General features: G+C 50.0%; 2 long non-coding RNA genes across 3 annotated transcripts; both read right to left on the bottom strand.

Moving 5' to 3' along the window:
* Window positions 1-36191: 36191 nt before the first annotated feature.
* LOC144367477 (uncharacterized) lies at window positions 36192-43690 on the bottom strand. The gene is made up of 4 exons (XR_013426894.1): window positions 42133-43690; window positions 41796-41975; window positions 40988-41083; window positions 36192-40832 (listed from the first exon to the last, which is right to left on the bottom strand). It is a non-coding gene; the product is annotated as an uncharacterized LOC144367477 (long non-coding RNA).
* A 9248-nt stretch (window positions 43691-52938) lies between these two features.
* On the bottom strand, window positions 52939-89393 carry LOC144367476 (uncharacterized). 2 transcript variants are annotated; one of them, XR_013426892.1, is made up of 4 exons: window positions 89093-89393; window positions 70871-79668; window positions 67020-67101; window positions 52939-55069 (listed from the first exon to the last, which is right to left on the bottom strand). It is a non-coding gene; the product is annotated as an uncharacterized LOC144367476 (long non-coding RNA). The 2 variants fall into 2 exon arrangements; XR_013426893.1 differs by lacking the exon at window positions 52939-55069 and adding an exon at window positions 58811-60116.
* Between the last annotated feature and the right edge of the window lie 54786 nt (window positions 89394-144179).

The raw sequence follows: 144179 nt of genomic DNA, 5'->3' as shown, positions 1-144179 counted from the left end.
AGGTTAAAAGAAGCTAGAGGAGGGAGAGGCGGGCGCTCAGAGTTGAGCAGGGTGGCCATGGAGATGACCGGGTTTGTGTGCTGAGGCACAAGATCCAGGAAGGGGGTGACCAGGAAGGCTCTGTAGGAGGAGTTTAGTGGAGGACTTTATTCTTCAGGCATGGACTTCTTAAGTGCATACCCAGTGCCATGGTCAGTGTGCCCGGGGGCTCAAGGAGCTTCAAGATGCTCTTTCCACTTTTCCCTAAATTATTAATATTAGGTGACATAAAGCATTTTCAAAATGCTATTTTAGAAATAAAACAAATGCATAGAGTGTATGGCAGAGTCCAAAAATAAAAAATCAGATTCTAAGACAAGCCCGGCTCCTACCTTCCATGCACCTGTGGTGGCCCAGGCCAGGTGGAGGGAATGGCCATCAGCCTCCCTGAGGTGGCTTTAGTTAGCTTTCTGCTGCTGCTGGGACCAAAAGACCTGATGGGAACAATTAGAAGAGGAAAAGTTTATTGGGGGGCTCACGATTATAGACATCTCAGTCCATGGACAGTCAACTCCATTCCTTGGGGACCAAGGGGGAGCAGACTGTCATGGCAGAAGGGTGTGGTGGAGGAAAGCAGCTCAGGATATGGCACCAGGAAGCAGAGCGAGATATCCCCTCCCCACCGAACAAAATATAAACCCCAAGTACACACCCCAGTGACTCAGTTCTTAGGGCCATATCTTACTGCCTATAGGTACCACCCAGTTAATACCCATCAGCAGATTAATGCACCGATTAGGTCAAAACTCTCACAACCCAATTGTTTCACCTCCAAACTGTCTTGCATTGTCATACCCATGAGCTTTCGGGGGGGGACCCTCAAATCTAAACCATCACTGAGGTTGACCTGCAGACTCTGTCTGTGTCCCTGTGAGTTCTAGGCACAGGCTCCACTCCCTACATGGGCCATGAGGGGTGGCACCCCCCTCGAGCTGACTGTGATGACGGTGCTCTCATTAGGTGGTTTAACTGGAGCAACCCCCACCCCTTCAAAAGCCACTGCCCCCAACCGGAGACAAGCGAATGACAGTGTCCCCCACTAACACTGATGTATTTTCAATTTACGCCACTGAAAGCGCAGTGGTCTGCACCTTCCCCGGCCTCCAGTGATTAATGGCCTGGCCCCAGCGAGGATCCTAAAAGCAAGAGCCCAGGCGAGCAGATGCGGTGGGTTTTACATTATCATGACTGCAACAAGCTCATCCGCTGGTGTCAGCGCTGACTGCAGGGTTCTGATTATGAAATATGATGCATGTTGGATTTAATGACTTTCTCTGCCCTTCTGGTGAGTTCAGTGCTTTCCAATGTCATTTTCTGTTCTCATCTGAGTGGTAATAAAGGGAGTATCATTGAGTGTGGCCGCTCTGTAACCGCTGTGTGTTTTACAATAAATTGCATTCCAGGACCTTTCTCCCCAGGAGAAAAGTGCACCGTCGGAAGATGAGGCCAAGTCACTCTCTGGGACCCCAGCCCCCACCTCGCTGGGGAGTGCAGCGGAGCTGCCCTTTGTGGGGAATGATTCCCTAAGAACGCTCATTTTTCAAGCAGTTATATCTCAAAGGTCAGCTTGGACTGGGCAGGGGATGATAAAACATCCCCAAAGCAGAAATGACTGTGGGCCAACAAAATCCATGAGGGATGGGCAAAGTCCAACCTCACGCATCCAGGAACTGGGAACAGGAAGAGCACAGGCTCAAACCTGGGGAGGGAGCCCCGAACGCCTTTGAGTATCTGCAAACCAACCTCTGCCATGATCCCCTGGGAGAGCATCTCCACAGAGGAGCAGGAGGAAGGAGAAGAGGAACAGGTACTGAGGGACAGCTGTGCACCAGTCCTGGGCCAGGATCTCCATGGCACAATGTCACAGACACACGTGGCACTCTTACAAGCCAGGCCTTATGACCCCCAATTTGTAAATAAGGGAACAGGCTCACTCAGGCCCCATGGCATCCCTGTAGTCCAGAGTCAGCCAGGGCCAAAGTCAGGGGTCCAGCTCAAGTTCATCTGACCCCCAGAGTTGGGTTCCATGGACCAGAAACCTGGGGCTCACCAGGGAGCTTGTCAGGGACTCAGACCTCACACTCTGCTTGGTCACTCTGGAGACAGTATGAGAAGCATGCCACCATCTCCATGCAGTGGGGCTGGACAGGAGACAGGAGGTTTCCTGATGCAGGGGGCCACCAGGTCATGCCTCTCTTTTCTGCTCAGAGGGGCTGCAGCATTCCTTAGCGTTGGCCGGGAAGACCTGAAGCGCATAGGTCAGTTGGCTACACAGGGGTGATGGTGATACTGGGCACAGTGCTCCCCAAACCCTGGAGAGGGCCTGGCAATCGATTTCACTGCTGGTGGAAATAAAGATCCCTTGGTCCTACATTGTACAGTGTCTTCACCAAGATTCTCCAAACAGAAAGAAGAGGATGTGTGTATCTGTGTATTCTACTGTGGAGGGAGAAAGCTTAGACTAGCCGCTTGGAGAGAACTGGGTACCAAGCACTGAGCGAGAAACAGCGGGCTTCCTGTGTGGTTTGGCTCATGGCACCATCTGTGCTAGACCAACAGGGGTGGGGGTCTCTTGTCCATGTACCTTCATGAACAGATGAGAAAGAGGCCTGGGCACAGAGGTCATCTTCAGCCAAATACGAACATAGTCTGGACCAGAAGCAGAGCTCTGTGTTCTCAGAGCCTGAGCCAACCAGTGACCATGTCCCTTGCTGTGCTTGGAGGATTTCCAACCATCTTCTTCCACAGGCTCTGAGAAGGGCTCTGTGGTGGGGAGGACGGCCACTGCTGAAGCCATTTCGCAGGTGAGGAGGCCAAGGTCAGGGAGGACAGTGGATGTGGCCGGTACTCTCTGCACTTGAACGTGCTAAGTCCCTCAGAACCACTTAGTGACCCCGAGACTGCCCCCCAAAGGAAGAGCAGCCAGCCCAGGACCCAGCCCCAGGATGCAGGACTGACCCTGTTGGAACACCGTCAAACCCCAGATCCATTCGTGTGCTTGTCCCAGCCCAGGCACCAGTGGCCTTAACCAGGGGACATCCTACCAGGGCCCAGGTCTCCCAAGGCCTAACCTGGTGACCTGGAACTCACAAGCTAAAGGGTACTTGTCTTCCCCTCCATTTGCTCTGTGATTTATGATCACGCCTGTACTTCGGAGGAGCTCACCTATTAAGATAATTATCAGTAATTTTCTGGTATTTGTGAAAGTGTCTGTGGTTGTATAACAGAAAGAAGATACATCAACAAGCAGCAGAGAGGGAGGCCTCACGCCCCGGCCTTGCCCCTCACACTCCCACCCAGGCCACCGAAATTCCAACTGGCTCTGCCTTTTTTTTTGGGGGGGGGGGTGTTAAGCAAGACTTTACCTTTTATTTAATAGCAAAATTGAGCAGAAAGTACAGTTTCCATTGTATCTTCTGCACCCACAAATGCTGCCTCCCCAATGTCAAAGTCCCCCACATGAGTGGCACATTTGCCGTAATGGAGGCTCCAGCTCATCATTACTACCTGAGTCCAGTTTTCTCCAGGGTTCGTCCTTGGTGTTGTGCATTCTAGTTAAGTTCCAATGGATGCACAGTAGCACGTATCCACCATGGTCGCACCACAACCAGTGTTTCTCCTTCCTGAACTTTCTCTGTACTCTGCCTGTGTCCCTTCCTCCTCTGATCCAGGCAATGAATGCCTCATCTTCTTACCGTCTCCGTGGTTTTGCCTTTTCCAGAGTGTCCTGCGGTTGGATCTGTACAGTAAGCCACATTTACAGACACTCTTCTTTTCACTTAGCAACAGGTATTTAAGTTCCCCAGATCTTTCATGGCTTGACAGCACTTTCTTTTTTGCACTGATTTAAATAATCTGGTCTGGATATGCCACAGTGGCTGCATCCACCCACCAAAGGACATCTCCGTTGGTTCCGAATTTTAGCAACTATGAGTAAAGCTGTTATGGACACCCGCGTGTAGATGTCTGTATGGACATAAGTCTTCGACTCCTTTGGGTAGATACCAAGGAGCCAGAATGCTGGGTCATTTCCATTAGGGATAACGCGCAGGACAGCCAAGATCACCAAGTCACATGACAAGTGTGTGTTCAGTTTTATAAGGAACTTCCAAACTGTCCTCCAGAGTGGCCGTACCATTATGTACCATTATGCGTGAGGGTCCCCACTGTACCCACGTCCTCCCCAGTGTGAAGTGTTGTCAGTGTTGGGGAATTCAGCCATTCCAACAGGTGCGCGGTCATTGTTCTACTTTAAAAGTGTTCCTACAATTCAGGGACACTGTCGTCTCTGACTCCAAGTAGCTCCTACCGAGTTCAGGACGCCTGTTATTCCATACCTTCTTACCTGTGGCTTTTTGCTATTCTTCCCACCTGTAAGAATGCTTAAGGTTTTGCAGAACAAAAGTTCAATCACGAAAGTTAAAATGGTGAGCCCAACGGACATCCCTGTTGCCTTGTTATTTACAATTGCAGTAACAAACCCCACATCAGTAGTTAGCCTTGAGTCATTTGCAGTGGGAATATGGCCCAAGACACTTGTCACCTCAGAGTCTAAGTGCTGGATTCCAGTTAGGTGCTGTAGGATATGATCTGGGAACATTTTGTTCTGCTATGACCCAGCAGTTTACAGGGCCCAGGGCTGGAGCTCTTCCCACTGATTGACATGATTGACAGGTCAGCATGACCTTGAAGAGCTGGCTTCCTTTCTAAGGTATTTGGTTAAAGAGACAGGCTGCTGGGCACCTCGATGATTACCGGGTGTGTGGTGTTTGACAACCAAATTCCTACAGAGTAGACCTAACTGCTGAGATTTAGTAATGGCTTGACTTTGCATGGTACAGTGGCTTCCTAATAACCGCACCCCCAGACACTTGAATTTCTTTTACTGCCCGTGGGGGGAATAAAGGAGCGAGACACTGACGCGCCGAGTACGTGCAAACCTTGGCACCCTCCGTCTCTCCCACCTCCTCCTGTCACACCATCCCTGAGTCCTGGTGGCAATTGTGGCCATCACAAATGATTTCCATGTCAACCAGTTGTGATTTCATAGTTATTTCCCCTTCTAGTTCATTCTCCTTGGAGATAAATTTTAATAAGCACTAGGACAAGGACAGATGAAGGCCCTCTGAGCGGAGCACCTACCCCTTCACTGGATGGAAGTAAGATGGATGTCACAGGATTTTCCATGCGGGGGGAGGGGGCGCAGAACGGCAAACACCTCCAAATCCAAGACAGCCATTTACCACGCAGACCCTACCTGCAGCGGCAAATAGACAGGAAGCAGTCGCTCAAGATCACTCGATTTCTTAATTCAGCCATGAAATATTGCTAAAATACCATTGATGGTTGCCTCTTTACAATAGACTCGATCACAAGAAATAGGTCGAAAAAAATCACAACATGTGGAAAGTGAACATCATATTTTAAAAGTTAAATTGGCCATATGTGGATTTGCTGTTGAAATCATTTTTTACATCTCTTGACTGATTTCATTACTTATGACATGTGTTCATGAATGTCACCACAAAACAAAACCCTTCATCAGAGTTTCATCGCATTGCCCCATGTCTGAGTTAATGTCATCAGATTTGGGGTGCAAGTCACGAAAAATTGCTCCAGCAACCTGACTGGACAAAAGAAGTGTGTTTTACAGAAAACAGCAACTGGTGCATGCTATTCTACTAGGAAAGGAGAACTTTCCTGAGTTCCTGCACCTCTAAAAGCCCATATCTAGGTTTAGGAAAGTGGATTTAAGGTGATAATACTCAGTAGTGATGCTATCACCTGACATTGTATCACTCTGAATTGCAAAAGGCCCAGATTCAGCCCCCCTCATGAGGGCACTAAGAAGTGGCGCCTTTGAGAGGGGATTAAGTCAGGAAGGGAGAACCCTAGTGAGTGGAGTGAGTGCCTTGACCTTCCTGTAGATAAAGAAACCGCTTAGGGGACTCCTGTGGAGGAGGAAGCCAGCCCTCCCAGGTACCGAATCTGCCCTCAACTCCACCTCGGATTTTCACATTCAGAATCAGGAGAAATAAATTTCTACTGTTTTTAAGCTGTTCCATTTGTTCTTTATGTTTCTATAGGTGTGCGATTCACAACAATGGGATTCATCCGTGCATGGACGTAATTTGCTCTGTTTCTATCCCCACTCCTTACCCTCTCTCTCCCCCTGCCCTCCTCCCCTGGTGCATTGTAGTTGTATATAAAAGTGGACTTTACTGTGGTACCTTCATACCTGCAGGTAGCATGATTTGGTCAAGTTCGCTCTTCAGCGCCTCCACTTTCCCTGTCCCCTCCTTCCCTCCGCCCTCCTCCTCTCCTCCACTGTTCTCCCTTCTATTTTCGTGAGTTGCCTCCTCTTTATTATGCCTTATTTCTCTTTAACTTCCAAGTGTAAAAGAAAACTTTTAACCCGTGACTTTCCAAGTGTGGCTCCATTTAGCTTGATGTCCTCCAGTCCCACTCATTTACCAGCAAAGGACATAATTTTATTCTTTTTTAGGACTGAGTAGAATTCCATTGTGTGCAGACACTCACATTGTCTTTATCCACTCACCTGTTGATGGGCACCTAGGTTGGCTCCATATCTTGGCAGTTATGAACTGCGCTGCCCTCTGTGCTGTTTTTGTTACAGCAGCCAAAACAGGTTAAGGTAAAGCCATGTGAACGCTTGCTAGAATGAAGTTCCAGATTGGAAGAGACCAGAGGGAACACGGATGTTTTAAAGGCACAGTCCAATCAGAAACACCTGCAGCAGGGAAAAATGCTGAAGATGATTAATATCTGGTAAACACGGAAGAGGAATTACAGAATTGTTACAGAAATGGACCAAACTTGAGTTCACAAAATACTGCTGCTGCTAAGTGTCAACCTCTTAACAAATGGCTTTCCTTCTCTGGGTGTCCTAGTGCACATTTGTTTGAAAGGAAAGCATCTGAATTTTCCATTTTTTCCTTCCTGTCCCCTACTTCCTCCATCCACCCAAGTTATTTTCTAGCCCCCCAACACAAGAGCCTCCCTCCCATCTTGGGCCTTTGAAAATGCAAGTCAATTGCCTGGGTGGTGATAGCTCTGCGTATGCTTCCTGAAACTCCGTGAGGACACGGACTACTCTGTCTTATTCCCTGTTTTAGCCCCCGTACTAAATACATAAAATGACTCCATCCTCCAGCTCAGGGTGGGTCAAGGAAAACATATTTGCTGAAGAACAAATGAATCATCCAAACCTCAACATCCTCCAGGGTGTACGAATTTACTGAGATTTCTCCCCCCAATTTTTCTATCAATCTTCCATCTCTTGCACACCTACATAATTAGTGCCATGGCACAGGTGAGACCCAAAGGAACATCCGTCAAATGACAAGAATTCATGACCAAGGCCAAGTATAAAATAAACCATGACCTTCTATGAGAACAGAGTCAGAAAGGCTAGCACTCTTAGGACCTGGTGCTGAAGACACATGCCAGGAAGAGTCACGAGGACTTTCAAGCTGTATACTGACCTGGTCAAGATGGAGGGAGTATCTGGCTTGTTACCTGGAATATGAGGTCCGGCATTTGGGAGCATTGAAGGGAAGGATTATCTCTGCAAAAATCTGCCAGGGAGGATGTTCTTGGATCTGGAAATACAATTAGGAAAAAGTTGATTGCCATTAAAAAAAAAAAAAAATGAGATAGATCGCCGAATGTGGCCAATGCATCAGGTTGGTTTACTCAACACCCACTCTGACCCCAAGAAACACCCCCCCCAAACTCTAAAGACAGGAAACTAAAACTGATTTTCCAAGATTCTTTTGCAGTTAGGTCATGGGATTCGTGACCTGCTAAATGGATGTTCATCTAGGACACAGGAGGACACACACACATTGTAACCAAGAGGCAGAGCCTAGGGTCTTTAGGATGGTAGAGACGTTTGGCCATTTGGAGACCTTCAGCTGCAGCTTCAAGGTCATGGAGCAATTGGGTCTAGGGGCTGGAGGCAGCAGCCTGGGTTGCTCAGTTGGCACCTTCCCTTTGCAGCAGAGGATGAGGAGCCCAACTTGGGAAGCGCTCCCCACCAGGCCATGGTGTAGATCTAGGTGTTCCTAAGAAGCTCCACTCGGTCATTTAGGGCTTTACCTGCCAGTGTCTCTGTCAGCTAATACCCTTTATTTAACCTTTTCCTACTCAAAATTGCCAGGGTGGATCCTGCTGACTGCAAATGAGAAAAAGAGAAAACAGCCCCCCACATTTGCAGAAAAATTAAGGACGACTTGGACGAGAAAATCTTCCATCTCTTGCAGATGTGATTTTGTGATTACCTTGAATTTCTTTCTTTCAATCTACTTCTTATTCACTCCCAACAGTGAAAACCCAAAGGAAACATTTCAGTAGGGGCCATGTGTTGATTTTCAAGGTAATTTGGTGGAGGGATCATGTGCCTGTGCTCGTGAAACTTCAGGGCAGAGAATATCGAAGAGAAAACTGGTATGTTCCATGGAAGAGGCCAGACCAGCCAATCCCTGGGAGGCGACTGGGGTGAATAAACCCGCCAATTAATTATTTGATAAATGAATGATTAAAAAAATTAATGTTGGATCTATCAATCAGCGACTATCTGCTAAATACCAGCGACACGTCATACTGTGATTGAAACCAAAAAGAAAGATGCCGTCAACTCTTTTCTCAGATGACATAGAATATGCTGTACAAGAAGAGAAAGGCCTATTAAACCTTGAAGAAATACAATAGGGAGTACTGTTCAACTAAGTGTTCTGGTGAAGGCCTTGGGCACCGTGGATAGCGACCACTGGAAAAGACCCCAAGGAACTCAAGATAGTTCTCTTAAATCTGGGCAAAAGGATACGACCTTGGAAAAGAGAGGACAATGGAGGACAGGAAATGCATAGGATGGACATGGGTCCCTGGAGGTCCTGGAGTGGTGGGAAAGATTCAAGTTGGAGGAGGGGGTGTCTGGTTGAAGGAGCCAGGAAGGCCTGTTGACCCCCCAGAACCAGGCAGCTTCTGGATTAGGAAAGGCCAGCCCTGGAAGGTCATCTAACTCAACAACTAGATTTTTTACAACTTGATCTTCTGTCATCACAGGCATGGTTCATAGAACATGGCATAAAAAAAAAACAGATGCAGCTTTAAAAATCTCAGGTAAGAAAATCTCAGTGAAAGATCTTGAACAAAACCAAGATACGAGCAACAGCAGTAAACAAATTAGTAATCAGATTTACAAGCCACTTCTCCCAACCTTTTATCTTATAGTGAGCAAATTGGGTTCAGAGAAGTAGAAGGACTTCCAAAAGCTACACAGCCCTGGCCCCAAGGTTCAGAATATCTGGCCTAGGTCTCTACTGCAACCAAGAATTTCCCCAGTTCTGCTTGGTGCACACTGAATTTCTCTTGCTATGCATGAAATATGTTAATAACAGTGTTCTCTCTCCACACAGCGCTTCCCAGAGGAATAATAGATCATGGGAAGAGAGAGGTTTGCCATTATGGAGGGACATTATCATTTTTATACAAATGCTAAAACAATCCTGAACTCTCAGCCTGAACTAAGCTACCTTAATCTTACCTGTGTCTCACACCTGGGGAAACTAGGTTTAGAAAAACGAGTGGAATCCGTTTCAAGTGTTCTATCTTAAGCCTCTCAGTTTGCACTCAATTTGTTTTATCACATAGTGATAGGAATTAAAGGCCTTCGCTACAGTTTAGGCAGCTTGCCAATACCTATTTCATAGCAATAAAATATGTACAAATTAAGGAATCTCATGTGGAAAATTCATTCAACAGCTTCAAAAGCCAAATGAATGGTAATTACTTTGAACACAATGTGGCGGCAATCAAGCGCGATTGGATCATGCTTTTAAATGTACGTCTACATTTTAAGAACTAAGATAATTATGAATTATGAAAATAACTAACAGAGACAATGGCGCAGCGAAGCTGTTGTTTATGAAACATGAAAGGGACATTTTCCGGGGAGCAGGGGAATGAGCCATTCCCCGCACCTGCCAGGGAATATTGAATAAGAGACAGTGACAAAGTACAGGCTGGGATGGCTCTTCCCCATCACTGCGCAGGGGACGGTTCCTGCTGAGCCTCAGTGTTGCAGAGGCTGGCGGTGGGGTGGGCTGGGCTGGGAGGAGTGCGGAGAGTCCCAGCTCCGTGCCCCACACGGCGCGGGATCGAGGGCACATCCATCAATCTGCAGCATCACGATGCCATGGAGCCATGTTAATGTAGGAACACGAGTGAAAACCTTCTCTGGAGATGAGCTGCCAAACCCTCCTTCTTTAGACAGAGAACTATCTCTTGGGATGGACCCTGTGAACCAGCGTCTCACGTGCCAGCCTCTGGGTAGATGTGGGACTCTGAGGAGGTCATGGAGTGGGTCAGCTGCAGTGTGTCCAGGGTCTGTGCTATGAGGGAGGCGGGGGCGGGAAGCGGTGGCCAAGGTAGAGGATGCTCCCCTGGAGGGGTGCAGGTGGATGTCCCGGGGGAGCCCCGCCCACAGGGAGCCCCGGGCAAGGGCTTGTGCCAGGAGCAGGTTCAGGGCACTTGGGAAGAGCAAAGAGGCCAGAGCTGCTGGAGCGAGGGAGGAAGGACCGGAGAAGAGACCAGAGGGGCAACCAGGCCAGGACGCTGGGCCCTCAGAGCGAGCGCACGCTGGCTTTCAGCTTGGGTGGACGGGAGGTGCGGGGACCATGAGCTGAAGGAGCTCGCCTCTGGGTTTCACCAGGACCCCTCCGACTTCTGAGACACAGAGAGTCGGAAAGGAGCAACCAGGTGAAAGCCCAAAGCCCTGTCAGAAGGACGTGGCAGGCCAGGTAAGACATGATGGTGGGTGACAGCAGGTGGGGACAAGAGGCCAGATTCAGGATTCAGAGGGAGATGTGGGGGGCATTCAGCAGAATTGGTTGGTATGAAACCTACCCTCCATGCAGCTGGGAGTCGGAATAACCCCAGTGATTGATACCATCTTCCACGGTTACAAATGTCAGTGAGTCTATTTTATTTCTTTATTTTTATGGGGTGCTGAGGATCGAACCCAGTGCCTCATGCGTGCTAGGCGAGCGCTCTGCCACTCAGCCCCACCCCCAGCCCCAGCCTGACACCTTGCATTTTTAATTTTCTAATAAAGCCCCAAGTCCATACATACATTAAGCAGGCTTGGCTCCAGTATTTTGTGCTTCTCTACCAATAACAAGCCCTTATTTGTCAATGAAAAGTTCATCGTGGAATTTTACTGAAACAATGTAAAAGTGTCCAGTTTTTCAAATGCCAACTGTCTTATCCTGTTTTTTTTTTTTCCAAGAAAGCAGAACAAAGGCTGACTGTGGCCACCCCAGCCCCCTACACCCTTCTGACCCAGCACCTGACCACGGTGGAGGAGCAGGCCCAGCTGGGAGCAGCCAAGTCCAGCCAGATCAGCAGAACTTTAAATGAAGGAGCCATTTAAATAAATGGTTGTGATCTTAAGCAACTGAAGTTGGAAATATTTTGTTATCTAGAAAAATCTAACTGGTATAGAAGCAAAGTGGGAAAGTGGGGGGTCCCATCCCTTTGGGACTTGTGAGAGCCCCACAGGAGGAGCCTCAGAACTGTTCACCTGGATCAGAGGGAGACCACTCACTCCTGGGTCCACATCCTGCTTGATCAGGGATTGCCGCAAAGGGGTCAATGATCCCTGAGTGTGTCCCAGGCTGCAGCATCAGACAGGCCAGATCAGGAAGCAGAACTCGAGTGCACCTGAGTCAGGGCACGGCCAGTTACCCCGGGATGCAGGCCCCTGGAAGTAGCCCTGGTCCTTTGGGAGTCCTCCAGCATGGAACTGCGGTGAAGCCCAGTCCAGTGCCATGAGCAGAAACAGACAATATTATAATTTTACCACATTTTAATACATATGCTAATAGTACAAATAATTACATGGAGATGCTAGATATGATTGATTATTACACAACAACAACATTAAATATCTCAACCTATCTGCGAACCATGTCTGAATTTCTCCTCTGTTGGGTGACCAGATGGAATGTCCATGCCGTCACAAGTGCCTGTTCACAGAGAGGTGGGGACAAGAAGGTCCAGCCTCCTAGCTCCTGATTCTTACTTGTGCCCTCCGACTTTGTTCCATGCAGTTCTAAACGGTCTCCTTCCATCACACAGTAAGCGATCCTTGCCATGTCTGCTCAGCCTCAGGACTGACTCTGCATCAGAGCATCTAACCCTCGAGGGGGGACTTCGCTGGGAGAGACGCTTACTATTCTGTGGCTGTTCGGTCTCTATGGAGGCACAATAACACACTAGGAAGTGATTTTTAAACAGCAATCAGTCCTCTGCCACAGAACAGCTGGCCTGGCTGCAGGATCCTAAGTCTGCACTGAGAGCTCCCCAGGGAGCTGTGGGGCCTCCATGCTGGGGAATCTGCTGGCACGCTTGGCCTCAGCCGCAGGGTGACTTCCGCCAGCCTCCCTCTGCGGCAGAGCTCACCCTTCCTCTTGACCCCTCTCAGACTTGCAGCCGCATGAGTATCCCTAGGACCCCCAAGAAGTGGATCAGGATGGTGTTTTCAATTGCAGCTTATGCTGTCTCCAAAATCCACAGAGACACCAAGCACACTGTCTCTTTCTGAATGGCCAGGGCCATGCTGTGTGCTAACAGCCCCTGTGTTCCAGACAACTGAACCTCCACACAGAATGTGGCGGAACCCCGACTCTCCATAAGCTCTCTCTGCCAGTCTTCTAGCAACCTGCGTTATACTGGAGCACCCTGAGGACTTGGCACCGCCTGATCAGTGGGTCCATGTAGCACCATTTTATTGCTAGGGTGAGCCGCTGTGTGTCCCAGGGAATGTCATGATGATCAAGGTCCCCGTGGACTATGTTCTCATAGAGGAGAGTTAACCCAGGGCCAGTGGTGTGTGTATTGCTGTCCTTGCTCTGTACAAGTTTCCTGCTTTGGGTTTTCCTTAAGGATGCCAGATGCTTGCTCTGCTCCAGCGAGCTGTCCACGTAAGTACAATTGGGCTGGCGCTGGCCGAGGCTGAAACAGCCACTGTCACCCACCAGAATCCAGATGACTTCTGCTGATGGGTTGTCAGGTGTGATGGGGATCGCACCTGCATCTGTTAGCCCCTTGACCTTGACAGTGACACCTGTCCCTTCAGCAGCTCTCAGAACTCCCTTTGGAAGAAGACATCCTCTGTAAACTCACGATGGAGTTGCACAGTCTGCCCTGGAAGGACCTGTCCACACTGTGGATGGACCACAGACTACTCAAGCTGGTTTGGGACCTGTGTGGTGGTAAGAGCCTTTAGGAAGGTCGGTGGGGCATCTGAGTGTCACCATCACTGGAATCCCAGCAGCTGGCATTAGCTTTCTGAGGGCGGGCTGTCATTATTTTTTCTTATTTAATCTTTTGTTTTCTGGTTGTGCAAGTTGAGTGATACCTTACACAAGTTTCTATCTACCTTTTTCCTTGGCATGTGCTGTGGTTTGGATGTAAGGTGTCCCTCCCACCGGAAATCTCCTGTGCTAATTCAGGAATGTTCGGAGGTAAAGTGATCGGATTGTAAGAGCTGTAACCTATGCAGTCCCTCTTACTCTGAATGACTGGGTGGTCACTGTAGCAGGTGGGTCACGGCTGGAGGAGGTGGGTCACTGGGGCGTGCCCTGGAAAGGCGGAACTTCCCTGGGTCCCCTTCCCCCACCCGTCTCTGCTTTCTGACCCCCTCAGGAGCTGAGCTGTTCTCCTCTGCTGGTCCCTGCCCTGTGATGTGCCGCCTCACTGTGGGCCCAGAGCAACAGAGTCAGCCATCTATGGACGGAGACCTCCGGAACTGTGAGCACACATAACCTTTTCCTCCTCTAAGGTGCTCTTGTAGGGAATTCTGGTCACAGCGATACAAAAGCTGATGAACACAGCATGTCATAGCCACTGCCTTAGATCCCTCAAGGTCAGGTGCACTGATGGCTAAACCAGCTTTATTCCCTATTATATTATTTCTGCCTTGCCCTGTCAGTTAAATGTCACCCTCTGGCCTTTGCAGTTCTGAGATCCTCCTCCCTCGTTGATACTAGGGCCTCAGTCCCATGGCAGCATTTCCTGCTGCCAACCTCAGCTGCCACTAAACCTCCCCAGACCCTGGGTGTTTCCTTCGCCAGCACATTTCTTACTCTTAGTGAAGGAAATGAGGGGGGAGAGTTTCTCATAAGGGGTTGGATTTTCTGGTCTCACAGAATTAATCTCTCCAACATTGCTGCCTCTCTCAGCCTTTGATTGCCACCTCCATCCTCTGCCACAGGAGTGGTGACAACTCCAGGTCCATGACCCATCGCCACCTATAAGCTTCGAGGATGCCTAGGAGACGTGACCTTGCCAGGATCTTCACCATAAGCCATGGGAAAGCATTCCCTTATTCACAAATCCTCAGCTGAGCACCCTGACACCCCCACCTTCACCACCACCCCTCCTGGTCTAAGGCTGCAAGGTCCTCTGCCGTGATCCTCTCCGTATATTCTCTGGCCAAGTTTTGAAACTCTTTCACTATTTCCTTCCAAACAGAGAGTGGCAGGTTGAGCTACAGCCTGACCTTGGTGGCTGGTCTGAAGGAGTGAGAGACAGAGGGTGGGTCACACAGTGAGCAAACGCCTTCTTAGGAAGTGGCTTTTTGTGGGCCTTTTGCAGACCTCCAGACAAGGGACGGGAGCTCTTCTTTATCAAGGGGAGCTGCTCTGCCCACCTGACCCGAAGCAGAACCAAGTCCCAGGATTCTCAGGATACCCAGTGAATGCCAATCCTTGGGCACATCTTCCCCTATCAAGACCCCAAGTTTGACAAAAGATACGCACCAGGCTTTTGCACTGTGTTCTATCTCTGATCTCCGTGAAGAAGTCCCAGGCCCGATTTCCCTCCACCTTGTCCAGCAGCTGAGAGAGATGGAGGTCTCTTTGAATGCTTCCACAGGAGCTAGCTGATGTTTGTCACATGCCTTGAGGGGTCAGCTGACTGATCTGAGTCTTTCATCCTGTTTCTTCAAGTATTTTTAATGCTGTTGACAGAAGCCAGACCACTCCAGAAGCTTCATAAAGACCCCGATCATTGTTCTCTGTCTTCCAGTAGTTAACCTAGAAAGAGAAAAGAATGTGTGCTTCACTTACTGACCTTGGGTTCTAGCCCAAGGTCCGTGTCTCTATTGTTTGGGCTTCTCCTGAGGGTGCTGGATGGCACTGGTGGGAAGCATGTGTAGAGCAAACCGCACACATCGTGAGCCAGGAAGCAGAGACGGAGAGAGAGGTTGAGCTGGGGTCCCGCAGGCCCCTCCCAGGGCACACCTGGTGTCCTAAGGATCTCTCATAAGGCCCCACCTCCTAAAGGTCCTCGTGGCCTCTCAGTAGCACCAGCCCAGAGAGGGAGCCTTCATACATGGAACTTTGATGGTCTTCTCTATCTTCCAATCACAGCACCCACCCCTGGTGCCCAAAGTCTTACCTGCATCTCTTAATGCAAAAATGCCTTAATTCCTTCCCAAGAGTCCCAAAGAATGACTCGCTCCGGCATGGCTCAAAGTCCAGGTCCAAACTCTTCACTGACACTTGAGCCAAATTCAGTTGTGAGACTCTACCAAAAAAAAAAAAGAATAAGAATCTGACATACTTGTACCATACGATGGTGAGTCAGGTACACAATAAACATTTCAAAGGGAGTAACAGGGGACAGAAAAGAGGGATCCACTCAAGCAAGACTGACACTCAGCAGAATAAGTATTAAATCTTCAAATTCCAAGAGTGACACTCAGGGCCCTGTGGCACATGTGGGCTCCTGGGGGCTTGGGCAGCCCCACTTCGAAGGCTTTGCTTCTCTGGCGAGAAGGTGAGCCTCATGATCACCCTCTTGGGCTGGCTCTGTGTACTGCCCGCAGCTGCCTCAGAGTGCTGCCAGTGGGACTCCACTCCTGGGAACTCGGGGGCAGTGGCACTCCCAGCACCACAATGCACCACTGCACTGGTCACGGCGTGCAGGGACTCTGACTCCATGGTCCCCTGCCTGGACTCCCCAACATTCCTTTGAAATCTCCGTGGAAGCCACCATAGCTCCATAACACTCACAGTCTGCATGCCCGGAAGACCTGCATGATGTGGCTAATGCCAAGGTCTGCCACCACCTGAATGAGCTGTCCCCGGGCCACAGGTGCAGCAGTCTTGGAGAGACGTGACATCTAACTGAACATTGGGAAGTAAATCCTGAGGTGGCTTTGAGTGTGCAGGGCACCCTGGGGCTCTGACCCCCAGAGCCTTTGAAATGAATTTGCATTTCTCCACCTTTGAGCCTGCAGTGGGTGGGATGGTCTTGCAGATGTCTGAGAGGCCCTCTTTTCCTCTTTCCTAGTGTCCCAAGGCAAAGGACCTGTCTTCTCCCCCTCATGAGTCTTTAATCTCTTTAGCAACCTTAGGGTGCTCCCAGGTTGGATGCACCTGTACACAGGCTTCTTTCCTGGTCAGGCTGCAAATTGGTCAAATCTTTATGCTCAGCCCCCTTTTTGCTTTTAATCCTCCCTGTGAATTTGGCTAAGATCACTCAGTGGTATCCATGCCATAGCCTGAATGCTTTAGCCTTACGCTTAGCCTTCCAGCATGGGCAGAGTGCACACAAGGTCTTTGCCACCGTATAACAGATGGAGCCTCGGATCTGATTCCAATAGAACCTCATGGTGAACTTCCCTGCATGACCCTTACTGCTACATTTCTAATAGCATTCTGGTCTTCTGCGCTCCTACCAGAATCTCCCACTAAGCTCAGCGTAGAGTATTTTAGGCTTTCTCTGATGTCTTCCTGCCAACTAATTTTCTAAAGGCTCCTCCACGTCTTCAGCTCTGGCTACAGTCAATGGCCCTATTCCTCAGCACCCCTCGGAGGTCCACCCAGGCTTAAGCTTCACTGAAACTCATCTCACTCCACTATCAAGGGGCGTCTCAGTCATTATGAGGCTTCTATAGGCCCAGGGTGGCCAGCGCCCCACTCACTCCAGCAATGGTTGCTTCCAATTGAGGGGAGGTCAGTATCCGAATCCCGTCCTGATCCTCTGCCTTCTAGAGACTCATCTGGGCCAAGCATTGGCTCCATTCCTTCAGACAGTATAACCTGGGTTGGGGACTGTGTCCAGCCGGTTGTGGTTATTACCCTATGTTTTAGGGGATGAAGAGTAGGGTTGGGAAGATGAGATCAAAAAAGGAGAGAGAGCGGACATAGGGGAGAGCTTGGGGACAGTCCTCTCAGGGGCCACCTGGGGCTTGGTAGCTCTGTGCAGAAAGTCCTCCAGTGAAGCACAAAAAGGAGCCCCCACCCCATACCAAGGAGCCTCTACTTCCATTTGCAAGTGCTGACCCCCAGAGCAAGAATCCCCGACAACTGGAGTGTGTGTGTGGTGGACTCTCGGGGTTCCCCTCCAGGGCCCCGAGACAGAAAGAAAGCAAGTGCAAAGAGGCTTATGTCACAGGTCCCCTGTGGGACACTGGATTGGGGCAGCGCTGGCTGGAGGGGAAACTGGAGCAGGGGAGATGAGGTCAGGCCCATCTCTCTGCAAATGGCATGTAGAAGAAAGACTCTGTGGTTTTGGAACCTCTGCTTTGATAGAGGCAAGATGGGAGCGTCATCCGTGTCTTCCTGCTATGGGCAAATGGCACTCTGTCCTCCAGGGGACTTCTGGGACATCACGTGGATTCACCTTTTGACTTTTCATGGAGGAGAGGAAACCAGAGTACTTACTCACCAGCTTCTCTCACTGGGAAATTGTGGGTCACCACTGGGGAGTCGACCCCTAGCACAGACACCTTATCTACAAGGTCAAGACCTGCACACAGTCTGGTGACCAGACAACCCCTGTAGAAATGTAGGAGGCCATCAGCAGGTGGAGACCTCTCCCAGTGACTTACGAAGTTCAAGGACAGGACACCAAAGATGTTCCTACATTAACCTCTGCTTCATCAACCAGTACTGGACCGGGCAGGAGGCCAGGCCAGTTGGAGTGACTAGTTCCAATAATCTACCACGTCTTCCAGATCCCTTTGGTGATCTGCCACATTAATGAGCTTCTGTTAAAACTCTGTTCCCACTAAAGTCACCTCTAGAGCATCTCTCTGATGTATCAGAATTTCGTTTTTGAATAAATGCATATGCTTTCCGATCTCCCAGTCCCTGGGCTGTCAGTAGTTTTGAAGTTCTCTTGTAAAACTACCGCTTTGAGCCTTTGTGCAGGAAACGGCCAAATAAATGCTCCAGTTGCTGAGAAAGAACAGACACGCAGGCCACACAAGACATTATCTTAAAGCCACCACAAAAGACCTGTTCCTGCTTTATTAAAAGTGGCAGACAATGCCGGAGCTCTGGAGCGTGGGGCCAAGGAGCTTGCAAGGGCAATCCGCCACCGTTCAGCGCTAATAGGCGACGAGTTCTGATATCCCAAGAATTTCTAAATGGTGACTGCTTTCCCTTTCCCACAGCAGATACCCAAATTGATTCTGCCGACTTTAGGCACAATGTGTGAAAACCTTGACGGACAGAGACACCTAAAGGCTAAGACATCTGCCAAGCGATTGGTTAAACAGCTATTCATTTTGAAATATATCTTCCAGGAGCAGAATAACAGAGGGCCACTGTAGTGTGCCGCCCATTAATTACACAGTTGACAAGAAAATTACCCTTCAGATCAACATTAGTGGAGACTTGGCTGGAAAGGGGGGAGGGCGGACCACGTTCACCAGGGTTATCTGAAGCCCTCCTTGAGCAAGTCCCTGTTGGCTCAGGAGGGCGTGAGGTGGTGTAGACAGTCAGCCCTCCCTACCTGGGGCTTCCACAACCACGGATCCAACCGACCCTGGATGGAAAACAGGGTCAGTCCTGTGGTAGTTCCATCTGTACCAAACGTGTAAGACTTTTATTCTTGCATTATTCCCTAAGAATACAGTATAACAACTGTTTACATAGCATTCACACTGTATTAGTGATTATAAGTCATTTAGAGATGACTCAGACCATATGAGAGGATTATGTAAGTTCTGTGCAAATATGATGGCACTTTACACAGAGAACTTGAGCACTCTTGGGTTTGCCCAGAGCCTCTCCCTACATCTCCCTCATCCCTATACCATGGGATGGCTGCATATCATACATAACATGTCACCAAACTAAAAGACCAGCCCAACAGAAACTCCAAGGATCCCCTGACCTGATTCTTCAAGAACCAGCCAGTCAGGTGGCATGTGGGAGAGTGAGAGCCCCGGGGGAGATCCTGGGTCACCCGGGCATGTTTATTGAGCCTCACATCCCTCGTCCACAACAGGGGAATGTCAGAATGTCATCAAGGACCATTACAAAGGGTAAACGAGGACACAGGCAAAGCACCTAATGCATACAGGAGCTCCGGGACTGCTTCCTGGAGACCTGGTTATAAGGAAACCCAGGAGACCACCTGGCTGGACACCTTCTCCTCCCACCTACTGCCATGGAGCCCAGCCTGAGAGAGCGAGAGTGGTATCTGCCTCTCTAGAAAGCAGGGTCTGGGCACTGTCTGCTGCTGCTCCCCAGCCCAGGAAGCTGTGCCCCGCTCCAGGCCCACCTGCCGTGAGGTTGCAACCCCCTCATCTCCACCCCTCCACCCTTCAAAGAGACTGGCTGGCTCCTCTGAGTCCAGGTCAGCTCCTGGCTTCCGTCTCAACCTCCACCGACAGAAGTTTTGGGGAAGCTGGGCACGGTGGCATGTGTCTGTAATCCCAATGGCTTCATACAAGTTCAAAGCCAGTCTCAGCAACGTAGCAAAGCCCTAAAGAACTTAGAGAGACCTTGTCTCTAAATAAAAAAGGGCTGGGGATGTGGCTCAGTGGTTAAGGGCCCATGGGTTCAATCTCTGTTGTGTGTGTGTGTGTATGTGTGTTTTCAGAATTTTTGTCATTATTTCATAGAAGACAATATAGTGGATTTATTTATATAATATCCACACTGCATTAGATATTATCAATAATCGAGAGATGGCTTAAGTAGATGGAAGAATATGTGCACCTTATATGTAAATACTACACCGTTTTATGTAAGGGACTTGGGCATCTGTGGATTTTGTTATCCTTGGGGGCCCTGAATCCAATCCCCCATGAACACTGAGGGAGGCCTGTGTGGGATTTAATGATTGTTGAAGGTTTAGGAAAGACAAAGTCTAGGCTAGGTCCAGGCTTCTCTTCTGTGCCAGTGGACAGACAGGGTGCCATTTGTTAGACCACAGTCTATACAAGTATTTCCTAGTTGGACGATCATAATAATTCCAGTTATTTTAAATTCATATTCTGCCAAATTTCCACCCCTTTATACACCTTCTCCATGTGCTTAGCCACCTTCAGTCTGAGAGTTTGGCTACCAACACTATTTATATACTAAAATGTATACACTTTCAATTGAACTAAAACAAGGTGGAATTTTTTAAGAATTCAACTTTGCCAGGGAATCTGTAGAAAACCCATTTATCATGAAGACCTGCAGAGATTGCTCACAGCGCACCTGGCAGGTTGCAAGATGAGAAGCTCCTCCCTCGCTGCTCTCAGCCTGTCCACCGCCCACCGCCCTGTTTCCTGGCCTTGGGTGATCGCCTACCATCTGGTCCTGCTTCCCAGGGAGATGGGGGCCAATCAGCACTCTGTGAGGGCCAGAGCCGGGAAGGAGGGAGTCAGACCCTAAACACTGGAACACCTACCCCTGCACTGCTTATGGGGAGAGTCCACGGCCAAGGGGGAAAAGGCCCAGCCACAGAGACGAACTACTGAATGTGCTGGTCAGCTCTTCATCCCTGTGACCAAAAAAAACCCGATGAGAACAACTCAGAGGAGGAAAAGTTCATTTTGTCTCACGGATTCAGAGGCTCAGTCCATGGCTGGCTGACTCCAATGCTCTGGGCCTGAGGTGAGGCTCAACATCATGGGGGAAGAGCGTGGCCAAGGACATCTGCTCAGCTCATGGCAGCAGGAAGCAGAGGACAGAGAGGGAGAGAGAGAGAGAGAGGGAGAAAGGAGGGGGGAGGGAGAGAGAGGGAGAGAGCGGGGGAGAGAGAGAGAGAGGGAGAGGGAGAGAGAGAGAGAGAGGGAGAGAGAGGGAAGGGGGAGGGAGAGGGGGAGAGGGAGAGAGAGGAGGGGGAAAGAGAGGGAGAGAGAGAGAGGGAGGGAGAGGGAGAGGGAAAGAGTGGGAGGGAGAGGGGGAGAGAGAGAGAAGGAGAGAGAGAGGGAGAGAGTCGGGGGAGAGGGAAAGGGAGAGAGAGAGGGAGAGGGAGAGAGAGAGGGAAAGGGGGGGAGGGAGGGAGAGGGAGAGGGAGCACTCTTCTCATCAAGGTCAAAGGCATGCACCCAGTGACCTACTTCTTCCAGCCACACAGTACCTGCCTGTAGTCACCGCCTCTTAGGGCAGTCCTTTATTAATTCCTCAGATGGACCCATCCACTGACTAGCTTTCAGCTCTCATCCTCTAATCACTTCACCTCTGCCCATCCCTGTGTTGTCTCACACCTAAACCTAACATTGGACCGTTCCAAACAAGGTGGAGCAAGACGGAAGCTGCCCCCCCAAGGTTGGAAAAGCCAGTCAGAAGAGAAGGCTTAGTCTGGGAAACAGGCATGAAGGAGGGAGTCAGAGGACCCAGGGGAAGTCTGCAGAAGGAGCCGATGACAGGTTCCAGTGGCAAATGCCTTCTCCATTCAACCTGCCAGAAGAGGCCAGGAGTTAGAGGCGGGAGACCCTGTCCTTGGAGAATGAAACCTTCCAGAAGTAGAAAGAGAAAGTGGTGGGTCTACTGAGGGCTGATTGTGGGCCAAGAACGTGACTTGGGCCTTTCCTTTAAGGCTTCTGGAGGTACAGACCATTTCCCTCCTGGATCAAAGGAGGAAATGAGACTCCGGAGGGTCACTTGGTAGCTGAGCTGGATGTCAGCACAAGTTGCTGGCTTCTAAAGTCCTGTTATTTATATTAGAATTTTCTAGATTCTCTGAACATATCTGGCTTCTCCCTACCTCCTGAAGAGCTATTTATGTCATACTATGGATCAACCCTGGAGTGAGACATGAGGCATCTCAGAACATGAACAAGTGGGGAGAGGAAACTGGGACCCGATGAGTCACGGGCTGAGCCCAGACCCACCTCTACTTCTGTGGAGTCCGGAGTAAAAGTACAAATGGAAAATACACACCACCCCTTAAATGTAGGCAAATTGAAGTTAAGTTCAAAGCCTGCCAAGCAAGATAAGTTCTACGCATCTTTCTTGACAAACAGACTTCAAAACAACCTGGAAAAAAAACAATTTAGAATTGAGAGCTCTTGAGTTTCTTCAGGTTCAATACTGGATGTGACATTCCAGAGCTCCTCCCTTCTCCCCCCTGCCTGACTCTCTTTCCCATTCTGGGCTGGAACCTGCCTGGCAAAGCCTTGCACATTTGTATGCACCTAAGCTCTTCCCACACCCAGTGCACACAGCCAGCCCCTTGTATGGTGCATCCTCCTGCAACAGAGGTAGAGGCCAGCACAGGTCCCAAGCAAGATCGGGGCTGTTGAGGCAAAGAATTCTCACTTCTCAGACACCTGGAGCATGGTTTATAGGGAAGGTAGAAGTTCCAGATGGGCACTTCCCTTTGACCTGGTGGGCTTCTTGCTGGAGTATGAGAGACAGGACAGAGGCCCTCCTGCCCAGACCTGAGACTGGCTGGATCACTAAGTACACACAGTGTGAAGGGACTGGTGAGCTCCAGGTTGGCTCAGCAGGGTCTACACAGAGGAGGTCAAACCAACAACCTGGTCAGCTTGCCACAAAATACAAAAGGCATTTCTCCTCCTGGCCCCATTATTGTGGGATCTACAAATAAGAACCAGGGGGTTTCAATCCTCAGGGACAGTGTTCTATGTAGGGCCGGTCAGAGCACAATTCAGACCTCTACTTTCATGATGAGCTGAAGGTTAAGTGCAGAAATCTAGAACTCACACTTATTCCCAGAAGGAGGCTAGCAGCAGGTGATACCAGAGGGCAGGTAACAATAGGTAACAGCAGACGGGAATGCCAGGGTTCTCTCCTCCTGGCAGAGCTGAAGCTGCTGGTCAACCTTGGTCCTGGTAAGGCCTGGCTCAGGAATACACTTAGCCCAATACCATTGTGAAGGGCATCAGGGATTCTAATCAGAAGAGACAAAGGAAGGCAGCGATGGATCATTTCCCCATTAGGAGTGACAATATAAACTGAGAGAGGGGCTGGGGTGGAGGCGGCCCTGCTTGCTCAGCACAACTCCCCTCAAAGTTAGTTTAAAAGGAGAGGAAGCAAGCTTGCTGCTGACAGCTGCTACGGAGATCTTCCAGGTTCTGTTAGACACGAAATCCCTGATGCAGGGTGAGGAGGGGAAACAGGGCTGGCTAAACAGACATTCTCTGTGCTAATGTGTCAGGGACCCAGCACTTCTGCTATATAAATACATACTCACTTTTTAAAAGAGAACATAATTTGTATTACCAAGCCATTACATGTGATTTGCATTTGGTCATTCATTTGGGATAGGTAAGTGTGTCATGAAACTTTTATATGGCAATACTTTGCCCTCAAACCAAGGATTTGAGGATCATCAGACAAAAACCATGGAATTCAGACTTAAGAAGTTTGGTTGTGGCTCAGATTTTTCCAATCAACTACTTTATGTGTGTGAGAATGTCATGCAAATTGTTTGACCACGGTTTCCTCATTTATCAAGAAATATATAAAGACACCCACCTTATATAACTCAGAGATTCTCATGATCCTATGAGATAAAATGGAAGCCGAAGCACTTCAAGAGCTTGTGACATTGTGCAAAGCCCTTCACTCTAGAATTTCAGCACCACCATTTACAAATTATGTCATCTTGACACGTTTCTGAAGGAACTTGGCGTTCAATTTCTTCTTCTATAAAATTGTGAACACAATACTTATTTTAAACGATCTTGTAAAGATTTAGATAATTGTGAAAGAAACTGATGCATGGTAGACATAAAAACTTCATTTTTTTCTGGAATAAAATATTACAGGGTTTCTAATTAACCCGAATTAGTTGATTTGGTATTTTTCTTTTTAATTTCTCTGAAATAAAAATGAAAGGAATCATTTATAAAACCCAGTGTACTAAACAAGAAGAGGTAAATACTTTATCATTAGTAGTGGAAACAATATCTAGACAAAAGAAGACTATAAACCAACCAGACATAACAGATATCTGGAGAACACTCAACCCACCCCCAACACACACATTCTTCTCTGCACATAAAACCTTCTCTATGATAGACCATATGTTAGGCCACACAACAATTCTCAATAAAACTTAAGAAGATGGAAAATCATGAAAATCTCCTCTGATCATAATGGACTAAAAGTAGAAATCAAAAACAGAAGGAAAATAATTTTTGTTTTTCTTTTAATAACTTCTCTGCCAGATCCATAGCTTTCTAAGAAAGGTGTGATATGTCCACCCACCTTCCTTCATTTAAAACTTTAGTCTTGGATCTCACGGAATGTTCTCCTCTCCCAGCTTGCCACAACCTCGATCCCAGAGCAAGAAGAAATGTTGGGAATTTCACCTGGCTCCATTTTGGTCAGGAAGTGGGGATCAGGGAAAAAAAAAGTGTAAACATCTTTATGCTCTCACGACATCTTAGCTGATGTCTGGTCTTAGACCAGGCAGCTAGAACCTTGGGGCTTACTCGCTCATACCCCACTCATGAGTTTTATGATGGAGCCCCAGGAACATTTCCACCACTGGAGTCATCTCTTCTGATCCACCCAACCCAAACCCTGGCTTCCTGCTACTGTGTGCCTTCCAAGACGGCGCCAGATGGCTAACTTCCCAGGTGTCCCCTGCTATACAAGAAACTGTGCATGCTTGCCACACCCCCACACCCACCTTGCTCTCATTCCTTTCTCCCCTGCTGAAACAGGCAGCAAGGGCAATCAGCCATCTGCAGCACAGCAGACCTCCCCAGAGGAATGAGAGGTGGGTCTCCCCTTCTCAGAGGAACCCACCCCATGTCTTGGTTTGGAGCTGCCATGGGAGGTGCACAGGAGAAAGCAACCGCCGGAGGCATCAGTTTCTCCCTCTGGGCTGATGGTTCCCAAGATATTTCCAGAGCAGAAGGGGCAGGTGAGGGCAGCAAAGCCATTGAGAAGCAATGTCATGTTAACCAGAGACCACCCAAAATAGAACTCGGATTCCATCCTCGGGCAAAACTACTTAACCTCTCTATTTTTTAGTTACTTTATTTGTAAAACAGAGGTACAGGTTGGGTATTATCTGAAATGCTTGGGACCAGAGAATTTCAGATTTGGGATATTTTTCAGATTTGAGATTATTTGCACATGTGTCACGGGCTATCCTGTGTATCTTAGGATGAGCCCCAAGTCTGAGCATAAAATTCCTTCATGTTAATTATGTACCTTATATACATAGCCTGAGGATAATCTTATACTACATGCTTAGTGCATCTGAGTCTCACACTGCAACCCATCACAAGAGGTCAGATGTGGTGGAATCTTCCATTGTGACATCACCTTGGTGCTCAAATTGTTTTGGATTTTGGAATATTTTGAACTTTAGAACTTTTTTTTTTTGGATTGGGCATGCTCAACCTCTCCTCTCCCTCACAGGGTCACTTCTATAATTAAATGATAAGTCGAAGGAGTTTAGAATAGGACCTGAGAACGGTGAGCAGTGTGTAAGATTAGGTTAGGATGATTATTTCTGCTACATGTTAGTCAGATCTTGGGAGACAAATCCTGTCATGCTGTCAATTCTCTTTAGACTGAAGGAGTTCTCGGCACCTATTATTTTCAGCTTTTAGGCTATTGCTACAATTCTGAGACCAAAGCACAACAACAACAAAAAAAAAAACATAGTTTGTGTCCTGTTACACACATTATTTGGAAATATGGAGATAAATATAGAAGACAGAGCTGAAAGAGTTGACAATGATTGCCTCTAGAGAATAAGACCAGGGGGTGGCGGCCCGGCGACAGACTGTGGCTTCTCATTATAAGCCCATTAGTACTGTTTGGTTTTTAAAAACTAGATCCCTGCATTACTTTGATAAAATTAATTCTTAATTTTTAAAGAAGAAAACACTCTGACACTACAAAACAGAATTCTATGTGTGAATTAGCATCTATTTTGTTTTGATTGTTCTTCAAGGATGCCATGAAAACTCTGGGGAAAGGATTGATAACACCCAAGGACACCACCAACTAGGACTGTAAAACCTAAGTAACTCTCCTTTTATCCTCCCTTTTATTCTCTCATAACCAAAAGGGAAAAGAATGTTCCATTTTTTTAAAAAAGAAAATTCCCTAAAACTAAACTTTCAGATAGTAGATCAGTACGATATTTCTTGGTAGACTTCCAAGTTGCATCAGATTTACATAGTAATTTCTTTAGGCTGTTCACTGCTTCCTGAGTTACCTGCTATGTCCTGCATGATTTTCCTGCATGAAAATGCAGGTGTGTTCTGTCCACTTCATGGTACAGCTTTGGGAGACTCGGTGAACTTATCCTGTATCAGGGAGTCCTCCATTTCAGAAATGGATGAACGAATCACTAGTATTTTACCTCGGTATCTAGTTCACGAGCAAGATCATAGGACTGTGGGTGTGGAGAACACAGAGTTACAGGCAGTTCTCATCCTCCACCCTGTGTGTGTCAGCTAGAGGAATGATCCCACAGAACGCAGGCCACATTGCCAGGGCAGTTAGCTGGGAAAGGATCCAGAAGCAACCATTTTTTGAGGTAAAGTATAGATTTGTTTTTATGGAAGTGGTCAGGAAAGATTTAGTTGGAGAAATTGAGATAGGAGGAGGGCTGGACTAGGAATGAGAGTAAAATAAGAATGGACAGAGAAGGAGAGAAGGACCCCAAGGGAGGAAGAGTGGATCTGAAGGGCAGTGATCCCACCCCCTGAACAGAGGAGTCATGCATGTCCGTGTCAGAGGTAGGCAAAGAAAACCAGCATCTCATCACATCACAGAGGGATCTTCGCGCATGGCTGGGATTTACCCTAGGTACAATTGGGACCTGTTGTACTGAACCTGAAGCAATCATACAAAAGTACCTAAATGATGTATATTCGATACAAGTCTGGATTGCTTTCGGGGAGCTGTAATAGTAACCTCCAATTGGGAGAAGAACAAGATCAATAAAACCTGAGTGGGCAAGTACATCTTGGAGGAGGAGCAGGACTCTGGATACTGGAGCAGCGTCTGTTACTTATCCTGACATCCCTGAAGAAGTTACTTTTCTAAAAGCCACTCCAACCCTCCCCCCGCCACACACTCATTATCACTTCAAACCTTAGACCTCCTACCTACACAGGAAGCTAAGTGTATAAGGTCCCACACCTTCCTCTCCCGTTCACACGGGGGATCTTCACCCAAGACAGTTCCTGCCTTCCAGCCATGAAGCATGGAGCTCTGAGGTTCCAAGCCAAGGTAAAGCACCTCAGTTGAGTCAGATAGTTCCTGAGGCAGCTGATGCTCTCTGCATTCACCTATAATGAACTCTCTTGAAAGGGAAGGGGCAATTCAGGGGAAAAATCAACAGCACTCCCTCTCTTGCAGCAAAAAGACACTGGAGGATTCAAGGCAGCAGGGCCACAGGCTAAGAACACACGCTCTCCCAGACTCATGTTAAACACCTCCTGGAGGAAAAGATTCTCTTTATACCTTTGGTTTTCTCTGCACTCTGTCTCTTCACGCTTGTCCACAAAAGACCACTGGGAAAAGGGAATAAAGGAGAATTCTGTTAGCATATTTACCTCTGCAGGTAAATGCATTTACCTCCTGCTACAGGAGTCGGGCTTCTTTAGCATGAAATATATTTGCATATCCTGTAAAAGCCTCTAAGGGTGCAGACCTTTTCATGGGAAGGTCAAAGAGTGGGACTTGCCCTTCCAGGATGGGCCTCATGACTAGCTGACCAAAGTCAGAGAGCAAGGTCAGTGAGCAGGGAGGATCAAGGGAGATCAGGGAAGAAAAGAAAATGGGGATGGGGGTGGGGAGCAAAGTCGGAGGAGATTCCTACACGGTTCAAATCAACCACCCACCCTGTTAACTATTTGATGCTAGACAATGTTCTCCAGACTTGGGGTTCATTAGGATACAGAGAGACAAATATATGTTAGGGTTCTCCGGAAGCACACCCCAACTGGTATATATAGAAACATATACGAGAAGAGTCAAAGGTCTCACGATCTGCTCTACGAAAAGCCAGATAAACAGGTCAGAAAAGAGAACAACTCAGTCCAAGTCTGAAGCATTGAGAAGCGAGAGCTGTGGTGTCCAAGGGCAGAAGAGGCATGGCTCAGATCCAGGTAAGAGAAATCCCAGCCCTCCTCTGCCCTCCCATCCTGTTGGTCCCTCAGTGGACCTGAAAGGAGCCACACACACTGGTGAGGGTGGATTTTGTTCACTCAGTGATTCAACTACTCATCTACCCAGAAGCACCCTCACAAACACACTCAGATATAATGTTTTAGTAGCTATCTGGGCACCTCTTAACCCAATCGAGTTGACATGCGAAATTAAAAAACTATCACCACCAACCCACTATGGCCACCTTTGGAGATGTCAGCTTGGATCCCAGAACACAAGTGGGTCTTGCCCTGATCAAATCTGTAAGTACAAACCATTCCTACTGCCACCCTCTGTCCTCACCCAGATAGCACAAGCCAAGCAAGTCAGGCTCTGGCTCTGAGAATTCCCCAGGCAACGTCACTCTCCAGTTCCCAGCTAACTTCTTCACTAAAACGTCAATTCTAGACACCCATCACGTGGTCCCCATCACAAAGGAGAATCAAAAGATGTCAAGAAGGCAGGGAAACGGCAGTCATTAACAGCAACTTCCTTTTCCTAATCGAAGAAGTCTTCATGTTGCCATGTATCCGTGTGGATATTGCTGAGCAATTTCAACACACAGAAAAGTGCAAAAATAGTAAGTCAGCGACTCTGTGCTCATCACGGAATTTAAATAGGTGTAACTTTTCACTATGTTTGAATCAGTTCTTTTTTTTTCCAAAGAAGTGAAGCACGTCATAGGCTCTTCTCAAGGTTTGTTCCACAGTGTCAAAAAGAGACTGCCTTTGTGAATTTTAAATTATATAACGATGGTAATAAATTATACATATATTTTTGTATTCTGATTTCTTTTAATTCAGATTTGGGATTTTACGGTTCATCTGTTCAGCTCCTGTCAATCAAAGTCACTCCTTTCATTCGCTACCCAGGGTTGGGTACGTCTTCCACCCTCTGCTCTTGCATCCCCTTACGGAGAGGGAGTTATTTCATGCTCATGTTTCGTACTTAAAACTGCGTGCTGGAGAAAACTTTGTACTTTCTTCCTCATGAACAAAAATAAGCATTTCTGTTATTAAAAAAAAACATTTCTGTTATTAAATGATCTAAAAAGCCTGCATTATCTTTCTATCCTCTCTTCAAGGGAACAATCAAGGTGACCTGGGGTATGGTTCCTTGGTAGAGCCTGATGGCCTGCCCATGCCCTGGGCTCACTCCTCAGCATCACAAAAAGAAAAAGAAAAGAAAGAAAATGCAATTGAAAAGGATTGTCATATGAAGATCTGAGCAAAACGTACGAAGTCCAGCCAGGTCAGTGGTGCACGCCTGTCCTCCCAGTGGCTCAGGAGGCTGAGGCAGGAGGATTTCAAGTTCAAAGCCAGCTTCATATACAGGGGAAATTATCAGGGTTTACCAAAGAATTTCATGAATAATAATATTCTAAACTTTTGTGATATTTATGGCATTCATTACGGCATTTGTTGACACTTTAGAGATGCATAATTTGTTGGATTTCTTGCCCCTTCTAAGTCCACTCTTAATTCCTTATCTGATTTTGTGCTCTTTTCCTGAAAGAGGGATCCTCATTGAGTTCCACTTCCGGGCTCCTGACACCTCACTGGTGTCTTCAGGGAACTCTCCTCTTTGGAGAAGTCAGATCGTGCTCAGCTCTTTTGCAGATGGTGAGAGGAAAGGTGGATCTATCGGCCCCAGGTCACACAGCAAGTCAGTGGTGGGGACAGGTCGGGCCCATAGTCCCTGGAGGGACCCCAAGTTCTCTCCTGGGATCACCTGTGTCCTGTGTTCTCCCCTATCCGCTTCCCAGCCAGGACCTCGTGGGACACAGCTGGGTGACCAGTGGCTTCCATAGGGTCAACCTGAGCCTGCACCTCCCCCATTCTGTGCCCGTCCCCAGAGCTGTCTCTGCTGGCCTCTGAAGGGGAACAGCCTGATGATTTCTCAGTCTGTTTCTCTCTTCCCTCCACGAGGCATTACCTTCCTTTTGCTCTCCCACCAAATGACCTTTCTGCTCTCGCCAGCCACAAAATGCCATGTTATCGCTCTCAAATGCAAATGTCACCTTGTCGCTCCTTGCTCAAAGCATTTCCAAGGCTCCTGCAAGGCTGCAGAACAAAGCCAGAACTCTGTCCCTGTGGGGGCCACCTCATCCCCAGCCTCACCTTTGATTCTCCCCGTCCACCCACTCCAGAATCTGCCAGTCAGACACAGCCCCCTGCCTTCTCCTGGAGTTTCAACTATTCTTCCCAAAAGGGTTTTTCTAGGCCCCAGACCTGCGGATGGGGAAACGGAGTCTCTGAGAAGCTGAGTGACTTGCTCACGTGTCATGAACACTTTGTGTTGATTTCCTACACTGTGTTAATCCTCCCTTTCTTTCTTCCTGACAAAAATCTTAATCCTGTTAAACTGTCTGCACTGGACCCATCCAGCGCCCCACTCCCAGCTCTAGGCATACATAGTCTTTTTCTATAAATGCCTACATAGTAAGTATTTTAATTGATTTATGTTTAAACTGACAGATGATAATTGTACATATTAATAGCACCGAGTGGTAGTCTGGTACTTGTGTACACTGTGAAATTAAGGACTCAGAATCTATAGTTCATGCCTCATCTCCTGCCTTAATCAGTCCCCTGTGATGAGAACATCAAAATCCTCTTTCCTAGTCACCCTGAGTTACACAATATGATACCATTAACTATACTCACCTCCGCACAATTGTATACCAGAACTCGTTCCCCCTATGTAAAAAGAATGAAATCCTATTATCCACAGCCACACGGAGGGGCCTGGAGGTCAGCATGTTAGGTGAAATGGAACAGAAAAACACACACTTTGTGGTTTCGTTCCTATAAAGAATCTAAAACAGCAAAGCTGAGCTCATGGAATATAAAATATAGAGAAGTGGTTACTGGAGGGCAGGGGAGAAGAAGATGGGGAGAGACTGATGAGTGGGCACCCAGAGAGTCAATATTTCAGGGTGGTAGTTTATCTGGCCTCTGTTGCAACCCATCAACTCCGACATCGTATCAAGAAAGTAACCAACAGACTGCATGAAGAACAGAGTGTGGCTGTGTTTCAGTAAAGCTTTATAGATGACCACAGCAATCTGAATCTCATATAATTAAATGTGTCGTGATAAGATTTTATCTCACCCCAGTCACAATGGCAATTATCAATAACACAAACTATTAAGGCTGCTCTTCAAACTCTCTCCTACCTGGGTGTCTCTGAAACCAGCTGGCTTCTCCCTTTACCTTTCTCGAAATATCCCAGCTTTCCAAACCAGCTTGCTTCTCTGACTTCTATCACTGTTCCCAGCTTTCCCTAGTCTTGTCTCTCTTCATACCAAGAAGGCAGCTTCTCCCACGCTCTGAACGAAGGCGGCCGAGGGAGGATGGTGGCCCATTGTTATCATATTTCCCTCTGAGAGCAGTCAGATCTCTCCAGGTTTTATATGAAACATCTCAACCTTAAATACTGATACTTGAAATTCTTATGAAACTGGGAGGGTAAACAAAACACACATGTTCCTCCTTAGGCCCAGAAGGCAACTGGTAAAGAGCTCTCTTATGATAAAGGTAGTTCACACTTATTCAGGGGTCACCATGCTCGGACACCTAAGTGGTTGTCAGAAGGACAACACACAGCAGTCCCACTACTGGCCAGATCCAAGCAAGTGGGCGGGGGGGTGGGGTCTGGCTGGAGGGGGCCCTTAGGGTCACTTGCCTTGAATCTTCAGACATAGGGCGAAAAGGGGACCCAAGAGGGGCCAGAAATGAGGGGGAGCATTGACAAAGAGTACTTAATGACAGGTGACGATCGCTGGCTCTTCTGATGAAGGTGTAGGAGCGCCAGGCTTAAGCCTGGAAATATGAATCCCTGGGGTAAGTTGGTTATTAGGTAGTTTGAGTTTGGCCGCTGAGGGTGTGCACATAATCACCTGAGCAGGACCCTTCCATTTTGGTTTTAGAGGGGGCTTTTCCCCAGTGGGCAATAGTAAACAAGTAGACCAGATGTTCAGGAGGTAGGGTTTTGAGAGAGACTGGGGTCAGGAAGGAACCAGTCTTGATAGCGCCAGAGTTCAGAGCATAGATGGAAGAGGAGGGGCAGGGCACAGGTTTCAGAGATGGGTAGGGGTTCTGTAGGCAGTCCGGGAGGAGCGAGGAGACGGCCATACATGACTTCATAAGGTGGGAGATTAGAAGGCTTCTTTGGCAAGGCTTTAATGTGCAATAAAGCCAAGGGGAGCACCTTTACCATGGTGAGCTTGGTGAGGGTCTCTTTAAGGGACCGATTGGTCCTTCCAACCTTTCTGGAAGCCTGGGGACAGTAAGGGCAATGGAAATGCCAAGGGAGTGATAGCACGTGAGCCAGTCCCTGAGTTATCTTCGAGGTGAATTCTGAACCATTGCCTAATTGGATAGAAGTGGGCATACCAAAAGGGGAGATTATGTGAGTAAGCAACAGATCAACTACAGTAGAGGCTCTTTTGTTAGAAGTGGGAAAGACTTCAACCCATCCTGAAAAAGCATCTACCAATACAAGAAGATATTTTATGTTTTTCACTCGGGGCATGTTGGAGAAATCAATCTGCCAGTCTGCAGCCGGAGTATGACCGTGGGCCTGATGAGAAGGGAAAGGTTTAGGTTTTAATGGAGTTTCATATTGGTTCTCTGGCAGATCTGACAAGCAGAAGTGATCTGTTGTAGGAGGGTCTTATCGCATGGAAAGTAGGAGAACCGTGTCATCTGTTGAGTGCCCTTTGGACGGGCTACAGAGAAGATCATCAACAAATTGCAAGAGGGTGGATTTGGGGCACTGTGGGTGAAAAGATTGGAGGTCGGAGGCCAAGGTTTGACAAAGAGGTTTGGACTATCTCGAAATCCCTGAGGAAGGACAGTCCAGGTTAGTTGTCGAGAATGTCTGGTGGTGGGATCTGTCCAGGTAAAGGCAAAAAGATCTTGTGATTTGGGGGCAAGGGGGATGGAGAAGAAAGCATCCTTTAAATCTATGACCGAGAAGTGGGTGGCAGAGTGGGGGACCTGAGACAGCAGGGTGTATAGGTTGGGAACCAAAGGATGTATGGGCCTAATGTCCTAAGCGATAGGACCCATTGGGTTTTTTTACCGCTAGTATGGGAGTAAAGGGAATGAGCAGGACAGCGGTACCCCTTGCTAAGAAGGTCCTGAATAATAGGTTGTAGGCCCAGGAGAGCTTTTGTGGACAGAGGGTATTGAGCCTGATTGGGGAAGGTTAACTGGTGGGCAGGAAACGGTGGAGGGGGTGAGGGTATCCCATACAATCGGGTCAACCAGGTCAGTGTGGTATTTCGTGTCAGCCTCACAAGTGGGGCAGAATGGCCAGTCTTCTGCCAAAAGGGCCAGAAAAGATGAACAGGCTGATTCTGGGGCTGACTGATGCCAGGAGCCCAGATGTTGATTGTTGTATTGAATTTAGAGAATATCTCAGCTGAGCCAAGGAACTGGACCCTGGGACATAAATAGGAACGTCTGAGAGGTTGGGAAGTTGTCTATGGGACAGAGTAATAGGGCAGTCTTTCTTGGATAGATGGTCTTTCCTCCTACCCTGACAATAGGAGAGGTGGACGGCACTGTTTGCCCCCAGAATTCTCTCAGGACTGAGAAGGTAGCCCCGGTGCCCAGGAGAAAGTCAACCTTGCACCTATCCACCTGAATCCTCACCCTGGGTTCCTGCCTATTGATCGTTACGGCCAGGGACAAGGTCCCAAGGCTCTGTCAATCTTCGATTGCTATGCCCAGAAGGTTGGAGGGTTCCCTGGCCATAGGCCTCCTGTGGGATCTAGGACAGTCAGAGCCCCAATGACCTTGTTGTTGACATTTAGGACACGGGGTACACGGAGTGCGTGGTATGGGGCATGCCTTGGCCTATTGTCCCTCCTTGCCACACTTGAAGTAGGCACCCCGGGTGGGGGGGGTGGTGATGGGTGGTGACCTGAGGAAGCACCCTGCAGGACCTGGGCGAGCATTTGAAATTTCTTGTGTTTAGCCCTGTGCTTGTGGCACTGGATTTCTTCATCCCAATTGTGAAGAACCTTAAAGGCTGCCACCAAGATCTTAGTCTTGGAGGTGGCAGGGCCTTGTTCAAACTTTTTAGTTGGGCCCAGATGTTGGGGTAGCTCTGTGAGAGGAAATATGTCATAAGGACATGATGGCCATCTGGGGTTTCGGGATCTAGGTTAGTATAGTGCTGAAGGGCTTTCGTAAGCCGATCCAGAAATTCTGATGGGGTCTCCTCTCGCTTTTGAATAATCTCTTGTATTTTTTGGAAATTGACAGCCTTACGTGCCGCGTTTTTGAGCCTAGCAATAATACATACAGAGAATCGGTCCCTACTCTGTAGGCCAGCTTGTGTATAATCCTAGTCGGGAGTTTGATCTAGGGCAGCAAGTGGTCCCGGAGGGTGATTGGGATTAACTTGGTGAGTTTCATCCGCATGGGCTCTGGCAAGTTCCCAGACTCTGGTATGTTCCTCCAGAAGGAGAGTGTTAGCCAATAACATACATATATCATGGTGAGTGAGGTTATAAAATCCTGGAGGACCCATTGAAACTCTCTAATGTAAATGGTGGGATCTGTGGTGAATGAGCCCAACCTTCGCTCTAGTTGTATGAGGTCATTCATAGAGAACGGGACATGTACCAGGATAATGCCCTCAGGTCCAGCAACCTCTCTTAAGGGGGCCATGGTTTGTGGGACTAGGGAGCGGGATCTAGTTTAGGGGGGACTAAAGGTGTCAGGGGGAGCAGGGGGAGCCGACAGGGGAGGTCGGTAGGGAGGGGGTTCATCTGCTGGATCAAAAGGAGGGTCAGTAGGGTCATTAAGGTAATAGCATAGGTCGGGGTAAGAACGAAGAAGAGAAAAGGCCTCGACATAGGGGATCTCCTTCCACTTTTTCGAGCGCTCACAGAAGTTAAACAGATCTCTGAGAATTGCGGGGTCTAGGGATCCTCCTGGGGGCCATTTTCTTTGATTATCCAATTGATGTAAGGCCAGTCTTGGGTGCAGAATTTCATGAGAGTCTTGGGATTTATATCAGGAGTGAGGGATAGCCGATCCAGATTAGCCAGGAGGCATTTTAAGGGGGAGTCTGCAGGGAGGGAAGAAGAGGCCCCCTAATGGTCCTTAAGAAGGAAGTAGGAAGGTGGGAAGTGTCTGGACCAGAACAGAATTGGATGAGTCTCCTCACAGGTGTCCCTGCAAAGAGAGCTCAACTAATATGACTCTGGAGAGTCAGGGCCAGGAGGACGGCCAAGTCGTCACCTCAGAGTCCAGTTGGCAGGCCCAGAAAGGCCGGAAGTCATGGACCACCTGGCACCAGGATTTTTGGTTTTATTTAGGTCAGAAGAGGGACAAGGGTGGTTAAACAGAGAGAGAGAGAGAGAGAGAGAGAGGAGAGTGCCTGTTCTTCCACCCCTCAGTACCTCCCGCTCATGAACTGGGCTCCAGAGAGTCCACTGTGACCGTGAAGGTCGTGGTGGGGTGCGTTCTCTCCTCCAGATTGGGCGTCAGAGGTTTGCTGGACGATCATGGTCAAAGCCCCTGCGTAGCTCATCTGAAGTTGGATACCCGATAGAGGAACTCACCTCTGAAGAGCCGGTGTGTGTGAGTAGTAGCAGCACTCGAAAGAGTGGACGAGGTCAGCAAGCCTTGAGAAAGGGGGGCCCTCAAGCAGCGAGGCATTCCCCCTTCCAGGTTTCAGCACCAATGAAAGAACTAACAAGGCTCGTCCTTGGAGAAAATGCCCATTTATTGAGGAACAGCTCTGCATATTTATAGAGCCAGGGGGTGGTTTGACAGTTATGACAGTTTAATGGTTGAACGGTTTGACAATTGGCATGGGGTGCTTTCTGATTGGTGAGTAAGGATCATGTGAGCCAGCAGGGCTAGTCTGATTGGTGGATAAGGATCATGTGAGCCAGCAGGGCTAGTCTGATTGGTGGGTAAGGATCATGTGAGTCAGCAGGGCTAGTCTGATTGGTGGGTAAGGATCATGTGAGCCAGCAGGGCTAGTCTGATTGGTGGGTAAGGATCATGTGAGTCAGCAGGGCTAGTCTGATTGGTGGGTAAGGATCATGTGAGTCAGCAGGGCTAGTCTGATTGGTGGGTAAGGATCATGTGAGTCAGCAGGGCTCACAATTGGACAGCTCTTCTCGGGAATGGGGAGGTTAGTCTTTGGAGCCAGGGCAACTCCCAACACAAACATAAATGTAGGTGAGGATGTGGGGAAAAAGGTTCATTCCTACATTGCTGGTGGGACTGCAAATTGGTGAAACCAATCTAGACAGTGGTATGGAGGCTCCTTAGAAAACATGGAATGGAACCACCATTTATCCCATCTCTTCCATTTCTCCGTTTATACTCAATGGACTTAAAATCAGCCTACTACAGGGACACAGCCACATCAATGTTTATAGTAGCTCAATTCACAATAGCTAAAGTATGGAACCAACCTACGTGCCCTTCAACATATGCATGGATAAAGAAAATATGGTATATATACACAATGGAATATTACTCAGCCTTAAAGAAGGATTAAATTATGGCATTTGCCAGTAATGGATGGAGCTGGAGAATATCATGGTAAATGAAATAAGCCAATCCCAGAAAAGCAAAGGCTGAGGGCTGGGGTTGTAGCTCAGTGGTACAGCACTTCCTTACATGTGTGAGGCACTGGGTTTGATTCTCAGCACCACATACAAATTGAGTAAAATAAAAGTCCATCAACAACTAAAAAATATTTTTAAAAAACCAAAGGCTGAATGTTTCTCTAATATGCAGGTGCTAACTCACAATGGGTAGGAGATGGGGACTAGGGAAGAATAGAGTTACTTTAGATTAGGTAGATGGGAATGAAAGGACAAGGGGGTGTATAGGAGTAGGAAAAGTAGTAGAATGAATCAGGCATTATTACCCGTATACATATGTAACAATATGACCAGTTTGATTCCACATCATGTATAACCAGAAGAATGAGAGATTATACTTCATTATACATGGTGTACAAAAGTACATTCTACTATCATGTATAACTAATTAAAACAAATTCAATATTTTTTTAAAAAATAAAAGTAATCATTATGAAAAAAAACTGTGTCATGAAGTATTCTTCTTGTGATTATTTTCAACCACTTGAAATGTGAAGTCCATTTGCTTACGGCTCATTGGCCATAGAAAACAGGTGGGGACCTGCACTTGGTCCTCAGGTAGGAGTTTGCTGACCCTTTAGTTGGAGTCATTCTGGGCATGGTTTCTCCTGGTTATGCCAGGGGAGACATGGGACCAGAGGGGACCCAGTCATGCTCATGGGAAGAATCTGTAGTGTCCATTATGTGGTTCCAAGAAACCCCTTCTCTTCCCACTCAGGATGACTAAGGAAGCCATTGACTCTAGTGTGGCTGGTGTCTCCTTGGTGACTAAAGATGGTAGACAGGTCATCTGGCTGGTAGGTTCAGGAGGTGGAGTCTCATGGGCCTCCCTCGAGTCACTCAGTTGGGAAAAATGAGGCCCCAAACTCTTAATATTATTCAGGATCTCCAAAGACATAGACCCATAAGAAGATTCTGCACACACGTGCACACACATGCACACACACACACACACACACACACACACACACACACACACACATATACATAGAGTGCAGAAGGGGCACGGAGTTTGAGGAATCGGCCTGTGCAATTGTAGAGTTGACGAGTTCACGTCCTGCAGAGGAGGCTGGCAGTTGGAGACCCCAAGAAGCGTCCACACTGCAGTTTGAGAGCAAGAGTTGCTTTTGGCAGAGTGACTTCTTCCTTGAAGGAGGTCAGTCTTCATCTGAAGGCCTCTGACTGAGTAGATGAGGCCCATCCACGTGGGGAAGGGGCTATGGTTTGAAAAGTCCATGTACTGGAATCATCATCCTTGAAGTCGGAGGCTTGTGGTAATTGGAGGTGAGGTCTTGGGACTTGGTTAGGGTTAGATGGAGTCAGATGGATTCTCCACTACATAGCCTCCTAGAATTAAGCCGCTCCAGGATCTTGGAGATGGGGAACAGCGAGGAGAGCGGCAGGTGCTTCTCAGCCCTCATCACACACACCCGAGGCGCCCAGGGAGTCTCACCGACCTCACACACAGCGGGGGCTGTCCACTCCCCCACAGCGGGGACTGGCACAGAGGGCCATCAGCTCTTGGGCTTTGCGATACATCTCTGGAGAGCTCATTTTGAGATCAAGCGGGGCCTGCTGGATCTCAGGACTGGGGAGCTTTGTGGGAACACAGCCTGGTCCTTATGGACAGGCTGAGGGAGGGCCTGAGCACCAAGCTGAGACCATCCCAAAGTTGACAGGAGGCGGTGACAATTGTGCTTCTGATGCTTGGTACAGGGCTGAATCGGGGTCTTGCTCCCACAAGACCATTGACAATTATCCATTCCAATCAGCTGCCAAACCTAACCTGCTCAGTCACGGGTCTCAACCCACTGTCTGGTCTGAAGAGTATTTCATTTTCAAGTTTAATTTTATCTATTTATTAGCTTCATTTTATTTATGTAAATAACACTGTCTGGCCATATTAGGAACCAGCCCCTTTGGAGACTATCCCCCACATTTAACTGGAGAATGGGTGCGAAAGCTACATGGTCTTGTGCACAAAGCCAGCGGCGAGGGTACCTTGGACACCTTCGCCAAGTTCTATGCAAAGCCTGGCGGCGGATGCCGCCTTTGCCCTCTGGTGGCTAAGCAGACCCTGGTGGCAATAAAGAAATGTCTCTTGGGATGATCCTGTCACCGGCCTGTCCTGTTTGTGTGACTGTAAAGTGAAAACACTCAGTGGCAGCAGAAGGGGCTTGGGCTGCCGTAAACATGGAGGCCCCACCTTTCCGCCCCCCACCCGCCCATGGCACTGAACAGGGCAGGTTCTCTCCCAAGGTCAGTCGCTAAATCACTCTGCCTGGGACAGTTTTCTGCTGCTTTTCTAAAGGGAATATTTAGTGAGAAGCTAGCCCATGCTTCTCTACTCACGACGGGATTATCACTAATGTCCCAGGGAGGGGACATCACTGCACGATATATGGCCACAGGGACCAGCCAGAAGGCCAGGACTGGGCAAGCAGAGAGCTGGAGGTGTCAGCTGCGTGGCTTCAAGGAGGACTTGGCCTGGGAGCTCTTGAGAAGGTGCTCTGCCTTCAGGGCCCCTTGGAAGTCACATCATGAGACACAAGCCAGGCCACAGCACCTGGGCTGACAGAGGACGAGTCTCCAGGAGGGGTCGACATCAGGGAGGGGCTCTAAGCGTCAGTGAGCACCAGACACGCAGTCGCGGGCTTTCACGGAATCGCTGCACCGCAGCCAGGAAGGTTTGCCATGCCCATTTCACAGACCAGAAAACTGGGGCCTAAAGACACCAAGGACCTCGTTCCAGTCCTCGAAATCTCAACGGGAACATGGGAGGAATCCGTCTCCTGTTTGACTTCCCAAGTCTCTTGGTCCTTGATCCGCGCAGGATGCCCTCAGCAGGGAGCAGCACAGCAACTTGCCCCCTTCTGCACAGGGCCAGGCCCAGGGTTTACTTACTCCTTAGTGAATGAATGAGGGAATGGAGGCAGGGAGGAGGGAGAGGGAGAGGAGTCCAGGAGGGGAGCAGGCAAGGCGCATGCTCAGTAAGAAGCACTCCACTGTGGGATTCCCAGAGGGGACACAGGTCCAGGGCCCTGAGGGCTGGGCACGGCGGCCAGGGTTGTGGGCCCCCACCCTCCCGCAGCCGGAACTAAAGTGTCCGCATGTCTTAGATGTCCCGGTGGTCAGCTCCCTCTGGGTGGACCCCGGGGAAGCAGGCCCTGCAGACTCGGAGCCCGGGCAGGGAAGAACCCAGAGTAGCCCAGCTCAGGAAAGGAAGGGACAGTCGGATGGACCGGCCTGGAATAAGAGGAGATGGGCCTCAGAATTCCCCAGAACCAGGGCCTGGCCCCCTCTCTTCCCCTGCATTTTATGTCAGCCACAGGCCCAGCCATCTGGATCTCTACCCGTAGTCTGAACCCAGATGCAACAGTTCCCCAAATGCTGGTGTCTGTTTCTATCCAGGACAGCTGGGGACAGACACACGCAGCCAGGTGTTTCAGGGAAGGAAACCAGGATCCTGCTTGGGTGGGCAGGTAAACTGCCACTAGGGAGCAGGGACAGGGTGAGCACGGTGGAGGAACAGCATGTCAGCTCGTTCCCCCACAGAAAGTCCCCAACCATCAGCTCCACAGAGCTCCACGTGGGACCCGCCTCCTCCACGTGGTCACCAATCTACAGAGCTTAGACGCCAGCCTAGCTTCTGTGACCTCTGGTCCCTTATGTGCCAGAGAGATGCCATCTTGAATGCAGGTGGGGTTGAGGGGAAACAGCTGTCACTGCGGGGGACATAGAGACGAGAACAAAGATATCTCCAGTCAGAACGTTCCCCCCATCAACGTATTCCTCACCTCAGCCGTCAGTCGAGCTGAAACTTCACGCCCTTTGATCAGCGTCCTCCCCTCCCTGGCCCGCTCCCGCATCTGGTAACCACCTTTGTGCTCCGTTGTTGGGTGGGACCGACTTCTTGAGATTCCACACACAAGCCAAGATCATGTCACATCTGTCTTCCCGTGCCTGGCTGATTTCACTTTCATGAGCACGTCCATCAGGACACCACATCACAGCCCATAAATATGCACGTCACCATTTGTCAATTAAAAATGAATTTTTCAAAAGAAAAAAACATAGGGAAATTTATCCATTCACTGCCCTCTCCCCCCACCCCACCCCACCCCCCAAAAAACCTCTAAATTGGCTATGATTTATAGAAAGAGGAGAAGGCACCTCAGGGGTGGGGGAGCTGGAGGAGTCCGTGACAAGCTGGTTTCAGCCTGTTTCAAATGCACACGGTGCAGTGGTGCCCCCTGTCCACGGGGGCCACGTGTTGAGATCCCCACGGACACCTGGAACCACAGACTCACCAAACCCGGGACACACTCTGGTTTTCCTGGGTCTACACATCCTATGACTCCATTGATGGTTTAATTGATAAATCAGGCACAGTAAGAGATTAATAATAACAATGAGTGCGACAGTACGCCAGGGTGGGCACTGTGAGCATGATCTCTCTCTGCAGAAAAAGGAAAATCTTCATTTCTTATTGTAGTTTGGTAGCATTTACCGTGATATTTTCAGACCCTGGGTAATTGTTGCCAAGGAACGTGAAATGGCAGGTGAGGGAGGGCCACGTGGCCGGGCTCCCCATGCTGACCAGGCACGGTGCACCCACACCCGTGGACACACACACACACACACACACGTCCCTGTGGGAAGAGCTCTGGACGGGGAAGGTGACAAACCTCTGTGGCTCCTGCCTCTGCCTGTGTGAGTCTGGGCACCTCCCCGTGGTGACCTGCTAGGTGTGGAAGGTCACTTCGGCTCACAGTTGTGGAGGTTGGGGGTCCATGCTGCCCTGCTGCCCCTGGGCCTGAGGGAGGCGGCACTTCATGACAGGAGCATCTGGCAAGACCATGTACCTCCTGGCCAGGAAGAAACCAGAAGTGAGAGAGAAGACGAGACCAGGCCCACCCACCCCCCTTGAGCGCACCCCGCAGTGACCTAAAGACCTCCCACCAGGCCAGCTCCTGAAGGTCCCAGCATCTCCCAAGAGCACCAGGCTGGGGACCAAGACTTTACACATGGACTCTTGGGGGACACTCCTGATCCAACCACAGCATCACCCTTGGCGGTAGAACGTCTCTGCTTCATTCATGTGACATTCTGTGGAGCGAACGAAGTATCCCAGATGACATCCACTCCAAGACACACAGGCAGACGCACTGTGAATTCTTGAGCACAGTGAGGAAGGCAGATTTGCCCCGAATGTCACCTGGGTTCTCAGGTTCCACCACTCATGGCGCTGAGAGGTGCGGTCCCCTCTGATCTAGGGAGCCCGTCGCCCTCGGTGCTGTGCAGGAGGGGCCTGGTGTGGAGGGGCCTAAACGGGAGAAGGAAAACTCAGGGGAAGAGGGAAGTGCCGGCTGCTGCAGGGGAGCTGGCCTCCTCTCCCACAAACAGCCCCCCGCGGAGCCCCAGACCCAGCGTCCTTGCTGAGACCCTGCGTCCAAGGCCGCGGGCTGTCCAGCATGGGGCTGGTGGGTTCCCAGCCAAGGTCCCTCCTGGCAAAGCCCCAGTCTGCTCAGGTATAAAGCCCGCCTGAGAATCGCCTGGAGAATCAAGGCTGGAGGCTCCACAGCCAGGCCACAGGCCATCTCCATCCCAGAGAGCCACGTGGGACGCCATAGATCACCCCTCCATAGTGGGGTGCAGGACCTCAACCCTGGGCTCCGTCAACGGCTCCTGAATGCTGGATGCCCTTTCCCACTCTCACGGGGAGCAAAGGACAAAGAACCTCATGCTGACGTCACCACCTTCTGGATTGTTCTTGGGCGGACACACTGTGCCCTAGAGGCAAGGACGTTTGCGGGACAGTCCCTGTCTTCTGTTTGGGGAGGAAGTTTCCCAAGGGAGGAGAGGTATTCCAACATGCCCCCGAAGCCCAGCACACGTGTCCACTGGGACTCACCAGACAGGGTGGAGGGACTCGGGGCAGGTGGCTCTTCTTGTGAGCTCAGCACAGTCACAACACAGGAAGCCACTGGGGACCCTTCTGTCCCCTGTGTTCTGCAGGGCCCTGTGCAAGGCCCGTGGCCACTTGGGCAGACCAGCCCCGGCGCCTCTCCTCCCTCCTCCGCGGCCCTGGGAGACCCGTGGCCCCGAGTTGCTCCCTTTCCACGCTCATCTCTACGGCTCCCTCTAGGCGAGCTTCGGAAAGGGACAGGGCATCCGCAAGTCTCCTCTTTCCCAACCGGGGTCCCCATCTCCCTGGTGACACACAGGGGGCCACCTTTTTCATTTGTTTTAATTGAGATAAAAGTCCCATCACAAAACCCACCACTTTCCAGCAGGCAGGGCACTAGCACTGAGCCCCTCACTGTCCCCACCCTCACCGCCATCTGGTCATGGGGCACCGTCATCTCTCCTCAGGGACCCCTGTCCATCCAGCAAGCACAGCCTGGTCCCCCTCCCCCAGGCCCTGGCAGCCCTCGACCTGCTTCCCGTCGCGATGGACGCACCGTTCTGAGGCTTCACGTAAACAGGTCTGTCCGGCCTTGACCGTCCAGTCTGGCTTTCCCACGGAGCACGACGTCCGGCCCCCTCCTGCTGCAGCAGCTATTTTTATTTTCACCTCCTGTGTTCACCTGCGAGGGCTGCCACACGGGACACCTCCCACCGAGGGACACGCACTTTTTCCGGGGTCTGGAGGCCATAAGTCCAGAGTCCAGGGTGCGGCGAGGCTGCCTTCGTTGGGCCTCCTCCGTGGCTTGTCGAGGGCCTCTTCTTCCTGCGCCCCCCACCTCGTCCTCCATTTCTACCTGGGTCCAGACTTCCCCTCTGCACGTGGACACCCGTCATGTTGGACCAGGGCTCACTGCAGCACCTCATTTTACTTGATAACGGTGTAAAAACCCCGTCTCCAAAGAAGCTTGCATTCTGAGCTATGAGGGCTCAGGACTTCAACACAGGAATGTTAGGGTCACACAAAGTGACCCATAACTCATATTTTTTTCTACTAAAGATCAGAGGAAACAAGTAAAAGCTCCCGAGATATTGCCATCAGAGACAAGTCCAACAGCTCTGTACCCTCTCATTGCTTGAACTTGAACTTGATGGTTTTCAGAAGCCCACAACCCCGAGTGCTTCTCTGATCTCCTGTGTTCTTGAAGTCAGTCTCTGATCCCCTCCTTGTGGCAGATCACATTTTCCCCCCTGAAGTCCTCCTTCCCAGGAATTTCCTGACAAGACTCTTGGGTGCCATTTCCTTGCCCACAGATACCCTCCTCTGGAGGCTGCAGCTTAGCCAGGATGCCCATAGCAGCCTCTCAGTCCCAGGACCCTTGCACATGCCCCCCACCCTTGACCTCTCTTCCAGGTTTCTGTTCTCGCGACTAAAAGGCTCAGGGGTCACTCTAGTTAAACTGGGCTAACTGGGCTGCACGAAATAACCACACAAGAGACACAAATACCTTTTTCTTTGGGGTTGCTGTGACGGCTCCTCTGACCTTAAGGGTCCGCAGAAAGAGAGAGAGCGAGAGCACGCGCTGACCCCTTTTATTGAGGAGAAGCTATTCAAATGAGGCAAGGAGTCAGGTTTCAGGGGGCTGAGTCTATCTTCATGATGTCCACTGTCAGCAGGTTGACTGACACCTGGGTAGGCCACACCTAAGGGCACAGTAAGAGAGGGGGACACACCCAAGGCACTTCCATGGAAGATTCTATCCTAAACAGGGCAAGGGGTTATATTACAAAGGAACGGGTGAGCATAGCTTCATCCATGGGGCTGTAGCAAGACACACCCATTTCTGTGACTGAGCGCCTCAGCACCCAGCTGGGGAGTGTAACTCAGTCACCCGTAAGGTTGGCCTCCCACACCCCTCCCTCCCAGATCTCAGGGACCTGAGCTCTCATCAGATCCTACCATGAAATAACAAGTCCAATCAATTCCGTCAGTCCTGGCCACCAGGTGGGCCTCACAAAGCAACCTGAGGTTCCCTGGCTACAGAACATGATATTGACAGGGATCCTGAGACCAGAGATCGATGCCATCCCCCAGTCTCCACAGCTGGGATCCTCTGTGCAGAGAAAGATGTGGTAATGATGCAATCCCAAGTCTCTTTCTTTGCCCTTTCCCTTCTGCAAGCACTTGGATTCTGATCTACTAAAGGGTAAAGGGACACAGCACAGGAAGAGAGACCAGGGTCCCTCCCTGTAGGGCAACCTTGAGGCATGACGGGGGCAGACCAGGTTCAGCTCGGTGGGCCTCGGTTTACCCATCTGCCCAATGGGGCCAGTTCCAGCCTGTGTCCGTGCCTCATGATCGTGCCACGTGTAAAGGCCAATGCAGAAATGACAGGGCTGCTTTCCATTATTTATTCATTTAACCCTGGAATAAATGTCCAATCGAGGTTTGTGCTGGGATGAAGCCCCAGGGAATGTTCTCCGAGCCGCTTTGCCTTTTTCTAACCTCATCCAAACAATTTTTCTTGTTTCCATGAAAGAAAACCCAACGCTTCATTTAGCAAATTAACCTCCGATGTTAGGAATGATTTCTTCACAGCCACAGGGAGGCTGTCGGGTTATGTCAAAGTACGGTTCAGCGGGGGAGGCCAAAAGCCAATCTATTGGAAAAGCAATCTGGATTTATCTGAAAACGAGATTTATCCTTGGGAGAGCAGGAGGCCAAGCCGGGGATTGGAGAGGGCTCACAGATCAATCCTCTTTCGCCCTCTAAACTGTGAGTCCGCGTTCCATCATTCCGAGTGCAGAGGGGCCAAAGCCTGTTCTAAGCAAAACAATAATCGTCTCCTCCGGAGGAAAACAGATGGGGAGGAAGGAGTATGCTAACCAGTGCTGTAATGGGCGACGGCCCGCGTGCACAGGACGCCCAAGCCTGCTTCCTTGCTGCTCCATATGCTACATTAACTTTAGGCTCCGAGTAAGATTTCTACTCAGACGTGAAATAATTGTTCTTCTAACAACATGTGACAACAGGGAAATGGCCGGTATTAATACTGACACGTTTAAATCCATCCTAATGTGCATTGTGAGTGATTTCCCTAAACAACGTGGCAAATCTTAAAGGTGCAATCTCTCCCCTGTCCGAAGCTGAATTTAATCTATGTTACAAATTAGAACTCCAGGGCTGGAGGAGTAATTGATGCTTCCCTGCATGGGGGAGCGCTGGACGTTTCCAATTATATTTATTACACAGGCTAAATGAAAGGAGAAGGTGCTTAGGGGAAGACTTGGAGAGGGAGAGAACTATTCTGGTTACTCCAACTACTCTGAGAGCCTCCTCCTGCAGTCCTGCCATCTGGCTGGGCTGGAGACTGTCTGACGTGCCCCTGTCTGCAAGAGTTCTGCCAGCTGCAGACCTGTGCTCTCATTTGTAGCCTCATCCAAGCTGGGGATGGGATTCGTCTAAGCCAGGACATTTACACTCGTGCACTAAAATGCAAAGAGTTTCGAGAAGGCTTCCCGTTTGCAAAGAGGTTTCCATACCACCCACCCCCCGCCATTTCAACATCCCAACAGCCACGGGATACGGACCAGGCTTCCCAAACCACAGCAGGCATCAGATTCTCTGCAAGGCTGTTCACGGGGCTTGCTGGATCTTACTTTCGGATTTCCCTGATGCGGAGGTCTGGAGTGGGGGCCCAGAATGTGCGTCTGATTTGCAACTCCACCCCCCAGTGATGTTATGAGGTGTCTGGGAATCACACTTGGAGAACCTTTCCCGCCCATCCTTAGGCAGGGGCCCTGCACATACCTGATGCTTCATCTGCTGCCATTACAGCAGGAAAGCCCTCTTCTATTTTCCCCCCGCCTGCAGATATGTGGTGCTGGAACCTTCCTGCCCCTCCTCTGGGAGATGTACCCTCCCCACAGGCCTCAGCTCCCCCAGGGAGGCTGCTCTTGCACCTGGGCTCAGCACAGTCTTCTCAGGAATTTCCCCCTTCCTTCCTCTTCAGGGTCTCAGAAAATGGTGCAGCCAGGGCCGGGCGCCATGCTGTGCCACTCAGTGTCCAGCAAGTCGCCCTGCACGTCCAGACACCCAGGAGAGCCGACACCAGGTCCCTCGCTGTGGTGAGGCCCGTCCCCATCTCAGCTGCCATGGACCCCAGACTACCTTATTCCCAGTCCACTGTGTGCGCGGCTGGCGCTGAGCCCGAGCAGCACTTTCCTCCCGTGCCTTCTGCCCTCTGGGGAATGATCTTGGCAGCCCAGTCGGAAATGCGCCAGACACTTTGGATTCCATCAAACAGGACTTTCCTCCTGATGTCAGTGTGAAGGGTGGACCGTGTTTCTGTCACTTCTGCTTCACCCTAGCTCCGGGCCAGCTGGGCGATTCCTAACCACCTGCAGTCCACCCCAAGTCCCTCTGCTTCCTCTCCGTGCTCTCCTCTCGCCAGTCCCCTTCTGGAACATGCAGAGGAGAGAGGTCCCCTAGACACACAGGCTGCTCCAAGTGGCCCCCAAAACAGAGTGAATGTCTTTGCACACATGCACACACACACATGCACATACACTCACGCACGTGCACACACACACACACACATGCATGCAGACATGCACATACACACACTCACACATGCACATACCCGCACACCCGCACACGCACATGCACACACACGCACACACACACTCCACATTCCTCTTCCACTGAAGCAGCCATGCTGCTCTCTGTTGCGTTATCTGGGCTTCTGGGTAGGATTTTGTGGGAAGTGAAGACAGCACAACCCCGCTGCTTGTGTTACAGAAGTGGAAAGTAGGGGCTCCGAAATCATGTGTCTACACAAAGGGACAACACCAGCAGGTGACGCCTGCTCTCTCCTCCCCTGGTCTCCTCATCCTCCTCATTCTCACTCTTAATATCCTTTAAATACACTATAGTGCTTAATAATTTGTTTTTACATAAACAGTTGTTAATAACTCAAGGTAAAGCAACTCTGGAGGCAGGAGGATCCCTGGAGCCCAGGGGTTCAAGTCCAGCCCAGACAACACAGTAAGACCCCATCTCAAAAAAAAATAAAAAATAAAAATCACTTGGAGAAAATTTAAAATTTTTAAGTACATGAAGTCCAGTATAATGTGCATTCCCCAATAGTGTCCTGGGCTAGAGATGTTCCCTGTTCCCTGGTCACCTTTCACTAGAGTCTCAGGAGCCACCTTCCCTTCCAGCTCTGTCTACACCATGGAGTCTACACCACAATGCTCGGAGTAAATGCCTTCTATGGTTTTCCTTCCCTGATGGAGTCAGGTTGGCAAGACAGCGTCCATGGTGATGGCAGCCCTTGGTAGAACCCCTCCAGGGGCATGGCACAGAAGAAGACTCAAGCCCGGGTTCGGGCCTCCAGCCTCCCTGGCTGGCTCTAGGACCTTCCTGATTCAAGTTCACGTGGATTTCCCAGCCCAGAAGATTTTGCAGCTGACAGAGCGCATCCCATCTGTCTTGGAGCATCCTCCATTATGGTGCTCAGGATTCAGTCCCCAAGTGTACCTGCAGCATGCCTCTCAGGGATCCTGCCCATCTCAGGTGCCACGGGAGAGCAGACCGTCAGGTTCCTCCAAATGAACCACCCGCTGGCCTCTGGAATCACTCTTGCCCCGCATCCAGGGCCCCGGGCAGACCTCCTTTATGATGACCCAGTTCTCTCATCTCTGAAACCTGCTTCTTCAAAACACGGGACCCTCCTCTCTCACCCGTGTGTTCAGCCCGACCAACAAATCCCGAAGCCCAACCTGCCCCTCTATGGGAACCAGGCGGATCAAACCCCCTCACTCTGCAGTGATATCTCACTTTTCACATGCCCACAAGAAAGAGGGCAAGCTGGCCACCTTGTTGTGGGGACAGGTTCGGCCACCTCCCTGCCACCCTCTTGGTGGCATCCTTGCAAGGAGAAAAGGAGATGGCTAAGTGCTGATGCCCAGCCCCTGCAGGGCCATGGTGGGGACAGGCAGATGGCAGGCGGGGCTCTGTCTGATGCTGGGCTCCTTCTGCTCCACCTCCTCTGGAGACAGTGCTGCCCTCCTCTGAGCACAGCCCCCCACTCTTCAGGCAGCAGCAGGTTCTGGCTCCTCCTTAAGTTTTTGCTACAAAATCATTATTAAGAACCAATTGCCTCAAGTTCCACGATCCTCGTCCTCTTTCCCAGACTGGGTGCCTTGAGTGAACTGGGTGCCTTGCTCCTCCTTCCCTGCTCTGGGCCCTGAACAGACACGTGGAAGGAGCCCCCCACACCTACAATGAGTGGGTATTTCAATCTTATCGTATTATCTAAAACACATTTAGGACGTTCCTACAAAGGTACAAAGGATTCTTACCCTGGAACAATGGCCAAGCCCTTTGGACTGTGCCACGTTCTGGATTTTTTCCTCTTTTTTCCTCATTCTCCCATCTGCATGGCTTGGTCCCTTTCCTGGCGCCATGACACCTGAGATGGAGTTATCAAGAGCAGAGACCGACTGGGCTCAGTTCTGAAGGCTAGGAAGTCCAAGAACAGGGCATGGGCACCTGGCAAGAGCCTCCAGCTGTGGCAGAGGTCACATGGTGAAAGGAACAGGGTCAAGCTCACTCCACTAACAGTCGCACTCCCAGGAACCAGTCCACGCTGGCAACGAGGCACTGACCCACGGAAGCGGGCAGAGTCCTCATGGCCTGATTTCCTCCTAGAGGTCCCCCTTCTGGGCCCCGCTACAGTGGCACTCCAACTTCAGCATGAGTCGAGGTGGGACTTTCAAGCCATAGTGATGCTTTGCCTTTTTCTTTTGCACAACGGCTTCTGGAAGGAATGGGACGAATGTCAGATGCTGTCAGGGAAGGGGCACCTCGCAACGTGACTCACCAGGCTGCATGGGGTGGGGACGGGGATGGCACAGCGCACGCTGGAGATCTCGTCCCAGGAAGAATTCTGAGCACCAACCCTCAGCCCTGCCCCCAGCCATGGGGGCTGGGAGTGAGAGAAGCTCAATTGTGACACATTTTTATAAAGAATGCTAAATGATATGCCAGTGACATTAATAGCAATCAGGCTTGTGGAACTTGGGATCTAATGGCTCGTAAATGAGATGCAAGTTCATTTCTACAGACCCACTATAATAAACTAATTATTTTGGAACTCTCCAATTATGCATTTTTCAAAAAGCTGAATTGCATTAAAAACATGTTATGGCTTTATAGATCTTGTCTGTAGGGAGAGAAGGAGACACATCTGCTCCACAAGTGCCCAGAGAGAGGAGAGAGAAAGAAGAGAAAGAGAGAGAGAGAGAAGGAGAGAGGGAGAGTCTCAGGCAATAGATAAAGAATAAACCAGCTGCCAAGTGACAGATGTAGCCGAGGAGGACAAAGAGCTGTCAGTCTTCTCATCAATTACAGCTGGTCGCTAACCCACGAGAGCAAATTGCCACAGCCATCAGAGGTGGCTCTGTGAGAATTATGGAGCTGAGCTCTCTCCTGATTTATTCAGTGCCTGGGGTGCAGAAGGGTGTCTGTTGCTCTGGGATTAAGATTTCTGTGCTCAAAGCCATCCGGAAGCTCAGGGACAGCCCATCGGTGTCAGGAACACTCAGTCTCTGAGTCTCCGGGTGGGAGAAGATGTGTGACAGACCTGCCACATGAGACAGAGGAGCTGACATGCCCACTGAGGCCCGGGGGCAGCTGCAGGGATAGGGGGAGGGGCTGACGCGTCAGCTACCATCACTGTCAGGTAATTAATGGGAGGGTCTGTAGAAGGGCAGGGCCCTGCAGGTGCATCCCCACCCCCTCCTGGATTACTTGAGTGTCCAGACAGGTGGAAATCCCAGCCCCCAAGCTTGTCTCCCACAGGAGAGCCCCATGCATTGCTTAACCTTGCCTGGGTGGTGGTGGTGGTGGGTATTGTTTAAGGTTTATTCTTTTTCCTTCTATAAAACATTAAATGTTAATTGTAAAATAATGGGTGCTCCCACTCCACAATCACACCATAAATAAGGCTCTCATTGCTTTTCTTTCCTGATTGATAACAGAATCTCAGAGGTGAGGTGTAACTCAGTGGTGGAATGGTTTGCCTAGTATGCAGGAAGCCCTGGGGTCCATCTGCAAAACAGATAGACAGGCAGGCATATAGATAGATAGACAGACAGACAGAAAGATAGATGGATGATGATAGATAGAGAATAGATAGATAGATAGATAGATAGATAGATAGATAGATAGATAGATAGATAGATAGATAATAGACAGGCAGACAGATAGCTAGATGATGATGATAGATAATAGATAGGTGATAGATAATAGATGATAAATAGATAATAGAAAGATAGCTAGCTGATGATAGATAGATAAATAGATAGCAGAGCCTCTTCAGGTCTCGCTATCAGGATGACTCCTGCCATCTTCTTGAGATTCCTCTTCTCCCTGAACAGTCCAAGGATGCTGGGGACCATTTTCTTTCTGTGCCCAACAGTAATTGATACTGGAGTCTCTGTCCCAGGGGCTGCTATCATGCACGTGTTCACCTGATACAGCTGGCCACAGTCTCCGTGCGTGCAGAGGGGATCTGAGGCTAAGGAGAGTCTCGGTCCTGCTACCTGCTGCCAAAGTTGCTAACCAAATGCTGCAGCTGCTCCAGAAGAAAGAGCCTGTGCTCTCAGGGCAGATGTCAATCAAGGGCCCTGACATGGCTGCCCACAGTCAGAGACCCACACCTGGGCCTGGGGCTGCTGGGTGCTGTCAGGCCTGAAACTCAGCACAGACGGCTTGACTGTCAAAGACGGGTTCTCCCCAGTCTTTCCCTTGACCAAGCCCTGAAGGGTCAGGGAATCTTCCCAAGATTCTTTTCTGATTGACAACAGAATCTCAGAGGTGGCGTGTAACTCAGTGGTGGAATGGTTTGTCTAGCATGCAGGAGGCCCTAGGTTCAATCCTGAGAAGCCTGAAGTGACAATAAGGTGCTTACAGCGTCCTGGTGGCCACCAGGTGTGAGCAATGCATTGACATCTCCCTCTAGCAGAGAGGAAAAAACCCAGGGATTTGTGAGGCAGAGCATACTCGCCCCCACCCACGGATAAGGAACCACCCCCCCCAACAACACTCCCCTCTTTCTTTCTTGAGCTTCATATGTGAGGATGTCCTGTTTCTTCTGCCCCAGAATATGCATTATTTTCCTTTTTTTATAACTTTAACAGATGTAAAATTCAGATGTGTGTTTAATTGATCTATACTGGCTTTAACATCATCAAATTGCTTTCTTTTTTTTTTAAGAGAGAGTGAGAGAGAGGAGAGAGAGAGAGAGAGAGAATATTTAATATTTATTATTTTTTTTTTTTTAGTTCTCAGTGGACACAACATCTTTGTTGGTATGTGGTGCTGAGGATCGAACCCGGGCCGCACGCATGCCAGGCGAGCGTGCTACCGCTTGAGCCACATCCCCAGCCCCATCAAATTGCTTCAATAGTTACATTATGTATTTTATAGGTATTACGATATTTAAAATCAATATCTTATTAGTACTGGAGGAATTTTAGAGTAAGTCTAATAAATACTTTTGAATAAATGTGTTTATCCTCTCCCCCCCCCCCGAAAAATTGGGATCATCCTGCTTACAAGGTTTGTATCCCACATTTTTATTTATTATTATATCCTGAGCATTTTTATTATCATTAAGTATTCCTCAAAGTTCTGATGTCCTGCATATTGGTCAAAATGTGCCCATGAATCATTGTGCACATTTGTCTTAAGTGCTCACTTCTCTCTGGTTGGGCATTAAGAGATTTTTTTTCAGGAGAACATATATGAATATTGTTATATCTGAATCTTTGCCTGTGTCTTTGATATTTTCCTTTATATAGATTCCTAGCTGTGCTGTTGTTGTAAAATAATGTGGACATGTTAAAGACTCTTGGTAAATATTGGCCAAAATTCCGTCCAAAGGCCTTTTATTTATTGATGAGAGCGTGACATTACTTATTTCTCTGCAACTGTGCCAGCTTTGGGGATTAACATTAAAAAAATAAATTTGCTCACTCAATAGTACAAAACAACCCCATGTTCATCTGCACTTCAATCCTGACTAACAAGATTGAGGGGTTGTACATGCTAATTTCTAACCAATTTGGTTTCCTCTTTTGTAAATTGGTGCCTGAGTGCTTTGTCCACTTACCTAATGACCACTATGTACAAAAATGGCTACAGAAGCCCTTGACCCACGGCAATCACAGATACATAAACAGCCAGTTATGAAGAGGGTGATGGATTCCATGTCGACCACAGGGCTGGGCCTTCGATCCCTGTATCTCTAGCTGCCAGGCCCATAAATGTTAAACGAATGAATTAATTACCAGTAACAACAGCACCTCTTGGTGCCCTATGGGGTGGCAAGTAATTTTCAGTCTAAACCCTTGGAGTCTCCCCCATCCAAGGGTCTGGGGAAGACTTGATTCTATTTTCTTGATTCTCATTTCCCCACTGTTAGCTGTTCTCCTCTAAAACTTATTTCTCTTGCTCTTAATGGAAGTCAACCAGCTGGCCGGGACCTCCAAGGTCCCCTTGGCCCCAGCACTTAGGTAAACAGGCGTGGAGGAGGAGGCGTGCCTTGCAGGCGTGTTTTCCTGCATCCGATGCCAGTTGGCCTCATGGAGAGAAGCATTTTTAACAGCAGGCTGAGCTCCCTCTGCCAGGAAGGAACACAGTCCTCTGGGGCTCAGTGTGGGGCTTCCCACTACATCAGTTGACTTTCCTCCCCCACAGGAGGCGCAGCCCAGCAGCCTCTTTATTTACAAAGGTTAAACATTCCTTAATTGGGTTGCTGGCATTTAAGCTCCGCCCTCTCCCCCTTTCTCTTTGTCCCTCTCTTCCACCTGGAGAAGTCGCTGAGGAGATGCCAAGGGAAGGTTTCCTTTTAATAAAGCAGAGATGAGGCTCATCCCTTTAGAGACTTAGGTTACAGCTCTGAGCCACCACAAACTAATGAATTAAATCACCAAAGGTCCCCAGCCCCAATCATGGAGCCTAGGAAATGTGAGAACTCTCTGGGCTTGGGGGTGAGGGGAGCAGGATTTGGAATGTGCATGGCCTGTTCTCCAAGAAGCCCTTTGTTGTGCAGAGAACAAAGGTCACTGCCTGATGCAGTGACCCTCTGAAAGCAGTCACAGCAGACAGGAGGTCACAGATACTAGATCAGCAAATCGCATTCCCAGTTTGTTCACCTCCAGGCTTTAGCATGGGCATCTGTGGGCATGTCCATCCTTCCCTGGGTCTCAGGTCCCCCTCATACATAGTTCCCACATTCACCAGGAGGCAGTGGCCCACGCCTGTAATACCAGCTGCTGGTTTGCTCTGGAAAAGCTGCTCTGGAGGCTGAGGCACGAGGATTCCAAGTTCAAAGCCAGCCTCAACAACTTGGATCCTGTCTCAAAATGAAAAGCAGAAAAGGTTGGGGACTCAGCTCAGTGGTAGTGCATCCTGGGTTCAATCCCCAGGACAGAAAAAAAAAAAAATTCCTAAGTCTCCTCCCATCTGGGACCCCTCTGTGCCTCCTCTTTCCATCTCAGTCCTGCTGACCTCGGGCCGAATCCATCCTGGTACAGCCAAGGAAAGGCAGAGACATGGGACATGGGCACACTCACGTTCAAAAGCCAAAATTCCTCATACACAGGCTAAAAATTCAGAAGGAAACCTCTTCCAAATCAGGTTCAGCTTCCTGAGATGAAGGGCGAGGAGCAAAGCATGAAGAAATATTCCTGCGACGGAAACTAACACAAGCAGAAGGACCAACCAGCTACAGAAGGCTCGGGGTCCACTTGGGGCACCACCTAGCCTCCGGCGCACGCGCACAGCCGTCCCCTCCGCCCGGTGGCCGCAGCCCCACCTTTCGCAGTGGACCAGGTGCTTCGCAAGGGCTGAACTTCTCCTCAGCTGCGTGCACTTCCAGGACTTGGCACACTGTAGACAGTCGGCACAGATTCCTTAAATGAATATCGCCACCAATCCAAATAACACTTGGTAGGGCTACACCACGGTCCGTGTCCCCCGGATCTGGCAGGAATGAGATGGAAAACTCAGCCGGGATCTGAAGAGGACAGTTTAGTGAAGAACCCGATTACAGAGGCATGGGCAGAAGTCACCCTGAGACTCGAGGCATGACCAGGGAGGACAACAGCAGGGAACAGGAAAAGGGAGGTAACCCCTGTCCCCTCACTGCTCTCACCTCTCCATCTTCCCCCTGCCAAATCCACTGGCAGCCCCAGAAGCTGGACACCTCCAGGGAGATCATCCTCCCAGGACACAGAGCTGGGCAGACAAGGGCAGAGGGACAATCGGGAGAGGAGCAGAGGAGGACCAACACAGGTACATTTTCTGATGACCGCCCAACCTCGGCTCCCTCTTGTTACTCCAGGGACGTTTGCGCAGGGCAGGACAGGTGGTCCCAGACTTGGCCAGGCATCATGCATGCATTATACTCCTGGCAAACCAGATTCCGCAACTGCTCAAGAGTGTTTCCTGCAACAAGTCTGAAGAGGGAACTGATAATTTGCATTTGTAACACATTCCCAGGTAATACTAGGAGACACTTTGAACACGACTGCACCCCTCGTTCACATCGCCTGCTGATTCTTCCTCACACCATCCAGTTAGCACAACCTCATCAACGTGGTGCTCTGGGATAGTCAAGACAATCGGGAGCTCTCCACTATGATGTGTCCTGGATCAGGCAAGTCAAACAGGCCTGAGGCAAATACGTGAGGGTGTACTGGGGTCTCTGCCACGTAAAGTAATCAGCTCATCATTTTTACTAACAAGGATAGGAAAAAAGAAAATGTTGTTGGTCAACAGCTACCTACCAGCTGCTGGTTTGCTCTGGAAAAGCTGCTCTAGAGGGGAGAAGAGTCTTAATTGGGGTTTCTGATTGGTGTTTAGGATGAACCTCCCTCGTTCTTCAAGGTTTGTCCACATTCTGTAAGGGGCACAGAGAACAATTCCGTGGCTGTGCAAGGACCACCACCCTGCCTCCGATGAGTGTCTTGTGGTGGCGGTGACCTCCGCCCCTCTCCAGGGTGAGGATACTGCCTTTGATTTGCTGCCCTGGAAGGAAGGGAATCCCGGGGCCTGCATTTCTTTCTTCCTATCATATAAATATTCATTCCCTGTATCAGGAAGTCCATCTGGGAATTCTCTACTTAGTGTAGTTTACATGAAAACATTAAAATAATCTAGTTACTAGTCCCCATTATTCACTCCCTTGGAATAGAATTTTAGAATAGAATAGAATAGAATTTTAGAGCTATTCCCTCATCATTGGACAGATTGTACTTTCTTGCCTCGTGATTTTGAACTTAACCATAAAAAGGAAAACAACCCAATAAAAAAAATAGGCAAAAAAAAATTTTTTTAAAACAAAAAACCTTGAATAGACATTTTGCAAAGAAAGGTTCTATCAAAGACCATAGAACCATAGAACCATAGGATGGAAAGAAGGTACCATTAGACACTCATTCAAAGTTAGATGATAAAGACGAACAACCTAGACATTACTGAGATTGTGTTGCTGATAGGGTGCAGCTGGCTGGGAACCCTAATGGTGTCTTCTGAAGCCAGCATGCACCCTGCTCCGACCCAGCAATCCTACTCTTAGGTACTTATCCCCCAAAAAGGCACTTACCCTTAAAGCATAAGACTATCGAAAGTTGTGTACAAGAATGCTCACAGCAGATTCTTTTTCATGATAATAGAAATCTAGAAGTCTAACAAGGACTTAGAGAAGCTGCATTAGCTGAAAGCACGGTCCTTGACCAGGGCCTGCAGATGCCCAAGGTTACGAAGCAGGACAGAGTCTGGCGTCTCTGCCTTCCCTGAGACCCTGTGTTCTTTGTCACTTTAAGCTGTGTGACTGGCTCAGCTCTGCAGGTAGCCCGTTAACCACTTAAAGAGCATTCATCTAAAAACAACTCACAGAAGGTGGGTTAGCCCTAAATCCACCCAACCCATCTCATCCTGCTTCAAGACTGAGAGGAGGTTTTCAGGGACACCCAACAGTCATCTGGTGTGGCCTCAGCCCCTGGGGAAGTGCCTGGAAGTCCCTATCATCATCTCCTCCAGGACATGGGTCCAATAGACCCACATGCTGAGCAGCCAGTGGAAATTGTCCCCTCGAGTGAGAAGGACCTCTCGGGAGCCACCTGGAAGACCCAGAACTGAGAGAGCAATTGGCCAGCGCACAGCTCGACCCAGGCCTCCTGGTCATGTGGGCCTCTTGCCCCCACCTCAGTTCTTCTTGTTTCAGCCTAAACCTCCTGCCAGCAACCCAAGACAGGGCTGAGATGCCGGGACTCACTGTGCCTTCCCAGTATGGCCACACAGACTAGATTTCCTTTTCTGCTTCTCACTGTTGCCTTTCCTTTTTATTTCAGGGGTAAATAGTGGAACCTGCAGCAGGGCCTGGGGCCTGGGACTAATAACAGAAAAACACAGGTGTGTCATGACAGAAAGAAACCACAGTCCCTGGAAACTGTCCCTCCCTTCAGGACAGCAACCGAACACAAGTGTTCAGCAATAGGAAAACTGTCATAAAATTGTGGTTTTCATACATTATTCAACAATAAAGAATGCGCTCCTGATACATACAACTACGTGGGTGAATATTAACGTTAAGTTTAAAAAATAAGCTGTAGATCTCATTCCACAGGATACCGTGTACAGGCAGGCCTCTGTGTCCGTGATTCTGCATCTGGGGATTCAACCAACCCCAGATCAAAACTATTGGGAAAAACAACACATCTAAGGTGAACTTGCACACTTTTTACCTTGCCATTATTCTATGAACCATACAATGTAACAACTACAGAAAACATTTACATTGTATTAGACAGTGTCCTAATCCAGAGCTAATTTAATGACACTGGAGGGTGGACGTGGTCTTCATATGCAGATACTAGACCATTTTGCATGAGGGACTTGTGGATATGAAGATTTTGGTGTCCTTGGGAAGTCCTGGAACCCATTCCCAGTCAATCCTGAGGGACAACTGTATACAAGTTCAAGAATCAGCAAGCCTCATCTACGGTGATGACAATCAGACTAGTGGTCACTTTGGGGGTTGAGGATTGACTGGAAGGACAGGGGGGAGTTTGCTAGGGAGATGATCATGTTCTTTCGTGTTAGCTAATGGCATATTCGATTGCAAAGCTCATGCAGCAATATTCTTAGTGTTTCATTGCATGCAAATTTTGTGTGAACTTTTAAAATACTAAATGAAAAAAAGATTCAAACGGATAAAGACAGACCACTTTATCCCAATTGCTGTCTTACCATGAGCCTGATAAAGGTGGCCCCACTAGGAAGACGCAGTCCAGTGGACACAGGGCTTAACTCTCAGTGGTCAGTGCCTTCCCCAGAGGGAGGAAAAGATTCTGGCTTGGATTTTAGCTCCTATGCATACCCTCAGCCAGGTGCCCTTATGCAGTATACAACCTGCACACCTGTGTATGGAAGCCCTGGGCAAGAGAGATGGACATGCAGTTTACAAGAGGCCCTTGTTTCCACCAGGAAAGCATCAGCAGCAGGGATCACGACACAAAGCCACCCCAGAGCTGGTTCAGACCTGGCTCCAGAGGGTGGCCTTCCTTCTGCTACCCTCTCCTAAGGGCCACTCTTATGCCCTGGGCCATTCAGACCATGGATGACGCTCGTTCATCTTGAGGCGCAGGGATGGGGTTAGTAGGTAGATAACACCCAGATATGACAGACAGTACAATATTTAGAAAATGAAGAGAACAAAAACACTTTTGATAGATCTCTGTTTCTTATGATCCTAGACTATTTCCATTTTTTTAAAGAGTTTTTTTTGTTTGTTTTACAATTGAACTCAGAGAGGAGAGGCAATTCATCATTGGGCAGATGCTAATATTTACAACACATAAACAAACAAAAAGAAAACAGAGTGGTTTGTCTTATCTTGTAAGAGGGGGAAAAATCTCTTTTTATAGAACCTAAAATATTTGTCTCAAACCACAGCAATTCTTACGAAGTTCTACCTCTGAGAGTGAAAGAAGTGGAGTGAACATTTTTAATAAGCAGCTGAAAGAAGAGAACATAATTCAGAGTTTCTCCTGCATTTGATTATAGTGATCTAAAGGGAAGCTCATGTTCACAGAGTTATAATCAAGCAATCATGTTCGGAAGATGAGGCGGCCAGTTGGAACCGCATCAAGCACCCATAGATCATGAGGCGACCCTAATTGCACATTAACCAACCCAGAGATGGATGTAAGCACTCTGTCATGTGTGCATCCCCCTCTTTGGAGCTGTCTTTGATAAGACGAAACAGGCCAGGTACCCAGCCTCCCCTGGGGGCTGGGGTGGAGCTGGGGGCAGCCTTGCCTGGTGTGGGCCGGTACTCTCCAGTCTTTCCTGGTCTCCTCCTTATTGTTACAGTCACCAAGTGCCTTTGTGAAGCACTTGAATCTGCTTCTTCGCCCAGTGTCCTTCAAGCTCCTCCAGGGGGACTCCATCGCTCTGGTGGGGCAGAGCCAGCTGGGTTGAAGGAACCTAGTCAGACCTTTGTCCCCAAGTGACGATGACCAGCTGGTCATAGAAGGAAGCAGGTAGCACCCAACCTGTGATACTGGATTTGTCCGGAAGGATAATTCTTCAAAATCTCTGAGAAATGGGTTTGGACCAAATGGAAATGATGACTGGGAAATGGAGAATTCTTGTTTCAAAATAAAGATCCCCGCATGGGACATCAATCAGGACAGAGTGGCTATGGTGTCCAGACGGTGGCATCCCATGAGTCAACTTGATTTTTACCTGACCCACTGCATCAGGAAGCAGCATGCGTGGCCAACTTCAGAGCCCAGGAGGGCTGCCCCTGTTCCTGGAACGTCACTGGATTCCCACGTGTGGCCTGGCTCTTCCTTAGGGGGTCTTGATTTCTTCACCTCCAAGAATTTCTTCATCAGTAAAGTGAGTGGGCGGAGGGGCTCTCCCTGCTCACGCCTGGGACAAACGCCAAACACCAACATTTCTTTCTCAGAGGCGACCTTGAGTAGACCCACTTCTTGTTTATGACACCTACTCCTCACATCTGTATTACCAAAGCATGCATATTGTGGGGAGAAAAAGAAAAATTAAAGAAAAAGAAACTTTAAAATCACTCTTTAATTCACTGTACCAAATTAAATACCGGTGATTATCTGGTGTGGTTTTCTTTCAGGCACTTCAAAAATGTTTGATTTATTGCTTCTATAAAAATTGTCCTGATACCTTTTTATTTATAATTAGCATATCCTGGATATCTTTGTTGTCTACAAATGCTGCCTAAATTATTGTTTCAATTTTTAGTTTCATTATCACTAACTGAATCAGTTCTGTACTATTGAATACCCATTTATTTTCATTTTTGGTAATGTTAATAATGTTGAAATGCATAGTCTTTCCTTTTTCTTTTATTATTATTATTTTTTTAATTTTTTGGTACTAAAGATTGAAGCTAGAGGGGCTGGGATTGTGGCTCAGTGGTAGAGTGCTTGCCTAGCATGTGTGAGGCCCTGGGTTCAATTCTCAGCACCACACATAAACAAACAAAATAAAGTCCATTGACAACAACAAAAAGAATTAAGAAAAAAAAAAAAGATTGAAGCTGGAGGCATTTTACCACTGATCCACATCTACCAGCCCTTTTTACTTTTTATTTTTTATTTTGAGCAGAGCCTCACTAAGTTGCTGAGACTGGCCTCAAACTTTTGATCCTCCTGCCTCAGCCTCCCAAGTCACTGGGATTTACAGTCATGCTCCAGAGCACCCAGCTCGAAACACACAGTCTTATAACAAAAGTGTTGTGAATTGTCTTAGCAATGTCCTTAGAAGGATAATCTAGACCTTGATGTCTGGATCAACATCTGTGCATATTTTAAGGCCACTTTGCTATACCATCAGGTGATCACCCAGAAATACAGTTGTTCTCAGCCATGGTATAGAGTCGCCCACTCACACCCGCACCTGGCCACCTCCGGCCATTACAGGTGTGATTCAAAGTCCACCAAGTCAGTAGCAGACAAGGAGCGAGTCTCTGCTTTCCTTTGCATTCCCTTGAGCCCCAGCGAAGCCAAACATTGGTTTCTTGTGTTCATCGAGAGCTCTGCCGTGTTGAGTAATTTCGTTACATTTATTCTCTGCTTTGCATTATCCTTCTTTTTAATAAACATCCTATTCCCCAAGCTGCTGTGAAACACTTTTTTTTTTCCCTCGGTAAGAAATGTTTTTTTTATTTTATTTCATATCCTTAATTAAAGGAGCAGCTCAGCAGCAGATCTAAAGCAGTCTGGTCCTCAGCGCTCCTGGTAAGTGAGTGTCCCAGCCCAGGAGGGGGCTGTGGGGAGGGGCAGGGAGCTGAAGCCGGCTCACACTTGATCCCTGTGGTTGTTGCTCCTCCATGAGGCCCTGGCGCTGTCCTGGTTGCCACATCCCACTCTCCCTCTCCGGCGTCTTTCCCCATGTGCAGAAATTCCTCTCATCTTGCCCTGCTCCTTCGCTGGGCCTCTCTGAGATGGGTCACCCCACTTTCCTACCCTGGCCGCCCTTGCTCTCCTCAGCTGGCCACACGGGCCCCTTGGTCCACGCAGTCACCCTCTCTCCCCCCTGGCTGGCCTGTGTTCGTTTCCAACGTGGCCGTCAGGGACATCCATAAACCAGGGGACTTAAAGCGATAAAAATGTCTCGTCCCACAGCCCTGGAGGCTGGCAGCCCAGAACTGAGGTTTTGTGAGGACAGTGCTCCCTGATGGTCCCAGGGGACAACACCTCCTAGCGTCTTCTGGCTTCTGATATTTGCCATCCGTGGTTGACCTTCTTCGACTTGTATCTGCCTCAATTTGGCCCCAGGGTTGTCCTCTCTTGGGGTCTTCATGCCTTTTCACAAGGACACCAGCTAGGACGGATTAGAGCCAAACAAGTGCTTATTTCTAAAACTCTCAGATACGTAGAAACCAACCCCAGCTCTTGTTGAGTTCACATAATTTGGGTGGATCTTTAATAACTACAATTAGCTGAATGTTGGTTTAGTGAAACAGCCGTCTTCTAAGTCACCAGGTATAGGAGGTTGACGTAGGCGGAATAAAAGTTTTATGATGGACTTTTCAACCATAATTAGCAAATCCCAAAACCTTTATGAAAACTTGCCATTTTGGAGCATATAGAAAGATGTAAGAAGGTTTGCCGAAAACCTCGAAAAGTGAATCCTACCTGCTCAAAGCTCACTAAAAGCAGATGGATTTGTTGTTTTTTATGAGTTGTACTGTCAATACTGAAACAAAACTGGATTTTTATTTTCTTTCCATTAAAATGACAAAGTTCTCTTGGGCCCCTGATCTACTCTTGATAACAGATCTTAAGTTTTTTTTTTTCCACCTTTGATTAATCTGCTTAAGAAACAAAGTTTCTGTGACTTCTTAGAATCATTTCCTGTTCTTAGACTTCATCACGTCTTTGATTATCTAGGAGGACTGAGTATTCTCGCCTCTCCAAGGGGGTGTTTCCCTCGGGCACATTTGGATAATTTTTACCAAATCAATTTTCTGTCCTTCGAATTCCCTTCAGTATCTGCCCACAGCTCTCTGAATTAACATTCTCGACTTTTCTCCTCCTCTCCTGACTTGCCACTGCCCACGACTGAAATGTGGCCTGCAGTCCTTCCTAGGAAGCTTGTCTTGCAGTTGACTTTTCCGCTGAGATCCAAAGAAAATATGAGATCTACAGGAACTCTGCAAGGGGAACATGGGTAACTTGAAGTCAAAGGAGGGATCAACCCAGCAGATCCCGTGTGGGCCACCCACACACCTGGAGCTATGCTGGGTGGGCGTCCCAGGACAATGCTCAACTCCAGCATCATCCACAGCCTGCTCTAGGAAGTGACCTTGACCTGAAAAGCCCAACGGATAAAGCCCCATCATTAAACCTGATGGTTTTCATCACCCAGCAAATCAGCAAACGTCCTCTACCCACAAGTCCCAGCAGATGGTTCAGCTGGTCCTGAAGGAGGGAGAGACAGCCAAAGAAGACAAGGATTTGTATTCTTCAGAAGAAAGAAAAAGCTTTCTTTCTTCTTGAGCAAGAAGGACTGACCAGCTCTTTTCTTAACTGGCCCTCACCTTGGCCGTCCATGTCCGTCCTGCCCTGTTAGCAGAGTGAAGAATTCTGCTAAGTCACATTAGTGAGGCTCCCCTGACCCTCCCTGTCTGACCACTCTTGATATTTGATCAAGTTTCTTATCCTCCACCTTTGGTAGTTAAGACCTTGGCCTGTGTTTAGCAAGAATTCCCAATCCTGGATGCCTCCTCTTGATAATGTCCATGCACTGATGCGTCACCCTGCTCCTTGAAGGTGACATCCACTCAGCCTTATTGAATTCAGAGTTGACCTGATCCTGGTGGCTGTCATCTTTGGATGTCTTCCTAGCCATTCTAAACAAGCGTCAGGATAATTTTCTTTCACAGCAGCATCTACAGGAAATGAACAGATGTCTTTCTATTCAGAGTTTCACTTATTCATTTGCTTACTTATATCTTGGTGTGGTCTAGATGCACAAAACACCCTGCTGTACAGTGTCCCATGGAACAATGCCACAGGCTAACAGCTTCTGCAAAGAGCAGGTCTGGTGAACGGCACACCATCCAACAGGACGGGCGATGGAGATGCCAATTTTATTCCCTTATAAAACAACAAGTCCGCTCTTGTTCAGCCTTGATTGTCTCTCTTATTAAGACCCCAATGGAGGCATAGATCCAACTGGCATCTCCCAGAGGGCAGAAGGAGAAGCCCAACAGCTTCCCAGGCAATTCCCAGGTCTCCCTGGCTTGCTCTTCCTTTATCCTCTCATCCTGGTGGGGTCTTTCAGTCGGCCTTTTGCCACTGTCACCAAAAGACCTTCCAAGAGCAATTATAGGAGGAAAAGTTTATTTGGGCTCAGGGTTTAAGAGATCTCAGTCCGTGAACAGTTGGTTCCCTTCCTTGGGCTCAAGGTGAGGCAGAACATCATGGCGGAAGGGTGTATTGGGAGAAGGTGCTCGAGACATTGCCAAGAGGCAGAGACAAACTGCCAAACTGTGTACCCCAAGGGCACACCCCCAGTGACCCAGGTCCTCCAGCCACTCCTCACCCGCCTACAGTCACCACCCAGTTAATCCCTATCTGGGGATAACTCAGTGCCCGGGGTTGAGACTCTCATAAGCCAATCATTTCACCTCCAAACCTTCTTGCACTTGTGAGCTTCTGTGGGGCACCTAATATCTAAGCCATAACATGGGATGCGTGTCTCCTAGGCAGCTTGTCCTGGGTGATAGCATTGTGACCTTCTGTCCCTCCCCAGAGTGAGAAACCTGTTCCCTGAACTTCCTCTCCTCTTCTCCTCCTTTCCTCCTCAACCCCTTTCCAAGCCAGTCCCATGTGGGACGAGCAGCTGGGGCTGTGGGAGCTGACCAATCACCACTCCTCCCTGGGAGTCAGACTTAGGACTCGGTTAGCACCACACTCCTCCTGGGAGTCAGACCCCAGGACTTGGGCAGCGCATACACAACAGACAGGCCTGATTTAAACTGCCTTCATAAAACGAGGAAATTGATTACTGTGCTCAGAAATAAATCTGCAAGTCTGGCCAGCGGTTCAACAATGGAATGAAGGGCCCAGGTTCCTCCCAACCCTCCTCTCTGTAGCGGTCAGTGTTGACTCTTTCCAAGGGCAGACAGGGCAGCTGGGTGGGGCAGGGTGGGGTTACACAGGAAGGGGGGGTCTTGGGGCCGCCAGCAGTACAGTCCTGAGTGTTCTTAAAGCTACAGACCAAGGATTGGAAATAAAAGCCCAGTGGACGCTGCGTAGTCTGAATCCGAAGTGTCTGCCAAAGTCGCATGCATTACAGGCTTGGTCCCCAGCCTATGGCCCTGCTGGGAGGTGGTGTGACTTTTTAAGAGGTGGGGCTCCCTTGGAGAAAGTTAAGTCCATGGCGTGTGCCCATTTCCCCTCTCTCTGCTTCTCAGCCACCATGAAGCAAGCAGCCCTCCTCTGCCAAGAGCTTCCTGCCACCACGTGCTGTCCACACAAGCCCAAGTCACCATGGCCCAACACCTCGGAGACTGAGCCAAAAGAAACCCCGGATCTTTAACAGCTGATTTCTTCCAGGTATTCATGATAGTGATGGAAAGCTAACACAGATGCCAAATTTGAAAATGAATCCCCCAGAGCCCAAGGGATCCACCAAGGTCTTGACCATGAACGTCCAGTGGGGTCAGCAGCAGGGCAGAGGGTAGGATCAGCTGAGGAAGGCAGCGCAGGTGAGCTCGAATTAGGAGGCTAAGGAGGTTCCCATCGGCGCTCAGCTTTAGGGGTAGTGCCACTGAGCAGGCTCGGCAGGAGGACCGCCCCTGTGCAGGCGTTTTGCAGCAGCGCATGGAAACGCACCTTCCCCAGAGTTCTTCATTGACACCTCTGTCCTGCAGGAAAGGCCACTTCTTCCCATCTTTTCCCTGTTGAGCAAATGTGGCTGCCTCGTGTGCTATAGCAATAGATGCTCCAGCTCATCTGGGTCCCGATGACGGGCTCTTCTGGTCGGAAGCAGACAGCTGTGGGATATCTTGCCCGATCCCTCCACGTGCAGTGAGCACCCAGGGCTAAAGCAGCAGCCACGTCCCTTCCAAAATCTGTGCCCATCTTCACCTGGCCCACATCTCGTCTCTCCTCTTTCTTGGTCCTTTGTGTGCGCAGCTCCTGAATTCCGGACTCATATTCTGCTCCTGGTCCTCTGTGTGCCTCTAGCATGATGAAGAGTTGACGTCTCCTATCGCATTTGCAGGAAGGAAGACTGAACACCCCTGGGCTGGACTGAGAGCCGTGCCACCCCCTCTGAGATGGCATTTAGCAAAGAGGCTGGGACACAGCCCACTCACCCAGCTCCTGGTGTCCAGTCGGCCAGTGGCACGTGCTTTCTGGCCAGTGTTTTGTTCTTTTCTGGAAACAGAGGCTGGCTTTGGAAAGGCCCCCAAGTCCTTCTCATTGGTCACAGCCCCACCCCCACTGTGCCCAGCTGCTGGTCATTCTCAGCCCTTAGAAACAGAAGCTGCGAGCGTTGTGACCAACTCCAGTGGCAGCGGACCTCTAGAGAGAGTTTCAGACACATTTTTGGGCACCAGAGATCTGAGGAGTGTCCCTGAAAAGATGGTCCAGTATTTCCACAGCTATCGGGGCTTCCTGTGTCCATCCTCAGCACCTGCAACTGAGAACGTGTTCCTCTTTAATGCCGGACCTACACGACACTTACCAGCTGGGTGTCGTAGGATATCCATGTCCTCCCGAGTGCCATCGAGTGTACGTCACCCTACACTGTGCCACCTACACAGTCTCGCGCTCCAGAGGGGATGACGTGGCTTGTACCCTCACCGCAAGGAGGAGCAATTACATGCATCGATGACGACGCGGTGGCTGCTTCTGCAGGATTCACAAAATACTGCTCGTGGGAACAAGCTGAGAACCTTACCTTCGAGACTCCCTCCGGGCCCTGGAGGAGAAGCTAGCCCCGCCCAGGGACTCCAGGGCTGCACTGGGGAGCGGCAGTCAGGAGCCAGCAGGGGTCAACACGACCTTGAATGCGAGGATCAGAGATGAGCAAGGCTGAGACGGACCTCATCCTGTGACCAGCCAGAGGAAGTGGGCGCAGTGATCCAGAGGGGGTACCAAGAGTCGGGGTGTTAAGGGTCGAACTGTGTCCCCCACCAAAAGAAACAGGCAGGGCCCTAACTCCCAGTTCCTCGGGACGGAGCTCACACAGAACCTGGGTCCGCGAAGGGCCACACAGGGAATCAAGACAGAAGGACGCCGTGGGCGTGGTGCAGAGCAGGACACATGTGAGTGCAGGACAGACAGCGACGGAGGGCACACAGTTCCGACCCGAACAGCCCACAGGACGTCAGCCAGGAGTTGGGTAAACACAGTCATATAAAACTCACTGGTTACATGAGTGACAGGGTTCCTCCCTGGTCCTCTTCCTAAAGTTGTCCAAATCGTGTTCCTGACTGGTGCATAGTTCACCTGGGCCAGAGAGGATAGAGGGTTTTACCAACATTTGCTGAGGAGGATTTGGGGGTTTTGGGGATTTGGGGTTTTTTTGGTTTTGTTTTTTGTACCAGGGCCTGAACCTGTCACCTGGGTGCTTTACCACTGAGCCACATCCCCAGCCCTTTTTACTTTTTATTTTGAGACATGGTCTCACTAAGTTGCAGAGGCTGGCCTTGACCTTGCAATCCTCCTGCCTCAGCCTCCCGAGTAGCTGGGATCACAGGCATGTGCCACAGCACTGGGCTGGAGGAAGCTTTTGAGATTTTCATTTGCCTGATTGTAGTTGTTTTGGGGTGGGATTCGGGGGTTCCTGAGTCCTTTAAGAGGTCTCAGTGGCCGGGGGGGGGGGGTGGCAAAAGTTCTAGTGGCTGCAGGGCTTGGAGGGGGCTGGAGCGGGGGGAGAAAGGTCTTGTGGGGGCAAGACGGGGAGGTAGAGGTTTGAAGGGTGACATCAGGATTCAAGAGGACTGAAGGGAAGACTGAGGTGATAAGAAAGAGGAAGAGACCCAAGTGAAGGGTAGAGAGAGGTTTTCGAGGAGCCAGTTCAGGGAGATCTAGGTTTTCCAAAGAAGCCACTGAAGTGTCCAGCCCTCCTTAGTGAGTTCACGGCGGGGGCAAGGAAGGGTCTTCAGCCAGCGGAAGACCCCAGGATCTTACCCGGGCCCTTCCACACCGACAGACCTGAGGCTCCAGCCCTGCCTCTGCCTGCCTGGCGTTTGCAACCCAGCCTCTGTGCTCAGATTTAGGAACGACGCCTTCCCTTGCTTCAGCAGACGGCTGTCCAGAGAAATGGATGCTGCCAGGAGCTGGCCTCAGCCACGGATCGCCAATCCGCCAGTCGAGGGTGAACACAAAGGCCTCGGTGCGTGCCTGGGGCCCCGGTGAGACAGTCAGGGGTCCAGAGCTGATGCAATCCAAGTCACAGACACCCCAACTGTTAACCACAGAGACGATTCAATGCTTAAAATGTCCAGGAAGGCTTCACCCAAGTCCCCTGCAATGGGGCACTGAGTAGGAAACAGAGACCTTTGTCAACTCCAAACACTGCAAGACCTCGGGGGATTAATAGCCAAGCACCCAGGTGACAGCCAGTGGATGGGAAATTACTGGCAGGAGAAATCAAGGATGGGGGAGTCTCACTAAACTCCAGGGTGCTTCCTACAGACCGGGACGGGGACTCTTCAAGAGCAGGTGGAGTCTCTCCACCTGACTCAGCGGCTTTCTTGCCCAGATTGAGCACCGCAGGCCCCACAAGGACAAAGTGCCACGGGAGGTCAAGGAAGTGAAATCTCAAAGCCAGAAATCACAAGAGGCTGTCTCAGCACAACCCCTCCTTTCACAGATGAAGAACAGCAAGCCCTGTGGGGTCACCTCAGAGGCACAGGCAGGATCAGGGGTTGCGGCCAATGCTGTGGCCTGAACCTGTCCTCCAAGACTCACATACTAGACATTCATCTCCAAATGCATATGTTTATTGCCTTTGGAGGTGGGGTCTTTGGAAGGTACTTAGGATCAGATGAGGTCATGAGGGTGGAGCCCGCATGACATCCTCTGTAGGAAAAGAGAGACCCAACCCGGCACCCATGCCATGTCTCTCTATGAGACGCCCCCCCCACCCCCCACCCCCGCCATAATGCCACACGAAGGCCCTCGCCAGGTTCAGAGCCACGTTTTGGACTTCCCAGCCTCCAAATCATAAACCAAATAAATTTTGATTGGTATAAGTTACCCAGCCTCAGGCATTTTGTTATAGGAACAGAAAACAGACTAGAACACCTCCACATGCTGTTTCCCCTGTTCTGGCTACTGGAGTCTCCCTCTATGTCATGTGACCAAGTCAGAAAAGGGTCTTGTTCCAAAAGCTACACTAGATATTGTGGTTTGTTGAAGGCTCCTGAGTCCATCTTCCACTTCTCTCCGGTTTAAAGGTGACAGACCCTGTTGTCAATGAGTTGTGTGAGGAGCTCAGTGGGAGGACATAGGAGGCTCTGTTTTGATTTCTGCAAACCTCCCAATATTTGAATGGGCTCTGGTTCAGGGCCCTTGAGTCTTATCTTTCCCATTCTTGCAGTTCTATTTTTATAATGTCTAAAATTACATTGTATCAGATTTAGTCAACCACTTCCCAGATCCCCTTAAAAATATATAACACTGTTAAAACCATTGTTTTTAAAAAGTCCCTTTAAAACATGACATTTATTAACCATTATATTAAGATAAACTATAAAGTTATCCCCAATATAGATGTTACCCTTTGATTTAAATTCCAACTCGAGTAAACCAGGCAAGGAACATTAAAAGCAGAATGGTTTTTAGGACCCCCTGGGTAATGCTAGAATTTGTGGCATGCCAAACACCAGCACAGCATATTTAAGCGGGTCTTGGTTAATCACATTTGGGGCCCAATTAAACTTTTCTGACTTACACTAGTTCCTACCTGGGCTGCAGCCAGGGGAACCCAGCAGGTGAAATTGCCAGAGGCGAAAGGAAACTTGAGCTCCGGCTGGGGAGGCCGTGTGCTGCTCATTAAGTGGACTCTGGGCAGATCCTGAAGGACAGCTAAGAACAGAACCAGAGAAAAGCCACCGAGAGGAGAAGCCAGGCCCTCCACCTGCCCTGCTCCTCCTTCCTGGGAGCCCCGACTTCACACTTGCCACGCACGGTGGAAGGGTGCTCACACCAGGGGGGTCAGGCAAGCTTTGCCCTTGGTGGCCAGAGCCTGGGTCTCCCCAAGGTCATTGTCAGAGGTTTCTAGACTCACATGATCTGGAAAACAACTTTCCAGGTGCTTCTTGCAATCCCTTTGGACCGACAGATGCCCCTTGAAGGTGTTTTGGTTCCTAAAACTGGTGAGGGGTGTCTGACGTCACATTGGAGGAAAGTTCTGTCAGAACCTGGAGCAGGAAGCAGAGCTGGCGTCTGACCTCAGAGAATCCTCCAGAAGGTACTTCCCTCTGAGCTTCTCACGAGCTAACAGTTGGAGGTGCCTCGGGTGGGGGGAGACAGATTGAGAATGAAGGAAGAAGGGGCTTGTCTACCACCAAGCTGCCCACCAGAATTGACATGAAGCAGAGAAGCTACCAGAAAAATAGTGCAGATCAAACTGCTGCCCCTGCCTGCCTGTGCTCTGAGCTCTGCAGCTGGGCCTGCCCTCTCCAGGTTTCAGACCCAGTGAAACTTGCCCAGAAGGACAGGTGGGCAGCCTGAGGCTCCCAGGTCCTGCAGAACAGCCTGGAAGCTCAGCTTCCCAAGTCCCTCTAGACCCCTGCAGTGCCCTGCTCTGCCCTGCGGCAACCTGCAGAAACCAGCAGGGGGCGATGGGGGATGAAGAAGAGACAGGCACACAAAGAGAGAAAAAGCTGGGGCCCATGGTTCTTCATCCTCTGATGAGGGATGAACCACCCAGAGTCAGCTCAGCACATCACTGTATATAGGCTTTAGCATCAAAGGGGTTTTCTGTGAGAGAGTTTCTTCAAAGCAAGCAGGCTGAAGGACAAAGCCCAGTTATAATTACCTTTTTTGTGCTCATAATTCTCTACCCCTGGCAGCTGGTGTCTGAACTCAGGGCCAAGACTGACAGTCCTGGGGCAAGCACAGAACCTCCTTTGAACAGGGCATCACTGCAACAACTGGGCAGTCTCACCTCCTGCCTTTGCACAAGGAGTTCCCAGCCCAGGTGTGGTCCTGACACTGGACAATCAGAGACTGCCACTCAAATCACAACTCACGACAAGCTACTTACCTTTGATTCATTCTTCTATGGGCTCATTATTTCCACAAGTATTCATGGCACTGTTGGCTGTGTGTCGGAGACCATGGAGGGCACCAGACACATGGAAAGTCCTTCCAGTCAAAGAACGTACACTCCAGTTTTGGGGTGGAAAACAGACCCTGCAACATAAATAGATAATTCCAGGTGATGAAAAACTAGAAAGAAATGGCTTTGGTGGGATGATAGGGAATAACTGAGGGGGGCATGGGCATTTTGAGAATGTTGGTCGGAAGACCACCTTGAGGAAGGAATATTGGAACCGAGTCTAAGATGTGAAGAAGAAGTCGCCATTTTAAAAAATGAAGGTGAGAAGGTTCTAGGCAAAGAGAACCACAAATTCAGAGGCAGGTGCTCTTCAGCTCACCTTGGCATGAAGCCTGGTGCACCCACTGCAAGCTGGGCACGCCCCAGAGACACCGACCTACTGAGCCCCGCGGCAGAGCCACACAGCAGTCCTGGAGCCTCCAGAGTCTGATCTCCACCGCGGCCAACTGGAGCCATGGCTCACGTGACCAGAGAGCCTCGTGCCACGCGGGCAGCCTGGGGAAAGATCAGATCCCAGGCTCCAAGTACAGTTTCTATTTGTGTGTTGCTTTTGCAACATTGAACAGTTGAAAAACCATTAAGTCAAACCCCTGTAAGTCAGGGAGCTCTGCACGTGTGTGTGGAAGGAATGTGAGGAGTCAACACCAGGAGGCTCCGGGGCTGGAGAAAAGAGAGCAAGGCCAGGAGAGGAGGGAGGCTGCACCGAAGGAGGCCTCAAGTGCCCGCAGGCTGGGCAAGCTGTTTGACAGGATGCTGTAAGTGCCTTAGAATGGTTTGAAGCAAAGCACTGGTGCAATCTAATTCCTATTCTAAGAGGCTCATCCATGTGACAAAACAGGTCTGACAGGGACAAGATCAGAGACAGGAAAACCAGTGGGGGTACCACTGTTGTGAAGTAACTGAGATGTGAGGGAATCTGAATGAGTGCAATGGCAGCCACAGGGGAGTCAGAGGCACAAGGAGCTGCCCATGGAGACAGACCCTGCAGGACCTGCTGCTGAGGGGTATGGCCATGAGGGCAGGATAAGTTGGCTTCAAGCAGTAGGTGCATGGAGATGGGGAGGGCTGGGCAGGTAGCCTATGGACTTGGGTGTTCACAGAGGGCAATGGAGGTGAACAGAATGGGGTGGCCAGGGCTTCCCTTTAGAAGTGTGCAATCTGAGACATGAAACACCTGGACACAATGTCCAGCAGGCAGCCAGACATGCACCTCTGCTCACAGTGGTGGATGTCCAGGGTGGCGCCTTGTTCCTGATCAAGCCATGAGACAGCAACTTCCCTGTCTCTGCACAAGCTGATTATCAGGATGCATGTACAGAACCCTGGGCCTGACCTAAAGGGACCTTGAGAACCTGGTGCCATCAAGTCTCCCACAGCAGAGCCTGAAGAATGAGAACAGGGCCTGGCGGCTTAGAGGAAGAGCGAGAGAGGACAGCCTCGGCTGCAGGGCAGGCAGGAATCGTGGGGAACTGCGCTCAGTCCAGAACACCAGGCGTGCCCCGGGACAGCCAGTCAGCCCTCCTTACCCCTCTGCTTAGGTTCCCCTGCCACCTCCTGAGCAGACACAGATTGGAGCACCCTACTGTCACCTTGGGGTCGACCTACAGTTAGTACATCTCCACTGGATTTGCCTCTCTGCACTCGCTGCAAGACCTGCCTGGTTTTGTCCTGTGTTCCTGTTCGGCTCATCTCCCTGAAAGCAGAGAGAAAGGCATCCCAGGGCAAAACCTCTCAACTTCAATAACCAAGAGTCAGGACTTAAATCTTCTCTTGGTCACTCAATAACTGACTTCAGGCCAAAAGCAATCACTCTAAACTCTTGCGTGTGACCGGACATACCCTCTCGGCAATCCAACGGGTTAGGTGCTAACAGACACAAAACACCTTCGTTCCTTCTCTTTCCTGTTCTCAATGACTCTGTTCCTTCCAGGCCCGGAGCTTCCCTTTCCTGGGAGCTGGACTTCTATCCCTAAACCAGGGGACAGCAGACATCCACTCTTCATGGGAACTTCTTCCCAGGATTCCCTTCAGGAATCCTCAAAACTCTAGCTTAGAGCTGGAAGCTGGTAGCAGGGGCCTGCCCTCTCAGACCCCACAGACTTCCTGGCATTGAGCTCTGCTGCCCTGGAGCCACCAAGAGGACCTGTCCTGGTGGGCCCTGGTCTCTTCCTGTCCTGCCTGTACTAAGGAGTTGGCCCCTCTCTCTGCTTGTGTCCCCACCACTTTTTCCTGAAACTCAGCTCCCTTCAAATCATTTCCTTGTGTGGAAACTCTGGGTGACCCCTTCTACCCACCTAAAGCAGTGCAAGATTGCTGTGGCATCCACGCAGCCGGCCACGAGTCCCCGACTCACGTTTCAGAACCTCCCTTGGTCCCCTAGCGACATATCATCTGTATTTCAGCTGAACAGTCCTCAGACATCTTTGGTCTCTTTACACCTTTAAAAATTATCGAAGACCCCAAGACGCTCCTGTTTTTGTGGGTGGTAACTTGGATGTGCACCACACTGTAGATCAAGACATTCATTTGAAGGGTATTTATTAACTCAATAGCAATGAGCCATGGCATGATCACATCAATAATGCATTCCCTACAGACCAGCCATGTTTTCCAACAGAAACCGGGTGAGAGGAGCAACCTTGCTTGAGTTTTGAGAGTCTCTGGTGTCTAGCTTGGTGGAGGGCAGCCAGGTTCCCGTCTCTGTTTCTTGACCCAATCTGTAAAACATTATTTTGGTTAAATTGTCTTTAGAAAACCCAGCCTCACACAGATTTGCAGGTGGAAAGGGGAGGCCCCAATGGGACCCCAAAGGGCAGGAGGCCTGGGATTCACTGGATTCAGAGCCGGGCTCTGGCCCGTCCAGACTCTTAAACACTCCCCTGAGATGCCCTCAGCTTTCCTGCCATGCCCCTGACCTCACCCTGTTCTCTCTCCTGAGACGCCTCCTCACCCTCACTGACCTCCCCAGCCCCTAAGTGGGACGAGGGTCTGCTGAAGAAGCCCCACAGCCCATGAAGAGTCGGTAGAGTGGCATCAGGAAAGAGAGGGCCCAGCGTGTGCTCCTGGAGCTGATATTCCAGCAGGGACCCAGCCCTGCCAGCTGCCTACAGGCTCAGAGCTGGCAGAGCTGGCAGCTGCCTCCAACAGCTCCTGGAACCTTGTAATAGTCAGCTCGGGCCGCCGTAACAAAACACCCAGGACTGGGGGGAGCAAACACCACGTGATTACTTTCTCACGGTTCTGGAGGCTGGAAGTCCGGGAGCAAGGCAGGGGCTGCGCTGGGTTCCCCTGAGGCCTCTCTCCTCGCCTGGGGACTCAACGCCCAGAAGCATTACACGGCTGAGTTTACCTATGTTGAGACCACCTCAGAGTGAGTCAGCCTTTCAACACTGACCAAAATACCCAGAAAGAACAACTCAGAGGAGGAAAAGTTCATTTTGTCTCACGATTTCAGAGGCTCAGTCTGTGGCTGGCCGACTCCATTGCTCTGGGCCTGAGGTGAGGCCCAACATCATGGTGAAGAAAGCTGCTCAGCTCATGGCAGCCAGGAAGCAGAGAGAGGGGGAGAGAAGCCGGGACAAGACATAATCCAGGGACATGCAACCTCACCTGTTTCCTCCAGCCACACCCCACCTACAGTACTCTAAGTAATCCATTCAAATTATTAACCCAGCAAATGGATTACTCCACTGATTAGGTTGTGGCTCTTGTACTGTTTCACCTCTGAACTTTCCTGCCTTGCCACATGAGCTTTTGGGGGAACAGGTCATATCTTAACCACAACAAACTCCAAAGCCGGAGTTCTCTAATGTGACTTCCTCATAGAAAGCAATGTTTAGCAATAGATGATGATAATTATAATAATATGCAGATTACGTATTGACATATCACATTATTAAAGCTCAGAAGTTACTGGAACCATGACCTGGAAATTAGACCAACAGAAGTTTTCACTGACAACTGATTTACCATTGCCGGTGCAAGGTGATAATAAAAAGTTGGCCAACTTCCTATAAATTTTATTGTTGGTTTTTTTAATTCTCTATGAATTTAAAAATGAATTCCCTTATTGCTGTCATCCGAGGTGGGCCCTCCCACTATCCTGCCCTGAATATGCCACTGGATTTCTTTCTACCCAGATGCAAAACTCCCTGGGTCCCTTAGTTCATCCTGAGTGTCAGTGAAGATCTTCCCATGCTCAAAAGACCCTCAGGCGGGGGAGTGTCTGGTGTCAGTATGAGGTTGTGGGAGACGTCACAACACAAGTACCTACTTAATGTGATTTGTCTGTGCAGAAGGCTGAAGCCCAGGTGCCTGGGACAGCCAGAGAAACCAGGGAGAGAGGGGTCCAAGCAGTGTGCTGTCTGCCTTTCGTCCAGACCCTTGGACTGAGCCCTGTGCAAAGAGAAGGACATCACAGACGGAGAGCAGATCCCCCCACACTCATTCCTGAGCTGGAGCCGCCATCTTGCTAACTTCCAACCAACCCAACCACACTCCCCAGCTTGGCTACCACGCGAGCCCTCAACTCATCCTGACTTATTTCCAGCCTGACCTCGCTTCTCAGCCCCGTATTTCCCGGTAGAAATCCGTGATTCCTTCTCTTTCCGTACATCATCTGGAGCTGCCAGTACCCTGTCTGATCCAGCACCCAGCTTGGATCCAGGCCTCCCGGCTAGAAACACTCCACCCCCACCTTTCCCCAGAGAGAAGTCTCTTTTCCCACAAGGTCGCGAATCTGCCTCCCTGTCCTCTGGTCCATCCTGTCCCATCACTTGTCCCTTCCCTGTGGCACAAGCAGTCCACAACTCACAATGGTTTCACAGAAGTTTTCCACTTCCCGATGGTTTGCAAGCCAGCCCCGTTCAGTGACATCAGGACTCTCAATTTTGAACCTGGTTGCTTCCCCGGGGTATTTGTATAGAGAATGATACTACGGAGATGACAGGCAGCTGTAGCCCCCGTCCACCCCACGGTCACAAGGAAACCGCACACACACACTCCACCGCATTCTGTGCTGCGGAGCTCCGGGGCCTGGTAGGTTAGGTGTGTGACATTCATTTTCTTTCCACTGGGATTTTTTCAGCCTACAGTCGGTTTGTTGGCTTTTGGGATTGGGGGAAGACATATGGCTTCATTTTTCACTCCCTGTATAAATTTCAGCAAGACCTGTCAGGGTCTCAGGTTCCTCTTGTTGAAAACACTGATAACCTGCCCTCCCTGCATGCCCACTGTGAGGGAGACAGAGGCCACAGGCATCCAGAGCCCAGTGCAGGGCTGCGGGCAGAGGCTCTCAGCAATGTGGGGGTGGGGGGCAGCAACCCACGCTCACTGTGGGCTGCCAGGCTGCCCTTGCTGTCCTTAGGCAGGAGTTGCCTCTGGGCTACTGTTAGAAACACACATCTGGACCTTGGGACCCCTGTGGTCATCGTTCTTTGATCCAATCAGCAGCACTGACTGGTCCCCACTCTATGCCAAGGCTCACAATTAGTCACCAGGGCCCCCATGAGTGAGCATGTCATACCGCTAATTCTCCGACAGAGGGAGGGCCAGAATGCAAACGGAACCAGGAAAGGCCAGCACAGAAGCTATGTGGCAGCCCCCATCCTGCCTGCGTACCATCGGGGTCTCACAAGTGTCCCCTGCCACTGACTCGTCCCGGGCATGCCCACCAAGACTCGCCTGAGTCTCAGTTTACCCACCCTGACAATGGGGGTGCTCTCAATTCCCAGAGTGACTGCAAGGAGTCCAGGAGACCTCACCAGCGGAGGTCTGGCCCAGAGATGAAGGCCCTTGGGGAGGGTGGAGTCTGCCTCTGACTTGCTCCCAAAACAGTCCCTGAAGGCTTTTGGTCTTAGCAAAACACTGCGCCTGTGGATTTCCACCCATGCAGTTAAAATACCTGAAAGATCAATTTCCCCAACAACCAAACAGAAGGTGGAGGCAGCACTAGAAAGCCAGGTTCGCACTTCCTGGGGCCACTGGCTGGAGCTGCCCCAGACCCAGCGCTGGGGCTGCCCCTGGCTCTCAGAGGCGGGATGCCCCAGAGCCCTGCTCCTTTGTAGCTGGAGCTCGGGTGTCCTCTGCGGTGGCTCCGGGCTTTCTACTCAGAACAGCTTGCTTTGTTTGAAGCCAGCGGATTCTGCCTAAACATGCCAATCGTGTTAGCTCCGGAAGCACTCCGCTGCTTCTAAGTAGGGAGCGGGGAGGAGGCTAAAGGAATAAAACCACCTCTGAGAGGCGATTACAGATTCCCAGGGCTTCTGAACAGCAGCTTTAACGTGAGAGGCACATACAGGGAAGACTCGGCGCCTGGGAGGGCTCAAGGCCTGTCCCTGCTGAGCCAAGGAAGCAAAGGGGCCCTGGGTGTTCTGCAACAGCCTGGTCCCAGTGTGTGGGGACTGGCCCCGGTGGCCTGAGACCCAGGAGAGGGGCAGACAGGCCCAGAAATGCAGACGGACTGGCAGAGCAGGTCCTGGGCTGCAGCAGGAACAGATGGATCCTGCCATTCGGGTCAGAAAGACAGTGTGTATGGGGGGGGGGGGGCAGGGCAGAAATGGCTTCACCTTGAGCTACCATCTAAGAGGCAGGCTCATCCCTGAGTCAGAGCCATGTTCTAAAGCGCTGTACGCCACGCCCACAGTTTGCCTATTTATAGTTTGTCGGGGACTATGCAGGAAGAAAGAGCCAGGGCTATGCCAGGGCAGTCACGGTGGCCAAGACTCAGGATGGCCATGGTTGTGCCACACTGAATCCACGCACTTGGTCTCTATCCAGAGGTGGCCACAAAGGGAGCAGAGGGGACACTTCCAGGTCCCCCAACGTTGCAGGTCACCGAGCTCTTCCAATAGAGCCCCTCATGCCCAATCCACAGCCTTTCTAAAAGGTGAGGTTTGTGTCAAAACAGGGTCTGGTTCCAAAGGCCACCCAGGTCCTTGATGTTTCCTCAGTGAGAGGAGGGGACATCTTGTCAGGAGGCAGAGTCTCAGGCCACTGATGGCCTTATGCTAGCTCTTCAGACCCCAGACGGGCCGCCGTCAGCCCTTTGCATAACTCAGCAAGGCCACCTGCCTTGCACATCAGACCTTAGGTCATCACACTTGGGACCCTCCATTCAAAAAAGGAGGTATCCCCTGTGCTCCTCAGAAACCAGCCCATGCCCCACTTAGGTTTCTGTGCCCCTACTCGAGTGTACTTCAAGGTGTTCAGATGTGTTTATTAATTAGTACTCATTATTGACTTGACATCCTGCTGTCACTTAAATAAACTTGGTGAAATTAATGAGGCCCCTAATAATATTCAGCCTTCTTGTGCTAATTATTTTTTTGGTGAACAAATGCATTGTTAATATAAATAGCAGTATTAATCAGGCCAAGAATCAATATTTGTGCAGGAGGTGAGCCCCAGAGCCTTAGAGAAAGGACACGGTAACATTGGTGGCTCCCAGGAGTCCTAGCCCAAGGAGATGGCGGGCTCACCTGGGAAAGGGGTTCGGTGCGAGCTTTATTGACGGTGGGGTGGGAGGAAGAGGAGGAGAACTGCCCTCGAAGGCAGAAGGAACCTGAGGTACCGAGCTCTCTAAGGCTCAACCACCAACATCAATTTAGAGCCAACGAAGAGTCTGCTGTTGTCTTCACCCCCATGTTCAGCTGATCCCCACAACCCCACTGATCTGACCAAGCAGTCAATCCTCAGTCAGCACCTTCTGGGTTGGGCTTCCCACCCCTGCTTTGGTTTATGTTCTCATCATCACAAGACCCTGCCAGCTCTGGTGCTTCCTGTCACACCATGTGGGGCCAGTTCTCTTTCTGCCTCTCCACCACGCTGTGACACAGCCAGGGAGCCCTCACCAAGACTGGCACCATGCTGTTTGGATTTTCCAGCTGTGACAATCATGGGCCAACCAAATATCCTCAAGTATTTTTGTTACAGCAACACAAAATGTACTAAGACATCCTCCAATCAGGCCTCCAAAACAGAGACCAAAGACCAGAGGAGAAAATTTCCCCTTGGCAAAGGAGTTTTCTAGGGCTTTTGAACGGCTAAAGTTCTGTCCAAGTCCTTTCTGCTGTGCAGACACTTTTCATGAAGTTCAAACTCTCCAAATCTGAATCGTCCTTATCTCCCAGCCTTACATCTCACAGGCACAAAATGCTCTAGGAACTCACTCTCCCACCCCACCATTGCTGCTAGCTATCCCTGCATACTCTGCCCTTAAAATCACACTTGCTGTGGGGACCTTCCCTGAACCCCTGGCCAGAGCCCCTCTTCCCCTCCCATAACTCCTGGGGTTCCCACTTTTATAGCTCTTATCACACAGATGGTAATTTTCAGTTCATGCATCTTATTCCCTGGTCTATGAACCTCCTGAGGGCATGATGTTTGCCTGATTCATCTCAGACTCTACAAAACCCAGTGGTCCATAAATGTTTGATGAACAAACAAGTGAATAAGCCCTCGTGGGAGGGGGATCAGGGGATCAGGGGAGAGACTGAGAATCAGTAGGAAGGGAGGCTGGGGATTTGGTAACAGTAACAAATGGAGACTTAGCTTATGGATGCATCTGGTGTGGCCTGCAGGGCTTTCCAACGCAGTGGACGTTCCCCAGTGAGTGGACTTGGTGTGGATGAAGGATGTTTAGAAGGAGGTGGTAGAAACAGGCAATGGTGAGACTCCGGCCGCCAGGTCCAGCGATTCCTACTGATGCTGGCAGAAGACACTGCCTGGAAGAGTATGGAATGGTTACCACCCACGTCAGCTCAAACAGCGCATGAGAGAGAGTTGAAAAGAGTGGGCTCAGACAAACAGGAACCATCTCCAGAATGCACATTCCAGAAGGTTCCAATGGGCAAGAAGCAGCCCAGTGATCAAGGAGAGAGAACCAAGTCCCCTTGGATATCACGCAGGGCCCTTTTCGATGGGTTGGCACCTCCTCTTTTGGGAGATGTGGGGTGTTTTGTTGAAGGAGAAGGCCATTTTCCTGCAGAGCAAACTTGTGTCAATGAATGGTCAGGCCTCCTGGGAAACTTCTGGTTCTTTGCCAAGCACGCTTGGAGCCTCCACATCCTACCCACGGAGGAACACTGGACCATGTCAACAGATTTCTCAGGGTGCAAAGAGGTGGAAGGTCCCCATAACCCAGCCCTCGAAAGCTCTGGGATCACACAATCACTTCTCAGAGATTTGCACTAAAGTTCCTTGCCCGATGACGATGGGTATACCCCTTACATCCAAAGAGAAATTCATTGATCCCCTCCCAGGTACCAGACCCAATGCCAAAGGCTCCATCTCACTAAGGCCTTTCTACTCTGAGGAGTTTCTAAAATGCATCAGTCTACCTTACAGGAAATCTCAGGAAGCACTGTCTGGGAAAGACTCCAAGGGCTGTTAAGCCGGCCCAGAATTTTTATCTCAGGATTTTTTGGCAGTCTCTCTACTCCTCAACGAGAAGTAGGCCAATGTTAAGAATGGAGGCTCTTTTTCACCATAAAATTGGAAGATGGTACAAGTAAGTGAAGCTTTATTTGAGTTGAGAATCCAAAAACTCTCTACCAAGTGGAGAGAGTCCAGCGTGTCAGAAAGCTTAATGCCCTGGGGAAACAAAATCGCATTAATATTCAAAGATGGTGCAATCTTTCTTCAAGTTTCACAACTGATACTAAATTAAGCTGTGAAGTGCAACCATGCTAATTGGCAAGAGGCACATGACAGACAATAATGGGGTAAAGGTTCACTTCTTATTCCAATTAATTACAAAAGAGGATTTTTTTAATGAAGGAACAAACTCCCACATACACCATATGGACCCTGAGCACCTAGATTGACAAGCACCTCTCTGGCACAGTGGGACACCGAGCCGCCATCTTGCAAAGACCTGAGGGAGATGAGGTACTCTGGCCTATTGGCATGTCAAGATGTCATATTCTCAAGTCCAATGAGGTGTCTTAATACATTTGAATACCTCTTTGGGTTCACCTATAGTGTATAGCAAAAATCCTTCAAATGAAGTAAATACCACTGAGTTAGAACTCTTTACAGAGTGCTCTTGGCTGTGGTCGTTGGGGTTTCTTGGGCGTAAGATCTGTTGGAGATTATGAGGCATACAAACTCGCCGTCCATCTCCACCAGAGTCTAAGCCACGGGGAAGAAATGAGGAACTGCAAACAGAAGCGGGCAACCCACTGTATTGAAGTCCTCAAGGACTGCCAAAGGACGAGTCCATTTGAACTTGAGACAAGGCTGATAGGAGGCCAGAGTGAGGACGTGCTGTTCCTGCCTGTCTTCACTTGAATTCTCTCCAAATGCAGGTCTGGGGTGTGGGCAGCCTGTTCGTGGGCTGACCTCCAGGAGCAGCAGCGAGAGGCGGGTGATGGGGGGGAGCAGGAGAAACCTACACTGGGCACATAATCGAGTTCCCTGTCTGTGCGTCCAGGCTCTCCAAATTTCCACCCTGGCCCATCATCAATGTGCATCCACTCACTCCCAAGGCCCCTGGTGGAGGGGAGCACCCATCTCCAGGACAGCCATGTGCACGGTTGAATGTCAAATGGTCCCCAGAGGCCTACGTGCTCATGGTTTATTCCCCAGGTGGTGCTCTTGGGAGGTAGTAGGGACTTTAGGAATTGGGGGTGCTCTCGGTTGTGGCCTTTAGGAAGTAGGGGCCTAATGGCAGGTTTTAGGTCACTGGGAGCATATTCTCTAAAGGGATTGTGGGACCCATCTCTATTTCTATTTTTCACTTCACCACCATGGGGTGAACAAGTTTGCTCCGCCATGTCTTCCTGCCATGATGAGCTGCCTCACCACAGACCAAAAGCAATGGGTCCATTGAATCATGGACTGAAACCTCCCATACTACAAGTAAACCAAAATACACCTTTCCTCTTTGTAAGTTAATGACCTCAGTTATTTTGTTACAGTAATGGAAAGCTGACTAACACAGCATACCTGCTTGATGAATGGTCTCCCACCAATGTCAGGAATGTCAAGGATACATGGGGAATGGGAAATGGAAGATCACTGTGGGCTCTTAAGAGAAGCTGCTATTGGACCAAGAATGTCCCTCCACAGCTGTGACCAAAACTGAATGGGAGAATAGCACAGAAGTTGGCAGCTTCCCCCTTCAACGCAGGTGCCAGCAGCACACAGGCACTGGATTAAATACTCCTCTCCCTTCAGAGGACACCTCAGGGCCTGACCCTGGGTACAGGGGCAGGAAAGGATCTATGACTCCTCTTACGGATGGAAAAGGGAAAGACTGAAGGTCTTTTCTAATTGTGGGCCAAAACAGCACTGGATTGGTTCAGCAAGTTCTTGTTAATGTGAAAATTCTTAATTTTAGAAGATCAACCTACTAAAATAAAATCTCTTTCTCAGATTGTGGGCTCCAGGCTGCCTTCCCCACAGTTACTCAGAGACCCGAAGGCCTTTCGTGTCAGGGTTCTGCCATCTTTAACATGTGGACTCGGCTCTCCACGTTAGTCTGCATGTTGGCCATCGCTGACTCCAAGGAAGGCTGGGGACAGCTCCAGACATGTGGGACAGACAGCGTCCACTCTTTGCATAAAGTCCCTCCACATGGCCCCAAGGATAGCTGGGTCTCAGCCATCAGATCCACCAGCCCCCTCCCTTAACAGGTGAAGAAGGTGAGAGGAGGACGCCTCTGCTCTGGGGGCGGGGAGTGGAAGCCCCTGCACCAGTGACCCAATGACAGCCGACACCTACAGAGCAAGGACTCCGTGCAGGGCACTCCTCTAGGACCTTGACGAGATTGTCACGGAACTTCACAGCAGTCTTATGCCGTGGACAGGATCGTTATTCTCATTTTACAGACGAGGAGACCAGGCAACAGGTGGAGAGTTTCTCAAGGTCTCACAGCCAAGTGGCTGCAGAGCTAGGATCAGATACAGCTGGAGGGCACCAGAGTCCAGGCTCCTGCCCCCCATGTTATGTTCTGCTCTTCCCTCTTCAAGGGAGTTGGGCTCCCTGGCTGATGGTGTCAACCCGTAGCCATCACCATAGAGATTCTTTGTTGCAGATTTTATAAAGTCCACAAGCTCATACGGCATGAGCACTCTGGATTTTTCTGCATGTGATTTCAGACCACCCCAGAGACACAAAGGATACACTCGATTTTAGTAAGCACGCTTCTCCTTACTAATGAGTCAGTGGTGTATTTTAAGATACAGAATATATATCATAATTTGTAAAACATTTATCTTACATTGTAAAATGCATATTGGGTTCACTAGCATGTTGGGAATGTGTGTGCCTCTGCCCCCCTGACAAAAAAATCCATATATTGAGACCCTAACCCCCAGTGTGAGCTAGGAAGAGGTGAGGCTTTTGGAACGTGATCAGGCCATGAGGGTGGAGCCATTATGAATGGGATTTGCTCCCCAAGAACAGAACTTCCTGACAGTGTGAAGTGAAGCTAAAGGATGCTGTCTGTGAAGCAGGAAGCACCCTGCACTCACAGAATCTGCCCAGTCTTCTCCTTGGACATCCCAGGCTTCCAAACTGAGAAGTAAGTCTCTGTGGTTAATAAAGCACCCCGTCTGTGGTAGTTTGTCGCCCAAACACACCAAGACAGCAGCCAAGGAAACCGACCCCACGTTGTCACCTCCTGCCTTTTGGCCAGTCAGTTCCGCCCTTCAGGATCCTGTCGCCGTGAAGGAGCTTCAGGGCTCTGTGCCTGCCTTTCCCCAGGTGCAGACTTGGGGGTCACTCTGCTCAAGCAGTTTTGTGGAAAGCTTGGCTGGCCTCCTCAAAGGCGTTGGTGGGGTCAGGCACCTTCTCAAGGCACCAGCCAGGACCTGTCCTGCATTCCCAGTCACTGGCCATGGCAGCGTGACGCCAGTCGCTGACTCCGGTTGCTGTTCTTGCTGTGTGCATATCTGTCTCCAGATCTCCTCATTTATTAGGACCCAAGTGGTATCGTTTAGGGGGCCCCCACTCCAGTAGGACTTCCTCTTAAAATACCTGACTACATCTGCAATCTGAGCACTGGGAGTTAGGACCTCAACATAAGAATCAGAGAAAGGGGGACCCTAATCCATCCTGTAGAACTGAAGAAGGGGTTCATAGGCGAGCATATTCAGCACCCCACATATGCACCAATCCAAACTGAATTCAAAGGAGAGCGAGTGTTCCCCTTCCCTGGAGGGATTCAGGATCTATTTGAAGAGAGAAGTTGGAGTCTGTTAAAAGTTCAGAAAGAGGCCCAGTTCTGAGCCATGTGGTTAGCCCAGCCCTTCATTCCTCATGGCAATTCCTTTGTAAGGTGTTCTTGTACCCCAGCCCTATGGATGGGGAAACCGAGGCCCGTGGAACTGAGAAACTGATGTGACTCCATTTTTGAGAAACCAGCTTCTACCTCAAGGGCTGTCCTAAGGAAGAGGGCATGATCCTTGTCCTTGGAAAAACCCTTGGAAAAGCACTCCTAGGCACATACCCACCCTGCTGAGTTGTTTGTCTGCAAATAACAGGAGAGATCTGCAGCACCAGGTGTTCCTGACTCAGTTAGGCTAGGTGAGGACCCATAGCAACCCCTTAGCAACCTCCAATCAGCATGAGACAGGGAAAATACCTGGGATGCCAGATGACCCCCCAGTAGTTTATGGTGGTTGATAACATGTTGGGAAACCATATAGTTTGGCACGTACACCCCTCGTGATCTAAACCAATCAGTTCAAACAAATCCCCCCCTTGTACTAACCAATCACCCCTACCCAACTTGTTCCCACCAGTGAATGTGCTAATCAATGTTAAGAGTTGTTGTTTGATTTTCCCACGGTATGGAATGATTTGCTGTGTGTTGTTATGACGCATAGTGTATCCCCCCAAAACCTATAAAATCTCACTGAACAAAGGACCGGGACTCACTCCCTGGGACTGCTGCGTCGGCAACGGTTGTGAATCCAGGCTCAAGCTTGCAATAAAGACTCTTGTGTGATTGCATCGGATTCAGCTCCTGGAGGTCTACTGGGGTCCCACAAATCTGGCATTACAGAATCAAGTGGTTTGCTTGAGTTCACACAGCTGATGGAGGTGTCAGGATTTCAATCCACATCTTTTGGATCTGAGCCTCCATCCCTTCTCCTTGTGTCTTCCTTACACCCCAGTCACGCTACTTCAGCGTAGCACAGGGGGACCACGAGTTCTTAGGTTCTTAACTTTTATGATTTATACTCAGAAACAGTGTCGCAGACTGAATCATTCCGTCTTTGTTTCTAGGCTGTAAAACCCTCCAGAGAAGCCAGATCAAGAGGCAGAGCATGTGGTGTGTTAATCTGCAAGGAGTCAGCAAAATCCCTCAGCCTGGCAGCTTGGACAATAGCAATGTCCTGGATCAGAGACCTGGGGCTGAAAGGCCGCAGTCACGGGGACAGCAGGCCTGGCCACTGAGGGCTGTGGAGGGGAGTCCTTTGATGCCTCTCTCCTCAATTCTGGGGCGCTGCTGGCCACGTGGCACCTCACCTTGGAGATGCGTTGCTCCAGCCCCCACCTGCGCAGATCTAGTTGCAAAAAGCGCTTTGTCTAAAGTACAACCTGGAAGAAAATAGTCAGGGGAGTGAAAATTGGGCTTGTCCTTTATCTTTGACTTGAGAAGGGCTGTGAGTCCCAGCAGAGGGATATCCATGCCAAGTCTGTCGGTGGGTCAGCAGAGCAGCAGTTCCCACCGTACTGGGAACCAGGGAGTGGGGGCCCTTCCTGCAGGGGTGTCCTTGTGCCAGGGCTTCCTGTCTTTACAAGGTCACCGGTGGCACTCAATTACAGCAACCCACCCTGAGGACCTCATTTTCACTTGATTATTCCTATGAAGACCCTGTTCCCAAGTCAGGTCACATTGAGTAGCACCAAGGATTAGCACTCTTAACATGTCCTTTGGATGGGAGGGGAGGTGACAGAGTTCAGCTGATATCTCCAGGAGGCACCGGAATTCTCTGCATCACGGAGGGAGTCATCCATTGATTTTAATAGGAAAGTAAAAGGCTCAGTGTCCGCTGTGGAGCCAGTCCCCAGGGCTCAGGTCTATAAACAACCAGCAGGGTGACCAAATTCATCCCTCAGTTTCAGGGAATGGGGTCAACTTCATATCTTCTCAGTTCAGAACTCTCTCAAGGGCAGGATCTCCCTGGGACCCCCATAATTTGGAGAGCCGTTGGTCTGCTGACTTGGAGCCAAAGTCCCCCTGGTTAGGAATTCCCATCACTTCTAAAGTCAATGGAAAGGTCAAGGCCTATTTCCAAAGAAAATGTCACATTCTCCTTTCTATTTTCTTCTGGGTTGTATTTTACACAAAGCATTTTCTGCAATTAGATATCTGTAGCTGTGGCTTATTTCCTTTACCATTAATCTTTTATAAACTGTGAAATTAACAAGCCTCCCCATGACCAACCTGTGAAATCTGCCATCTCTCACTGCCATTTACTGCAGGTCTTAGCTGGAAGATGCTCCACCGATAGCATTTGGGCAATTTTGATGAATGTTTCTCTCTTTCTCATTACAAGAATGCTAATCTTCTGACATCCCTCTCTATGTACATTCATTAAAGGACGCCAAGCCCTCCACACTGTGGTGGAGATGAGATTCAGCCCTGTACTTGCTGACATTACGGTGGTCGGCTCACACGGAATTATCTGATGATGGGGTATTAAAGAATTAGGTCAAATAATCTGGATCAACCTTTGGGATTAAAGGATCTGTGGTTGTCTTGCTGACCGATATTTTGAAAATCTAGTTATACCCAAGCACACACAGTGTATTCATTGTTCAAATTGTGATGTGAGCGAAAAGTTAGGAATGCTGTAGGCACTGGAGAAATAGAATCCTGGCTCTCCAGGAATGTGCAGCACAGGGAATAAATTGAGGCCAAACACATTAACAAGTGCTGTCCTCCCTGGGAGGACAGCAGGTGGGATGATGAGCTCCTCATCCCACTGGAGGGAAAGCACTTTTGCTCACAGGAGGCCTACGACGTGGGGATGAGGAAGAAGAGGTTGTCAAGAAGCATTTGAAAACTGGACACCATCAAAGTTCTCCAGAGAAACAGACCAGTGGTAGACAGATGAGGATGTCGACATACAGAGACTTATTATCAGGAATGGGCTCCTGTGGTCCTAGAGGCTGAGCAGCACCAAGCCCTGTAGGCAGCAAACTGGAGATGGACAGAGCTGGGGTGGAAGTGCCAGTAGGGAGCTGGCAGCCTACAGACCCGAAAACTGATACTTCATTCTGAGTCCCAAGGCAGAAAGAGACTTGTCCCAGCCCAAGCCATCAGGCAGAGAGTCAGTCTTTTTGATATCTTCAGGCCTTTAGCCAATTGGACGAGGGCCACCCATGTCAGGGAGAGCCATCTGCTTCACGCAGTCTACTGAGTCAGAAGTTAACCTCACTGAAAAACATCCTCACAGACTCAGCCAGAATAATGCTTAATTAAATATCTGGGCACGCCATAGCCCAGTCAAGTTGACTCATAAGTTATGCATCCTTGTGGAATTAGTGGAATTGGTGGCTGTGGGGAGTGAGTTGAGATTGAGTCTAAGGTTTACAGATCAGGCAACTAACACGGTGTGTAGAATGGCCTTAGGAAGAAGGGTATTGTGTGAATCTGCAACCAGTTGGTGAAGCTCTCCCCTGTGTCTAGTGGCTGGTTTCTCTGAACCTTGACTTCTCTCTGTTGGGTGCACTTCCGTGTAAGATCTTCACAGTGATGTCATGTTCAGGATTGACAGATGGCAAATTTCTCAGTCACTTCAAAAGCACATTCTCAGTCTGGCTGGGAGATGCTTTCCATCGTCTTCCGCAGAAGGCCTGGGCAACCACGCTGTGCGCCAGGGGTAGGAATTGTGGGCAGCAAAAGTGTGTTGTGGGCGGGAACTAGGAGTCGACGGGCCTGGAGAGAGAGAAGAAGGCTGGTGTGTGAGAGGAGCAGAGGCAGAGTGAGGTCCAGGTCCTCTCCATGCTGTGTGAGGCCAGAGGAGCCACCTGCACAGAGCCACCCATTCAGGCGTCTGGAAGAGGGCTTGATACACAAAGATGACCGGAGGCAGTGAGATCCCTGCTCATGGGAACGCTGTGAGCTAGACCCACAGATGCTGCAGGCCAAGTAGAAAATGGCATGATGCAGAGATGATCCCTGGAACCCGATGCTGGTTGCAGCAGACGTTTGGGAGCAGAGACCCTGAATCAACCCCACCCGTAACAGAAGGAACCAGAAAGATCCAGGGTGTGGCCGTTTCCACTCCACCCCAGGGCTGGCCCCACAGAGCTTCCCAACACCGCCATATGCCCCACTTCCGAGGAAACCTGAGTGAGGGTCTGTTTCCTGTCAATAGGAGAATGGGCCAGGAATCCACGGGGATGGCCAGAAACCTGCCGCGTTACAAGAGCTCGGCTTCATCTGAGAAGCGGGGACAGACACTGTGGCCCCTGGAGACGTGAGTCTCTGCCCACCCATAAGGGAGGTGAGGAGCCCGGTCTCTTACCCAGGCTGGGACTCTGAGCCCTGTGCCTCCCTGCCGAAGGTACCCAGAGGAACCATTCCCTCTCTTCCCCGGGCTGGCCCTGCCCCTCCTGCCAGCGCTGTCTGTCCCAGGAAGCCCCGTCCTTCCCTGAGCCTGCCTGTGGTCAGGACAGAGTCCGCCCAGCTCCCCCAAGACAAGCCCACTGGCCCCTCTCTGGAGCCTTTTTCTGTGGCACAACCCAGCAGGGGGAATGACAGACACGTTGAATTCACACACCCTTCGAGGACCTAGCCTACCTTCCGGGACTCTTCCCAGCATCCCCAGCGCTGGGGGCTTTCCCCCCCGCTGACAGATGCCCCCAGCCCTCAGACCTGCCACTCGGAAGACCACCCAGCAACACTGTCTCCTCCAGCAAGGTTTCCAACCTCTGGGGGTCAGAGGGCAGGCAGGATGGAACAGGGTGGGCCAGCCAGAGGCCACGGTGGGACCCCCATTCTCGTGGAGCTCATTGGCTCTTTAGAGACCCCCACCCCATCATGCTGGACCTTGCCTCACACAGGAATGTCCCTTGGGGTTCTCTCCTCACCCTGCCCATCCCACAATGTGCCTCTGAGGTCTAGAGGGGCTGGAACCATAGGTAACCTAATAGCACCCCGTCTCCCAGTTTCCCACGACTTACTCAGGGTGAAACCCAAAGCCTGGGACATTTTCTTTCCTTTGCCCCGTAGCAGATGTGTTCAGCAAGCGATCATCCTGCAGGATGTGTTGGTCTCGCTCCAGGACCTCCTGCTTCTGCAGAATTCCCTGCAGGGAGGGGCTTTCCTCTGGAATCCAGGGGCTGCCTCAGCAAAAGCCCTTGAAGGACGGCCAGCTCCCTTCTAAAAGCAGAGAGTGGTGCACAGAGTGTGGTGCTCCTGGGGTTGGCAAGCGCTCAGCCAGGCCTCAGTCCACACATGTTTACTAACCACACAGCCTGGCACTGCCCTGGGTGCCGAGGATGGACGGTCAGTGAACGAGACAGGTAGCATCTGTCAGAGTGCACAGGAAAATTCCTTTATGTCCTTGAGCGCATGACCTTGGGCAATGTGCTTTATCCCTCTGAGCCTGCTTCCTCTCCTGGTATGTAAAGATCATGGTGTGAACTTTCTGGAATGTTAACCTGAGGAACAGATGCAGCCACCCACGGTACGGTGCCTAGCACTTCCAAGGCATTCAGAAGCCTTTAGCGGACACGTACAGCTTTCCCGTCGTGACCTGGGATTCCCAGGAACACCCTCAAGCAGAGGGGAATCACCTTATGGCACCATCAAATTCAGATTGGGGGTTTGTGATCCAGACTGAAAATACTCAAAGTATAAAAATTCACAGATGATGGCAGAAAAGCAAATATAAACCTCTTTATGTGGTTCCCCGGTTAATTTATTTCCAACTTTGTCTTAAGTGATATTTCTCGCCAATATATATGAGATGGAAAATATCTAACTAGAGTTAAAATTCCTGGTGAATGCTCCAGATCTGAACATGGGCTCCCGTGGGTGCTCCTGAGCAGGTTGGTGGTGTGCTACTGCCCCCTTGTGTGCAAGCCTGGCCAGCAAGATCCGGAAGCAACCCAGCAGGCTTTGGCAATTTTTTTTTTTTTTTTAGCAAGAACACTTAAGAAGGAGAAAATGGACTCTCAAAAATCCTCTTTATCCAAGATCAAATAGAATAAAACCCAATTAAGTCAGTGCAGCTGTCGGCTGTTTAAGCAACCCAAATGGCACATCCTCCCCCTCCTTCCCCACAGGCTCTTTCTCTCCCCAATGTGTATTGGACACCCAGCTCCATTTACAGGAAATAGATCCATTAACCCCAGAGACAGGGGAAAAATCTCAGGATGAGGCACAGGGCTTGTGCGTGCCCCCGGATGGCCATCTTGAAGCCTGGTGAGAGAGATTGCTAGGGATCATAGGCTCTGCCCAGAGCAGTCTCTGGGGCAGTGGGGCAGTTGGTCTGAGTTCTGTTCCCTGGCCACTAGGAGACTCCCAACGCCTCTGCTCAGGCCAGGAGAGAGTTAAAATTGAGTACTAACTGTACAATCCAAACAAGCCACTTCCCTCTGGGGGCCTGGGTCTTCCCCTCTGTCCTTTGTGATGACCGATGGCTTTCCCCCAGGGGTCTTTGTTGTTTGGATCAAAAAAACGACTAGATTGGGTCTCTGCTAGGAGCCTGAGACTTCAGTATCATACAATCTAGAGGGAGAAAGGAATCGATGGGTTAACTGACAGCACAGAACTGGACAGAAGGAAGCTCAGGTACTGCAGGTCACAGAGAGGGCCCAACAGAAAGTTGGGAAATGCCTCCCTGAAGAGTGACAGCTGAGCTGAACCTTTAAAGATGTGTCAGTGACTCCGCCAAGAAGCAGGTAGCTGGGAGCCCCAGGCAGAACTCACACACCTCGGGGAGCAGGATGGTGTTCAGCAGGACGTCAGGAGGGTTTGGGCAAATGCGGATGTCACCGCAGTGACCAGGGGTTGGATTGCAGAGGACATTGCATGCCAGCCAACAGACGCGTCCTGGAAGGATGAATCACGGGGCTACAAGGGCCCTGACATTTACCAGGGCAACAGGGGCAGGTACATCCGAGGGAGGGGACTGGAAGCAGAGAGCCCAGCTGCAGGCTGGTGTGGGGTTGGGCAGGAGAGACCAAATCGATTGAAAGCTGAGAAGAGGTGACTGGAGAATTATCACAATGAAAATCATTAGGTCTTAGAGATGGTGTAGCTGCCACCATCCTCCTCCCAGGAGCCCCAGGGGACGACAATACTGCAGGGCTTCTGCATTCTGGGGTTATCTGGCTCCCAGTTGCCAAAAATGGTCCTCCTGCAGCCTTACTCTGTCTCTTGCTTCTGAGGATAGGTGACCAGAAGGTCTCTGCTCTTCCCACCTTTGCATGTTTCTAGAGGATTCCAACCCATTGCCAGAAGTGTAACAGTTCCAAGTCCTACGCAGTGAGCATTTCACCAGCGTATGGTCACCTGGACACTCAGAGGTGAGGAACTACGAGGCTTTGTAGCACAATAGTAGCTGGCTCAACCTGGCCCTGCGTCCAGAGCCCACCTATTCAACATGGCCACAGATCCAGAGCCCAACAGCTCAACCTGGCCACGGGTCCAGAGCCCACCTGCTCAACCTGGCCAAGGGTCCAGAGCCCTCATATTCAACATGGCCATGGGTCCAGAGCTCACCTGCTCAACCTAGCCATAGGCCCTGTGCCCACCTGTTCAACCTGGCCATGGGCCATGTGCCCACCTGTTCAACCTGGCCATGGGTCCAGAGCTCACCTGCTCAACCTGGCCATGGGTCCAGAGCTCACCTGATCAACCTGGCCATGGGCCCTGTGCCCACCTGCTCAACCTGGCATGGTCCAGAGCCCACCTGTTCAACCTGGTGCCGTGCCCACCTGCTCAACCTGGCCAAGGGTCCAGAGCCCACATATTCAACATGGCCATGGGTCCAGAGCTCACCTGCTCAACCTGGCCATAGGCCGAGTGCCCACCTTCACAACCTGGCCATAGGCCCTGTGACCACCTGCTCAACCTAGCCATAGGCCCTGTGCCCCCTGTTCAACCTGGCCATGGGCCATGTGCCCACCTGTTCAACCTGGCCACAGGCGCCTTGCCCACCTGCTCAACCTGGCCACGGGTCCAGAGCCCACCTGTTCAAGGGCCATGGGTCCAGAGCCCACCTGTTCAACATGGCCATGGGTCCAGAGCTCACCTGCTCAACCTGGCCATGGGTCCAGAGCTCACCTGCTCAACCTGGCCATGGGCCCTGTGCCCACCTGCTCAACCTGGCATGGTCCAGAGTCCACCTGCTCAACATAGCCATGGGCCCTGTGCCCACCTTCACAACCTGGCCATAGGCCCCATGCTCACCTGCTCAACCTGGCCATAGGCCCTGTGTCCACCTGCTCAACCTGGCCATAGGCCAAGTGCCCACCTTCACAACCTGGCCATAGTCCCCGTGCCCACCTGCTCAACCTGGCCATAGGCCCCGTGCCCACCTGCTCAACCTGGCCATAGGCCCCGTGCCCACCTTCACAACCTGGCCATAGTCCCCGTGCCCACCTGCTCAACCTGGCTATAGGCCCCGTGACCACCAGCCCAACCTGGCCATAGGCCCCGTGCCCACCTGCTCAACCCGGCTATGGGTCCAGAGCCCACTTGCTCAACCTGGCCATGGGTCCAGTGCCTTCCTGGGCCTGTGTCATCACCAGCTGACTGCTCTGTGGGATGTTGAGTCTTCCTGCTCAGAATCCCTGGGTCTTATCAGCAATCTGTTTAGGGGATGCTGGGAGGCGTCATGTCTGGGAGTGAAGAGTTAGACTGAGTGCTGTGTGTATCCTGTGGACAAGCCACTTCTCTCCTCAGTGTTCCCATCTGTCCATTGGGATGGAAATGGTGTCCTTCTGGGGCCTTTGTCAGGAAAGGACAGGTCATAGAAGGGGTCCATGTGCTTCCAAGTTCAAACCATCCAGTGGGTAGCTCTGATTGCTTCCTTCTAAGTGGACCTTCATGGAGACCGAGACTGGGGAGTCCTGTCCCTTTCCCACTCCTAAGGAAAAAACCTCCAGTTGGTTGATTCCCCCTGTACACTTTAACCACTGTGTGACCATTTGAAAATACCCAAATATCTTTCCTAATTTTCCTACAACCAAAATCTTTGCAACCAAGAAAATGGTAGCTTCCAGATGAAAGTGCATATATCCACTGGGTGTGGGTCACCAAGGAGAGAATTGGGTTTAAGTGGTTAAAAAATGGATTATTTACTGTTATTCTCAACCACATGGATGGGTTTTACAAACATATTGTCAAATGAGAGAAAATAAACACAAAGCTATACACCACACTGTCCTGTCCATATAAAGTCCCAATACAGGCAGAAGCAATCAGTGCCGCTAGAAATTAGGAGAGTGGTTATTCTGGAAATAAGGGCAATGACTAGAAGAGGGAGAAAGGGGCTCCGGGGACCTGGTGCTCTTCTTCCTCTTGAACTGGGTGTCAATTATGTGAGTGTAGCCAGTTTGGGAAATTATATAGTACTTCATGAAATTATATAGTACTTCAATATTCATTCTTCCTGTAAGATAAAAGTCTGCCCGTGATCACTATCCTGAGCCACACCCAGCTTCTCTAATGATGGTGCTGATCCTTGTATGTATCACTCTGACCACTGACGGGATTCCGAATGATTTCTCTCAGACTGAAGAACGAGTCAACCAGAAAAAGTCAATGCAAGCAGCAGCCCTTCCAAGCATGCAGAGGTTCATCAGAGGCTCCAAGTGCTGTTGGGGACATCGCCAACACACACAGCCGTTCAATCCCAGGGCTCTCCGTGGATATCGCCACAGGCCTCTCTCCAGGGTCGAGTCTCCTTTGACTCAGAGATTATCAACAAGGAGGGTTTCCAAAATGAGTTAACACCCAGGTCAGGCCCAGAGGCCTGGGTTAGCCCAAAAGGAGAGCTACCTAAAGGGCAGGTCCAAGGAGGAAGAAGAGGTGGAAGGTTGAGGCACGAGATTGAGACGCAAAAGTGTTCACCTTGGCAAACTGCAGCATGCTGGCTGGAGGGAGGGAAGCAAGGAATCATGGGAGAGGAAGGGTCAAAGTCAGCTGCAAAGTGGGTACTAAGTCCCAGACCTAAGGGGAAGAGAAAGACCAAAACGAGGGAATGAACTTCCAAATGGAAGTCAGAGGATAGAGAAGAGAAGGTACAATGGCCGGCAGTGAAGGCATGAAGTGTTCAGAACCAAGTCTGAAAACAAGAGGAGGAGAATTCCTGTCTTAAGGAATGCTTCATGTGTTGGGAGGTCAATTAAAACAAAGCGACAGGACAGGCCATCCAGAGATGCAGCATCTAGACGAACAGCCAAACTCTGAGAAATAAAGCATCCAAACAAATCTTTGCCTCCTGTTTTGTTTTGTTTTTTCCAGAAGGAGGGTTCCCTCTAACCTAAGTTCATCCCCAGGTGCTTTTGGGTCTCCAAGGAAGAGTCTGGCCTGGTGAGATCTGGAGAAATGAACTCTGTGAGCTTACAGACAATTACAGAAGAGTATTCTGAGGAACATTAAGGTTCAGCAGAGGGTGCTCACTGGGTTACTGAGCTTAGGGACCCTCTCCTGGTTCCAGGGACAAGAGGAGCAGTGTGATCCTACTCACACAGGCCCAAGACCAGCCCAAAACCTCAACATGAGCCCCACCTAGGATCTTACACCATGGTTAACCCCAACATAGATCTTCACAAAACATTTAAACGGAAGCTTAAAGTTAATCCACGTTTTTCTGGAAGATGAATTCTCTCGAGTGATGTTTGCCAGGCCAATATCGCAAGTGAAATTTACTGTACAGGCCAGAGACTGTTCAGAACGTCACCCACCCAACAGAACAAATATTGACCCAATCACATGCCAGGACAAGTATCTCAGACATACAAATATACGGAAAGAGTGTGCCAATAGAAGTCCAGGACATCAGAGCTATAAGATATCACAGAAATATTCTTTCTCCTCCCCCAAATCACCCTTTGGAGGGCTCTTCTGTTTTCCAAAATTGACATCCACCCCACACATTCTCTTTGCCCAGAAGTTCAGCTTAACAGGTTTGCTTTGGTACAACAGAGGGATTTTTGTGTTTTGCCCATGGGCAGTGAGTTAATACTATTAGGAAACATAATTACACAGCATTTTGGTCTAAAATCTATTTATTGAAAGCAAGCTGATCTGAGTCTCCTTCCAAGGATAAATTACGATGCCAGACAGAGACACGTACCACAGTCCTGCTGAATGGGAAGGCCTGATGGGGTTTTGTGCTTGGGATCTAAAGATCTGTTCAAGATAATAAGAGTCAGAGAGGCACCAGGGCAGATTTCTCTGCTGGGCTCTGGATTTGGATTCTGAGTTCCATGGACAATCTTCCTGTATCAAGAACATCTGACATTGTCCTGGCTGGAAAATCAAGGCTTTAAATGTTGAAAGATAAAGACATAGAATGGGATCCCAGGCCACAAACTCAGGAAGCAAAACCACTCAGAGTGGAGACCTTCCACGGTGCCCAGAAGGCAGGTCTGGGTGAGGACTTCCTGCTGGGGAAGATGGAGACCCAGTCCTCCTGCATTCTGGCTTCCATTGTCTGGCACTGGCCAAGTCTCCTAGTTGGTCTGACCATGTGCCAGGTGAAGGTGCTCAGCCAGAGCTCCCTCCTGTCCACTCAGAGATGGATCAACTCTGATGCCAGACAGAGACACGTACCACACGTGGGATTTTTCATGGTCATACAGCTCAGTGGGGAGAAAAAGCAGGAGCAGAAGGTTTGGGGGTAGAAAGATCTGGATCTGGTCACGGCTCTGAGCAAAAAACTGTTTTTCACAACTTAAAGAACCTTGATGTGCAGCAAAATGAATAAATGTGACAAACCTTACTTTTGACCAAAGCAATCACTTGATCAAATGAAATAGTGATTAGAACCAGAGAATTAAGATAATTAAGAATTAAGTGACCCTATGACTTAGGCCATTTGCCTGCTGTGCCGAGTGTCACAGACTGGGTGGCTTACAAACCACAGAAATTGATGCTCATGGTGTAGTCATGGTCCAAGGGCTCCACCTCTAAACACCATCGCATTGGACACTTGGGGTTAAACATGCACAACCTGGGAACACACGAACATTACAACACCCTGTTCAAACCACAGGTCAATGAATACCAAAGTCTTACTCCTTAGACCTGAGCCACAGACAGGGTATACACTGGGCCAAAGCAGCATTTGCCATGGTGGTGTTCCTGGAACTCAGGTTAGTGGAAGCGTGGACAGGATGTTGGATCCAGGACAGGGTCCTTGGTCCTGAGGCTGTGTTCCATGCAAGCCTCTCATGTTCTCTGGTGTGTAACAAGTTTAAGACTCTCATTCCTTGCCTCACACCAGCAGGGAACTTCCTGACCAGTCCCATCAGAAAGCAAGCAGAGTCCCTAAACATATCTTCATTGAAGTTCAGCGCCTCCAGGGACTGTGGTGAGTCCATGCCTCACTATGAGAGGCGGGCACCAGCCCTCCGACGGTGGGGTTTCATGAATAGTCAAGAGTTTTGTTTGAAGAAGAATATTTTGCTACTTCTCATTTTTTAATTTTTTGCATTAAACTATATTCAAAATTAAGGTGACTGTATGTATACTTCTTCATGAAGACTGGGCTCTTCAGTGTATAAAATGGGCACCCATAGTTTAGCAAGGCCTCAGCAAAAGCCAACGTGGTCAGCTTCCTCATGGCCAATCTTCTGATTTCCACTTAGAGTCTCTTTAAAGTGCTTCAGAGACATCCAGAGAAGACATCCCCACTACCCCAAGATCCTCCAAAGTTGTTATGGCTGTCCTAATTGGAAAAAAATATTTTTAGCAACTTAATGATATTGAAACTTTCACAGATATTAAATGAGATTTATATACAAATTTTCTTTCTTTTTATACTCATACCACAACTCTTTATATAATAATTAAATCGTGTATCACAATAAGTGAAATTGGCACAGACATAACTGGTAATAAACAAGCATCCTACTCCATTGATAGCAACAGTTCAGGGCATGGTAGAAACTAACCCAGTAGCCATTAAAGACCAGTGGGATATGGATGGTAAGTTTCCCAAGCACAAGAGACAGTAAATCACAGGGGCTAAAACCAAGATGGTGGCTGGGTTCAAGTTCATGCACTGCCACTTAATAACTGTATGAACTTGGGCAAGTACTTAGCCATACTATGCCTCAGTTTCCCATCTGTAAAATCTGTGTCTACTTTACAGAGTTGTAGTGAAAATTAGATGAGTTAGCAGAGGTTCTCGGAGTGTGCCTGGAATGTAGTTAAGTACTATGTAAGGTCTTTGCTATAATCACAGGACAGTTGTTACTAAGAAGAAGGCATTTAAATATAGGGAATCACCTAGGTGGAGTTGGTGGGAAGAGATTGCCCATATGAGCCCCCCAAAGAGTGTCTACATCATCTAGAAGCTAATTCACAAAGGCAGAGAGGTCACCTCGAATTCAGAGGTTAGATGATTGTATGAACTCAGACTGGGTGAGGCCCTTCCCCTGCTGAGTCACCTAGAAATGGAACTCTGATGGGTGACTAATTTAAGATGCATCAGAAGAGGGGAAACTGGCCAAAGGGTTCAGCCTGCACTATGGTCAGGTGACCCCAGAAACATGGCAGTGGTCCAATGCAAAGGTCAGAAGTGGTCAGACAGCTTGTGGGTAACATGAGGAAGAAGGTCAAGAGTAACAGAGATCCTGTGGGGACGGTGAGTAGAGGTCAGGCCCGTTTCCTGGAGAAAATAAGGACAGATGTGGGAGAGGTAGGAGAGAGTCTTCAGGGCAGCTCAGATATTGGCAAGGAGTTTGCAGCAGGTGACCTCCTTGGCAGGGAGGGACAGGCCATGGCCATATACCCACCCGTTTGTAAGTCAGAAAAACTACCCCAAGCTAAAATGCAAATAATGTATTTGAATCCAAATGTACGAGAACAGTCCGGGTCTCTGTGCAAGCTGTCCATCACATCTGGCTGTTAGCATGTTTACGGCAGGATATAAACTGATGTTCAATTACCCAAGGAACTTTATCATTAAAACAGAACTTTAAAATATGCATGCAGAATTTTAAAAAATAGCTTGCACTAACGAAACCAATTTTTAAAAGTCTGAAACAGGGCTTTGCCAGGTTTTCAAAGCCATCTGTTTTCAAAGCCTACCTTCCTCCTTGTTTACCGCAGTCTGTCTGCTGTTTTAACAACCTCCGGTGGGATTTCACACGCCTCATTATGCAAAGTCACTACTTATGCATTCACTCTGCCACTTGCCTAACTAATCTCAACTCCTAACACCTTTCTGAGGAAGATCCCCATGTCTGGAGCTCTCCTACAGGCTGCAGATCAAGAACAGTGGTAGAGAGCGTTGGACGAGACAAGACGCATCCTCCAGCGAATTACTGTTATGATACAGGCTTGATCGGAGACCCTGCTTGAGGTGAGAAGGGAAAAAAAGAAAGCCGTAATGATCGTAATATACATTCCAAATGTCTAATCAAAATCGAAAGAGCAAGATCTTGCATTGGATACAAGTAAGAAAGACGAGTTCAACCCCCTCCTTACCCATTGTTTTCCCTCCTATCTACTCAAATATTTTGACTCTCATTTGCATAAAGCTGTGGATCTATTATCCTCTGGTTCAAAATGGTCAGCAGCTTGGATTCAAATCCTAGCTCTTGTTCGTGACCTTAGGCAAGACACTAAGGATGACTAGGAACCATCCAGTGGTGGTGGAGATGGTGAAGCAGGTACAAGGGCCCCAGCAATAACCCCAGACCTGAGAAAGGCCTTCATTGAAGTTCAGCACCTCCAGGGACTGTGGTGAGTCCATGCCTCACTATGAGAGGTGGGATCAAAGCCTGGATGTGCCAAGGTCAGGTCACAGTGCTCAAACCGGTAATGCTCCCTCCAGGGACCAACCACTGACTGAAGCTCCTGAACCAGAGGCATATAGAGCAAAGCAGCAGCTAAACACTCCACAGAGGATGTTGGCTTTTGGTGTTGGGCCCTGATCCCCAACTGGCTGTGTATAAGAGCCACCAGAAAAGCCCAAGAGGTGCCATCCCTCAAGCCCCAGGCCCCCACCTACATTTTCATTCAGTTAGTCTGAGGTGAGGATTGTGGCCTATATTTGCTTTCAGTAAACTTTTATTTTTAAGAAAAGCATAATACAAAAAAAAATGACACACGTCTTCGATGTATAAAGTTTTAGAAAATGTGCATACACAGGGGACCAGCCCCACTCCAAAAGTCTCCCTCATTTACCCAGTTCTTATGTTCCCATCCCTAGAGTCATCACAATTCTGACTTCTGCTATCAGCATGAAGCAACAAGTAACAGAACCTTCTAAGAATGGAATCATGGGGTATATGCTTGTCTTCTTCTTTTGCTCCATAGGGGTCTGTGAAATGTATCCTAGGCTCTGTGAACAGCAGCACTGTCCATTCTGCGTCCCACAGTCCACCCAGTATCCTAAGGAGCACCCTCTAGCTTCATGAATGATGCCACTGCGGACATCCCTGCGCGTGTCATTTGGAGCTCAGGCAGATGCATGTTCTTGGATAGACACATCCAGGACTAGGAGAGTGGATCCCAAAGCTTATCTGTTGGCTCTTCTTCTGTAGAAAGTGGAAACACCTTTCCCAAGGACTTGAATCAATGACTTTCCCTTCAGCAATTCTGACAGCACAAGGCTCCACATTGTCATCCATTTTATCCATGTTGGGAGGCAGGGTACTGATTGGCATTTTTCCGATGGCTCATCCTGTTGGGCACTTATGGTGTTTGGATAGACTCTTCTGCGAGGTGCCTCCTTTGCCCAGTTTTTAAATCAGGGGGCCAGTGTCATATGGATTTGTGGTCCTTTATATGTTTGCTGGAGGAGTCCTTTGTGGTTCTTGCTTCGCTAATTTCTCCCCCTCTTCTGTGATTGGCCTTTTTACCCTCTCAATTCCTGCCTCTTGATGAATACAACATCTTCGTTTCAGTGAGCTCCAGTTTATATTCCTATTTCTATTCAGAGGAAGCTCCCCCTCTTTTTTGTCCTACATAATTTTCCCCACCCGACACTATAAAGATCCTTTACATTATCTTTCAGAATCTATGTGCTTATCCTACCTTATTTAGGTCCATGATCCCGTTGGAACTGGTTTGAAGACACTGGGTGGGGCATGAATCAAGGGTCAGTCTTTTCATAGGGAGGCCCAGGTGACTCTGGAATGGGAAGGACCAGCTGTCTACCCACTCCATTGCAGTGATGATTAGTATTTCTCTAACTGTTCATGGTTTCAGATGGGGGTTTGTTATGGTTTGGATGTGAGGTGTCCCCCAAAGGCTCACATGTGAGACAATGCAAGAAGGTTCAGAGGAGAAATGATTGGGTTGTGAGAGTCTTAACCCAATCAGTGAATTAATCCCTGATGGGATTAACTAAGTGGTGACTGAAGGTAGGTAGAATATGGCTGGAGGAGGTGGGATGGGAGTGTGGCTTTGAGGTGTGTATTTGGTATCTGGAGAGTGGAGTCCCTCTGCTTTCTGATCCTCATATTGCCTGGTTCCCTCTGCCACACTCTTCTGCCATGATGTCCAGCCTCACCTCGAGCCCCAAGGTATGGAGCTGGCTGTCTGTGGAAGAAGACCTCTTAAACCATGAGCCCTCAAATAAACTTTTCCTCCCCTCAAATGGTTCTGACCAGATCCTTTAGTCACAGCAGCGAAAAAGCTGACTAAAACAGGGGTACCCGAAAGTAACCTGCTTCCAGGGTTGAGAGTCAAAGCTTTTGATGAAAATGTATATATATTTATCAAGTGTGAAGCAAAACTGCAATTAGGTGTAGGTTTCTGAAGTGGAAAAAGTGCCAATACCTTTGAGAATTGACATGTTGGGGCTTTGAGCACACTGCTCCCCATTCCCAGAAGAGAAAATTGAGAGCTGGGAAGATGGAGAGACTTCCCGAGCAACCTTGAGTGAGATCCACAGAAGGCATGTTCCGGAAGGTGGCCGTGTTTCCACCTTCAAAATAAAGCCCCACTCTCAGAGGAACAGGAATCCTTTCCCAGGCTCATGCGGGAGACGTTAGTAATTAATTACTAGTTGCAAAATAGTCAATTGGAGCTAATTATCTGGACAGATCTAATTGCAACTACAACTTTGTTGAAATTAAATAAAGCCACACTTTACAGTGCACAAAGCCTTTACAGACATCCCTTCAGGGTGTCTGAATGTGGCCAGCAGACGCGGTGAGCTCGCTGGAGCTCTGAGACTGCAGAACTCTTCTACAAAACTCTAGGCCTCTGTGGAACAGCCTCCCTCCTCCCCACCGGCCTTGGTGTTGCTGGGATGGGTGCACCCAGCCCCTGCACCCGCCTTCTGCCCCACCTATGTAGCCAGTGGACTCTTCCTGGTTGCTCCCCGTTCTGGTTCTCCTTGAACACAACCTCACGATGGAGCCAGACCCAGGACCACTGGCTGTCACTCCAACAGAACTGGGTCATGAGAGGTGCCTTCCTGAAGGGCCTCGGGAATGCAGGGGTGAAAGCTTCCGGGCAGAGATGTGGAGTCCAGCTGATGCCTGGAGGAATAGGAGCCGGCCAGGTTAAGAGGAGGTGAGAGGGATGGCAGCAAGAGTCCGTCCAGAAGAGATAAGTCCACAATCTGCAAGGGATGGTCTGGCCTGAGTGGTGACAAGAGCTAACTCAGACAGACACGAGGCTGGGAGGTAAGAGGGCAGAGGCTGATTTGAAGGGCAGGACGCGTGGATCCCATAGCTGCATGATGTTGAGCAAGACCTTGATCTTGCCCGAGCACCCATTTCCTGGTCTCCTAATAGTCTTCCTAAAGTTCCTGAACTCAGCAAATAGTGTGATGAAGCTCATTAAGGAGAACGAAGAGTGGAAGAAAGGAGGGACCCCGCGGGGCTCAGACTCACCTGAAATCTGTGCACGGAGGGTGTCTGAAGGGGACAGGCCGCAGTAGCAAGGCAGCCCAGCGCAGACAGCAAGGGTGACGGGTGCCCACCTCCCCGTGGCAGAGCAGACGCCACCACCATGGTCTCTGCACACCATTGTCCAGAGGGTCAGCACTGTGTGAAAAGGGAGAACTCCAGCACAGACCCCAGCACACCCCAGAACCACCCCCAGGTCTCCCAGCCTGTCCTGGGCCTTGGAAGACCCTTCCTCTGTGAATGTCAGTCCCTAAGACTTAAGAGTTTGAACAGATCTTCTCGTTGGCCCCATCCAGCTCTGAAACGCCACCCTGCAATGAAACATGAAAAGTCTAAGGCAACACTCACACAAGAGCTAGCGTGGCTTCTCTGTGCCAGACGCGGGCATGCTGCCTACATCACGCCTGCAGCCTTCAATGCCAGGTTCACGCCATCAGGCACAAGGAAATGGGCATTCAGGGACCAACAATCTGCCAAGTTCTCACAGCTTGGGTGCTGCCACTATCTCTGCCCCTGGGCCTCACCCACTAGCCCAACCTGCCTGGGGTCGCCATGCCCAGAGCTCCTGTCCCCAGGGACCATCCAGATGCATGGCTTCCTGCACCCTGAGACCAGAAGAGGATTGCTGTGTCTGAAACCACCCGCAAGAGGACAACGTGGTCTTGAACTGCAGAGGCAGACTGGAGACAGGGGCAAAGGTGCCCTGGAGAAACTGCCCATGGTTAGAAAGAAGTCAGAGAGCTGTTTCCAAGTCTGAAGCAGCCCCGCAGGATCAGGAACAGCCCAAGTGAGCTAAATCCACCATCGTAACATGAACACGGCCACCAAGTGGAAGCCCGGCCAAGAGCAAGGGCTGCCCTCTGTGTGCCCATCAATCACCAGGAAGACACTGCGCAGCAGGGGCCCCTGCTGGACTGGAGGGTCTCCCTTCCCTCCACCACGGACACTGTGGGGGCATCAGCAGGTAGGCCCTGCCTTCCAGAGCCAACAGTCCAGCCGGGAGACGCAGCCCATGTCGACCTGCCCTTGGCCACAGAGGCCAGAAGTGAGGGGAGCTGCTTAGCTGCCAGGGCGGGGGAGGCTGGAGAGAAACTGACTTTTGAGCTGATAATAGGATTTTACAAGGTGAGGAAAGAAAATGCAGGGGACAATCTCATAGAATGAACCTGGGTATTCCAGGAAGTGTGGGAAGGGGGCTAGGAGACAGCGCCCCTAGCACAGGAGCTGGGGGAGCAAGGCTCAGAAGAGCACAGAGGGAGGCTGCAAATGCCATACCCTGCAGCCATTCAGGGTGGTCGCAGGGCAGCTGCGGGAGAAAGCCAGGCAGCAGAGAGCGGGGTGGGGAGAGGGCGAGGGCAGTGTGGGTCAAGGCAGAGGGACTGCTGGCCAAGACCCGTGTGGAGAGGAGTCCAAGGGTCCAAGAGGCAACTCAGAGGTTACCAGGGCTCCCACTGGCCTGCAGGTGTCAGGTGGGGACACAAGAGTCGGCCACAGATGATCTCAATGGCCAGCCCCGAGCTGTGGGCCCTGGTAGCACAGCCAGGCTGGAGAGGGATGCGGAGGGGCAGTTGCTCACTTAGCTTGTTGGTGGCTTGTGGCTGCCACTCAAGGCAGCTCACAGTGGCACTCAAAGCTCTGGCAACTGGCTGCCTAGCAACCTGGTTTCTCATCACAGACCCTGCCACACACACAAACCCGCACTCACACACTCACCCGTGCTCACACTCACATGTGCATGTATGAGCTCACGCATTCGCACACAGACCCACCCCCACAGGGGCATCTCCTCCATCCAGGCAGGCACAAGCCCTCTGCCCTTTGCCCACCGGGCCCCACCTTCATCCTTTGCAAAGCCCATGCACCAACCCTGATGTCCCAACCTCCCTTCTCAAGTCATCCCTCACTGTTGTCCTGCTGCTGCTCGCAGCTGGAGCCCCATGACATCCTCCTTCCACATTCTCCTGCAATGTCACTATTTACACAGCTCTAACCAGAGCTCCAGGGAGTGCACACCCAGGGCAGGGCAAGGAGAGTAGGCAGGGATGGGAAGGGCGTCCCTTCCACCCCATTCTCTGAGGTTTGGCCAGCAGGGGGGTGACTGTGCTTGCCAGCAGCCTTGACACTGCTCCTGCATCCAAGGGTGCACAGGCCAGGGACATTCTTCTTCTGACAGGTGCAGGTTGCTGGAGAAGGCAGGAAGGATCCTGGCTGCTCCCCGGCAGGGAGGCATATGAGGAAACCCTGTGCAGAAGACGAGGGCACGATCCTGAAGCGCTCCCTTCCCGGGGGACAGGGGCCACACTCCAGAGGCCTCCCCTCAGCTTCCAGAGCTAGGTCAGAAGAATCCCAGCCAGAGGCCCAGGGTCAGCCTTGGGCCTGGGTCAGAAGTGAAGACAGCCACCCTGGAGGGCACTTTGGTTAAGATGCCCAGGGCAGTGTCCATCACCACTTGAGGGAATAGAGGTAGGAGGCCCCCAGCTTGGGAAGGAGGTGCCCAGAGTGACAGGGACCCAGGGGAGGCAGAGGCAGGAAGCAGCTGGACAGGGCCAGGCGTGGCCACACCTGGGAACGCAGCAGGAGGCAGCCTGGCTGGTGGCAAGGAGCCCAGCGGGTGTGATTAAGCTTGGACTTGAGGCAACAGTCTCCCTTTGTTGCTGTCACCAAACCCACAGCACGTGACTGAATCCCCAGAATTAATCCATTCTTCCTCTGACAGCTCCCGCGGAGCCCCCTGGCATGCCTGCCCCCACCCAGCCTCTGCCTCTGAGAGCTGACAAGTTCCATAAGGCAGCAGTGTTGAGAGCGGCCGGCAAAGCCAAGAGCAATTTTGCAGGCTGGTTTAATTGGTCCTTGGTGCTGCTATTCCGAGTCCTCCTAGATTGGAAACACAGGGTGGCTTGTTCCATCCAGCTGCCCTCTCCTGACCCCAGGCAACTGGAATCAGCCCCGGTGGCCCAGGAACCCCACAGACAGAGCACAGTGTTTATAGGCCAATTCCCGCACCTCAGAGGGCCTTCTACCCACCGGGGGTAGTCAGGCCGTTGCAGGGCTCTTTCCCAAGAGGGGATTGGCTCACATTGTCCTGTTGTTGCTGTAAATTTGGTTTTGCGGCAACATTGTTGTGGTGGTTAGAATGTGTCCCCTGAAAATTAATGTCTTGGTAAATTTATTCCCAAATTCATGGGCATTCAAGGGTGGGTCTTTGAAAGATGATTAGAATTAGTAAAGTCATGAGGTAGAGCACCTCTACAATGGCAGCAGTGGCCGTTCAAGGACAGGAGGAGATCAGAGCCAGCACACTGTTGAGACCAGAGCCAGCACATTGTCGTCTCACCATTCGATGCCTTCTGCCAGACACCAGGCCAGCATGAAGGCTCTTGCCAGAGGCTGGCGCCTTGATATTGGACTTCCCAGCCTCCAGAACTGTGAGCCAAATAAGGCTCTACTCTTTGTAAATTATCCAGCAACAGAGCTTGGAAATCTTCTAAGATAGTGTTAGTGAAGAATCAGAGAGAGGCAGCTTTAATCTCAGCTTGTACCACTTCCTGGTAGCCTCTCTGAACCCATGTTTCCTCTTCTGTAAAATGGAGCTTAAAGTAGAAGGAAGGTCAGGATTGGAGGCTGACAACCAAGTGAAAGGCTTAGACTGTGCCTAAGGATGAATCCTCCTCCTCCTTTACCCTGTTCTCCCTGATGCTGCCTTCGGGTGTTGGATGGAGGGGTAAGGATCAGCCCAGACCTGTCAGCCACATTTGCCTGGGTTCAACTCCAGCTCTGGATGAAACTTCCAGAGTTTCAACTTCAACATCAGTAAAATGGAGAAACCAGAGGGCCAAGGTAAGGATGAAGGGTAGTAACCTGGCACCAGGCCAGGAGCAGGGTGCTGCTCAGCAGTGTGCACCCCGCTCACCCGTGCTGGAGCAAAGGAGACCACAGTGTTAGAGCAGGCTCCTCGCAGCGAGCAGCTTCCACGTCAGGTAACCCAGGACCTCCTGCAGTAGTTCCCTTGTGAGGGCTGATGCAGATCTGACTGGGACCCTCCTCCATTCTGCCCTTAGGACCATCTGGAAATGTGTCCGGCTTCTGCCATGGAACAGATGCCCCTCTGTGGATTCTAGTGAAGGTTTAGCTATGAAGCATTGCTAAAGTGAACAATATAATGAATGGTGATTTTTAAGTGCTTCCATTAACAGGCTACAGGCAAAATCAGTCTGCAATTTGCAGTCTACAGCATCATCTTTAACAGGTATCATTTCTAGAGTCATTTGTGCCAGGTACTGCATTGCAAAGTGCTGCTTTGAAAGGTGGCTTTGCACCATCTCCTGTCAGGAGATGGTACCTGTTCTTCCACTGCTTGAATAAGTGGACCTGTTTTTCCCAGTAGGAGGCAGCAGAAGTGGCGTGATTCCAGTCTTAAAAGCCACATGTGCTTCTGCTGTTGCTTGGGATCCCTGCTCTGTGCAGAAGCCCAAGCTAGCCTGCTGGTGGCTATAGTCTGATAACTCCAGCTGCTAGCCAACTGCCAGACATGCAAATAAGGCCATCCTATCAGCCAATCCTGAGCCGGCCCTTCAGCTCAATACAAGCCCATGAGCAAGCCCCAGCCAATGGCAACCCAGCCTGGCCCAGACTAGCAGAATGCTCAGCCTACACACCCTGTGAGCAATCGTTAATATTTTGTTATTTTAGCTTCTTGTGTTTGGGGTGCTTTGTTAGCTCACAACAGTGAACCAAAACACCACTAAGGCCCTTGATGACATTGTCATTCTATATTTATAACACCTACATGAGCTAGGACTTTTTATCCCAGTTGTACAGTAGAGGAAACCGCATTCATAAGTCTTGAACCAGTTGCCCATGTTGCCATCGCTGGAAATTGGTAAAGCCATTTGGGATGAGTTCTGTTGGAATAAACAGGCCTTCTTCCTACAACAGCAGCTTCTCTATCCCCAGATAAGAATAATAGAGGATCACTCAAAAGCACTGGGGAAGCCAGGCCAGAGTAATGTCCTCACTAGAGGACAACTCGTACTCTGTGACTAATGTTCCGGGACCTAGTTAAGAGGCCTTTTGGGATTACAGGACAGGTGCTGTTGGTCTTAAAATGTGACTTTCCTTTAAGAATCTCTGAAAGTCTAAAGGGTGTAACTTCAACTTTCCCTTGCTTATTAATTTAGGTGTTTGGAGGGGGAACAGGGAAACATGTGCAGAAGGGGAGTTTTCAAAAATAAATGCTCCTTAGGTCCCCACTGAAGATTTCATTAATTCATTAATTAAGATAGGCAGCCTGAGAGTTCCAGGAGAAAGAACTAGTGCCATCTGGACTGTGGAGGGGTCAAATATTTCTTTTAGCCTCTGAGACCCAGTAATGAGCACATGTTCTGAATTATTCTCCAGGGGAAGGGCTTCATAGCAGAAGAGCAGTCCTGGCAATCGAGTCAGGTGCCAGACGCCGCTCAGAGCGGCATCTGTGAGGCCTGGGAGCTCTTCCTGGGCCTCAGGGGCAGGGAGATGGTTATAGCCCAATGTGAGAAGCCTCCTTCCGAGAGTCAAGGCCCCTGGCACAGAACAGACTGCTTCCACAAGGTCGTGAGTGCACCTGCACCAGCAGTGTGCAAGCAAGCAGGACTCAGGCTGGAGCAATGGCTTCAAGGATCATCCACGCCCCTTTCAACTGGGAGACGCCATTTAGGGTCTTCTAAAAGATGAGCCCTTTGACAAGGTGATTAGGATCCCAGTGCACACGCGGTCTCAGATATTGAACCCCTTCAATGGTCGTGGCAGGGTGCTGTATCAGATGCTACGTGTGACTTTCCAACAGGACAACCAGGCTCAATGAATCATTAAAATTGAAAGCATTTTCCCACTTGGTTTAAAATTTCCAGCTTTGATAGCTCAAATTGGGGGCCTAGCAGGATGCATTTCCAAAGCAAATTGTGAATGATTGTGTTATTTTGGCCTCAGTCAGGTTGGCAGTTTGGGTGACCATGAGGCATCAGGCAAGAAACCTCTTTTGACACCTTACAAAATGTTTAGATTAATCAAATTCTAAGGCTGGCTTCTGCACAGGAAGGACGGAGCCTATAGGAGTGGCTGGAATATCTCGCCCTATCTGGGTTGGTCATAGAGGGCAAAGAGTTTGCTTTTCCAGCAATTACAAACATTGAGTCAGACAAGTGTTGCATTGGTGTGTTTAATTGGTTAAAAAAAAACTCTAATTAGATTTTTAATAGATGGCTTCTGACAGCAGAAACAGAGATGATTGATTTTTCTCATGAAATCTTTGGAGGAGAAAATCTCTTGCTTTCAAATTTGTTTAGAAGCCATTTCTCTGAAGCCCCTTCAGTTAACATTTGGGCAATAGCAAGCCTCTCATGTGCAGAGTGTGTTTTAAATATTAATGGGGGTCTAAATCTGTGTTCTTTCCCTGTTCGACCTCTTGCACTCAAAATTCATGAGTGTATATTGATTTAGGCAGCCTTCCCAGGACCCTTGTACCACAGGGCTCTTTTGTTCAATGTTAATATGCCCCAACTTATCAATTATTCACTTGCTAAGTGAAAGCAATATAAATCTAGCATTCTGAGCAAAAAGAACTGTTCTTTTCATTCACTAAAAATACGACGGCAGCAGAGGCTGGTGACTTAGCCAAACCAAGTCTTGATTTAGTAGGTAACAATGCCCGCGGGTCTCCTTGCGTCTCTTCTGTGCAGTTGGAGGTGCAGTTTCAAGAAAACCAGAGGATGACAAAATTAGCAAGCTTGCACCTGCTGGAACAGGTTTTCCACATTACACATGGAGAAGAACAAGAAAGAGAGAGAGAAAGAGAGAGATGGAGGTGGGGAGGGAAGGAAGGAAGGGAAAGTAAGATATTATCTAAAGGGAATGTCAGGAGCCATCTGAAGATGGAGGTCTCTTTGCTACATCTTTCTCACCGTGTGTCTTGGCCCCCCTAAAGGGACCTGGCAGTGATGACAATGTAATAAAGCCACAGTTCATGCAGGGTCATCCTTGACTCCAGCACCTCTGTGAGATAGCACCTTCTTGAGGTAAGTGGTGGCATGTTTTGCAGATAAAGAAGATGAGATATAAACAGGGAACATTGCTCACTGAAGATCCCCAGCTTAGAACTCAGCTTGATTTATTCAGATGCCACACACTTCATGACCTTGATGTGCTGCCCTTAGCTGGGTCAAGATCACACATCTTAATCAGGGGCAGGGACAGGATGATGACTGGCTGAACAGCTTGCATCCTTGGTTTCCCCAGAGATGCCCCTGAGGCTCTTCAGTACTCTCTATCTGCAAATCAGTGTTCCATATTATCTGAGATCTCCCCAATTGCCTTACCTACAAAATGGGGTGGTGCTGCTGGCTTGACATTATAGTACCGAGATTAAATCAGACTGCGGTGTTTATGTAAAGTGCCGCGCACCAGTGTAGATGGTCCCTAAGGCTCATTGGCTTCCCTCTACCGCTCCTTCCCTTCTTAACCTTGGTGGGAAATTGGGTGTGTTGGACTATTCACAGCAAGCCTCCGAATTACAAAGGGTTTCTGGCTAATTAACTTTCAGTTAATCAGATAGTTCAATTAACCACAACACCCCCATTCCCCCAAGCAATGGTTAATTGAAGTTTTATTGTATACAAGCACTATAGAGTCATCCAGTAATGCTGCTTCTTCAAGAAATAGGAGGGAGCAAGGAAGTTCCCGTGAGAAATGGCAGACCCTGTCGCCTTGCAGCAGCTGCTCCCGGGCCATCTCTTGCTCTCCCACCCCTTCCTATCCCTAGCACCTTATTCCACCCGCTGGCTGGCATCCTGGCTGCTTTGCTCCTGTGCATGCTGTGGTCAGCCTCACCACATCACCATCCCTCCCACGTTGGCTGCGGGTGGATATATGAATAAATAATACTGTGATGAGATTGGACAGGAATAAAGTTAACTCCTACATTTAATTTCAAAACCCAACTTGGGGAAGGCAGAGTGGACATGGCATGGCAGGGGAGCCGACTGTGCTAAGACCTGGGACCCACCGCATAGTAAGCACTTGGTGCGTTGGGTTTGCAGCCCAGGGAGTCCAAGATTTCCTGATGCCTAGAATTACTTTCAAGAAGATTCTGCTGGATCCATCCAGCTAAAATCCAACTCTGTCTTAGTCTGTTCTACAACAGAATACCTGATGTCGAGTAACTTATAAAGAAAGAAAGCTTTATTTGGATCATGATTCTGGAAACTGGAAAGTACAAACAGCATGGTTCCTGTTTTTACAGAGAGCCTCACTGGCTGCCTCAGAACATGGCCGAGAGGCTGGAAAGCAACTGATTGTATGAAGGAGAGGCCGAGCTTGTGGTGAGGACTTGCTTTTCAACAACTCACTAGCTAGGGGATTAATCACTTCCTGAGGATGGAGCCTACATGACCTAGTTACCTTCTATGAGGTTCCACCACCCCAACACCACCATGCTGAAAACCAGGCTTCTGTTCTGTGAACTTCTGGGGGACAAGCCACCTCCAATGGCAGTGACCTTTGCCCACTCCGACCCCATTGCACCATGCATTGAAAGGCGCACAGGCCCAGGAAGCGCGATGGCCTGACCCCCACTTGAGAGCACAGGGGCAGGCTTCACCAGCTGCCCACAGCCATGCCCACGGCCCACCCTGGACCAGCACATCTCAAGGCGCAAGGATGATATTGATAGATGGGTCTTTCCCCCTGACGCCTTCAGAAGCACAACGTGCACACTGGAGCTGTCAGTGCTAATAACACATGACAATCCGTGCTTTTTAAAAACCCGACTTCTAAAGGCAGATAAAGAGAATCTAATTGAAACCATCACAAGCAATCTTCTCTAAGTAGCAGCTCCTGAGTCAATATTTAGCAGAAAAATTTTGTTTTGTTTTATTCCCCCTCCCCCTAAATTATTTACGGGAAAACATCAAAATGCCTGTTAGTTCCAGCTTGATGAGTTTTTCTTAAAAAAAAAAAAAAACTTGCACTGGAAATCAGGGAACCTGGGTGTTCTGATTGTCCCACTGTGCCACCAGTTCTCAACGTGACTTCAAGTGGGTGACTTTCTTTCTGAACCTCGGGTTCTTCAGGGCTGGGGCGTTGGAGCTGAGGTTTCTTTTAGCTCTGGAAAGCTCAGGAAATTGCCCCCAGTGCCCTGCTCACGCCCCTGCACCCAGCTCTGGGATGCCTTTCCGTCCGTGGGTCCTGGAGGCCTGCAGCTGTTCTATGCACAGACTCCAGCCGCTGCTGTGCCAGGATACAGGAGGAGTGACGGCAAGTCTCCAACTCCTTCCGCGAGGCCGTCACAGTCCAGTGAAAACGGCTGGTAAACAGGTGGCCGTCACATGGCTTGGGACCCGTGGTTTAGAGACAGTCGGGGCACGGGCCTTGGGAGAAGGTGCAGGGTTTGGTAAAGGGAAGGGGGGGAGCCCTGGTCTTGAGGGAAGGCGACCAAGTCACAGAGGATGGGAAGGACTTCAGAGTCCTCAGTACCAAGAAACTGCAAAGAATTTGGGACAGCCACAGGATAGGGCAGAGGGTGGGACAAAGCAGAAGGCTTCCTGTGACAAGCTGAGGGTCTTGAGTCCTGCAGACCCTGGGGAGCCCCCGTGAGGTCTTGATGTGATTTTGTGATAATCATCCTGTTGGCCAGGTCCCCTGCGCCTCAAGCCTTTGACGTGGTATAAACTCCAGGTAGTGAGGCCCCCAAATCCCACAGCAGGTGTGTGAACAGGGACCCGAGGTCGGGGACTCAGCAAGCCCCACAGATGTCACTGACACGTGGGGCTTAAAGGGAACAAGAACTAAGGCTACGGTGGCAGCAGGCCACTGTTTGGGTAATCTAGACTTCCCAGCTCAGGTCTGGACAGGTAAGGACATTTGGTGGGAATACCCAAGGGGCTAAAAGGAGACAACCACACCCCAGGCCTGGAGCAGCAGGAGGGGCTGGCTAAGCCGTTGGCCATGCAGCATGTCCCGTCCCGCGCCTTGTGGCCATGCAGCCCCTCCCACCGGCTGGTCTCCTGAGCCCACAGCCCGGGAGCCCCTGGACAGGGTCTTCTCCCTCACCACTGGGCTGGGAGTTGCGGGAGCAGCACACAGGAAGTCAGGAGGAAGTAGCCTCTGGGTGCAGCCATCGCTGCCCCAGTGCCCCCCCCCTGGAGCCTCTGAGCCCAGCAGCCCCTCTAAGCTACAGCCCTTGGTTTGCAGGAAGAAAAGCCAAAGGCCCAAGGCGAACCCTAAATAAGATCCAGGTTTGCTGGAAGTTCACCTGCTCCCTCCGAGGAGCTGAATCAAGAGAGATGTCAGGGCCTCATGGGACGATGTGAAAACACAGCACCCCAACCTCCAAAAAGGAAAGAACATCAACAGGAAGCCAGCGCAGAATGCTGCATCTGAAAGGTCTCACCGACCCACAGCACCTTGCTGTTCCCCATCACGACACTGCAGGGTAATCACGGTAATCCAGAGGATGCCAGGAAGCAGAGTGCCATAAAGAACCACCCTACTCTCCTGGTAATCACATGACCAAATTCCTAGAAGCCCTTTGAGCAACACACTGAAGTTTTTATGGTGCAGTTGGAGACCTATTGGTACCTACTGGAGGGAGGGAGAGAGGATCCGGGAAAGCATCGTGGGTGCCCTGGTGAAGGCTCACTCTTCTCCCTCTTCCTCGCGTCCTTTGATTAGCAGGGACAGGAGACCCTCTCTAACTTGTATAATGCAGACGCTGGCTGGATGTGCTTCACCACTTATTTGACATGGCCTTGCAGAGATGAATCTGTGAGGGGTAAACCCCTTACCTACAGATTCAGTCTCCATGTTCATGTATTCAAGATATGTAATACATCCTCTCCTGGGTGATTTCTTCCATGCCCATGGATAGTTTAGATCCCCCAAAACAGCAACTGGAAGTTGAGGCCATATTTCCAATAATCCCATGTAAGGGTGACATGGAGCCTTCTCTGTCCATGCAGGGCCGTAGGGGCCCTTTGTGGGCATCCTGAGTGTTTGGGAGCCCAGGATGTTCACAGAAAGTCAGCTACACTGGTCCTATACCAGGACAGCGCACAGTCCACCTGGGGGAAAGCGAGCCATCTGCATAACAGTGCAAACCACCATGACAAAACAGGACAGTGTCTTCCCCTGCCTCTGCATGGCTTTCCACCTGTCCCTGAGCTTTCTTGAATGCTTCCTCTACTAGGGCTTGGGAACGAGGGCCTTCAGGTCAAGCCCAGTCACCGCCTGCATTCCTGACTCCCAGGGAACACGCTCCACACTATCCAGCACTGGTTTCACGCCGTGCAGCAGAGAGCAGTTGTGCATGTGTTTATCTCTATGACTGGAAAGCTGAGGTCATCTATAGAAAGTGTTTACTGACCACTGACCGTTGCTCTAGGTGACCACTGGAATCACTTCCCTTGCCCAATTCTGGTCACATCACTTGGGTCATTTAAAGTCTTCAATGGTTTCCTATTTTTTTTACAGGATAAACTTGAAACTCCTTGGGATGGCAGGATTCCTGTTGCCAGGTAAACTGTGCTTTTATCTCTGCTTCAGTCACAGGAGTAGCAGAGGGCAGCCCCTCGGCTGCCTGCTGCCCTTGGGAGCCTGCCTGATCCCTACATGAAGCAGACGGCAGGCCTCTGCTGTATCAGACCCCCCCTGGGGACAGCCAATCAAGTGCTATTGTCCAATAAGAAAGGAAGAAAAAGTTTTGGGTTTAAAACATCAAAGAGATGAGCTGTCCTCTGGGTGTGCCCTCTTCCCTAAGCCACTGAGTGCAAACAGGCCTTCCTGTTTGAAGGTCCAGCGCCCCCATCAGAGGCAATCAAGTGCTTTTGTTTGGTAAAGATCCTGAATGAGCTTCTTCAAGTCTGAGAGACTGAGAAAGCCCAGTGGAGAGGAGAAGGTGGCCAGAAACCAGGGTGCTGGTCCTCCATGGTGTCGTGTCTGTGGCCTGGGGCAAGTGGGGCTGAAATTCAGAGGACCACAATGGGAAGCATCATCATTCTCATCCCCAGAACAGAAGCCATGGAGTCCAGCCAATCCTGTGTTCAAGGATGAGGCCAGGGAAGGCGGGTACCATGCTTCCACCTGGGTCCTCTGGAGGAGGTGCTGCCCAGGGAACTCCCCAGAGTCCTTCCCAGTCGCTCCTGGAAGGGCCTTTCCCCTCTCCACTAGGTGAAGCTGCACTCCTCCTCCAACTCCAGCTGAGATGACATCGCCTCTGCATCTCCCAGGTCCCCTGAGTTTAGCAAAGCCGGCACTGGCTGGGTGTGTTCCTTGACGGAGAGAGGGCCCCCACCCAGATGGAAGGGTGGGAAGAAGAGGAGGAAGGACCCAGAAATGGAGGGACGGACCACGTTACATAGCAAGGACCAAGACAGGCACAAGTACAGTCCTGGGTCCTTTGGAGAATCCTTATAAGGCTTCATCAAAACAGAGACAGCAAAGAGAACACGCCTCGCTCACTTTCTGTTCTTGGGGGACTCAGAAACCGTGACCTCAACTGTGACCTCAGAGCACTCCAGTGATCTCAGAAACTCTCCCCTGTCCCCCCAGCATCTGAGCAGAACCAGCTGCTCTCCCCACTAGGGTGGCCACCTCTTGGCAGCCCCATGCACACCCAGGTCCTGGCCTGTGTCTTCCGCATTCTCCCATAATGAGCTACTCTTCTCTTCACCTTGACCTTGAAACCTTCTTACCTTGTCTGTAGTTTTATTGGGTATTTCTCTCTCCTCTTGGACTCAAAATGTTTGTGGATTAATTTTTACTTCATTTTTATTGCAGTAAAAGACACATAACTTTTACCATCTCTGTCACCAGAAAGTGTCCAGGTCAATGGCAAAAGCACATCTGAGGGCCCATGTGCCCACCCGCACTATCTAGCCAGCCCCTCAGCCCACATGGAAACCCTGCCTCTGCCGCTCCCCACATTCCCTCCTCCAGCCCTTGCCGACATCAGTGTGCTTGCATCTCTGTGTTCATATTTCATGGTAAGGAAATCATACATGAGAAGTCTCTGGTGTCTGGCTCCTTTAACTTAGTATGTCTTCTTGGTTCTTGGGACGCAGCAGGTATTAAGACTTCATCCCTTTCTTTAGATGAATCGTGTTCTGTTGTATGGCCACAGCTGTTTTTCTCATCTGTTTATTTGTTGATAAGTATTTGAATATTGTGAAGAGTGTCCCAATGGACATCTATTTTTGAGAAATGTTTTCATTTCTTTGGATTGAAATTGCTGGATCTTATGGGAATTCCGTGTTTGGCTTATTGGGGAAGTGCCACACTGTTGTCCTGGATCATTTATACGTAGGCTCTTTCCCGCTCAAGCCATTACACAGGATCCCCTCCTGTGTGCAGGTTCAAGGGCAGCACCCAGAGCTTGGAGAGCAAACCAAGACTTACCCTGGATTTTTTTTAGAGGATCTCTTGGGTTTTCCACCAATATTTCTGCCTCTGTGTGGTGCAGTGCCAGATCCTGCCCAGCAGTAAGTGGCTTCAAGTTCCCCACAGCAGGGGCAGAGAAAGCAGGAAGGTGACATTGGCTTTTATAAGTTAGAACTAAAAAAGGGCACACTTTCCTTCTTCCCTAATCCTATTCAGCCAGGACTCAGGCACCTGATCTCAGCCTATCAGCAAGGTGGGAGGGTGGGAAAGTGTTCTCCTCTGCACTTTGGGGAAGAGGGAAACAAATCAGGAGTGGATGGATGAGGCCTTGTCTGCATAGAGGCCAGAAGCCACACCTGGAGTGGAGGGTGCAGCCTGAAGGGAAATCAGCATGGAGGACTGGAAGACAGGGCAAGAGGATCGACTCACGTGGACAACAGGGTCAGAAAGTGAATGGCACCCACTCCTGGTGTGGAGCGCAAGGAGAGGGGCTCAGACCCTATGGTGGTCTCTGTCTCTGAATGCTGTCCTCAAATCACACACACCCCTTCCAAGACACGTCCACGCCAGAGGATATTTCTCAAGATTTTAGAGCGAGAAAGAGCCAGAGATGTTATCTCATCCAATGCTGCCATTTTACAGATGAGGAAACTAAGACCCAGAATAGGGGAGTGACTTTCCCACCATAAGGCCCAGGCAACACAGTTCAACGGCCGCCATCTTGCTGCTTTTCTTCAAGAACAAGCCATTGCTGTCCTCCATATGAGAAGCCACCCCAGGCCTCCCTCGCTGACACCAAAACATACACCTGACGCCCCAGGGATCACCACAAGACCAATTATTCTCTTCCGTCCCCAGAAGCTGGTGGGCATTTGAAACTCCCTGCCATCTGGGGAGACCCCAAGCACAGGTCCAGGACCCCTCTCCCTTCAATCAACTGACTGCCTCCCTCTGACAACTGGCAGCCATTCCCTATGGTGGAAGCCATCAAGTTCAGGAAAAATGGGTCCAACAGGCTGAAGTAAAAATAAGACGGTGGAATGACTGCCGGAGTCTTGTGGATACGCCAGAGTAGCCCAATGATGTAAAATACCACGATAGTCATAAGAGCCCACAGCAGATGATCTTACAGTAATAATGATCATTACAGTAATAATGGAATGCTGTCCTCAAATCACACACTATAAGTGCAGGACAGAGACAAGAAGCACTTGGGTGCCAGAGTGGCCCGACTTGCCAACACCCACCTTCAGGTCCCTTTGACTTCTCACGAGGTGTGCTTTCTGGCTGATCTCTCTCCCCTCTCAGATAGTCACCTTTAATGGAGTTAATTAGAGGCCCATTTTAAAAGTCCCCCTGTTGTTTTTTGATTACAGTTATAAAACACAGCATAGTAACCTTTCCTGCTTTTGTAATTACCGGTTTGTGAAATTCCAATTATTCCCCCTTTATGAACGATCACCTTTAAAGAACGTTTCCCTGGTCATTGTTGTGTGGCTTTGATTTGATAACAGAAATGATACATCATCATGGCCATAAAAGCCATGTCACGTAATGTTGCGTGTAATTACATGCTGCCTCCAACCTCATTGTGATGCTCTGTCCACGTTTCTGCCTGCTCTGCTGGTCTCTGCAGTGTTGGGCATGTGACCTGCCATGTGCACTTCCTTTCTGTGGCCCTGGGCTCAAGCCCAGGCTCTGCTCACCAGCCTCGTATTTCTCAAGTGGAAGAGGTGGTGGGATGGGAGTCGGAGACCCCATGTGGGATGCTTCATTTCCACTCAGGAAAGACTCCTCCTCCAGGTACCTTTTCTACGCCTGGTACTGATCTCTTGCACACCTTCTTCCTTAAACCCAATTTAAAGGAAATGATTCTAAATGCTGGAAATCCTTACCTCTGAATTGCAAGACAAATGTTGATGTATTTTCTTCTTCTTCTGTCCTGTATTTTCCAAATCCTCTCCAATTAATATATTTATTATCCAATTTATATACATATATAACATATATAATACATATATATTATATATACACACACACATATATATTTCTTGATAATATGGACATATTTGATAAAGAGAGCCTTGGCATTTTAATAAAGTAAATCTGATCTTCAAAAAAACTAGGGGTGCTCACCTATTCTGTGCACCGTGCAGAGAATAGAGCCTGTGACCAAAGGTGGCTCAGCTTGTGATTTTTTTGACTTCATGATGGTGTGAAATGTACCTGATGACCAATCGGATTCTCATTTTCAGCACAGTCTTCAACAAATTACATGACATCTTCAACATTCTGGCACAAAGGAGGTCTTACCATATGGCTTTGCCCTACCATGTGCATTTCCAATCTATTTAAGGCGATCAGGCAACCTGCTGTGTTCTGCAGGTCGGGGGCATTGGCTGCATTCTCAGCCTCCATTTGCTGCCCGTAAGCTGGGGGCATCTGTGTCACTGTGTCACCTCGAGCCAATCTTCACACCCCTGTTTTCTCATTTATAAAATTAGGGTGGTGAACAGCAAGATTTCCTCGGATCCCCAATTCTATGATCTAAATCACGAGTTTTCCTTAGGAAATCATGTGTCTCTTTAGTAAAACACAGATAAGGTCATCTGAGAAGGCCAGCCAGCATTCTGGGGCCAGGTAAGTTTTATGAAGGAAACAAGGCCCAGCTGGCTGGGAAGAGTGGGCGGGATGCTGGCCAGCAGGGAGCATGGACAGGAGGTCCATGCAGAAGGAAGCCACAAGAGCAAGGGCACAGGGAGGGGGGGAGGGGGGGTACAGGAGGAGCCGGCAAGGAATGGAAGAGGAGTGGGCAAGGCTGAGCCGCCATATGTCGGTCACCATTACGGGTCAACTTAGCGAGGCCATGCAGACAGCTGTTGAATAAGCACTAGGCTACATGTAGCTTAGTAGGCAGTTTTCAGATGAAGTTATCATGCAAATCTAGATAGAAAACTAGATAGAGAGATGATAGACAACGTCCATCCCCACCCACCCACACGCACATAACCTATTGGTCTGTCTGTCCGTCCAGCCCTAACTGGTATGGTTGGCCACGTAGTTAACAAGTAGAACTTGGGTTGGACTTGGGGCCAAAGTAATAAATGCCTGAAATGATCTGGCAACACCAGTTACAGAAGCCCCTCAGCCCACAAGATTGGGACTCGATGGCCCACCATTAGGGTAAAGAGGGTGATGATGTCAGGCCATAAAAGGATGATATAGGGGGCTGGGGCTGTAGCTCAGTGGCAGAGCACTTGCCTCTCACCTGTGAGGCCCTGGATTTGATCCTCAGCACCACATAAAAACAAATGAATAAAGATATTGTGTCCAACTACAACTAAATAAACAATAAAAAAAAAGAAAGATGATAAAGACACGGCTGGCCACACCATATTTTAGCTTAAATATGGATAAATGCTTGACCATCCCTTGGCACTTGCTCACTACTTGGAGTAAATCTGTTTTATTTACTCCAAGTGCAGTAAGGACTTAAAGACACTGAAAAGCAACCGAGCCCAGAATCCTTCCAGATTTATATAATCATTCCCCAAATTTCACCGTTGCTTTGCCTGCACTCAATTTGACAGCAGTTGTTAAGCAATTTGCCTTTATTAAGTCTCTCCCAAGCATTTGACTTAATTTTCATAGAAATGGCAACTCCATTACTTTCGGGCTCACTTTCCATCAGTGCTGAAGTATTTACCTAATTCTGTAATTACCACAGGAAATATATTTGCAGGAACAGGTTTGGGGACAAGCATAATTGGCTCTTGTTAAGTGTGCAGCTTCCCAGACAGGAACAGGTGTGAACGTCAGAAGGACAAAGACCCACTGACCCCCTGAGACTGGGTACATGGAGGGGAAGACATTGATTGACTTAGCTCACAGTTCTGGAGGCCGGGGGATAAAGCATCTGTGCTGCTTCTGGTGAGGGCCGTGTGCTGTGTCAAATCATGGTGGAGAGGTGCAGAAGAGGCAGAACAGGAGGGACAGTTCACTTTATAACCCACCCAACCTGCAGTCTCTAATCCAGTCCCACGAGGGCAAGAACATACCTGGCCCCTCCAGAGCTAGCCCAATCCTCCAAGAGCGGCACTGAGGTCCCAAACACATTTCTTAAAGGTCCCCCCCACACACAACACTGTCAGCTAGAAATCAAATTATTTCAACATAAATTCTGGAGGGCACAAACCACATTCCAGCCATAGCACCAGACACCAGCTAAGAACATACCTTTGGCCCCGGCCTGGTAGATCTCTTCAATTGGACCATGAAGCTGGCAAAGAAGCTGTCAAGAACGCCCGGGGTAAAGCTGTGTATGTGATGCAGTGGCAAAGTGCATGCTTAGGGCTCAATACCCAGCTCCTCAAAAAAATCCAGGTTAATACCTTTAGAATAGGTAACTTAAAAAAAAATAAGGAAGACAGTATTTTTATGAAATGGCCTCTCCATAGTTACACTTACCTGCTCCTCTACCTGCCTGTGCCTTTCTCTGCTCCCTGTCACTTTGCTGATATCTGCTGCCTGCTCTCCTGGGGGAAAATCCTCCTGAGCCACTTTCATGCAACAATAGGACCCCAAACTCAAAAATAGGCCCCCAAGATATGGGGGTCAGGAAGCCCTGGGATGGACCCGGACAGGGGAAGGCTGGACCTCAGCCTGATGTGCCAAGGCAGGCATTTGGAGAAGAGTTGCTAGCAAGGGAAGGAATGGGCTCTGAGGTCCAGAAGGAAGGAGGCACCCACCAGTCCCCCAGCACAAGGCCAGGGTGCTGGGTGCTCAGGCATGGCCTGCCAGTCACATCTACCCAAGCCTTGGGCTGCCAGCCCCTTGGAGATGGCTGCCAGGCTATTCTCTGGGTTTGTCTAAAACATGGCTCCAGCCTGGAGTCAAGGACTCAGTCCCGTCACTTAAGCATCTTGAGTTGTGCCCCTGCCAGGAGCCAGCCATGGAGTGACAGAGATGGGATCTGATCCCAGCCCCAGAGCCCTGCAGTGTTCTCAGGCAGTAAGAGAGAGTCACTGAAAATTCTTCAGTGGTTTTCAACATTTTGTAAGTTATATGCCCCCTCCTTCTCCACCCAAACCCCGGTCTCAGTCAGGTGAACCCCAAACCCCACATTTTCCTGAGGAGGAAATCAGTGTATTTAAAATAGTGTGTGACAGCTGTCATTTGTGGAGTTGAAGATCCCAGCAGCCCGGTGCTCTTTACAGCCCAAGTGAAGCTGGGCACCGTGGCTCACACCTGTCATCCCAGAGATCCTGAGGCTGAGGCAGAAGGGTTGCAAGTTCAAAGCCAGCCTCGGCAACTTAGCAAGGCCATAAGCAACTTAGTGAGACTCTGTCTATATATATATATATATATATATATTTTTTTTTTTTTTTTAATTTTAAGGGCTGGGGATGGTGTTCTGTGGGAAACACCCTGGCTCACTCCCCCAAAGCCACAAACAGCAGCAAACGAAACAAAACAGAACAAGCGGCATCTGCTCACGATAGGCAACTGCTGCGGATCTCTGAGCCCAGAGGTGCCTGTGAGGCGGACATAAAAAGCACCCGAGTAAAGAGAAAGCGTCCTGGTCCTGGAGGGAGCCTGGGGGAGATCAGTGATTTCCCGGGAGCGATTATGAAGACCCCATGAGATTCCCAGGGCCCGTTCTCCCTCCTGCCAGGAGCTGGGCTGGGCCAGGGAAGCTGTCAGGTCCTCCCAGTTCCTCGCCACCATTTCCATAGAGTCTCCTTCCCAGAGGGTCACCCCAGGTCACACCAAGTCACCCATAAGGAAAGCCAACTCCACCTCGCTCTACTGTTCAACCGGACACCTCCCAGGTGTGTCTCACGGCACTCCTGCACGGGGGGTTCTCCCACAGTGGGGTGACAGCCCAGAGCTGGGACAATCTCCTACTACAAGCCAGAGCGATGGGAAGGGGACCTCTGCAGGGTGAGGGTGCCACAGCCTTTGCTCTGGGGGATAAGCAGAACGCAGGCCTCCCCAGCACTGGACACCAACTGTCCTCTCCCCACCTCCAGAGCCCACCGGCACCCAGACATCTGCCAGTAGAGCCCCTTCCTGCCCAGCTGTCCTTCCCTTTGGGGTCCCAGACACTCTATTTCCCTAAAACAACCCCCAAATCAGACTCCCTTCCCTGTCCCTCCTATGTGGATCATCGTCCTGCCCAAAGCTGGAGGGGAAGGCAGGTCCTGTGACTCCAGATGTTGCAGAACAGACAGGAAAGGAGCAAGGAGCCCAGGGAAATGTGACTTAAGGAAAGGACAGTTACTCCTTCCAAAATGCCATGCCACCACGTCTGAGAGGTCACCCAGGGTGTGCGTGGTGATAAGATCCCAAGGACAGACTCCAGTTAACACAGAGGGACCACGACCCCACCCTCTTCCCTGAGTGGTGGGAAGCAGGTGTTCACAGAGCATCCAAGAAGAGCCCAGGCCTCGGCAGCGGACCGCCCTCCAGCCTCTGAAACACCCAAGGCTAACGGGGTGCTTTTCCCCTCCCTGAAAGAGGCCTGGGGACCACCAGAGAGCCTTCTGGTCTGGGGGGAATTCCTGCTGGTCCTCAGAGCAGGAAAGCAGCTCTGGCTCAAGCCTGAGGAGGAGCAGCTGTGAGGAGCTGCAGACCAGCAGGCGTGAGCAGGAGGCCAGGCTGAGGCAGGACAGGGATGCAGGACAGCAGGCCGCAGCAGGCAGGGAAGGGAAGGGAATGCAACTGTGCAATGTTCACCAATGTATGTTTAGAGTGATGGAAAGGAGAGGCAGAGATTGTGAAAGACCTCGAGACAGGGACAGGCCAGGTGGTACACATTAACTAGACAGCGTCAACCTGAGGATGTCCAGAGGAGCCAGGCCACCGTGCCCTGCTCTGTGCTCAGCAGTCAAAGGGACCCAGCCCATCAGCGGACACCGCCCTGGTGCTTGTTGTGTTCACCATGGAGAAGGCTTCCTTTATGAGAGGAAGACCCCAAGGTGTGTCTCACTGGTGAGAGCCCGTGACCCTCCCTGAGCACACACCCTCCCTGTTCGCCTTCCTGACTAAGTCTGGCTTCCTAAATGAATCTTGATCTGTGCCTTTGGACATGTCCTGAAATTCATGTCTGTGGTGTACCTCGAGAACCTGCCAAGGCCAAATGGAGGGTCCCTTCTCCCTTCTAGGGACCTCCCCAGACCTCATCCCATGAGGCAGCCATGGACCTTCAGCTAGGAGGGTGGGTGGAGCTTGCTGTATGTCTGATTGTGAGAGACGCTAGCATTTGTCATTATCAAGTACCACTATATAGAACTTCAGTCAGTCAACAGGGTAACACAGGCAAAGAACCCAAAGATGATTTTTGCATATAAAAGAATGTCAATAAATGTTGATTTCCATCTCATGATTCAAGAAGCAATCACATTTCAGAGGGATTTCCAGAGGGTTCCATAAGCTTGGGGCCCAAGCAGCCTTACCCAGGTGCTACGAACTTAACAGAGCACTCCCAAAATTCATATGTTGAAGCTCCAACCTCTCATGACCTGATGGTGTTTGGAGGCAGGGTTTGGGGGAAGAAGGTTAGATTTAGCTGCTGTCATGAGGGTACAGCCTTCCCGAGACATGGGAGACCTGGCTGGTCATGTGGAGACAGTGAGAGGGTGGTTTTCTACCACCCCAAAAGGGCCTCACCAGCCATGGTTGAAAACAGCCATGTTGACGTCTTGATTTGGGAATTCCAGCTTCCAGAAGAGGGAGCATATAAATTTCCATAGTTGAAGCTTTAATATTTTGTCATGAGCATCTGAGCAGATGGAAATTGATTTTGGCAACAGAGAAGTGGAAGGCTGCTGTGATAAATACCTAAAAATGTGAACACAACTGTGAAACTGGGTCACAGGTGAAGGCTTAGAAGTGCAGACTAGACATATCAATGCTAAGGGCGATCCTCAGACAAAAATTAAAAGCATGTTATTAGAAACAGGGGAAGAGCAGTCCTCATTTTAAGGTGGCAAAGAACTTGACTGAAATTTATCACAGTGTTCTAGGGGGGAAGGGCCTATGGGAGAGAGAGGGGGAAGGGGAGGGAAGGGGGAGGGGAGGGGGAGAGGGAGGGAGGGGAGGGGGAGGGGGAGGGGAGGGGGAGGGGATGGAGGGGACGAAGAGGGAGGGGGAGGGGAGGGGGAGGGGGAGGGGGAGGGGATGGAGGGGAGGAAGAGGGGAGGGGGAGGGAGAGGGGGAGGAAGAGGGGAGGGGGAGGGAAGGGGGAGGGGAGGGGGAGGGAGAGGGGGAGGAAGAGGGGAGGGGGAGGGAGAGGGGGAGGAAGAGGGGAGGGGGAGGGGAGGGGGAGGGGAGGGGGAGGGGAGGGGGAGGGAGAGGGGGAGGAAGAGGGAGAGGGGGAGGGGAGGGGGAGGGGAGGGAAGAGGGGAGGGGGAGGGGGAGGGAGAAGGAGAGGGAGAGGGGGAGGGAGAAGGAGAAGGAGAGGGAGAGGGAGAGGGAGAGGGAGAGGGAGAGGGATGCCATTGGGTATCTAGCTGGAAGATTTTGAAGCCAAATGCTGAGGACTGGCTTGCTTCCTCCTGAGGCTTAGAGTAAACTGTGAAAGGAGAGAGATGAGCTGAAAGGGGGGTTGTGAAGCACAGGGGAACCAGGAGTTGAAGATTTGGAAAATTCTCAGCCTACATGAATCATAAAACTGACAATACCAGGGCAGCCAGCCTGTTGCCCCACAAAGAGCTTATGGGGTATGGAGGAAGAAGCCCTGCCCATTTGTACTGAAGGCAAGCTGCAGACGGCTACTGGGCTCTTCAGGATGGACAGGGGAATGCTAGGGACCTGCTCAGTTACAGACATAGGCGATCCTCTAAGGGGGAGAAATGCCGCAGTCTGGCTGGGCACAAAATCACGAGCCACTCACAGCCTTGTAGATTCAAACAGCAATTCTTTATTCCAGAACTCATACCAGCCCTCCACACACGTTCTGGGGAAATCCACGTTCTGGGCAAAATTCACGTACTCCACCAAGCTCTGAATCCCAAATACTCTCTGAATCCCACGAGAACTCAACAAGAACTCAATGGGGAACTCAAGGAGTGGGCGTGCCTGAGGCAGCAGGACACGCCCTATTCCCAGCAGGGTACACCTTTAACCTGGAACGGCCCTAAACCCTGATCTGCCCTAAACCCGGATCCGCCCTGGTCCTTGAGCAAGTCACCTTACATCCAATGTCACTGCAAATGACCTGGGTCATGCCATGCGTCATACCTACTTGGCAATGGCTCTCAGCAGAGAAAAGCAACTGAAAGGCAAATCAGAGGCCACCAGGGCCACAGCCTAGGTTCCAACAGCCAGAAAGCTTCTGCCAGAGCTTCAGAGGGCAAGATGACCCCGAAGAGCCTCGGAGGGGGTGCTGGATAAAGCTATGGGACAGGATCCCTGGGAGGACTCCAGACCTGCCACACCACCCAGTGGCCTGGGGAACAATCAAACCAAAGGAAATTATCATCCAACTTTAATAACATTTAGCAGAATTCATGCTAGGGCTTTGGACACACTGGATCCAACCCCCTCTGCTCCTGCCCCATTTCTTCCAGTAGGAACTGGAGTGCCTCTCCTCTGCCTGCCCCACAGGGCATTGAAGGCAGGTAACTGTCTAGCTTCCCAGGCTCCTAAGCAGAGGAATCCCACCTCAAGGTGAACCGAGCCTAGCTCCACCGGTATTTGATTGAGATGACACTAGAAGACTTTGGACTTTAACTTTGGAGTTGATGTTGGCTTGAGACTTTGGGGACTGTTGGCATGGAATAGATGTATTTTGCATGCAAGGACATGAATTTTGAGGAAGAATCCTATGGACTGAATTGCATCCTCCACATTCATAGATTGAAGCCCTGACCCCTGAGACGGGGCCCTTTGGGAGGTAATTAGGTCTCTATGAGGTCATGAGAGGGAGGCCCTCATGAGAAGAGGTACCGAGAGCTGGCCCCTCTTCTCCCTCCACCACATGAGAACTTGACACAACGACAGCAAGCCAGCAAGAGGCCCTCCACCAGGCCATGCCCTGTCTCACCAGGCTATGGCTGAAGACCAGCCTTCCACAGCTCCTAGCGCCTCTTCTTCCGGAAACTCACCCTCTTATGAAACCTGATCTTTGCACTGCTAAAGCACCCTCTAGTAAAGGTACTTAACACGCATGCATGGACGTCTGCGTGTTACCCTGGGAAACATGCACACATCTACCTGTGCTCAGGCTTCATCAGTAATCACGTCACCAATAAGCACAAAGTGAGATGAACTCATCCACATGGACATGTGACCATGTTTCCAGGATGTTCTGGTCTGGCCTCTGGTAGCTCTCCCTACTCTGACTCCAGATGAGAGACTCATCTGGTTTGCTTCTTCTTTCTAGTTCAGGATAAATGGCATGGCCTGTGTTTGCATTCTAGATCCAGGAGCACAACTGTAGGTGGAGGATGATGGACAGGGACAATCTTCTCTCCTTGACCTGGCTTCTCTTCTCTGGAGACCCTCAACCGAGGCTTTGTCACTGGAGGAATTCCTGGAGAGGGGGACCTCAATTCAGAACATGTGGGGCCCTTGGCTTTCCTGACAGAAAAGATTCTCAGCCCATGCCAGTCCAGGCACAGTCAGACTTATTTAGGAGAATGCTCCCTGCTCTCGAGAGATTTTTGGTTTAACATCCCCCACCACAACCACCCACAAACCTGCACAGAGGACTGAACAAACAGTAGCAGGGATTCTAGCAACTCACGGCATTTTCCTGGGATGACCCAGTCCCTTCAGCGCCTGCCTGAGAAAGATCCATGTGTCATGATGTAGATGCGAGGTGTCCCCAGAAAGCTCATGTGAGGCAATGCAAGAGGGTTCAGAGTGAGATGGTGAGATTATGGAGTTGTAATATGGATTAACTGGGTGGTAACCGCAGGCAGGTGGGGTGGCTGGAAGAGGTGGGTCACTGGGGATGTCCCTTGGGGGTTTATATTTTGTCGGTGGTGAGCGGAGCTCTCTCTGCTTCCTGATTGCCCTATCCTGAACTGCTCTCCTCTGCCTCAACCTCCACCATGATGTTCTACCTCACTTTGGGTCCACAGCTATGGACTCAGCCATTTATGCACCGAGACCTCTGAAACTGTGTGCCCCTGATGACCTTTTCCTCCTGTGTTGTTCTTATTGGGTCTTCTGGTCCTAGCAATGCAAAGCTGAGACCCAGCGCCAACAGACACCATCTGCTCCAGCCAAATTCAGACCGCAGGCCATGACCTACCTTTCCTCAGAGCATTTGCTTTAGAAAATTTGAAATTATAGATCCTTTCTCCATCCCTCTAAGGTGTCAACCTCCTACAATACAAAGGCGCCTCCTCAAGAGCCTGGGAACCATCTAGGGAGACAGTATTTCTGTGACTCAGATCCTGTGAGAGGCTAAGAACCTAACTCCCCTGGCACCTTACTCCAAATGCAAAGCTACCTCTTGTCCTAAAGATGATGAGGTGGGATAGAAGAAATTTTTTAATAGGTAGAAAGGAGACATAAAGGAAGGACAAGGAATTTTACAATGTTACTCTGAAGTTCTGCGTATATTTCCAGGCCTGTCACTCCCCAAGTTGGTCTCTCTCCCAGGCCTGTTACTCCCAAATTTCTGGGAAATCTGTAAATCTTAAAGTCACTTTAAATTACCCAGTTGTGAAAATTGCTCTGTGCACTATTAGTTAATTCACCAATAAATAGATGAAGTGAAGAGAGATATGATATTCTAAGGAATCTATAATTCAGGGGACTTTCCAAGGTGATCTACTAGATCAGATAAAGGGGACCTCATCAGCCTAAGGATCCTGAGAATGACAGACTGATGTCACCTCACACACCTTCCCATGACCACCCCTCACCAAGTTTCTTTAAGAGAATCCAAAAAGCATATCTCACTCTTGAGAGGGCATGCTCTCCCCTGAAGGTGTGTGCCTTGCTTTTCTAACTAAGTCTCTACCTGTGCCTCTCTTGACATGGGCTGAAATTCCTTTCCATCAAGTACCTGGAGGACCCCTCTGGTCCTGAGCCAAGCCCCCCATCTGTCTCCTCAGAACCCTCTTCCAGAGATCTCTCCTCTTACAGACAACCTGAGACGCTTGTTTCTGACAACGAGAGAAAACTTGAATTTGACCTCATCTTCCCTTGTTCTGGTTAACTCTCTTATTGCTGAGTTGAGACGTTGTTTAGCTAAATGATGAGCAAACCCCTCACTAGCTTACCGCAGACAACAGCTCTGGTCACTACGGTCATGATTGCTAACGCTGTTTCTCGGCAGTTTGGAGGAAGCCTTGTCTAGCTCAAACCAGCTGAAGCCACTGACACGTCCATGGGGACCTATTCTAGTGTCCTGTGGGTGACCTTTTGAGGTCAGATAGTCAAAAGCTCCACACAAATAATGCTAAAGATGCCATTGGCTGAACATGCGTCCTGGGAACAGCTAAGGCCATTTGACTACACAGGTCGGACCACCAGAGACTCCCCTCTTCATTACTCCAATCACTTTCCTCATGCCTTAGACCACCCAGCCTCCTTAACCCCAAAAGACCTCTAAACTCCATCCCTCTCACTGGGTTCAAGGCCAGATCCCCAACTCTGGGGGTCCCAACAAACCTGCTCTAGACACTCACCCTAGAAACCAAAAGAGAAAAGAAAGGGCAAAAGCAGGAGAGGAACTTTAATCAAGATGGCCATACTGGGAAGCCAGCAAGATCAAGAGTCTCGATCCTGTATTCAGAGAATTGGCATGAGCTTTAGGTTCAACTAGAGGAAGAACTGGGGCCGTATCAGGAGGTCCACATAATAAAGCAGTTTCTTGGTCAAACTGTGGTCTGGTTGATCATCATCTCAGTTCTGGTTCTGCAGTTCTAGAGACCAAAGAGGTCCCCACCACTGCAAGGGCGATCTTCCTTGGCTGCTCAGAATGTCTGACCATCAGACCGTGACCTTAGAAGGCCCATAACTCAGCTGTGCAGTCCCTAGAAGGTGCAGGGCAATGACTAGACTTCTAGGTACCCCTCCAGGGCTCTGGGGCAGGATATTGTAAAAGCTGACAGTTCAATGTCCCTGCAAATCTTAATTTCTCCACCTCATCTTAAAGGAGGACACCACAGGTTAGGTCAATCCAGGGCTGATGAATTTTGCATTAGCAAGCCTACGTGCCAAGCTCAGAAGGAGCCTGACCCTAGGTTTGAGGTAGAAGAGGAGACAGAGCCCCAAGCAGAGAGGCCAGGCTTCTCTCCCTGTTCCTTACCCACCTGGCAGCCGCAGGCCCCAGTGAAGAATCATGGCTGGCAGTGAAGGCAGCCTCTCTAAGTCCCTGTTTGTCCCCAGGAAGGCGGATTTGAGGTTGCCTCCCATCTCCAGGGAACTGGTACCTCATGAGTAAACATTCCTTTTTGCAAGACTCGCTGTTTGGGTGGTTGGCAGACTGCATCAAGGGCAAAAAGAACCAGTTCAGCAGCATTTCCCCTCCAGGCAAACACAAGTTAGCCAACTCAGCGGCCTATCACACCCACCAGCACCCCGAGGCCCTTCCCCTCCTCTCCTTTTGGCACCACACAGCTCTGAGAAGTCCCTTCCATGTGGGCAGAAGGGGGTGACACCGAAGTCTCTCTCCCCTGCTGCTGGACTCTGAATGGGTCTGAGCTGCTGTCACAAGTGCCCAGCTTTCTTCTCCTGGAGGGAGGTCGTGGTAGAGGCTGGGGGAGGAAGCAGCAGGGAAGGCCACCTGGTTCTCTTGTATCCTGTCTTCGAGAAGGTGAAGTGCCCCAGGTGCATAAATGCTGCCAGGGGAGGTCCAGGAGCAGCGTCTGCACCTCCCTGGGGAGGCTTTCCTCTCTGTGGCAAAGGAGCTTGCAGCTCATCTTGCAGCTTCCAAACAAAACAAGCCACAGGCCATGAGGCCCAGAGAGGACTGTTAATAATGTGCGGGAACCCCTCTTCTTGAAGTTCTTTCCCTCGGGGCTCTACTGGCCCCCTCCTTCTTCCTGACTCTTCACTTAGTTCCTTTGTTTCAAGATCTGCCAGAAACTTCAGCAGGTGCTGAGGGGTTAAGCCCTGGGGAGGCGCGGAGTGGATCTCCTCCTGGGCCACCGCCTCTCTTCTCTGAAGACCTAAGTGGAAGTGGAGCTGCCAGGGGCTGGCGCGAAAGGCCTGGGGCACAGGAATCCCCTCCACACACACCCCTGCTCCAATCCAGGTGGCTCCCGCCCTTCCTCACCTCTAACAGGAGAAAGAGACACAGAGGAGACAAAAACCCCTCTAAAAACTGGAGTTTGACTCCAGCAGCCAGAGATGTGGAAACAAGGCTGGAGGGATGAGGAATAGAACATCCAGGAAAAGACGGGTCGGCTCTTGGTGGCCCGAGAGTCCACTCACTATGATGAAAAGCATCACATTGCGGCCAAACTCAGTTTGCAAGGATCCCTCCAACGGGTATCTTCCCTTGGTCAGGACTCTCTGGGCAGGCTGAGGACATGTCCAGGGTCTTGGGTGTTTTGAGGAGGTGGAACCCAAGGACCGGGGGTGCCTCAGCCTGGAAGCTCTGTGTGGAGTCTTAGGCTCAGATGAAGACTCCCCGGGGCCAGGGCCGACCTGCTGGCTCTCTGGTAATGCGCTCTCCATCATGGTTCCTCCCATCTGCTGTGGTTTGGTCTGGAAGGTGCCCCAAAGGCTCCCATTTTGAAGGCTTGGTCCCGGGTGCAGCAATACACAGAGGTGGGGACCTGGGGAAGCAACTGGATCCTGAGGGTTCCCCTTCCTCAGTGGGTGAATCTATGGATGGATCCACAGCTAAATGGACTTCTGGGGTGGCAGGGGCTGAAGGAGGTGGGGCCTAGCTGAAGGGAGCGGGTCCTTCACAGTGTGCCCTGGGGGGCTACGTCTTGTCCCTGCCCCTTTCTCTTCCTATCTGCTTCCTGGCCACCAAGAAATGAGCAGCCTCGCCCACCACAGGCCCCTGGCATGATGTTCTGCTGCACCTAAGGCCCAAGGTAATGGAGCCAGCTAGGCAGGACTGAAACCTCTGAGGCCGTGAACCAAAATAAATCTTTCCTTTTTTTAAGTTGGTTTTAGTCAAGCACTTTGTCACAGTCATGAAAAGCTAACACACGGTTTTTCTTAACTGCCACCTCCTCAGAGAAACCCATGGCTCTAAATCAGCCCTCCCTGTGTTCATTCTTACAGCTCCTCTCTTTCGTCTTCTGTAATTCACCAGTACCTATGGGTTTGTATCTTATTTACACCACTCTACCAGCTTTAAGCCAGGAACGGGGTCTGTTTGGTTCTCTGCTGGGACACAGCATAGCAGGAATGGTCCGTAAGTCCAGGAGTGGCTGTCCCATCCTGGGCCTGGCCTCATGAAGATGAACACATGGAACCTCTCGGTTCCACCTGCTCGAAGGGCTCCCTACCCACCAGCTCAGTGCTCCTCCCCGCATCCCTCTTCCTGCACCATCTCAGGTCTTGGCCCTGACAGCAACGTTGGAGCCTCGTCTTCCCTCCTGGGTCACAGAGGAGGACAGTGACGGCAGCACGGGTGCTCCTGGAGCAGAACCCTCTTGTGCTGATGAAGGTCAACCATCTGCTGGGCAAAGACTTAGTACTACTGTGTCCACGAGATTCCAAACACCATCCCAGGCGCTGCGACATGAAGACAGACGACCCCACCCTTGAGGACCTATGAACAGCCCACGGATGGTTTCCACCAGCCCCCAGTGCCATCGTGCAGAGGGGTGTGGGACTCAAGGGAAGGACTAAGTCTTCCTGGGTGTATGGGGGTTTTGCAGAGAAAGCAGGATATGTACGTACAGAGAAAGATTTATTTGAAGGAATATACTCATGTGATCATAGAGACTGGCAAATCCAAAATCTGTACACCAGTCATATTGGATTAGCCCTAATGACCGCATCTTACTTTGATTATGTCTAAGAAGATCATGACACCAAATAAGGTACCGGGGATCAGAAGGTCAATGACATTCTGGACAGTGATAGCCCGCTTGTGCAACAGCTGTTATGCCACATGACCTAGGTGTGAAAGGGGCTGAACCATCTAGGCTTAAGCTCACTCTATGATGTTTGCACAACAGTGAAATCCCTGAAGAAGCATTTCTCAATAAGTAATGCAAGTCGGTATGTGGGTGGGAGGAGGACACCATTCCTCACAAGCAGGATGAAGAAGCTCAAGGGCAAGGGAGGGTCACTGAAATCAGTTCTCTGCTGATCTTGGTACTGACAGCACTGGGGACTTCCTGGATGGTGCCTTCTGGAGGGCGCATGCCCCTCGGAGACGCTGACATCCTCACGGTGGGAAGACCACCTCCTACAACCCAAGGGGAAGCCTGGAGCGGGTCCTTCCCTCCCCAGAGCCCTCAGAAGGAACCAAGTCAGCAGCTCCTTGATCTCAGCCTCAGGCTCCCAGAGCTCTGAGTCCACCAAGGTCTGTCCCCTAAGGCACCCGGTCTGCCATCTATGGGCCTCTGCCAGAGCAGCCCTGGCAAACAAATTCACACCCAGCTCTGAGCACAAAGCAGGAAGAGACTCAGCAACTGAGGAATCTTTTCCAAGTCAGTGGAAGAATGAAGGGGTGGCCGTCCTTGAAAGGCCAGAAAACCAGGATGCCTCGGTCCAGTTTTCACAATTGAATTTAACCAGGACGTGACAAAATGGCATCGACCTTCAGACAAATGAGACGTCACCCATGGAGTCCTTAAGGTTACAATGAAACCAGGAATCACAGCCATCTTCCAGTGCTTCATGGTCAGAGGGGGAGGGAGATGCACAGCGTGTGACGCTCGCAAGGGACAAAATGCGACTGGAGTAGGAAGGAGGAACACAGAGGCTGAGGAGGGGACTCGGCCTGGGCAGAGGCAGGGACAAAGGAGAGCTCCAAGGCCCACCACAGTCGAGGGAAGAGGAGGTGGGCGAATGCCCCACACAGAGCGGAACCCATTTGTCGGGGTCCCAGAGCTCACATTAGGGACTACAGAACAGAAAGTTCTGGTTTAGACGTGAGGTGTCCCCTGAAAGCTCATGTGTGGAATGCTGCAAGGGCGTTTAGAGGTGAAATGATTGGGCTATGAGGGCCCCGACCTGATCAGTGCATTAATCCCCAGGTAGGGATTACCTGGGCGGTAACTGCAGGCAGGTAGCGGGTGGCTGGAGGAGTGGGTCCCTGGGGGCACGTCTTAGGGGTTCATATTTCATCCCTGATGAGCAGAGCTCCTCCGTGCTTCCTGGCTGCGGGTCCTGAGCTGCTTTCCTCCACCATGCCCTTCCCCCAGGATGCTCTGCCCAGGCCACATCTTGGGCCCATGGCTATGAACTCTGCCTAGGGTGGACTGACTCTCTGCGGCTATGACCCAAAATGAGCTCTCTTCCTCTTCTACACTGTTCTCCTCAGGTCTTTTGGTCACAGCAATGAAAACGCTGAAAACAGCCACCCAGGGCAATGTTTGGAATCTTGGTTCCCCACCTGGAGCAGCTTGGAGCCAACATCTCTGCATCTCATAATGTCTGGGAAACAGGACTGTTTAGCCCTTCCTCCAGCCGCCTACCATCCCTTGAAAAGGCATCCTTTGGTTTAATTATTCATTACAAAAAAAAAAACCACTCTTTTACATTTTTTTTGCTCTTGTTTTCAGTAGGAAATTTATGTACAGTCCATTAGGCCTCAAGAACATGCCCTGCTCTGAAGGATGGGCCTTGGTTAAGGCACTGCTTGGCACGTGCGTGTGTTTGTGTGTCGGTAAAGAAGCCTGGAAATTCATTCAGGAAACAAAGGAAGCCAGACATTTTTCTCCTAGGCACATTTAGTTTGGTAAATCCCTTGATGCCCATTCCAGGGCAGGGTGTCCAGAGGAAATGTCTCTCCCTACCCAAGGTGGCCCCTGGGCTCACCTCACTGGCATGCGGCTAGTACCTCACAGGGCTCAGTAGCTTGTTCCTCAGCACAGCCCTTGAGCTTGGAAGTTGCAACCCCTCTTTTCACCTGCCCTTGACATTGTTCAGGAACAAGGTTATTGCCAAGCCATCAGCCCTCAGCAGGAGCTGCCCATCAGGAATTGAGAGGTGAGTGGAGCTGGGGATGTGGTATCAGCAGGTTGAGAGCTGATGGTTTAAAGGGAAGGGAAAGGGACCCCTTGGTGTGAGATTTTGTTGTAATATCTCTTATTTTTGCTTTACGTTTCCATATGGATTGTTTTATAACTTGTACTGATGCCAAAATGACTTGGTGACGTAGGTATGGCCTCTCAGTGCATAAGCTTTCCAGGTTCCTGCAATTTTCCCACCAGCTGAGACTTAAATGTGTCCCCCAGAATGTGTGTTGGAGACTTCACCCCAGTGCAACAGCACAGAGTGGGGCCCTTGGAGAGGTGCGTGGCCCACCAAGTTTCCATCCTCAAGAACGGATGAACACTGTGGGTTGTGGGAGTGGCTTGGCTCACAGGGGCGTGGGCTCCACATAGAAGGACGTGTTCAGCCCATGGCTGTACCACATGTGTGCTCTCTTGCCCTTCCACCTCTGCCCTGTGGATGCCATGTCTTTGGACTTTCCAGCCTTCATAATTCTGAGCCAAATTAGCTTCGGTTCTTTCTAAGGACATAGCTGTGGTGTTCTGTTTTAGTGCTGGGGGATGAACTGGGACACTGCCCTGGCACACCCGAGGGCCACTCTTGTTAATATCCAGAGCAAAGTGGGTGAGAAGGGAAGGGACAGTGAGCAAGCCATAGGGTTTGTGAAAGTCCCCTCCAGGGGCTGATGCTTCTTGGCAGGGCACACCCTCCATGCCTCCAAGAGGTGCACGGGTAAAACACCAGCAGTGAAACTGGCACCCCCTGACCAGAGTCATCCTGCTCATAAGACACTTGGACCTAACCACATGACCTGCTGCGAGCCCCACCCTTCAGAGCCCATTATTAGAGAACGTGAATGAAAGCCCTTCACCTCTGACCTCCAGGTAGCTCTGCCAAGAACTTCAAAACTGGAGTTTAAGTCGGGAAGCTTCTCACCCTAGATCTGGTCTCCCCACGTACAGGGGAGGAAGATAGTGAGATCGGGAGGGATCAGAAATCCTCTCAGCTCTACCATCCTTTGATGAGTGGGTCAATGAAGAAATCTCTGAAGCTCATAACCATCTGGGATCATCAACCTATACATAGGAAAAGTTTATCTGGGCTCACAATTTTGGAGGTTTCAGCCCATGGCCAATTGGCCCCGCTACCTTTGGACCTGTGGTGAGATAGCACACCATGGTGGGGACCCAAGAGAGGAAACTGCTCACCTCAGTGCAGCCAGGAAGCAAAAAGAGAAAAAGAAACAGACTCCAGGTTCTCAGTATCCTCCTGGAAGGCCCGCCCCCAATGATCTAACTTCCTCCCAATAGGCCCCACCTCCTAAAATTCCACCACCTCCTAATAGTGGCACAGGTTGGGACGAGCCTTTAACATATGGGCCTGTAGGGGGCAGTCAAGGTCCCAGCCATGGTAATACTCAATCTGCCCAGTCCTCCTCCCCTCCTGCCACCAAGTTATGAGTCTACTTTTGAGCTTTCCATTCGCTTGAAGAACACTTTAGATATTTATTTCTCCCCTCTCTCCAGTCGCTCATGCTAGCAGGGAGGGAAGCACATGTTCACATCTGCCCAGGCCCCATCCCATCCTTCCTAGGAGCCCCAGGGCCACCACCTTGGCAGACCTAACATGGCACCACCTTCCACTGTGGCTGGCTCCCAGCAGACTCGACCTCTGCCTGAATGAGAAGCCCAACCCCACGTGCCAGGCAGTGTACCTGGGGCCACTCCAACTGGGGGGGGCTTTGGCAAAGCTTTTGTCTCCAACCCCGGTCATTTCATCTTTATGTGTCTGTGAATTTAAAGGTGCTGCTGGAACCTGACACTGACCTCATCAGAGAGCTGTCTGAGGGCAGTCTCTGAGCCGGCAGACCTTCTTAAGCCCCTCTGCTTGGGAAGGAAAGACCGATCCTTCTTTTGGAAGTCAAATTTCATGCCAGCATCCTCCTTCACCCCTGCACCATCTCTTCCACCCTCACATGGGGACACGCGGTGGGTCAGGGCCATCTGTCTCTGCAGCAGTCATCATCATTTATCACATTCCTGTCACTCCATGGTTCCCAACCATGTCAATTACTTCATGGGCTGCTCACAGAAGCCAGGTGAGGAAGGCTGGGCATGGATTCTTATCCTTGCCAACAGAGTAGGCGGTTAAGTGATCAGATCAGCTAGTAAGCGACGTAGTCTGGACCAGACCCCAGACTGCTCATTCCAAGACCAGGGGTGCTCAAACATGGGCCTGCATCAGAATCGTCCAGCCTGGAACCCCAGCTGAGATGCAGATGGATGGACCCCTACCCCAAAGTTGATCTGCGGTGGGTCCTGAAAATTTTCTAAGAAATCCCTAGAGGGTGGTGACACTAAGACCCTGTGTCCTCGCTGCTCCCTATGGGGACCTCAGAGACCCTCCAAGAGTGGCTGAGCTGCCTTCCCAGGATGAGCCTGACCTCCCACATGGGGAGTCTGCCTTCCTCCATGGCACACACATCAGCCAAGCCTGGTCGGCCATATTGCGGGGACATGTCCTCCTGGGTGCAGCCGACACTTTCCCACGGCACCTTCTCACCGATTCCCTGGCTTGGCTTCCCCCACTGGAGCTTTCTTAACCTCAGTTTGTTTTGTCTCCTGACGTCTTATGACATTTTCCTCCTATTCCATCTGACACCTCAGAGGTAATGGGACTGAGTATCACTCATCATCCACGATTGCCTCCCGATGGCGGCCGTGCCTTAATGTCATCTTGGTGCGCCAAATCCCCACGGGCCACGCAGCCTTTTGGCATCGTCGGTTAATTTGCTCATTTCCATGTTTGTTATTGAAAGCACTCTGAGGCTTAATTGGTCCTCTTTAGCTGCTTCTCCCTGAGCCCCGTGTCACAGAACCAAAGGCACGGGAGGTGAGGGCTGGGGGAACATGACATGTATGCATGGATGTGTCTCACTCCCACACATCCATGCATACACGCCCTGTCCCACCTGCAGTCCCCTGGGTCTGGGAAGGATGAGCATAGGATCCTCACCCCTAGTGCTCCCGTCAGAAAAGTGTTGGTCCCCAAGGAAGGAGCTTCCAGCTGGAGCATGGCACCGGCTGGGGGACCAAACCAAGTCCTTTCTACCCTGAGACCCGGGACACCAAGACACTGTTTTCTTTGAGACACAGAGTCACCTCCGTCCAGGAACGCCATGCGAAGGAGCCAGGGCTGCATCCCAAAGCCCGATCTCATGCAGCTCACCTCCTCACCCTGCCACCAGCCACAAGCCCCCACCCACTCCAAATGCTCGAGTTATTTGCAGGTTCTTTTTACAGCCACCCAGTTTCCTCCCTGGGTCTTGTTTGGTTGAAAACTAGGGTATGTCTGTTTTAGATAATTTGAAACAGAAAGATTAAAAGAATCAACAGAAAGATATCCATAATCATGGTACCCAGAGATAACTGCGTAGCATTTGCTCATTGACGTGTATGTACAGATCTGCTTTTATTAAATGAATATCATATGTTATGTGACATTTAGGGTCCTGCTTTCTCATGTTATCTTGAGAATGACTTTTTCCTATTCAATTATTCTCTCAAAACAGCCTGCGTAATGTTGCATACTATGAAGTACCACAGGTTTCTGAGCACCATATTGTTGGCCTTTAGATTGGTTCTGTTCTTTGCTATGATTACGACTGCAATGAACATCTTTGAGCACAGACACTGTTCCTCAAGGTGGTTTCTTAAAGATGGCATTAATGGCCAAATAACAGACATTTTCTGATTCTTAAAGTATGCAAATGAAGCGAATTCCATGAAAATTACATTGATTGCTTTCATCTTCTACCGCTTCTTTAACAAATCCCACACACTGAGCCATGCAAGTTTACTGTTTTATAATCCCACAGATTAAAAGTCCAAAATGCAAATCACTAGGCTGACTCTGGGTGTCCACAGCTCTACATTCGCTCCTGGAGGTTCTCCGGGAGAATCCGTTTGCCTCCTCCTTCCGCGCTCCAAGGCCACCTGCAATCCCTGGCTCTCGGCTTCTTCCTCCATCTGCAAAGCCAGTGATGGTGGGCTGAGACCACCTCCCATCCATCACTCTGGCCTTCTCTTGTGCCTCCCTCTGCCTCTTGTAGGGTCCTTGTAACTGATCCACTCAGATAGTCCAGCTAAGCTCTTCTTTTTAGCGTCTTATTCCCTCTGCAACCTTAACTTGCCAGTGCCCCAGGCTCTGGAGATTAGCATGTGGACATCAGGGCAGGAGAGGTGCATTTCTCTCCCTGTGACTCTTTTGGACCACAACAAGCAGTGGTTGACCTCAATGCTTTCTCCTCAGTGGCTGACATTTCCTTATCTTTAATCTTTGCCAAATTGGTAGATAGGTGTGCTCATCAGCTTACCATTGCTGTAACAAAATATCTGAGATGATCAATTTAAAGTCGGAAGGATATATTTGGCTCATGGTTTTGGAGGTTTTGGTGGTGGTGTCCCAATACCCCTTCAAGGGTACACCCCAGTGACCTAACCTCCTGCCATTAGAAGCCACCATCTCCAGAGAGCACCATAGGTTGACAGCCAAGCTTTCAACAAATGGCCTTTGGGGACAAATTAAAATCCAAACCAGAGCCATAGAAAATGGGCTTCATTAGGTATTATTATACAAGGGATTTATTTTACCACTTTGTGGATTTTCCATCTATAGCATGCCTAGTCTCGTTATTATCATGTCCTTCCCATTTTTACTTTTAAATGGGATATAGGAAAAGGCAGACCAAGAGTTTCAGTCAGAAACACCATTACCAAAATATGGACTAAATGCCTTATTCCTTCATTTACTCCACAAAAGACACTTCTGCGATCCCAAAGTTCTTCCCATCTCAGCCGCCAGGTTCTCCCAGACTCCTATCCATGCTGAGAGCCACAGCTGAGTCGGAATGGCACCTGGCATTTTGCCAATAGTATTGATTGACAGGCGAGGCATTACTATCCAAGTTGGCCTCTACTTGGCAGTTCTCACGCTACTTTGGAGTTCTCGTGGGGATTCCCGGGGATTCCCGGAGAGTTCCCATTGGTTGGGGAAGTACAGGAGGAGGGATTTCCGGAGGAGATTTTTCGGGCTGCTGGTTCCTGGAGGAGCCGAGTGGCGGTCGGCAGATTTCCCAGGATTGTGTGTGAAGTGTTTTGGTGGAGTTCAAAAATAAAGTTTGTTCCTGCTTCAGTGGCTCGTGATTTGTGCCCAGCCAGACTGCGGCAATCCAGCCTCCGGGAAGAAGAAGCAGACATCCCTAGAGTCTGATTCGTGAGCATTTGTCAGCCCACAGGCTCACACAGGGAACCAGTGGACTCTTGTCAGGAGAAATCCCATTCTTGGGGCGGGGGGTGGGAACACATCATCTTCTTTCTCTCTCATTCCTGATGTTTATTTTTCCAAGGAGACCTGTGGAAATGGGAAGGAGGCAAGGTGGGGGCTTTTCCAGCCACGTCCCCCAGGGAAACCCAGACAAAGTAAGGGACCCAGAATCATGCTGCGACAGATGCCCCCGTCCTTCAGTGACCACAGTCTCCACCAAAGCTTTCAGGTAGGAATAGCCTTAGTTGGGCGTCTAATAAGGGAATCATCAGAGACCTAAGAAGTTCCAGCAATGCACAGCAGGGACCCAACAAGGGCTCCACATGGCTGTGAAGTAGACCTGCAGAGACAGGCGCACGGGTCCCTATGGGGAGTTGGTGGGTTACAGGGTGGGAGAGAGCACACCGTGGACGTATGCGTGTGACCAAGGATTCAGAGTCAAGTTCTTGCGGCCAAGCTCCGCAGCATGGCCTGCAAGGCCCTTGTGCATCTGGCCCTACACTATGCATGGGAACTCGACCACCAAGGCTCCTCTCCATGAGCCCTGATCTGAGCACTGGTCAAGCCTTCTCTCCAGGCCTCTGGCCCTTCACTTGCCCCTTCCCCTGTGAGACCCACCTTCTGCTTCACCAAACCCCACTCCTCACCAGAACACTGGCTGCTGTTGCGCCTGCCCTGTGATGCCGTCTCCAGTCCTTCACCTGCAGCCCCATGAGATGACCACAGCCTTCCTAGTGTACCCCGAGCTCCTTACGCATGACCAGGTACTTCTGCTGCCAACATTGTCACACATTACAGAACTGCTAATTAAGTGCCAAGATAGGCCCAGCTCTGAGAGTTAGATGCCAGCAGAGTAGACACAGACCTCGCCCTCAAACCCATTATAGACCAGTAGATCAACAGGAATGATGGTGTCCTAGGAATACCTGGGAGATCCCTTATCTCAGAGGTGGACAGTCAGAGAACACTTCCTGGAAGAAACAGGGTCTCATCTGACAACAGAAATATGACCAGGAGCAGAGGAAAAAAGCAGTCTAGTAGGAAGAAAATCGATATAGTTAACAGACATTTAGATAGCTCTTTATTTATATTATCTCATCAAATCGCTGTTAATACTGTATGAGATAAATATTGTATCCGTGCTTGTTTTACATGTGAGGAAAGAGACTCAGTGAGATTAAGCAACCTGCCCTGGATCGCATCATTGCAAAAGCGGAACCCACAAGGGTTGAGAATCCACAGGAAATTAGAGTGGCTGGGCTACAAAGTATGAAGCTGTGGACTTGAGGCTCCCGTGGTCTTGAAGGTGGGAGCAAAGGCCTTGTCTTCCGCTCACAGCGGGGGGGCCACACTAAAATCACAGCATCACCTGGCATGGCAGAGAGGGGCTGGGCAGGGCAAGCGGAGGGTACACAGGCTGGCAAAGGCTGCTGCAGTCTTACAGGCAAACAGGGACGGTTCCCTCCTTGTACCAGTTACAACGGAGATCAAAGACAAGCACAGATGGGACATGGGATGGGGAAAGAAGAGGCGAGGAGGACAATTTGTTTCTGGAATCCAGTTGGAAAGCCATGGTTGTGTTTCCCTTTCCTGCAACAAAGAATACAGGAAGAAAGACAGCCGAGAGAGGGAACATGGAGTTCAGATCTGGAAACGGGATAGAACTACACACGTCCCGAGATGAGTGAAGCAGGCGACTGACTGGCTGTATACATCTGAGGCTTTGGCGATGAACACCGTGGCCTGAACACCGTGGGGCTGATCAGATGGTTTGCAGGGTGAATGAGATTAGCCATGGAAAGCACATGCAGTAGAACCCCCTTATCCATGGGGGATCTTCGCCCTGTTTTAGTCAGCTTTTTCACTGCTGTGACTAAAGGACCCAACCAGATCAACTATAGAGGAGGCAAGGTTTATTTAGGGGCTCCTAGTTTCAGAGGTCTCAGTCCATAAGAGGCTGACTCCATTCCTCGGGGCTCAGGGTGAGGCAGGACATCATGGCAGCAGAGTGTGGAAGAGGGAAGCATTCACATGGTGATCAGGAAGCAGAGAGAGACTCTACTTGCCAGATACAAATATATACCCCAAAGCCACGTACCCAGTTCCCAGCCATACCCCACCTCTTCAGTTAATCCCTATCAGGGGACTAAATCATTGATTGTGTTAAGACTCTCACAACCCAATCATTTCTCCTCTGACCCTTCTTGCATTATGCCACATGTGAGCTTTTGGGGGACACCTCACCTCCAAATCATAACAGTCCCAGAACCCATGGAGCCTGAAACTCCAGATAGTATCAAATTCCACATATAACTCTGCATTGCAATAACCAGTTTCATAACCAAGATGGCTACCAAGAAACTAATGGGAAGGTAGTATATACAGCATAGAAAGGGATCATTTGTGTTGGGGGAGTATAAAGCAGAATGACACAAAATTTTATGTCATTACACAGAACAGCAACAATTGGAAACTTATGGATTATTTATTTCCAGAATTTTCCACCTAACATTTTCAGACCTCAAATATCTGAAACCACAGAAAACAAATCACAGATAAGGGAAGATAATGGTAAACTGGATAGAGAAAGCAGTAAAAGACAAGAATACAAATGGGATAATAACAGTGAGCAGTTATTTAGCACATGTTTTAAGCCAGACACTATTTCTAGTTGTTTATGTTTGAATTAATTTAATCCTCACAACAAACCTATAAGTCAGAGCACAGAGAGTCATGGAACTTTCCCATGGTCACATAGCTAGAAAGGTCTGGAGCCATAATTTGAATGCTGGCAATTGGTCTCTAGAATGTATGCAGTTCACATACATGTGACACAATTACCAACCAGAAAACTGGGAAGTGGCTGTTTTCAGTAAGATTGAGCCATCAGTGAACAACGTCAAATGCATTTTAAAACTCTTAAGAAAAGGGATTGAGAAGAGTGCCTTGAACTTAGCAAGAAACTAGCCACTAGTGGTGTCAGTTTATGCAGTTTCTCTTGGGTGATGGGCAAGAACCCGAGAGCAATGATCTGAGGAGAAAGGGGATTAACAGGGAGCTGAGAATGAGCACAGACCATTCTTCCAAGAATTTTGGTGATGAGCAGAAAGACGTGTGGAATACAGAACAGGGAGCAGGAGTCGAGGAAGCATTCTGATTTGGGGGCATGTCTAAATAAGGTTTCCCGGAAGGAAAGGGGAAGAGAGAGGGTTTCCCAGGAGCAAGGTCCCAGATAAAGGGAAGAGATCCAGGGCTGGCTGAGTTGATCTTAGCCTGGACAGGGGACGCCCTCAGCCATGAACAAGGAAGGAAGGAGAACTCAGCACAGAGCCAGATGGGATTGGAGAGGGGGGTTTGAAGGAGGCATCTGATGATTTCGGCTTCCTTTATGAAACACCAGTGAGAACACAGGTTGAGCAGAAGAGCGTTGGTGACGGCCACCTGCGTTTGAGGAACTTCCTCCTGGAGTTGAAGAACACAGGCATGTGGGAGACCAGTGTCTGTGGTGGCAGGGGTTGGGATTTCCTGGGAGTCCCCAAGGGGCAGTTTGGTGGAAAGAGTCTAATGAGCCTAGAAGGGTCTTCCTTTATCACAACCTAGCTTTCCCCATATAAACCTGAACTTGGACGGCTGAGACATGTTCACTCTAACAGCAATCAAATATCTCCTTCCAGCTGGGGTCCTGGATGAGGAGCGGAGACTCCGCTGGAGTAACTGGGCAAGGGCCACTGTTTGTGAGGAAGGGAAGGTGGAGTGACAGTCCTTCCAAGGGTGACCACGAGCTACCAGAGTGGCCCAGAACTGGTGTCTTCCTCTTCGAAAAACTCCATCAGTGTTCATCTCAGAATAATCACAAGACTGGGATACCGGTCCCATGTTGTCCTGAGGAGCAAGCCATAGGCCCAGTAGTCACATTAGTGATTTTCGCTGTGTAGTATTTCTTTTTATTAATAAGTTAACTAAGTGGTTTTTTTTATTAATTTGAGCACCCTAAATTAATCTGTCACTAGCATATCATTTCCTGACTCAAAGTCTCCCTTGGGTCAGACTAAGCAGAGAGTACCAAGGTGCAGTGTCACTGTCATCCCGCAGGGGGTATTGCAGATCACCACTGGAGTCCAGCAGAGAGGAACTGAGCCTGGTGGTGAAGGTGGACCAGCATGGGGCCTGCTGGACTTAGAGCTGCATGCTTTATGCACTGACAGGTGACTAAGATACATGACCTCTAGCACAGCACTAAGGACATGCACCTTCTCTGCTTTAGGACGTGGCTGTGTCACTGCAGACACGGGCCATCGGAAGCAGCTGAACTTGTTGGGAAATTGACATCTGGAGGATCATTAATAGCAACCCTCAAAGTGAAATGGATTGGTCTAAACAACTCCATCTGATAAGCCAATGCACTCGGCTGCCTGAGACCCAAACGTACAACTCACTCCTTCTGGGATTCCCGCCAGAAGCCAGCTTTCTGTTTGGCAGAAATCGTATTCCTTTGTGACTTGGGTGGATAATGGCACCTGCCCTGAAATTTTCCAGGCCAGAAGCACTCCATGGGGCTTCCCCATGTCAGAAACACACTTGTCCAGACCCCAAGACAGACTTCTTTGAAAGGAAAAATAAACCCTCTTGTAAGGACCCCCTCAGGGTGAGCACAGTCAGGGGACTTCCACACACAAGCATCCGTTTCAAGGCTTTCACATCCAGTATCTGCTATGCCATTATTTGATAAATTTTGTTTTAATGAACAGATTATATCCACACTGCAAGAACTTACTAAAGGATTCAGTCAGTGAGCTGGTCAACATGAGCCACCTGTGTTTTGGTCAGCTCTGGCTCTGTCACACATGGTAACAAGCAGCCCACATGGCTCTGGGGCTCTTACCAACATGGGCCTCTTCTTGGGTTGGGTTACTTGTCCTTCATGCATTTCCTGTTCATCTGCTGTTTTCCTTATTCATTCAGGCCCCACACTAAGAGCACAGCCCCTCTCTGGACATACTGGTCTGACTGCAGGAGCAAGAGCGGGGCCAAACCTCACCATGTTCTTTAACATTTCTAATTGGATATGGCACTCACCACTTGGGTCACATTCTGTTGCCCTTAACAGGTACAGGTCCAGGTTTGATGTAGATGGGATAGAAGGTATTTTCCCCTCACAGAAAGCAGAGAAAGGCACTGCCATGGGTTAGATATGATAGAGAGAAGCAGCAGTTACTCTGTAGAAATCACACTGTCGACCATGCTTGCGGACATGCCAATCATTTTCAAGGTTCCTCATTCCATCCTTGATCCAAGGGAGGCAACAGAAATAAGGAAACCCTATGAGGTTAACTGACACTCATCCAACATGTTCCCTGAAAGAAAATTTCATGCCCAGGTCTTTGAG

Source organism: Ictidomys tridecemlineatus, chromosome 10, assembly GCF_052094955.1.
Source record: "Ictidomys tridecemlineatus isolate mIctTri1 chromosome 10, mIctTri1.hap1, whole genome shotgun sequence".
Classification (NCBI taxonomy): domain Eukaryota; kingdom Metazoa; phylum Chordata; class Mammalia; order Rodentia; family Sciuridae; genus Ictidomys; species Ictidomys tridecemlineatus.
Note: the sequence above shows the minus strand (reverse complement) of the source record. Positions and strands in the feature narration are given on the sequence as shown.